At 37.6% G+C, this 144,179-nt stretch overlaps 1 protein-coding gene across 2 annotated transcripts; it reads left to right on the top strand.

Annotated features, from left to right (window-relative positions):
* The first annotated feature begins 32,350 nt into the window (after positions 1-32,350).
* IBTK (inhibitor of Bruton tyrosine kinase) lies at positions 32,351-127,126 on the top strand. 2 transcript variants are annotated; one of them, XM_019967082.2, is made up of 29 exons: positions 32,351-32,568; positions 45,228-45,918; positions 50,823-50,919; positions 54,109-54,233; positions 58,323-58,433; positions 60,039-60,209; positions 62,077-62,194; positions 62,284-62,464; positions 64,470-64,593; positions 67,063-67,240; positions 70,053-70,227; positions 71,454-72,053; positions 73,026-73,112; positions 73,928-74,010; positions 74,093-74,130; positions 74,567-74,663; positions 82,948-83,049; positions 85,498-85,615; positions 88,406-88,466; positions 96,270-96,391; positions 98,252-98,364; positions 100,542-100,690; positions 102,631-102,794; positions 103,840-103,932; positions 104,472-104,615; positions 114,887-115,036; positions 124,501-124,572; positions 124,968-125,100; positions 125,847-127,126. In XM_019967082.2, exons 2-29 carry the CDS (start codon positions 45,412-45,414, stop codon positions 125,976-125,978), a joined length of 4,245 nt encoding a protein of 1,414 aa, XP_019822641.2. In that variant the 5' UTR covers positions 32,351-32,568; positions 45,228-45,411; the 3' UTR covers positions 125,979-127,126. The 2 variants fall into 2 exon arrangements, with proteins under 2 accessions (XP_019822641.2, XP_019822640.2); XM_019967081.2 differs by having other exon boundaries at positions 70,050-70,227.
* The last annotated feature ends 17,053 nt before the right edge of the window (positions 127,127-144,179 follow it).

Here is a 144,179-nt window from a genome sequence, read left to right as displayed (position 1 = left end):
AGGGAATGGCAACCCACTCCAGTGTTCTTGCCTGGAAAATCCCATGGACAGAGGAGCCTGGTGGGCTTCAATCCATGGGGTCACAAAGAGTCAGACGTGACTGAGCATGAGCACTTCTATAATAGGACTGCAACACAGAAAGGATAAGTTTCTCCTCTTCATGGGGAAATAAAGAAAGAAAACTGTTGTCATTCTCTCCATACATTTCTCCATTCGTCTAAGTGTGCAACAAACATTTGTGTCAGTGAAGTACTAGGCCCTGTGCTAGATGCTGGGGATTCAAAGAGACAAGAAACTCAGTCTAGAGAGAGAGAGAGAGAAGTTAGGTTGTTGCTCAGTTGTGTGCAATTCTTTGCAATCCCATGGACTGTAGCTTCCCAGGCTCCTCCATCCATGGAATTTTCCAGGCAAGAGTACTGGAGTGGCTTGCTATTTCCTTCTCCAGGGGATCTTCCCAACCCAGGATTCGAACCTGGGTCTCCCACGTTGCAGGCAGACACTTTACCCTCTGAGCCAGAGAGAGAGAGAGAGAGAGAAAATCAAAATGGTAGTCTGTCTATAAGAGCTCTATTGGAAGTGTACTCAGGGGGGCGGGGGGAGCAGTGCTGGGGTGACCTGTTTTCCCAGTTTATCTGCTACTGTCCCATTTTGACACTGTAAGTCCTACATCCTAAGAAGCTGCTCAGTCCTGGACAAACTGGGACAACTGGTCAACCAAGCTCCTAGCCACAGAATAGGGCCCCTGATGCAGCCTGGGGTAGGGCTGGGAGCATAGTCACGTTAGAATTTGATGACGAGCATAAACTTAATGAAATACTAGATGAACGAGGACACAGGGAACATTTGTGAAGGGAATGAATTTAGCACGTAGGAACCAGATGACACTGAATTATGCTCAGGAAAACCTCGGCAATGTGCGAACAGTCCACGTGAAACCATCCCCAGTACGTTTATTAACCATAAAATTTATTTTTTAAGCTGAATCTGAATAATTGATAGCAAAATCTAAGTTTCCTGATTTCTTTTTTCCAGTTGCTCGTGCCCTGTGAATGCTAGGTCAGTTCAATCGTATTCGACTCTTTGCGACCCCATGGACTGTAGCCCTCCAGGCTCCTCTGTCCATGGGACTCTCCACGCAAGAATACTGGAGTGGGTTGCCATGCCCTCCTCCAGGGGTCTTCCTGACCCAGGGATCGAACCTTCATCTCCTGCAGCTCCTGCATCAGGCAGATTCTTCACCGCTGAGCCACTGGGGGCAGAACTTCATAAATTCAACCCCACTGTTTGTTCATCCCTGTGCCTCTGTCTGCTCCCCTCATCCAATTTGTGTTCCCATAAAATGCAATGTTCACATCTCACTTCTCAGCAAAAATATGAGATGTGTTGAGTGAATTCACATTAATAATATTTTAGCTAACAACACTGCAAAGAGCTCCACAGACCATTTACCAAGGAAACTAAATTATTTCAAATGCTTGTGTCAAAATAAATGAACCAAGGCTTTTCTGATGTAGCAGCCTAACATTTTATTGTGGGTATAATAAACACAGCTCCCCCCTCTCCAAAATTCAGCAATTCTTTATTAGGTTCTTTCTTCATTAGGGCAAATAAAACATGTTCTCCTATGGATTTTTCCATAACTTCTAGTGGAGGAATAGGGCATCTCTTTACTAAAGTAATTTAGACTAACATGAAGCTCTTTTCTAATAATAAAAAAGTGTCTTTAGAATAACTTAGAATTATTGCAAATGATAAGCAGAATTTATTAAGGTTATGAATCAAAGAGAAATGCTGTGTTGTTGTTGTAATTAAAGAAAAAAACCTTTAGAGGTTAATCTTTTCCCCCATATTTTGGCTTAGTGATTGAGTTTGGGTTTTTTTTTTCCCCCCTCTCCTAATAGGTTCTCTTTGGTTCCAAGGTATTCCCAGCTGCTGAGAGTCACAAATTCTGCCTGAATAGCAGGGTGACCTTTTCAGAGAGCAGCCAATGTTTGTAAGCTCAAGTACAAAGAATACCAAGTTTACTGACTCTATCCTAGAGGAAGAAGAAAGCTCATTCAAACCAGCTCTCTATCACCCCCTACTCCCATCCCTACCAGTCTTCCAACTCCTGCATCTTCATCCTGCCTGACCTTACTGGACCAGTAGAGCAGCCAGCTCCAGGGATGCCATAATTCACTCAGGCTCTTTGATGTCTTTAAAATTCTGTCTCAGTTTCCACTTGTCTTTTTTGGGCAAAGAAGCAGCATCTGGCACCTCCACTCTGTGGAATGTGGCTGTCTGCTCCTGGGAAAGGGGATCAAGAAGTAGCCATCCCGGGTTAGGAAGGCAGGTGACCTGGGTTATGCCTGTCCACTGCCAGTCTAGTCTCCCAGGTTACTTTTGGTCTGTATCTGGCCAGATGTCCTCAATTCCCCAGGCCTGAATACACTTAACCTTGCTTCTCCAAACTGCTTTGCATTCCTCACCCACCCCTAGATCCTCTCCATTCTCAGCTCCTAAAAAAAAAAAAAAAGAAAGAAATCACAGACACTGCAGTTATCACACATCTTTTGACTGTTCATCACAGCTTTGCATGCTCCTTTCAAATTGTCTCTTCCTTTCTTCCCCTTCTTTTTAACCTCCCAATTCTGCTTTTTGGCAAACAACCAAAGATTTCTCTGTGCAACTTAAAAGAAATATTACAAGACAAACCTTCTCTGGGTAGAGAGCAATGGAATGATTTGCATACATAATCTCTTCCTGTGTCTCCTGCTAGCTAGCATGGGCCCTTTCGTCTCCAATCCTCATGGTCTAACAAAAGAATACATTACAGCACTACTGATGGAACATTACCCTGACAATCTTCTGAGGCACTGGGAGTTTTAATGGAAACCAAAGAGAAGTCAAGATTAGACAATTTCTTGTAAATGTATTTCTTTTTTCCTATATGCCCTTTCACGTATTATCAATTTTCTGACCTTCTTATTATTCAGTTTCCTAGCTGCCAAATAACACATCTAAAGCTGCTTTTGAGCCAATCTCTCATCAATGGAACTGTACTTGCTGTTAGAGAATTAAACTATTGGCAAATTGGTTATAAGGTGTTTAGGTTTATGATTTAAAGATTTAGTTAAATTAATAAACGATAGCAATTTCAAGGACTGAATGGATGCCCTTACTTAATATTTTGCCTCCTTCCGATTTCGTGGAGATGGGAAAAGTGAAAATGAAGGTGTCTATATAGTGCCATCTAGTGGCATAGATGTTTAAAAGGTCTGGAGAAGGAAACGGCAACCCACTCCAGTGTTCTTGCCTGGAGAATCCCAGGGACGGGGGAGCCTGGTGGGCTGCCGTCTATGGGGTTGCACAGAGTTGGACACAACTGAAGTGACTTAGCAGCAGCAGCAGGAGCCTGGAGGGCTACAGTGCATGGAGTGGCAAAGAGTCGGACACGACTGAGCAACTAACACACACTTTCATTGAGGGACTGTTTAAATGAACCTAGAAAACAATTGCTGCTATTAGTATTAGGGTCTGATTTTTAGAAACTCCACACTTGATTCTAGTTTTGTTTTACCTCCTTTGGGGATATCCAATCATGGGGGCCCTTTTTGGCGTCATTGAGAAAGTTTTAATTGGCTTAGTGGAGAGCCAGAAAAACTCTGGAAATCCACAGGAATTGCTGCTCCACTGCTGGTTAAACTTTCTTGCCACTCCACTTCTGATTGCAAAACAGATTCTGCTGAGAAGAGAAAAATGTTAATAATCTAAGAAAACAGCAATGATCATACCACTGAAAATACAAAGATGCTCTCTTCCAACTCTTCTCACTTAAACCTATTGTTCTTAAATGCTAACTATGTGAATATGTACAAAGGTTTAATCAGTTATATTTATGAAAGAGATACGCTTTTACGCAGACAAGACCAGAGTTTGAAAAGCTGGCCCCCGCTAGCAAAGTTCAAAATCAATAAATATATTGAAAGAAACATATATAGAAAGAAAGTAAAAATTAGAAAAATGAAGCCAAATCAGAAACTATGGTCTAATTTATTTGTGTTTCCAAGGATCTGCATGCCCTTTTGAAGACTGATCTCGCATTTGGAATTGAGGCGGGCTTTGCTTTGTGGGCTTCTTCCAAGACCAGAATTCTGTCTTGACCCAAAGTACTTCTGGCTTTCTCAGAGGGCTCTCCTCTGGTACCAGCACTGAGAAGCTGATCAAATCTGCATGTGTCAGTCATCACGTGCTTCTTAGCTGCTGACCGAGGTTGGTTCTTACCATGCTGACCTCAGAGACCTCAGATGTGTTTCTCAGGCCCTCTTCCTGTTGTGCTTGCTTTCTTTCTGTCTTGATCTTGTGGATAAACTGACGAACACGAATATAAACTGAAGTATAAGACAAGCTGTGCAAGTCTAAAATGTTTTGAATAGGAGGTACTTGAACGGAGGACTCAGCCCTCATAGAATGTCTGCTGAGATGCATATCTGTTGAATCAGGGTCAAGATCCCTAATTTCCCCAAATATCCCATTATCGGGGCATTTCTTCTTAAAGAAGTTCGGTCTACATCTCATTGTTTCCTGACATTTACAAAAGGACATCTTTGGTCTTAATCTTTTATTTTTTTATTAATTTATTTTTAATTGGAGGACAATTGCTTGACAATGTTGTGTTGGTTTCTGCCATACATCAACATGAATCAGCCAGAGTTTGTACATATGTCCCTTCTCTCTTGAATCTCCCTCCCACCTTCCACTTAATCTTTTCTTCATTGACGTACTGTTAACTGTGAAAATGAATATGACGAAAATGAATGTTTCAGGATAGAGGCTTTTAGAACACTGATTTTACTATCATTTTGCCATGTTAATTAGAAAGAGCTTAACTAAATGAGGTACACCTGTCTAAATTAGTTTTCAGTTAAAAAGGACTCAAAACCTCTGTTCTGAATTTTGGCTAAACTACTATCGAATTTGCCTTTTCAGAAACAGGATGCTGGTCTCTTGATCTCTGTGGTTTTAGAATCCCTCTACTCCCCTAACTCAAAGGTTCCCCTTTGTTGATGGCATTAGCAGCAGTCTCATAATTGCTGGTTAGAATTGACATGCGGTGAAGTTGAAGTGGTTGTTGGGCAAGTTGCTGTTAAAGAGTTTTAAATTAAATACCAGTTTGGTATCTGGTGTTCTTTGAAAGGGCCAACCTTCCACAGCAGGAATTTTAGTGTAAGAATGCCAAGCCATGCTCACTTTTTGTCTCCCTTCCAACTCTCTCCAGTGGTGCCAAGTTTATTATGGGTTAGAAACTGAGCAGGATCAAGGGCTTCGTTTCTAAAATGTAATCATTTAATGTGCATATAATTTTATGAGGGCAGTTGAATTATTTCATAATTACATAACCAGAACATGGCACGATGCAAAGTTGTGATGAATGCCCTATCTTACAACCCTAAATATACCTCCCCATCCTCCACCCCCACCACCCCTGCTTCAGAAGTCTTAATCAAATCACATAGGGAGATTCAATTAAACTAATACTAGTCTGTGTTGGCATCTCTCTTCTCTCTGTGGGCATTAACTCAGAGTTTTCCTGGGCATATAGGAAGAAAAGCCTTCCTCCTGTGTCCTTTTGGTTTCTCTTAGTGCTTGAACTTTCCGGTAACCTATTAGACACTATTTTATGCTGTTCTTAAAAGTAGAATCATGAGGGACTTCCCTGATGGTCCAGTGGTTGAGACGCCCCCTGTCAATGCAGAGGGTGTGGGTTCAATCCCCAGTCAGGGAACTAACATCTCATAGGCCGATGGGTGCAGTCAAAGGGCTGAAAAAAAAGTTAAATCCTGAGACTCAGTAGTAAGATGCTCCTCTAGGAATCTCTCTCTCTCTCATGTGACTGGAGGAGACATCGATGCTAAGCTGTGGGCTTCATGCCCTCCCTGTGAAATAACTTTTCTCATGGAAACTGTTTGGAACACAGTACTGGGGCCCTGGTCTGTTTCTGGCACGTAATTAATGAAAAAAAAAATAGCACCTAAAACAAATTCTTGCTTGCAGTAGTAGAGGATATCTACTGAAGAGAGTGAGCTGGTTTAACCAGGAACTAGAGCCATTCTCATTACAATGAACTTAGGACTGGCAGCAACTGTAAGGTTGTTCCAGTTTCGTAAAACTAGAAACAAGTTGTGTTAGTTGCTCAGTCGTGTCTGACTGTTTGCAACCCCATGGACTGTCGCTTACCAGGCTCCTCTGTCCATGGGATTCTCCAGGCAAGAATACTGGAGTGGGTTGCCATGCCCTTCTCCAGGGGATCTTCCCTACCCAGGGATCAAACCTGGGTCTCCCACATGGCAGGCAGATTCTTTACTATCTGAGCCACCAGGGATCAGTTCAGTTCAGTCACTCAGTCATGTCTGACTCTTTGTGACCCCATGGAGTGCAGCATGCCAGGCTTCCCTGTCCATCACCAACTCCCGGAATTTACTCAAACTCATGTCCATTGAGTTGATGATACCATCCAACCATCTCATCCTCTGTCACCCCCTTCTCCTCCTGCCTTTAATCTTTCCCAGCATTAGGGTCTTTTCAAATGAGTCAGTTCTTCGCATCAGGTGGCCAAAGTATTGGAGTTTCAGCTTCAGCATCAGTCCTTCCAATGAATATTCAGGACTGATTTCCTTTAGGATGGACTGGTTGGATCTTCTTGCAGTCCAAGGGACTCTCGAGAGTCTTCTCCAACACCACAGTTCAAAAGCATCAATTCTTTGGCGCTCAGCTTTCTTTATGGTCCAAATCTGACATCCCACACATGACTACTGGAAAAACCACAGCTTTGACTAGATGGACCTTTGTCAGCAAAGTAATGTCTCTGCTTTTTAATACACTGTCTAGCTTGGTCATAGCTTTTCTTCCAAGGGGCAAGCATCTTTTAATTTCTTGGCTGTAGTCACCATCTGCAGTGATTTTGGAGCCCCCACAAAAATAAACTTTGTCACTGTTTCCATTGCTTCCCCATCTATTTGCCATAAAGTGATGGGACCAGATGCCATGATCTTAATTTTTTGAATATTGGGTTTTAAGCCAACTTTTTCACTCTCCTCTTTCACTTTCATCAAGAGGTTCTTTAGTTCTTCTTTGCTTTCTGCCATAAGGGTGGTGTCATCTGCATATCTGAGGTTATTGATATTTCTCTCTGCAATCTTGATTCCAGCTTGTGCTTCATCCAGCCCTGCATTTCTCATGATGTGCTCTGCATATAAGTTAAATAATCAGGGTGACAGTAAACAGCCTTGATGTTCTCCTTTCCTGATTTGGAACCAGTCTGTTGTTCCATGTCCAGTTCTAACTGTTGCTTCCTGACCTGCATACAGGTTTCTCAAGAGGCAGGTCAGGTGGTCTGGTATTCCCATCTCTTTCAGAATTTTCCACAGTTTATTGTGATCCACACAGTCAAAGGCTTTGGCATAGTCAATAAAGCAGAAGTAGATGTTTTTCTGGAACTCTCTTGCTTTTTCAATGATCCAACAGATGTTGGCAATAATCTCTGGTTCCTCTGTCTTTTCTAAATCCAACTTGAACATCTGCAAGTTCACAGTTCATGTACTGTTGAAGCCTAGTTTGGAGAATTTTGAGCATTACTTTGCTAGCATGTGAGATGAGTCCAATTGTGCGGTAGTTTGAACATTCTTTGGTGCTGCCTTTCTTTGGGATTGAAATGAAAATTGACCTTTTCCAGTCCTGTGGCCACTGCTGAGTTTTCCAGATTTGCTGGCATATTGAGTGCAGCACTTTCACAGCATCATCTTTTAGGATTTGAAATAGCTCAACTGGAATTCTGTCACCTCCACTAGCTTTGTTTGTAGTCATGCTTCCTAAGGCCCACTTGACTTCCAGGGATAGTAATGGTTTATTATTTATTTATTTGTTGGTTTGTTTTTGGCTTTGGGGGGCCTTCATTCCTGTGCGTAGACTTTCTCTAGTTACAGTGAGCGGGGTCTACTCTAGCTGTGGTGTGAGGGCTTCTCATTGTACTGGCTTCTCTTGTTGCAAAGCACAGGCTCTAGAGCTCTCAGGCTCCGTAGTTGTGGTGCACGGGCTTAGTTGCCCAGCGGCACGTGGGATCTTCCTGGACCAGGAATCAAACCCGTGTACCCTGTGTTAGCAGGCAGAGTCTTATCCAGTGGACCACTGCTGCTGCTGCTGCTAAGTCGCTTCAGTTGTATCCAACTCTGTGCGACCCCATAGACAGCAGCCCACCAGGCTCCCCTGTCCCTGGGATTCTCCAGGCCAAGAACACTGGAGTGGGTTGCCATTTCCTTCTCCAATGCATGAAAGTGAAAAGTGAAAGTGAAGTCGCTCAGTCGTGTCCGACTCCTAGCGACCCCATGGACTGCAGCCTACCAGGCCCCTCCGTCCATGGGATTTTCCAGGCAAGAATACTGGAGTGGGTTGCCATTGTCTCCTCCGAGTGGAACACTAAAGAAGTCCTATTAAGCATGTCTGTGATTCCAAACATATATTTCTAGAATGTCTAGGTTTCTTATTAAAATTTCCTGGGTTTTATGGACATAATTAGGAAATAAAAGAACATTTCATCTTACTAGACAGCTTCCTACTCTGAGAGCTCTCAGGGACCCATGACCCCATGTTATAATTCTTATCCACAGAGGGAATTTTATGCTTCAGGTCCTAAAGAGAGGGCTTCCCTGGTGGCTCATTGGTAAAGAATCCGCCTGCCAATGCAGGAGACGTGGATTTGATCCTTGCGTCAGAAGATTCCCTGAAAAAGAAAATGGCAACTCACTCTAATATTCTTGCCTGGAAATCCTGTGAACAAAGGAACATGGCAGGCCACAGTCCATGGGGTCTCGAAGAGACAGACATGACTCAGCGATTAAAACTACAAGTAAAGAGAGGGTGATGGATGGATAGGGAGGAACATAAACAGATATTTGTATCTTCACGGCACTAGACTAGAACCCAGTGTCTATGGTTGTATTGTCTTAAGAGACAATTTAGCTATGTATTTTTAAAAAGGGGGGAGACAGGGGGATACCTGTATGTTGGGGACAGGAGTAAGGCAGATGTGTGGCCAGGAACTGAGAAGGAAGGACAGATATGATGGGCTCCACTGGGAAAGCCATCCAAGCCTGCTTTAGACATCAGTCTCTGCTGGAAGAGACCTCGGTGTGAGGCAGTATAAATACTGCTGACAACCTGGGCCTGAGGACTCGGGCACCAGGAGTCTACATGAGGTGCCTACGCTGACTGTACGTAATGCTGGGGAACTAGACAATCCGCAAATGGATCCACCTGTCTGGGAACAAGAGCTCTCTGAGGCCTTGCTACCACCTGTGTACAAATTACAGTGCTGTAAAATAGCTCATAGACACTGAAAGGCCCAGGGACCCAGTAATATGAACTAATTCACCTAGTTTCTCATTGGTGTCACCCAGATCTTTTTGGTCCATTTCAACATCTTTCACAATTTTTTCCTACATTGGCAATCATGGAAATAAGAGATTGTTTTCTGATGCTCCCCTGAAGCCTATTCATCCTTCAATTCGTTTACAAATAACTCAATTTAGAAGTTTATTCTGATCTTCTCAATTGATTGTAGCTCTCTCTTATATTAATAGCTCCACAATTCCTTTGTCTCTTTCTCTCTGTTTTTCTTAAATATATATATTTTTAATTTTTTATTTGGCTACACCAACTCTTAGCTGTGGTGCTTAGGATCTTTAGTTGCAGAATGTGAAATCTTAGTTGCGGCTGTGGGATCTAGTTCCCAGGCAGTCAGTCAGTCAGTTCAGTCGCTCAGTCGTGTCCACCTCTTTGCCACCCCATGAATCACAGCACGCGGAACAGGGATCAAACTTAGGACCCCCTGCATGCGAGGGAGGTGGTGGAGTCTTAGCCACTGGACCACCAAAGAAGTCCCTCCCTTATTTCTTTTTTACGGCAATATTTCATTTTACCACCCGTAAATGAAAAAATTAAACCTTTGGAGTGTGGGCTTTATAATGATTTAAATGAACAGAAGTTCTTCATGGTCATCCCTATGAGAAGATGAGAAGATTTTACTATGATTTCCTCCAGTGAAATTAGAAGTTTAGAAAAGTTTTTCCATACAAAATGTGATTAAAAGTTTTTTTTTTAAAGATTTTTAAGAATGCCTTTATTTTTTGAAGTTCAGTTTAGATACTGATCATCAGTTAATCATTTATGTATTGGTATTACCTCAAAATCATTTTCAGGTCATTCGGTATATAAACAGTTTAAACACTGCCTTCAAAACTAGAAACTGGGACCCAGTTTCTAGTTTGCAATCTCAAACTGGGATTGCACTGGGACCCAGAAGCAGTTGGCATCCTTGCATAAAAGACACTGGGTACCAATCATTTATTCACTAAAGGGGTCTAGAATCCCAGATTAAATTATTCACAGTTTTGATTCAATTAGCTTTTGATTCAGTACCTGTGTCTTTAATGACAAAGTTATTCCAGAAAAAGTTGAGCCCTGGAAAAGTTTTACCTAGCTGAGATTCCCCTCAAGGGTTGATGTGAGTCACACAGTACTTACACTGGCAAATAAAACCACAGTGCATGTCTGCTCCCTGCGGATTTTAATTTGCAGCAACAATAAGCTGCAAGTAATGGGCCTTAGGTTAAATGGTTGAATATAAAGTTCAAATCAGAATTAAAACATCTTGTCTTGAAAAAGATGAGGTAAATGTCAGAGGCCAAATGTTCTGAGCAGCCTTACAAAAATGACAGCCCCCACCACAATCTAGATAGGGGCGTCCCAGGTGGCTCAGTGGTAAAGAATCTGCTTGCCAATGCAGAACACGCAGGTTCGATCCCTGGGTCAGAAAGATCCCCTGGAGAAGGAAATAGCAACCCACTCCAGCATTCTTGCCTGGAAAATTCCACAGACAGAGGAGCCTGGTGGGCTATAGTCCATGGGGTTCCAAAGAGTGGGACACAACTGAGCGACTGAGCACCAGCATCTTCTAGATAACCTGGGTTTATCTCCCCCCACAGATTATCTTCGTATGAATCTTTTCACTTGAATTAGTTCTTTCAATCCAGTTTGTACCTTGCACTCACAATCCCAGGGGAAAGGGACAGCAAATATGACCAGGAGAAAAAATTAAATTGTCAAAGCATGAATTTGCCAATCAAGTTCTCCCCTTGGGGGTACACTTGCATCTCCAATACAGTGATCCCTGCCTTTCTCCCTTTTATTTTTTCATGCTTATGTTGTTGTACTTATTCATTCATATTTATTTAGTCATTCCTTCAACCAACGAATACCTGTTGGTGAATCAAGGTATAGAATAGAATCTAGGCTGTTTCTTAGTGGAGATGCTATTGGCATTTTGGGAGAGAAAGATCTTTTTTTTAATTTATTTGGCTGCACTGGATATTTGTTATGGCACACAGGATCTTTAGTTAGAGGATCTAGTTCCCTGACTAGGGATTGAACCTGGGCCCCTGCAGTAGGCACTCAGAGTCTTAACCACTGGACTGTCAGGGAAGTCCCTGGGGGAGATAAATCTCTGAGATAATTCTTGTGCTGGACTGTCCCATAAACTGCAAAACATTTGTCATCTCTCGGCTCCATCCACAAAGCAGTTTGTTCTCACTCCCTGAATATCCTAACCCCACTTCCCTTTCCAAACATTGCAGAAGAACCTGGGTATGATGTCTCATGGGAGGGGATCAGGATGAAGAAGACAAGGTCATGGTCCTCAAGAAGTTGGCAACCTCATAGAAAAACAGATGAGTAAATACGGTACAGCATGACACGTGATATGAGAAAAGTAAACACAGACCAGTGGCTCCCAGAGATATTCAAGAAGGCTTCCCAGAGGACAAAATGTTTGAGCCATGTCTTGAAACCAAATAAAATGCTCGAGAACAAATAAAAATGAGCTAGATGATTTCTAGGCATCACAAGAGGTCCAAAGATCATGCCAGAATTCAGAAAAGTGCTTTGAAAGAGCTACGAGCAAATTCGTCGTGACTGGTGCATGGAATTGGAGTTGGAGAGGGCGTGACTAGTAGGAGGTGTGATTGCAAGGAGGGTGTCCCAGGCTAGGCTCCAATACTTAGACTTTATCATGGGAGTGACATCATTAGATCTGAATTTCAGAAAGGTCACCCTGGAAAGGACTCTGGGATATAGATTAGACGAAATAAGACTGGAAACAAGGAAAATCTTTTTTTTTTTTTTTTTGAGGCTGCTGGAGTAATTCAGGAGAGAAACGAAAGGTACTTAATGGATTTCGGTGAATACATCTATGGATACAGTAAGGGCTGCCAACACCCTCCAGCCAAAGACCACCAGGTACATATGTTTAGTTGAACAAGTTGGTTTTATTACTCACTGCAAAGGAATGTGAACGCTCACCATGAGGAACCAAGGGGTGTTTGCATAAGAGCATGTTAGAAGGAACCTATTTATTGGATTTGAGCTTTATTGGATTAATTGGGTAATTTGGGGGAGAGTGTAGGAAATGAGGGGTTTACTCACTACCAAAAAGTGGGGGAAATTCTATGCTTTGGGTATCTCAATAAATTATATCAGGAGGGTGGACTAGAGGGAAGATTGTAAGGAGGTAGCAGTCACTCTCATTAGCTGGAGGATGGTGATGATGGGTATCTTGTGTATTGCAGGGACCTTACTTTTGTCTCATTTTATTATGGTTTCCACTGTGTGAAGACTTCAAATGTTTGGCTGTGAGGGCAGATAAACAAGGTAATAGTTCAGTGGCATTAGTTGGGGTGAGTTTTGTTTGTTTTTTGAAGAAAGATACTTGATCAATAAGCCGAGGAGAACTGCTCAGTAGAGTGAATTGTGAAGGAGGGACAATAATGCAATGAGAATCCAGCAGACATTAGAGATCACACATTTTCATTTATGAATTATACATAATTATTTAATTTCTTCTAGTAACACCCATCAGTCAAGATAAAGGGCAGTGGAGGACACCTGTGAGTTACTTCTTTAGTGTTATTTCCCTCTTTCTAGTAGCTACTGATTTCTAGTTGGGATCCATGAGATTCTAGGGAAACTAATTCCCTTTCCAGCACCAATATGGAAACACAGAACAGAGTTTAAGATTATCAGTTTATCTGAATTACCTGGCCAGAGTGACTGGCTCAGTAGTGGGCACACAACCTAGGACTTTTACCATGAATGCTGGGACACATATTTGTTTTTTCCCTGCTGGATATGATGGAAAAAAAGATTATTTCAAAATTTTAGAATCGTAAGGCTTAAGAGTACATCATGAGAAACGCTGGGCTGGAAGAAGTACAAGCTGGAATAAAGATTGCCAGGAGAAATATCAATAATCTCAGATATGCAGATGATACCACCCTTATGGCAGAAAGTGAAGAGGAACTAAAAAGCCTCTTGATGAAAGTGAAAGTGGAGAGGGAAAAAGTTGGCTTAAAGCTCAACATTCAGAAAACGAAGATCATGGCATCTGGTTCCATCACTTCATGGGAAATAGATAGGAAAAGAGTGGAAACAGTGGCAGACTTTATTTTTGGGGGGTCCAAAATCACTTGAGATGGTGACTGCAGTCATGAAATTAAAAGACGCTTACTCCTTGGGAGGAAAGTTATGACCAACCTAGATAGCATATTCAAAAGCAGAGACATTACTTTGCCAACAAAGGTTTGTCTAGTCAAGGCTGTGGTTTTTCATGTGGTCATGTATGGATGTGAGAGTTGGACTGTGAAGAAGGCTGAGCGCTGACGAATTGATGCTTTTGAACTGTGGTGTTGGAGAAGACTCTTGAGAGTCCCTTGGACTGCAAGGAGATCCAACCAGTCCATTCTGAAGGAGATCAGCCCTGGGATTTCTTTGGAAGGAATGATGCTAAAGCTGAAACTCCAGTACTTTGGCCACCTCATGCAAAGAGTTGACTCATTGGAAAAGACTCTGATGCTGGGAGGGATTGGGGGCAGGAGGAGAAGGGGACAACAGAGGATGAGATGGCTGGATGGCATCACTGACTCGATGGATATGAGTCTGAGTGAACTCTGGGAGTTGGTGATGGACAGGGAGGCCTGGCATGCTTCAATTCATGGGGTTGCAAAGAGTCAGACACGACTGAGCAACTGAACTGAACTGAACCACTGAACGTGTACAAGTGGGATAAAATAGATCACATACCAAGGAGCAGGAACAAGCATGACATCTGAATTCTCAGGAGCACTGCTGCACACCAGAAGGTGATGGAGCGGTGCCTGGCCTGAGAACAAAGGCAACCCCAAGGAAGGCAACCTGAAATGACAAAGAGAAGCTTGATGTTGCTCACATCATTTGCACTCTAAGATGAAGCCATGTTGGAAGGCAGTTTTACCTTCGGTCTTCTCAGTTCAGATACTCTTCATTATTTACACAAGTGTGTGTTCATCTTCCTGTTACTTGTTATCTTGTCTCCAGCATAACTAAGGTAAGGAGTGAAGAAGGCTGAGGTGTAGGTTGACCCAGGATTACCACTGAGTTTGAGGCAGGCATGTGCCCCAAGAATTCAGGGAATTAAAAGTCATGGCAAGGGACTTCTTGGTGGTCCATTGGTTAAGCATCTGCCTTGCAGTGCTGGGGATGCTGGTTGAAAGATCCCCAAGTGCTGCAACTAAGATCCTACACAACCAAATAAATAAATACTAAAAAAAAATTTAAGAATGAAAGAAATGAAACACATTTTCTTAAATGAAAATATTTAAGAAAGAATAATAAATGAATGTAGACTCCATAGCCTTAAAAATATCTCGTCTTTCTCCACTAAAATTTTCCTTTTCTCTGTCTTCTTAGGGCCAAAGTCCATATTTCTCATGCTATTATCTAATTTAATTAAAGTCAAATAAAAACTATAAGTATTGCAGCATTAAATTTTGTGAGAATACAGGAGTCTAGTTTCCTGTTTCTAGTCCTTGGGTGTTAACATACCCACAGGGGCTTCCCAGGTGGCCCTAGTGGTAAAGAACCCACCTGCTTCGGCAGGGGATGTAAAAGGCACAGGTTCGATCCCTGGGTCAGGAGGGCATGGCAACCGACTCCAGTATTCTTGCCTGGAGAATCCTACAGATAGAGTAGCCTGTAGAGCTACAGTCCATGGGGTCGAAAAGAGTCAAATGTGACTGAAGCGACTAAGCACGAAAACACACACACACACAGCACTCACCCATTCACTTATTCAACTTTTAAAAAGCAAGACAAGGCAAAATGCAAGAACGAGCTCAAGTGAATTTTACAGATGGCAAGTGCAATGGGATTTGAGAGGAAGTAGAAGGCAATCTGTGCAGTTCAGCTAACGTGGGGTGATTAGAGGAAATTCCCTAGGGCTCCCTTTTCTCTCATGTAATCTGTTAGCATGACAGGGGGCAGCAGGCTTAGTCTGTTTCTGATGTGATGGATGAGGAATCTTTTACTGGCTCTGTGACCTTGAGCAAGTCACTTAACCCCTTAGAGCATCACCTTTTTTATTATAAACCTTTTGATTGTAAGTCCCTACTTCTTTCTCAGGATTTATTGCTGAGAAGCAAAATCATAATCAGAGACAAAGGATGTTAAAGTAACTTCCAAACATGAAAAACACCAAAGAAAAGTAGGCAATGATGATGATAATGAATGGTGGACCTCAGCTGGTCTAGAGGTACCATGACTATGATACTATTCACTATGTTTTGCTTTGTTTTTGTCTTTGGTCAAAAATCTAAGTATCTAATGGTGGCAGTTTTAGAAGACTTAAAAAGAACAAAGCCGTGAAGAAGAAATTGCTACACAAGTTGTAACATGTACCTCTCTGTCATCTCCATTTGGGGACAGGTCCATTGGGCAACGATGTAAATTTTTAGGAAGTGCTTATTCAGCTGCATTTTATCCACAAACCTAAAACTGGGATCAGGAAACAGATGGACACTGACAATGACCTTTTCTGTTTGGGACCAAAGAAAGCTTCCATTCAAATGAAGTTGTTCACATGGCTCTGCTCTTGTAAACTTCATAAGTTAATTTCTTCTTGCTCAGTTAAAGGCTGAGCAAATTAGGAGCCAACTGCCAACACCAGCAAGGATCCAAATCCACATGCACATTGAAGGTAAAGCAGTCATAAGGGTTATAGGGGAAATGAGGTCCTTAAGACCCTGGCTGTCTTCCTCCTTCTTTAACTTAGGCCAAGATAATTTCTCTGAGTCTTACTTCGGTTTTCTGAACTATGTGTTTCAGTCTGTTCTCTTGCTTTCTCCTCTGGTCCTGTGCCGGTCTTCTTGTCCACTCCTGATCTGCTTACAGTAGAGGGCAATTGTGCAGCTGCCTTTAATATCCCCCTTTCAGAGCCCTCACTTAACATTGTGCTTAAAGGCAGGAAGGAGCTTCCCAGGTGGTGCTAGTGTTTAAGAATCCATCTGCCAATGCAACAGATGCGGGTTTGATCCCTGGGTCGGGAAGATCCCCTAGAGTAGGAAGTGGTAACCCACTCCAGTATTCTTGCCTGGAGATTCCCGTGGACAGAGGAGCCTGATGGGCTACAGTCCATGAGGTTGCAAAGAGTCAGACACAACTGAGCAACTGAGCACAAAAGCAGGAAGTTTCCAAGGCTTGGTCTTCCTTCCATCTGAGAACCAGGATGGGTCACTCAGGGGGTTTAGGGAGGACCGTGCCGCATAGCGTGAGTGAGCTATAGAAGAAAAAACCCACATTCTGGACATGGAAGACATGCCAGAATTCTGGTTTCTTTGGGATTTCAGAATAACAACCTCAGAAAGGGAGGGCCACCGACTATTACAAGTTCCAGTCCTCTCTGCTTCTAGAGGTAACCAAGCAGCTACATTCAGGTTCAAAACAAAGAAATTCTTGAGGGATATTGTGTAACCTTATTACATTATAGCCTGATATCAATTTCTCAGTGGTTTCAGTGGGTAGAGATATGCTTTAGGCTTTGTTGATCACCCTTTTAAATCTCTCAGAAAATTAAGATATGCAATTGAAACCCTCAGAATAAGAACCAGCCAGCATTCAAAAGTGCAAACAACAGAGCCTGCATTGTCTAGTTTAAGCCTAAAAGGAATGTATTAAGATGTTGGGCAACTTATAATTTCTGAGAGAACCTTTATAATCGGGTTTATAGGCTACAGGGCCTGTAATAATTAGGCTACTGGGTTATCCAGTGAAGGCTGTATCTCTCTTGCTTCTGGACAGAGGAAAGGAAGCTTGTTCTTTTGCACTGTCAGTGCTGAATATGCAACTCAAGTTCTAGGACCTTCACCCTTTTACCTTTGAAATCTGAATGCTTTTTCTTTTTAAACTTTATTTCCATTTCTTTACTTTTTAGAAAAGATATTAATTTTTTATTTTTCAGTAATTATAGATTCCCAGGAAGCTGCAAAAATAGCTCAGGGAAGTCCCTTATACCCTTCACCCAGTCCCCCCCACCCACCCCCGCCAATAACTACATTTTATAGAACTATGCTGTGCTGTGCTTAGTCCCTCAGTCATGTCTGACTCTATGACCCCATGGATTGTAGCCCACCAGGTTCCTCTGTCCATAGGGATCTCCGAGCAAGAATACTGGAATGGGTTGCCATGCCCTCCTCCAGGGGATCTTCCCAACCCAGGGATTGAACCCAGGTCTCTCTCATTGCAGGAGGATTCTTTACTAGCTGAACTACCAGAAAAGCCCTTATATAACTATAGACTTGTGCACAGGTCTGTGCAAATGTATAGACTTTTTACTGTCTGAGCCACCAAGGAAGTCCAAGAAGACTGGAGTGGGTAGCCTAACCCTTCTCCAGGGGATCTTCCTGACCCAGGAATTGAACCAGGGTCTCCTGCATTGCAGGTGGATTCTTTACTAACTGAGCTACCAGGAAAGCCCTTATATAACTATAGCACAAACCAAATAAGGAAACTCACTTGGTACCATCCATGGCCCTTATTCAGATTTTATCACTTTTATGTGTGAATTCATTTATGTATACGTGTGTGAATGTGTCTGTGTGTACCGGTCTGTGCAAATGTATAGATTCGTATAACCATCACTGGAATCAAGGTACAAAACTGATCCATCACCATAGAAATTTTCTTTGTGCTATCCTTTCATAGTTATACCTACTTCTTCCTGTGGCTAACCCCTGGCAACTATGAATCTGTCTTCATCTCTATGTTTTCATCATTTCAAGAATGTTAAGTAAATGCAGTCATGTATGATATTTTAAGATTGACTTTTTTTCACTCTTTTCACTCATCTTATTGCCCTTCAGATCTATTTAGATTATTGTGTTAGTTAAGAATGAAAAGTTAGTTCCTTTCCATTGTTGAATAGTATACCAGGGTATGGATATACCATAGCTTGGGATATACCATAGCTTATTGAACAATTCACCCACTGAAAGATATTGTGGTTGTTTCTGGTTTGGAACTTTTACAAATAAAGTTGCTTTGAATATTCACGTAGTTTCCCTGATCAACTTTTAAACCAAGGTCTTCCTCACATTGACCCACTGACCCATTGGAGGTAGATCTGCTTGATAGAACCCAGACCAGAGTTTGTGCCCAAGGTTCCTAACAGACCTGCCTTGTCATCATTAATCCCTATTGGTCATTTAGTACGATTAGTATGATTTCAAATATATACAGATCAGATCAGATCAGATCAGATCAGTCACTCAGTTGTGTCCGACTCTTTGCAACCCCATGAATCGCAGCACACCAGGCCTCCCTGTCCATCACCAACTCCTGGAGTTCACTGAGACTCACGTCCATCGAGTCAGTGATGCCATCCAGCCATCTCATCCTCTGTCGTCCCCTTCTCCTCCTGCCCCCAATCCCTCCCAGCATCAGAGTCTTTTCCAATGAGTCAACTCTTCGCATGAGGTGGCCAAAGTACTGGAATTTCAGCTTCAGCCTCAGTCCTTCCAAAGAAATCCCAGGGCTGATCTCCTTCAGAATGGACTGGTTGGATCTTGCAGTCCAAGGGACTCTCAAGAGTCTTCTCCAATACCACAGTTCAAAAGCATCAATTCTTCAGCGCTCAATGATTTTAACGTATACAAACTAGAAATATATAGAGATTTTAACATACACAATAATTATGTACACATACAATTTCTAACATACACAAAGTAGACAGAAATATAAAATGAATACCCATGATCATCAATGAACTTCAACAATATCGTGATTCTGCCATGTCTTTCACTCATATCTCTACCCGCTCTCCCTACAAACACTCAATTATTTTGAAACAAATCCCCAAGCTATAATTTTATCTGTGAATATTTCAATATGTATCTCCAAAAATGAAGAACTTTGAAAAAACATAGCTAAAATGTCATTATTCCAATGTCATACTCTGGGTTCCTCCAGAAACTCGTAATATACCACAGACTTGAATGCAAATAGTCTGAGAGGAGGAGCCCCAGTAGGGAAAAGGAGGAAGTATAACGAAAAAGGGAAGGCTGTAAGTTAAACATGGATAGAAAGCTGCTCTGGTAAGCATTAACTCCTCAGCACCTGAGACAGTCAAGGGCTGGCCAAGACTTCAGCAGGCAGAGAAAGCCCTCAGGGAAGAAATGCAGATGCTGACAGCAAAATTCTGGAGAGCATGCACCTTACTAGTAAAGGTGAGTGAGTATGGGACCTGGGAACTTATCCTACATAGGCATAAAAACAATTAACAAGTAATCAGCCAGTGTTCAGATTTCCCCTAGTGTCTCATCATTTTTAGCATCTTACGTGTTCAAATTATGATCCAAATCAAGTTCATACATTGTAACTGATTTATACAATTTGTTTGAAAATTCAGACTAACTAATTTAAAAGATTTCTTTATTTTTGGCTGTGTTGGATCTTTGTTGCTGCGTGCGGGCTTTCTCTAGTTGTAGTGAGCAGGGGCTACTCTCATCGCAGGGCATGGGCTTCTCACTGCGGTGGCTTCTCTTGCTGCAGAGGTCAGGCTCTAGGACGCTCGGGCTTCATTGGTGCTGCTTGTAGGCGCTAGAGCTCTGGCTCAGCAGTTGTGGTGCTTGAGCTTAGTTGCTCCGCAGCACGTGGGGCCTTCCCAGATCGGGGATGGGACCTGTGTCTCCTGTGTTGCTAGGCAAACTCTTAATCACCTACACCACCAGGGAAGCCCCTGAGTTATACAATTTTTAAGTCAATTTTCCTCTTTTTATTTTGAAAACTTTAAACATGCAACAAATTTGGAGGAGTTTTACTGTGAACTACAGTAAACATTTTTAATATACTTCCCTTATCACATATCATCCTTCATCTTTTTCTCCAAATTATATTTCTTGATACATAGTAAATAGGCATTAATTTACACTTAAATATGTTGGCATAAAACATTGCTAAAGTTCATATTGTTTACTATTTTTTTTCCTCTTGAGGTAACTTTTAAACAATGAAATGCACAAATTTTAAGTGCCTATCTGTTGTCTTGACAATGCATACAATTTTGTAATCCACAGCCCTGTAAAGATACAAAATATTATTTTTTACCAACTTGGAAAGTTTTCTTGTACCCTTTCCCGGACAATATCTATCCCTAATTCTTCAAAGGCAGACCCCCTAACCTAATGTTGTTTATAATGTTTTCTTATTTTTCCTTCTAATGTTTGTAGGATCTAGAGTGATGACTTCACTTTCATTCCTGATACTGGTAATTGGGGTTCTTATTGAGAGACAATTACCCATGGGTCTCTGTTACCTGAAAACTAGGTTTACTTCTTGGTGGATATTGAGTCAAAAGACACAACCAAGCCAAAGAGTGGGAGAAAGAAGAATTTATTACTTGCACCAAGTAAGGAGAATACCAGGGATTTCCCCCAAAGCACTGTCTCCCTAAATAGCAAAATTGCCAAGGGTACATGTATATTCAACAAAGGGATTGGGATGGCATATTCATATTCCTGAAGGGGCTTGAGCAGAGGAGAATTCAGCATAGAACTGGGGCAGCGGTTAAGAGAGTCCAAGTTTGGCTGACTGAAGCAGTCAGGAGGATCAGAAAAGGTCAGCCTTTGTCATTCCCTAGGTTCCAGTTGATCTGGTGGTTGAAGGCTGGAGGGAGCTTGAATTCTGCTAAGGAGCTCAAGAATGCCTCAGGCTGCTGCTGCTGCTGCTGCTGCTAAGTTGCTTCAGTCGTGTCTGACTCTCTGTGACCCCATAGACGGCAGCCCACCAGGCTCCCCCGTCCCTGCAATTCTCCAGGCAAGAACACTGGAGTGGGTTGCCATTTCCTTCTCTATGCCTCAGGCTAGTCATTACCATTAACTGGTAGTCTTTATAAGTGATTTATTATCTCTGCTATTTTCACTTCTCTTGCCTGATATTAGTCATTTAGGCCTGCATTCTTTCGTTCCTTAAAATAATCACTGAGCCCTGTTGAAGGATGAGCACTGTGCAGGCCTAGATCACAGAATGGCTTAGGCCCCAAATGGCTTCTCTTGTGTCAAAAAAGCCTTACCTGGTTCTCTGTCTCCAGGAACTCCTACCCTATCTACTTATATGTCTTCATGTTTCTGCACATCTTGTGAGGAGGACACTGACAGCCTTTGTCCTCCACTGTCTTCTCAAGGTTGTTGTGTTGGTATAGCAAACAGCCTTGGTAAATAGCGATGGTGGCTTTCTCTGGAGCAGAGGACACAATTTTTTACTATTTAGTATAACAAAGGCAATTTCTGTTTCAGGGATAAAAACAGACAGGTCTACTTGCAATATATTTTAAAATACTGTTTTCCTTAGCTTGGAGTTCCTTAGCTGGGATGCTGACTCACTAACATTTGCAACATCTACCTGGGTCACTCTGTGTCATTCTTGACGGATTTGGGGGCCAAAGTGAAACCGTGTACCTCTGATTGGGAGTTGAAGCCACTCACCAGGACCTGAACCCAGCCGAAACCCAGACTGAGATTGAAACCAACACCAGGTCTCAGGACTTAATGAAGCTCAGGTTCTTGATGTCTCATTGCAAAAAGAATTTGGTGAGAGACAAAGTGATAGGTAAGAAGTGGATTTATTTAGAGACAGACACGCTATACAAACTGAGTGTAGGCCATCTCAGAAGGCAAGAGTGGCCCTGAAATATGGCATGGTTAATTTTTATGGGGGCTTCCCTGGTGGCTCAGACAGTAAAGAATCCGCCCACAATGCAGGAGACCTGGGTTGGGAAGATTCCCTGGAGGAGGGCATGCCAACCTATTCCAGTATTCTTGCCTGGAGACTTCCATGGACAGAGGACCCTCGCAGGCTACAGTCCGTGAGGTTGCAAAGAGTTGGACATGACTGAAGTGACTTAGCACAGCTTACAATCCTTCTACTCATTAGCCTATGAAATTACCCAGCCTATAAAAATGTGCTGTATACTGTGCTTAGTCACTCAGTTGTGTCCAACACTTTGCAACCTCATGTACTGTAGCCCACCAGGCTCCCCTATCCATGGACTTCTCCAAGCAAGAATACTGGAGTGGATTGCTATGCCCTCCTCCAGGGGATCTTCCCAGCCCAGGGGGCGAACTTGCATCTCTTATGTCTTCTGTGTTGACAGGAGGGTTCTTTACCACTAGCACCACATAGGAAGCCCATCATGGTGGGTATGTCACTTAGCTTATGCTGCTGCTGCTGCTGCTAAGTCGCTTCAGCCGTGTCCGACTCTGTGCGACCCCATAGACGGCAGCCCACCAGGCTCCCCCGTCCCTGGGATTCTCCAGGCAAGAACACTGGAGTGGGTTGCCATTTCCTTCTCCAATGCATGAAAGTGAAAAGTGAAAGTGAAGTCGCTCAGTCGTGTCCGACTCTTAGCGACCTCATGAACTGCAGCCTACCAGGCTCCTCGGTCCATGGGATTTTCCAGGCAAGAGTACTGGAGTGGGATGCCATTGCCTTCTCCGTAGCTTATGCTAATGTATTACTGCTGCTGCTGCTAAGTCGCTTCAGTAGTGTCCGACTCTGTGCGACCCCAGAGACGGCAGCCCACCAGGCTCCCCCGTCCCTGGGATTCTCCAGGCAAGAACATTGGAGTGGGTTGCCATTTCCTTCTCCAATGCATGAAAGTGAAAAGTGAAAGTGAAAAGTGAAAGTGAAGTCGCTCAGTCGTGTCCGACTCTTAGCGACCTCATGAACTGCAGCCTACCAGGCTCCTCCGTCCGTGAGATTTTCCAGGCAAGAGTATTGGAGTGGGGTGCCATTTACAATGAGTACATATTGAGGTTCAAGGTCCATCAAAAGTTAGATCTTCCACTATCTTGAATCTAGTTGGTTCTAACTAGTTTTTACCATGTCCTGCGGCTTTGTCATTCTTTTTTTTTTTTTTTGGTTGTCCTGGGTCTTCATTGCTGCACACAGGTTTTCTCTAGTTACAGCAAGTGGGGGCTACCGTCTAGTTGCAGTGCATGGGCCTCACATCACTGTGGCTTCTCTTGTTGGGAGCACAGGCTCTAGGCACATGAGCTTCAGTAGTTGCAGCTTTGGGGCTCTAGAGCATGGGCTCAGTAGTTGTGGCACACGAGCTTAGTTGCTACATGGCACGTGGAATCTTCTTGGACCAGGGATCAAACCCATGTCGCCTGCACTGGCAGATGGATTCTTACCCACTGTACCACCAGGAAGTTTACTGCCTCATTCTTTGAAAGGTTGTGCCCTGCTTCCTTCCCTCCCATTTCAAAAGGAAGTGATGCATACATAAAGCTCATTCCATTTGCTGTGCCATGAACAATAAAGTCTTATCTCTGGCCTAGGAATCCCATTAAGTGTGCCAGCAACCCTGAAACTGTGATAAGCTAACTAGTTAGCTTTCTAAGTACGGTATAATTTCAAGCCTTTGAAATTCTTGTCAGTTCTCAAATTTTACTTTTTTCTGGATAACTAACTCTGGGTAGGAGTTGGTCAATTTTGCTAATCTTTTCAAAGAGTAATTTTCAGCTTGCTACTTTTCTTTACTTTTTTATGTTTAATTGAATTCTGATGTTATTATTATTTTCTTCCCTTTCCTCACTTTGAATTCACATTGCTTTTCTTTTTCTAGCTTCTAAATATGGAACCATAAGTGACTGATTTTTTTTTTTAATTTTTAATTGGAGGATAATTGCTTTACATTGTTGTTGGTTTTTTCCATAAAACGTGAATCAGCCATAAGTATACACGTGTCCCCTCCCTCTTGAACCTCCTTCCCACTCCCCACCCCACGCCACCCTATAGATTGTTATAGAGCACCAGCTTGAGCTCCCTGGGTTATACGACAACTTCCCACTAGCTATCTGTTTCACACATGGAAATGCATATGTTTCAATGCTACTCTCTCAATTTGTCCCACCCTCTCCTTCCCCTGCTCTGTCCAGAAGTCTGTTCTCTAGGTGCTTGATTTTTGGTTGCTCTTCTTTACTAACATAAGTATTAAAAGCTATAAATTTCTGTATATGAGCACTACTTTAGCTGCATCATACAAATGATATGTTGTATTTTTATTTTTGTTGTTCTGTTTAGTTACTGAGTTGTATCTGACTCTTTTGCCACCCCATGGACTGTAGCCCACTAGTCTCCTCTGTCCATGGGATTCTCCAGGCAAGAATACTGGAGTGGGTTGCCATTTCCTTCTCCAGGGGATCTTTCCAACCCGTGATCAAACCCAGATCTCTTGCATTAGAAGCAGATTCCTTTTTTATATGAGCTGAGTAATATTCTGCTCAGTATATATGTTCCACAGAGAAGGCAATGGCACCCCACTCCAGTACTCTTGCCTGGAAAATCCCATGGACAGAGAGGCCTGGTAGGCTGCAGTCCATGGGGTTGCTAAGAGTCCGGCACGACTGAGCGACTTCACTTTCACTTTTCACTTTCATGCATTGGAGAAGGAAATGGCAATCCACTCCAGTATTCTTGCCTGGAGAATCCCAGGGACAGAGGAGCCTAGTGGGCTGCCGTCTATGGGGTCGCACAGAGTCGGACACGACTGAAGCAACTTAGCAGCAACAGCAACAGCATATATGTTCCACACATCTATATCCATTCATCTGTTGATGGACATCTAGGTTGCTGCCATGTCCTAGCTATCGTAAATAGTGCTGCTATGAACATTGGGGGTCCATGTGTCTTTTTCAATTATAGTTTTCTCAGGGTATACGCCCAGTAGTGGGATTTCTGGGTCATGTTGTAGTTTTATAACTAGTTTTTTAAGGGATCTCCATACTGTTCTCCATAGTTGCTGTATCAATTTACATTCCTATCAACAGTGCAAGAGAGTTCTCTTTTCTCCACATCCTCTTCAGCATTTATTGTTTGTAAATTTTGTGATGATGGCCATTCTGACTGGTGTGAGGTGATACCTCATTGTAGTTTTGATTTGCATTTCTCTAATAATTAGTGATATTGAGCATCTTTTTATCTGCTTATTGGCCATCTATATGTCTTCTTTGGAGAAATATCTGTTTAGGTCTTCTGCCCATTTTTAAATTGGGATGTTTGTTTTTCTGATATTGAACCATTTGAGCTATTTATATGTTTTGGAGATTAATCCTTTGTCAGTTGTTTCATTTGCAATTATTTTCTCCCATTCGGAAGAATCAATATTATGAAAATGACTATACTACCCAAAGCAATCTACAGATTCAGTGCAATCCCTATCAAACTACCAATGGTATTTTTCATGGAACTAGAACAACAACAACAACAAAATCACAATTTGTATGGAAACAAACAAAAAAAAGCCCTGAATAGCCAATGTAATCTTGACAAAGAAAAATGGAGCTGGAAGAATCAACCTTTCTGACTTAAGACTATACAACAAAGCTACAGTCATTAAGACAATATCAAGACACCAAGACACAAAAACAGAAATACAGACCAATCGAACAAGATATAAAGTCCAGCGATAAACCCAAAAACTATGGGCACTGTATCTTTGACAAAGGAGGCAAGAATATACAATGGAGAGAAGACAGCCTCTTCAATAAGTGGTACTGGGAAAACTGTATCCAGTTTCCTAAGACCATACCCAAAAATAAACACAAAATAGATTAAAGACTTAAATTTAAGGCCCCAAACTACAAAGCTCTCAGAAGAAAACATAGGCAGTACACTATTTGACATAAATCACTGCAAGAGCTTCTTTGACACCTCCTGGAGTAATGGAAATAAAAACAAAAATAAACAATGGGATCTAATGAAACTTAAAAGTTTTTGCATAGCAAAGGAAATGATAACCAAGATTGAACTGCTTTTTTTTTTTAACATTAAACTGATGGCCATGATAACTCATTCTTGAACAAAGCTGATCTAACACATGTATTTTCTGCTCAAAGCATCTTTACAGACTTCTTGGGCTTAGGAACACTTCAGCACTCCATTTGGGGGGCGCGGAGCACTTTAAAGAGCAAAATCATCCATAAAAAGCACAAGAATGCAAAAAACATGGCAATATATAAAGACACCTGTTTGCATCCTGAGAGTTAAAACAGGAAGGCAGAGCTTTGTCTCATCTGATCCCATCTGGAACGTGCTGAGAACACCTGCAATAGGTGACTCAGAGCTTCCGCTGCCCTGAATCCCTGAATGTGTGTATCCCTGAATGACCGGGAAAACTCTGAGTACTGATTTAGGGGTTACACATAAATTTTAGCCCATTGGTGAATTCACAAATACGAAAGCTGTGAAAACTGAGAGTTGACTATATTTCCTTGAACATTTTCTGTTTTTCATGTTCTTCCTTCCTTCCTAAAATTTTGTTTCCAATTGGCAGCATTCCCATTGAAGATCTTTAGCATCTCTTGTGGGCCAGTTCTTCTCTTACTTTTACTTCTTACAGTTACTTCTCTTACTTTTTGTTTCTCTAAAAATATCTTCATCTGCCTTCATTATTGAGGGACAATGTCCGGGTTAACAGTTTTCTTTCTTCTGCTCTTTAAAGATACTGACCTACTGTCATTGTCATAGGTGGCGCTGTGGTAAAGAAGCTGCCTGCCGATGCAGGAGACAGGAGAGATGCTGGTTCGATCCCTGGGTCGGAAAGATCTCCTGGAGAAGGGAATGGTAACCCGCCTGGGAAATTCCATGGACAGAGGAGCTGGTCGGGCTATAGTCCATAGGGTCACAAAGAGTGGAACACAACTGAAGCGACTTAGGACACACACACATCATCTTCATGGTTTATGGTGTGAAATCCACGGTGATTCAAGTCATTCTTCCTTTTATATAATACTACATCTTTCTTGGAGTGCTTTCTCTTCGTCTTTGGTTTTCAGCTATTGGACTATGATGTTTCTGGGCATAGCTATCTTTGAATTTATTCTGCCTAGGTTCTGCTGAGCTTCTTTCAATCTGTAAATGTATATTTCTCACAATGTTAGTTTTCCTTTAATATTTGATGATTCTTAGTTTTGTGCTCATCTGTGCACAAAAGAGATTAGAACAATATTGTTTGTGGAGGAAGCGCTGTCTGTTGTGGGGAGGAATAAGACCTGTAGCCACACCTGAATACCTGTCTTGCTTTAGGGGTATGAGGAAAGGATGGGTCATGTTGCTGAACAGGAAGAGCTAGTAGGTAGTGTTGAGGTATAAGTTTCCTGATTACTCCAGGTTTCACCTTCTGCATGGCCACTGTCCTCTCTTTTAAACTGAAGGCCCTATATTCTACCTGGAGGCAAATATCCCAGCTGTGCTCATTGAAGAGGGAGGCTAAGGAAGATTCAGTTAGCTTATCTGCTCCTGCTGTGATAGTCCAGTTAATCACTTTGCGGCTTAGTATGAATTCCTTTCTGCTCCTGACAGCCACCCCGGATGTGGAACACTTTCGGCACTGCTGTTGTCTTTTGTAGCAGTCCTGTCTTGTTGTTTTGGGGCTGTTACTACTTTCTACTGTCCAATCCAGCCTCCTATCCATCTTTCAGAGAATCCTCCTAAGTTCTGGACCATCAAGAGCCAACGTTCTTATTTTCCAATGCACTCACTTGTGAATTTTAAAATTCAATTTTAAAGATGCTTTTCCTGCCAGGTCTAGAGATTTGTGGCATGCAGTATGTGCCCAGCCTGCATTTTAAATCCAACCTGTTTTTCTTCTCCTCCTCCCCAATCCCCTCTCCTCCTCTTCCTCCTCCTCCCACTCCCTCTTCCTCCTCCTCCCACTCCCTCTTCTTAAAGAAACAGTGGTGATAATCTGATTTAATCACATAGTTAGGCAAAGAAGGAACACAAGCAAATCTAAGTTAAGGTGGGCTGAGAAACGAGCACTACAAATTCTCGTAGTAAAGGGGGAATAGAGTTTGTCCTGATTATAAAAGAATGCTAAGCTTGACAAATCCATAGATTTGATTTCTCACAATTTTTGTTGCCTCATGTAGGCTGTGAAATGGTCTTGAATTTCTCCAGTATTTGCCTTGAATTTTTGGGTTTATAGGTGGACTCTGCTTTCAAGCTTTTATATTTCTAAAGTTATATTCAAACACTGCCATCTTGTGGGTCATTTCTTGGGTCTCCCAATCCCGCCTCTCAAACTCGCTCATGCAAATATATTCATCCAGAAGGTTTCAGGGATATCAACGTTTGTTAGGCCCACTAATAGCGGTACTGAGATATATATGAAGTCATTAAACTTCATAAGGCCTTTATGAAGGAGGTACTGCTAAGCCCGTCAGAGGTGAGGAAACTGAGGCCTAGAGTGGTTGTATAATTTGCCTTAGGTCTCAAAGCTGGTAATAAGAGAAGTAAATTTTTATATTCAGATAGTTTGCCTTCAGGACCTTTGCTTGTACTGCACCCACATATAAAACTAATAAATGTAAAAACAACCCAGTGTGACACAGTAATATGAATAAGCTATAAAACTAGTAGAGAAGAGAGGATAACTGTTGGGAAAGGGCATCAGGGAAGGCATCACAGATTTGTGAGGAGGTTGCCTCCTCTAAGTGAGAATTAGAAGGATAATTTTCCCATTGGGAGGACGCAGCAGAGTCCATAACCCCTGGATCTAATAGTATAGAAACACCCTCAGTTCAGTTCATTCGCTCCATTGTGTCCGACTGCGACCCCGTGAACCGCAGCACGCTAGGCCTCTCTGTCCATCACCAACTCCCGGAGTTTACTCAACCTCATGTCCGTTGAGGCGGTGATGACATCCAACCATCTCATCCTCTGTCGTCCCCTTCTCCTCCTGTCCTCAATCCTTCCCAGCATCAGGGTCTTTTCAAATGAGTCAGCTCTTCGTATCAGGTGGCCAAAGTATTGGGGTTTCAGCTTCAACATCAGTCCTTCCAATGAAGAGTTATCTAATTTTATCTGCCACTGTACCCTGTCTTCTTTTGGGAAATTACTTGTCATTCTGCTTCAATTATTTGTTGTTTAGTTGCTAAGTCATGTCTGGCTCTTTGTGACTCCATGGACTGTAGCCAGCCCAGTTTCCTCCGTCCGCGGAACTTCCCAGGCAGGAATACTGGAGTGGATTGTCATTTGCTTCTCCAGGGGATCTTCCAGATTCAGGGACTGAACCCATGTGTCCTGCATTGGCAGGTGGATTCTTTACCACTGAGCCACTATAGAATTCTAATAAAAGCTGTCAGCCATGATGCCCTTACGGTTCACCTAATCTGAGACAATATCAGGGTACGTCAGGGGCCCTGAGATTTTTGTGCTTGAGGCAGAGGGCTCAGTGCTGTCTTTCCCAGTGGCAAAGCCGAGGTGGGTGTCAGAAAGCTGCTTCCAGCCAAGCGTTCTTACCTGGAAGGCAGTTTGGAGTAAAAGAAAATCAGGTCAAACAAAAAAGTTCTCATCATCTGTAGGCCAGCTGCATTGCTGATCTTCTGGTAGTGATAACCACTCTTACAAAACCTGAGCAGGTCTGGGTTATGGTTCATTGCAACCATACAAATTCTGATACTCTTTTTTCTGTCACCAGCTGAAGTAGGGGCAGTACTGTATTCCTTGTGTCTGTACAACTTCAATGGTAGCACAATACATTCTGATTATGAAGGATAGAACAATTAACATGAGAAAAATCGCATTTATGGAGTTTATTGGAAATGGTGTGGTTTAAACATCTCTGCAATGCTCTGTCTTGGTCTCATCTCAAGCTCCATTCCTGATGCATGGACTATTTTCCTACTTCTCTGCCTCTAAATCACTGTAATCTTCTAAAGCCATCTTTAGATTTCTTGCTTTAAGCCTAATTTAATTTTAAAAAATTGTTTCTTTTTTGGCCATACCATATGGGATCTGGGTTCTTAGTTTTCTCACTAGGAATTGAAACCAGTCCCTTGGCAGAGAAAACACGGAGTCCTAACCACTGGACCACCAGGGAATTTCCTAACCCTACTTTGGAGATTCCAGTCAACTATTTTTCTAAACTTCCATTTTTTTTAACTTAATGAAGTAACTTTAATTATTGCAAATAAAAATGACAAATTCAAAATGATAGAAATTAACAATCACCAATAACCCACCACACAGATAATAATTGCTACTAGTATAGTTCTCTCTCTTCTTTCTTCTATGTGTCAGCATAAAGAGAGTTTTTTTTTTTAATGGCTAATTTTGATCTCTTCCTTCACTAACCTCATCTCCAATGCATTTTTCATTTCATTTTCCTAATCATTGCAGTATTCCATCCTGCAAATTACCAGTATCTTTGAAGACATCTAATCTTCCAGGGAAATGGGGAGCAATCTCACATCCCTTGGCTTGCAGTGTTCTTTTTTTCCTGCTTCATCTTTTTATTATCTACTCATTCTTCCAATCTTAGTTCAAGTGTCACTTCTTTGGGAGCTTCAATTTATCATAATAATATTTGCAGTTTTTGTACAAGTTGCAAACAATTCTTATGTGTGGGATTATCTGGGTCTATGTAAGTGTTTTGTTCACTAATTGGATCCCTATTGTTTACAAGTGCCTGCCACTGGCTATTGTTAAAATGAATGGAATAATTGCAATGGAACTAGAATAATTCCACTGCTAAGGAAATACTTATTTATAAAAAGTAACGTCTACCATTTAGGAAGTGTTATTGTGTTCCAGGCACTCTGCTAAGTGCAATATGTCTCTATATAATTACATTTTAACAATGGTAATTGCATTGTTGCTCCTATTTTACAAATGAGGAAATAGAGGCTTCTAAAAAGCCAATTAATTTGCCCAGAGACTGATAAAATATTTGATCTTTGGTCAGTGCATTTATTTACATTATTTTTCTTGCCATTGCTAGCTTTTTTGTGCATGAATATAAAAGTCATCATACATAGCTTATTTTCAAAATCACTTCAATGTTTACATTATAAACTAGTTTTTGTTACCTGTCAAAGAAGGGCACCTAGAATAAGGGGCAAAGAGACAGAACAGAGCTAGTTATTCTCTTCACGAACCAGCTGGATGTCTTTAGGCTTCCACAAGGCAGGCTCCTGAATGAGTTCAGCTGAATGGGCCGTCCCAAAGAAGACATTTAGTCCAACTCTGTCGTTTTACAGATGAGAGAGACTAAATGGCTTGTATAACTGACCACGTGGCAGAGCCGCACAGCTACCTCCTGACTTCGAGTTGTTTGTTCTGAGTCACCCAGCCCTCCCCGAACAAACATTGAACGGGCGCCTACTGTATTAGGCATTCCCAGGCAGGGTGTTTCTTTTTCGCTACCCTAGTATCGATTATTGGCTGCTTGCTTTTCCTCCCTCATTTTTCACGCGACCATTTTAAAAAACAGCCCTTCCGTGCGGAGTTAAAGGGGGGCAAAAAGGATAGAGCCAGCCTGGCGTCAGGCAGAGTGGCGTGAGCTGGCGACTGGCGGGCCCCGGGTCGGCGGCTGGACCCGCAGAGCGAGGATCCAAGAAGTCCTTGACGCCTTCTGACCCAGGGAGTGACCCCCGCCCCGATCATCTGGGTGTGGGAGGGGCGATGCTGTCTCTCTGCCAGACCGCGCCCTGAGCTTTTCAGTGACCCCACTGGTAGGGCGTTGGGGAGGAAACTCAGGTGGCAGATGCCTACGCCTTTGATTTCTGTTGCGTGGTGACCAAGGCATCCGTCCAGGTTCCCAAAGTTCAGTCTCTACACCAGGGTTTATCGTGAACTGCTAAGTCTCCGGCTGTGGGGGCTAACAGGATTTCTCCTTGGGCGACAGCTGACGCGAGGCGGACATTTCCACCATCCCCCGTTGGTTTGAGTCCCCGACCGCGGCCTTCCCCAACCCCGCCGTCCCCCTCCGCACACCCTCACCCGCCAGCGCTGGCAGTCCCAAGGCCGGCGGGGTCAAGTTCCTTTAGGGCGCCAGGGAAAGGCCACAGTTTCGGTGCTGCCACGCGAGGCCTTCTGAACAGATACTAGCCAATCCTCAAGAGGCATACATGAGCCCCAGCCAATCAGCGCCCGTCTTATTCCTAGGTCCCGCCCGCGCCGGCCTTTCCTCCCAGACCCACTTCCCACCCCTCTGCCAGGCGCCTGTAGACGCGGCTGTAGCTGCAGCCGCCTCCAGAGCTGACCCGGGCCTGGGGACCGGCCTCCACTGGCGCCCTTCACTTTCTTCTGCTGCCTTCACTGAGGATGAGTCCCTGCGCTGCCGTGCGTCCACCCCGCGGAGACCACTGGCGCATTTTCATCTAGCGACTGGTGAGGGAGGCTTCGGCCGCGACGGGACGGTGTGATCTTCCCGCAGGGTGCGGGGGACAGCGGGCAGGGGACTCCGGGCGCCGAGGCCGCCGGGCTCCGCGCGAGGCGGCGCGAGGCCGGCGGTGTGGCCCGGGTCCCAGCGGCCACCTCCCCGCCTCCTCTCTGAGCTAATGAATGGTGTGTGCGGGCAGCGCGCTTCGTTGCGGTTCTCCTGCCACGCCTTCCAGCGACGTCGCGCTGCTCGTTTCTGGTGGTTGTCTCGTGTCACTGTCCCTTGAGCCTGAATGTGAAGCCATTCTTCGAGGCGTCCATATCCCTCAGCCCCTTCGTGGCGTCACAGAAGTTTTCGTTCACTCTGGGGATGCTAACGATGAAGTGCAGAGTGAATCGACTGTTCTGTGAAAGGGACCCGTTCTTTTCTTGGGGGATGGAGGAGACAGGATAGAGGCCTTCTGTTCTTGTATCATGTTGCGGATTTCTAAAAAAAAAAAAAGTTTTAGTTCAGTAGCGAAATAAGTAACCCAGGATATCCGTGATTCCGTATTTCCAGAGTAGGTAATAAAACGTAAAGGGTGTTCACCAGACAGGTCAGGAAGTAGAAATTGATGTGACACCTTTTTTTAACCCCCCATGCATGGAAGGTAGTGGGTTTGAAAGTCAAAATTTATCAGAAATGATAAAAGAACCAGTGATGCTATGCCCGTGATGTCCAAATTCACATCCTGCCATAGATCCTTGACCTTTTCACTGTCCCCCCCCCTTTAAAAAAAAAAAAAAAAATTATTTATTTATTTATTTGGCTGCACCTGGTCTTAGTTGGGGCATCTGGGATCTAGCTCCCTGACCAGGGATGAAACCTGTACTCCCCTCACTGGGAGCCCAGCGTCCTAGCTACTGGACCACCAGGGAAGTTCCTGCCCTTTCTAATTTGAATTCCTTGATTTTTAAGGATTTTAGAAACTGATATAGGGCAGAAAGAGCTGCTTTCTAAAAATAACTATATTATAGATACTTGGAGAAAGTACAGATATTTAGTCAAAGCAGCTTATTTCAAGGAATTTTTAAAAATGGCTCTTCTATTATTTAAATTTTTTTTTTTTAAACTTGTGTCCACGGCTTTCAGTATGCTAAATTATACATTATGCTTCAAGACCATAAAGTTCAATAGACCATATTACATAAGGAGCTCAGTGTTACTTGGTTAATTATTATAAATGATTTCGAAGTTAGCTTATTATTATTATTTTTAATCTTTTGGTCGTGTCCTGTGTCATGTGGGATCTTAGTTCCCCAACTAGGACCAGGGATCAAACCTGTACCCCCTGCAGTGGAGCACAGAATCTTAACCACTGGAGGGACCCCTAAGGAAATCCCTTTGTTATCATTAGTAGGGTGGTAATTCTTTGGCACCTCCAGAGATGTGCTTGCCCCCTAAAATTTGGGGAATTGTTCAACTGTGAAACTGGGTTTTGTGCTAATAAAATGTTGAATTTTTTCTCTTGTACCCAGAGAATAATTGAGAAAACATTAGAATGAAATACAGTATTGATAAAGGTAAATTATTTCCTAAAGTAGTATGTCTTGACGTTTTAAAATTAGGTGAAATATTTTCAGGGCTTACAGAAGGAATTTAAAATTTTAAACATTCTTTGATTATAAGTCATTATAATTTGTAGCTTTGTAACAGTTAACATAGATACAAGTCTTTAGGGAAGATATTTTGATTTTAGAGAGCTCTTCAAAAAAAATAAACCTACTGGTTGAATACATATTATAATATTGTGAGAAATATAAGTTAGTATGGCATTCCCTTCCCTCCCTTCAGGAAAACTTAAAATTTTTGTAGGCAAGGTCTCCACTCATAAGGCAAGTTGTTTTCATTTTACAGATGAAGAAATTTGGATTAGGGAGATTAAGCTACTTGAACAGGGTTTTAGATGGTAGGAATCCAATTCTTTTTTATTTTTTTTAAGTGAAACATTAGGCAGAAAAGAGTTGCGCTCTCATGGTAGTTTGAATTACTTTTTAGGAGCCATTTCTTCTGGATTTCGTTTGGCCAGTCATTTTGATTTGCCTGGTTCTGAGTCTGTATTCAGTATAGCTTAGGAACTTCCCATGTGTGCCCGCTCATCTCTTAGCCAAGATGGATTCTAGTGCAGAGGCTTATGGGTAGTTGACATCACTTACTGTGAGGTGATGCCTCTTCCCTTTTTGACCTCTAAGGAGCCTTTCATGTGTAGTCTGCAAGGTCTCCTTGACTTTGAATGAGGAGTAAGTGGTCTTTTATCTGGGCAAGGCCCAGACTCTTCCATCGTCCTGCTTTTATGGAGTTTCTGGTATTTATGGAGTTTCTGTCCACAGGGGAGAAACTGTTCAGTTCAGCTCAGTTCAGTCAATCAGTTGTGTCCGACTCTTTGTGACCCCATGAACCGCAGCACACCAGGCCTCCCTCAGTTCAGTTAAGTTCAGTCACTCAGTTGTGTCTGACTCTTTGCGACCCCAAGAAACGCAGCACGCCAGGCCTCCCTGTCCATCACCAGCTCCCAGAGTTCACCCAGACTCACGTCCATCGAGTCAGTGATGCCATCCAGCCATCTCATCCTCTGTCGTCCCCTTCTCCTCCTGCCCCCAATCCCTCCCAGCATCAGAGTCTTTTCCAATGAGTCAACTCTTCACATGAGGTGGCCAAAGTACTGGAGTTTCAGCTGTAGCATCATTCCTTCCAAAGAAATCCCAGGGCTGATCTCCTTCAGAATGGACTGGTTGGATCTCCTTGCAGTCCAAGGGACTCTCAAGAGTCTTCTCCCAACACCACAGTTCAAAAGCATCAGTTCTTCGGCGCTCAGCCTTCTTCACAGTCCAACTCTCACATCCATACATGACCACAGGAAAAACCATAGCCTTGACTAGACAAAGCTTTGTTGGCAAAGTAATGTCTCTGCTTTTGAATATGCTATCTAGGTTGGTCATAACTTTCCTTCCAAGGAGTAAGCGTCTTTTAATTTCATGGCTGCAGTCACCATCTGTAGTGATTTTGGAGCCCAGAAAAATAAAGTCTGACACTGTTTCCACTGTTTCTCCATCTATTTCCCATGAAGTGATGGGACCAGATGCCATGATCTTCGTTCTCTGAATGTTGAGCTTTAAGCCCACTTTTTCACTCTCCTCTTTCACTTTCGTCAAGAGGCTTTTTAGTTCCTCTTCACTTTCTGCCATAAGGGTGGTGTCATCTGCATATCTGAGGGTATTGATATTTCTCCTGGCCTCCCTGTCCATCACCAACTCCCGGAGTCCACCCAAACCCATGTCCATTGAGTCGGTGATGCCATCCAACCATCTTATCCTTTGATGTCCCCTTCTCCTCCTGCCGTCAATCTTTCTCAGCATCAGGGTCTTTTCAAATGAGTCAGCTCTTCGTATCACGTGGCCAAAGTATTGGAGTTTCAGCTTCAACATGAGTCCTTCCAGTGAACACCCAGGACTCATCTCCTTTACGAGGGACTGGTTGGATCTCCTTGCAGTCCAAGGGACTCTCAAGAGTCTTCTCCAACACCACGGTTCAAAAGCATCAATTCTTCAGCGCTCAGCTTTCTTTACAGTCCAACTCTCATATCCATACATGACCACTGGAAAAACCATAGCCTTGACTAGACGGACCTTTGTTGACAAAGTAATGTCTGCCTCAAATCCCCCCTGAGGGATATGAACCCCAAGAAATCTTTATTGGGAGGATGAAGGGCAAAGGGGTCACAGAGCTCTTGTTCTGTCTCAGGGTGACTTCTGCTGTTATTTTGGCAGGATGTATTCCGAGGAGTGGCTGGTATCTCTCCATCACTGTCATCTTGATGCAAAACTTATAATTTGGAATAGAAAGACTTAATAATCTAGATTGGAAAAGTCAGGGGCCAAATATCAATAAAAGAAATTTTTGTAACCAGGGGCCCAAGCAGGAGTAAGAACCAGGTTACATTTGGTAGCAGTTTTGATCCTGGTCTAGACAGAGTCAGAGCTTGGGTTACCCTGTCCAGAGAAATGGAGCTATTTGGTGTGGTCATACACATGTTCTTTGTCCTGTTAGCCTAGTATGATTGATGTAGGTGTCACAGACCCAGTTAGAAGTAGTTGGACAAGTGACAGTGTGAATGTTAATAGACAAAATTGGTCACATTTCTTTTCAGGAGAGTAAGTCAGAAACCCAGTCTGGCCCTGGTGCTTTGGGGAGACTTGTAGCCAAGTCACCATTTGTCTTGTTTTATCTAGGTAGGTTTTAACTCTTGGTTTGGTATTAACATATGGGTAATGAGTGCTATTGGTCCCTGCACATGTGTTTTCTCATCTTGTTAACATATGATTTAAAGCAAATTCATTGTCTAAAAATATAATAATTATAAGAGGAGGCCTTTAAAAAGTAAGGTTGTGGTCACCAGCTGCTAGCAGACATTCTTTTGAGACTGGTTGGTGGCATCCCAAGTTTGACACAGTTCAGAAAACTTAAGTTCTTAGTAATACAAGGACTTGTCTGAAATCACATCCATAGTAGGAGCCCAATTCTTATGACTGCAAGTAAGGGTAATTCTTTTCTGCCACACTATTCTAGTTCCTATTGAAGATTTCCTAACTGCATTTTGAAAGAGCAATTTGGGTAGAGAGAATAGGTAGAATTCACAGTTTTCTATCTGTGTGATTTTACATCAATTTACATCAAGCTTTTACATCAATTTCCTCTTTCTAAAGTAAAGGTAATATACAGGGCAGTACAGTTAGTTCATTTATGTAAAGCACTATGCTTGTCCATATGAAAGTTCAAAGGGTGGTAGACGTAACGTTTGTAAACTGTGGACAAGTTGGCAGCCTTCTAAAGGTTTGAGTAAAAATGTTCCAAACAGAAGGGACTTCAATATAGTTACTCCATTTTCTGATCTATATATATCACTATGTTTCTTTTTCCTTCATAACATTGTTTGGTACTTACATGTGCATGAATTGTCTCATTGATTTTTCAGAACAACTCAGGAGATAAATAGTTATTCCCTTTTTACAGGAAAGAGTTGAACCTTAGGTGATGGGTGATGTGCCCAGGGTAATTTATAACTTAATTAGTGGTGTATCTGAGTTACTAGCCCAGTGTTGTCTGAACTTTATGTGCTACATAATTGCCAGGTCTAACTGGCCTCCTCTTTCTGAGGTCACAAAGCTATTAATGCATGAAATATATTGTTTCATTTTGGTCTTAAGTATTTCAGAGACTAGCATGATCAGATTTGTGTTTTAGGAATATAACTGAACTCTTAACCAAGTGTATACATAGGATTATGAGCCATTGTTGAGGGCTCAACCTCTACTGACTGGCACCTTTATAGTGAAGCAGTCTTCAAGGTTAACCATTGCCTGTAGCTAGCTATACTCCTCCACTCAATTTCTCATCAACACTTCATCACATATAAAACAAATCTTCACCTTTAATTTGTTTGTTCCTTTTGTTTTAAATTTGTTTTCTCTGATTTCTAAAGTATTTACCCTTACTTTTCTTCCTGGCTGCCCAAGCCAGAAACCTAGAAGTTATCACCACATCTAATCAATTCAGGGTCCTAAATATGTTTTTGATTGCCCACTTTCGTTATCCCTAAAGAAAGGCACATAAGACTGTCTATAATCTAGTGTATCCAGTATATATATATTAGGCATTATGCATTTCTGTTTTCTGAATTTCTTGGAATTTTCAGAATGGACCAAGGTAATTTTAGTGCTTTTATATTTACTCTTACTTCTGCCTCAAATGCCCATTAACCCCAGGCTGACATGTGCTCATCTTAAGTCTTCGTTTATACATATCCTTTGGGAAATCTCTCTATCCCTCCTATTGACTCTACATTCCTGTGAGTCACTTGTTATATCTTTACCATAGATTTTTAATCATGAGTTTTTTTAGTACTTGCTTAAATTCATTCCCTTCTACTAAGCAGTTCATTCCCCGTACTAAACTGTGACCCACTGATGGTAGACTATGTACTAGATAATAAATCTTGTTCGGTCAATACAGTTGTTAAATGAGCTGTATTTTCACTCAAGTATTATCGATGAATATCGAGAATAGACTTTTTCGAATTATCTAGAGTAACAGTGAAAACTGTCAGTCGCTTAGTTGTGTCTGACTCTGCAATCCCACAACTGTAGCCCTCTCTAGGCTCCTCTGTCCATGGGATTTCTTAGGCAAGAATACTGGAGTGTGTAGCCATTCCCTTCTCCAGGGGATCTTCCCAACCTAGGGATTGAACCCGGGTCTCCTGCATTGTGGGCAGATTCTTGACCGTCTGATTCACCAGGGAAGCCCTTAAGCTCTTTGTATTTTTATTTTTGCAGTACCTTGTGACCTGTAGATGCACTGAGGAGGCAGCATAGTGTTGTAGAAATAGCTTGGACTTTACTGTGAAATAGATCTATGTTTGAATCCTGAATCCTAACTCTTTGCTGATAGTGTGATTTGGGTGGCCTACTTAACCTCTCTGATGTAAAATATCACATGCCTTCAATAAGTATTGTTCAAAGCATAGATAAGATTAACATTAGGCATTGGGCCAGGAATTTAGGGGAAACATGAGGACAGGAGGCAGGTTTGAGGATTATGAGCACATAGGTTAAAGTAACATGAAGACATTGAAACTATCCAAGGTGAGTGAGTATGAATTAGGAAAGGATAACTCAGTGGAACACTGAGAGAAGCCCAACACTTGAATGTCAGGGGAAGGGAAAATGCCTTTGGAGAAGTGGTAGGAGAGCGAGCCCATGCTGAAATGCTTCAGTGGTTCCCTGTCCTTTCAGTACTCCTTGGAGATGTGAATGTGGTGGTAATGATTCAACAGCAGGGACGTCAAGTAACATTATCCCCAAGTGATATTTGGCAATTTGGATGTCATTGGTAACCTTGGTATGTATGGTTTCCTTGGAGGAGAGTGCTCGGAAACCAGTGACAGAGATATTGCAAGAACAAATGTGAGCTCTGGGATAAAAGTTATCTTTTTGTTACTGAAGAAATGGTAGTAATAAAAACTACTATTTGTGGAATATACATTTGGTGGCAGATACCATGCTGAGCAGCTTCATTTATCATTATAGTAACTCTGTGAGGTAGGTGGCATTGTCTCTGCTTTCAGGTGAAGAAATGAAGGCTTGGAGAGATTATTGTACTTTGTAGTTACATAATTGGTAACAGCTGGCATTGCTATATTTGAATTCAAATATGTAGGATTCAGAGAAGTGCCAGCTCTTAGTCACTTCCATATTTATGTTCATAGTACTCTGTATGTGCCTCTCTTGTTACATATTGTATAGCATCACTTTTATTTAGATTTAATATTCTTTTTTCCCTTTAAGTTTTTGAGTTATGTATCATAACAAATTAGGGAATTCTTTGCTCTTGTACCTTAATTATTGCATGTAGGTTTGAGTGACTGATGTAAGTGGTTCTTTTCAGGTATTAGGAAGACACTGAAAACACAAAATTTTAGAGCCTCAAAGGAATTAAGTACTTGTGACTGCTTTGCCACCTATCATGTTTTCCAGTTTAACATTTTAAACTACTTGAGGCTTTGGTACTTTGTCTTCATGTCTGCTAACTACCGAACACTTTGTTAGCTTGTTTACACGTAGTCTAGTGGAAACAGAACTGGAGCTAGAAAGAACTAGGAGTTCTCTAGTTCTGTGCTATCATTTCCAAATGGGGAAATCGTAATAGTTAGGAACCAGTTAGGTTTAGAAATTTATGACTTAGTGTGATTTGAAATGGGAGTGGAAAATATGGATTTGGAATGTTTTATGTCTGCTGCACAGAAGTTTTTCCTGTACATACTTGTAAACTCACTTACGTCCCTCTAAATAGTCATGTAACTGTTTTTGCTCTGTCATTCCTATAAATACAGAAGTTCCTTGATATCAGTCGGGTATTGGTTCTAGGACTCCAATGGTATAACAGAATCCGCAGATGCTTAGGTCCTGTATGTAAAATGCCTTAATATTTGCATACAAGTATACTTTGAATCATCTTTAGATATCTAAATACAATGCCAATGCTATGTAAATATGGTTAAACCTTGAACAACATGGGTTTGAAGTGCATAGGTCGACTTATACTTGGGTTTTTGTTAATAAATGTGTACTGCAGTACTACCAAGATCTGCCTCTGAAACTGCAGATGTGAAGCTGTGACTAGGAGGGGCCTAGCATAGCGAAAGCTGGCTATGAGAGGGCCATTGTGTTGTTCAGGGTCAACTGTAGTTGAAAATGCCATGTAAATATAGTTGGTCAGCATGAGGCAAAATTAAGCTTTTGTTTTTGGAACTTCGTGGAATTTTTAAATACTTTCAATCCAAGCTTTGTTCGATTAACAGATGTGAAACTTGCAGATATGAAGGGCTGACTACATGTTTAAAATAAATTAAAATGAAATAAGTATTTTGGGAACTTAATTTGATACCTTGGAAAAGGTAATTTATGTAGAATTTCTCCTATAAAAGCTTTAAAATCTAGGCATTATAGATGGATTGACTACTCATTTAAAATCCAGAAGACAAAAATACTGAAAGGAGAAGATAATTAGGAGATGATAAATAAAAGGTGATGGAGAAATCCTTAGTGTGAAGTAGTGCACTCTAGATATAAAATTTCTAGTATATTATATTGGTGTTTAGTTTTCTAACACTGAAGAAACTGAAGATAAGTAGTTTATCAAGTGGCTGCTGCTGCTAAGTCGCTTCAGTCGTGTCCGACTCTGTGTGACCCCATAGACGGCAGCCCACCAGGCTCCCCTGTCCTTGGGATTCTCCAGGCAAGAACACTGGAGTGGGTTGCCATTTCCTTCTCCATCAAGTGGTTGACAAAATAATATTTTATTTTTCCAGATCTGAAAGGGCAAAGCAAGAAACATTAGCATATTGGAAAAAGACTAGAGGCTCATGTATGATGGTTGAGTTTTCTTGACTTGCCTGTGGCCTCTCTAATCAACATATTAGCATTTATGTGTGTTTTTAAGATGTATGTTTATTTTAAAATGTGTACATGAACTTGGTAAAGCATTCAAAAGAGGTTTGTAGTAAAAAGTAAGTCTGCCTTGCATTTCTGTCTCCAGCCATGTGCTCTTCCCTGGAGCAACCACTATTAACCATTTTCTTGTATGTTCTTCTAAACATCTTTCATGCATATTTAAGCATAAACATGTGCTTACATATACATTTTCTCATAAGTAGTATTACACATGCATCTAGTTTTAAGAGACATTTTACAATTTATCTTGCAGGCTATTTCATATTAGAAAATATGTAGCTGCCTTTTTTTTTTTTGATACATGAACAATCTTTTGCATGGACATACCTGAACTATCTTAACTATGAAGATTTTTTTCATGCATTGATGCAGTGACCGTTCTTGTACTTATGCTGTTTCACACATAGATATATTTTTACAGGATAAACTCTTAGGAGTAAAATTGCTTGAGTCAGAAGGAATGTGCATTTTACATTTTGGCAAATATTACTGAATTGCTGTCTCTAATAACTGTACTGGTGTACACTCACCAACAATGGAGTAGAGTTTCTATTTCTCCACACCCTTGTCTATACATAGTGATATCAACCTTTTTGATCTTTGTCTTTTTGATAAAATTAATGTCTCATTGTAGTTTTAATTTACATTTCTTTTCTTTTGAATGAGATGAGTTTCTTTTTAAAAATTCATTTAAATCCACCCCACACCCCCTTTTTGTGTGAGAAAGTTGGTCATATTCTTTGACTTTTATTCTGTTGGTCTCTTACTATTTTGTATAGATGATATATTAAAGGAAAAAGTTTCCCCTTTTTTGTCTTTAAAGTTTTTTATGTATGTTTTAAACTGATGGAATTTATTGGAGTTTTATAACTTTTGTATTTTAAATCACATTTAGAGAGACTTTTTGTGCTTTGAGATTATAAAAAAGAGTCTCTTTGTTTTTCATCTAGTATTTTAATGTGTTATATCTTATGTTTGACCCATCTGGAATGTATATTGGTGTAAGGTATGAAATAAGTATTTATAGATTTTTTTTCCTCCCAGATAGCTATCCAGTTGTTTGGTTACTTGTTGTTTGGCATATTTTTAAAAATACTTATTTATTTAGAACCAGCACTGGGTTCTAGTTAGGGCACGGAGGATCTTTTTGTTGTGGCATGCAGGGTCTTTAGTTACAAGATCAAGTTTCTTGACCAGGGGTTGAACCTTGGCCCCCTGAATTGGGAGCATGGAGTCTTGGCCACTAGACCACCAGGAAAGTTCCAATACCTGCTGTTTAATTAACATCTCCCTCTGTGGTGAAGAACCTTCCAGGCAGAGAAAACAATGTTAGCACGGTACCTGGCATTTAGTAAATACTGACTGAGAAGAGTGTTGGTTATGGTGGTGGTGGAGGTGCTAGTGATAATGACTATTTAAATTCTTTTTTTAATTGGCTGCTCTGGGTCTTCATTGGTGCACGTGGGCTTTCTCTAGTTGCAGCAAGCAGGGAGTGCCCTTTAGGGCACGTGGGCTTCAGTAGTTGTGGCTCGTGGACTCAACTGTCTGCTGGAGGGCTTCAGAGTGCAGGCCCAGGAGTTGTGGCACACTGTCTTCGTTGCTTTGAGGCTTGTGGGAGTTAAACCCTTGTCCTCTGCGTTGGCAAGCAGGTTCTTAACCACTGGACCACCAGGGAAGCCTGATCATTCAGTTTTAAGGGGTAAAGTTTTCAAATGGGTTTCCTATAAAGACAGTAGATTTAAGTGTGTTTATAGCTTGTGGAGGTATAACTGGTTAGAGTGTAGAAATACAGGAGAAAAGTAATGAGGGTTCTGGAAGAAAAGAGGCAGATTCCAGAGTAAGACACAGAAGTTAACCTTAAACATGAGACTGGAAAAACGCTGAGAGGATGACTGATACAGATACAGAATACTGTAGATGTGAAGGTGATGTCGATGCAAATAACCAGTGACCCATAGTAGGAATAAATGAGGGTTTTATTCCAACTCAGCTGTAGACTGTAGCCCAGGAAACAACATCTCAGTAACGTGGGAGGAGCCAGTATAAACATGAATTTTTTTTTGCTGGGAAATGCATACAGTCAAGCGTACATGTTGGTAAAAGAGTACTGCTAATCACAAATGACAGATACCTCAAGTAAATGATAGTAGTATTTCTCTGTGTGTGGGGAGGTGCGAGAATCTGGTCGTCTGACCTATCGTGGAGTCTGTAGATCCCCAGTGTAGATGCTTCATCCTGTTTTTCCCATCCTAAATTTTCCTCAGGACGTACTGTCAGTGGGTTACTGCAGTGGGTTGCGACTCAAGCTTTGTGTTACTGGATGGTGAGCCACACTCTTCTTTAATGGTAAAAGCAGATGTACAGTGTGTTTGACAGGCCATAAGACAGGCTGTTTTTAGTTAGCATAAATTTAAAGCCAAGTCATGTATAAGCAAGAATGACCTCTCCATATCTCAGTATGGGAAAATTTCTTCTATTAGTGAAAAGTTTTTGTTTTTTAAACCTGGTTAATTTTTTTTTTTTTTGGCAACCACAACAGAGCAGATAATGCAAAATGGTGGCCCCCTAAAAAACAATAATAAGGTGACCTCAAAATTCATTTCTTTGAAAGTTACATATGAAGTAGGGACAGGTGACTGCAGTTTCAGGGCTTGAAATCTCCTAAAATGCAGGAATAGCACAAAGTAATACCTCTCTCTTCCTTTCTGTCCTTTCTTCCCTTCCCTCATCTCTCTCACTCACACACACTCTCTCTCCTGTCAGATGACAAAATTTAAAAAAATTGGTAACAACTTCGCTGTTTTTTATTCAAGGGAAAATGACCCATGGATTGCTGGGAGTTCAATTCTCACTAGCAGTGAGGCAGGCTTCCAGGGGATTTTGGTCAAGAGAGAGAGAATTTTGCAGAATGTTGGAAGAGGCAACTCTGAAGGAGGGTGTGCTTGACTAGGAGGTGGGGGTTTCCTACTGAGGCGTGCAGGTCCTATTTTGTACAGGGAGGTGACTGCACCAAAGCAGAGTTGGAGGATTGATTGGTGTTAGGTTTCCTGGATGGGTGTATCTGTAACTGTGGGCTGACGTAGGCTTGGGTTTGTGATACACACAGGGCCTGATTAAATGAATTAACGTAATCACTCCCCATATACATACCTACCCATAATGCCTGGATCCTGAAGTAAAGTTTGAGTGAAGTCAAAGAACTTAGGCATACCTCGGATGTGAGAGACCCTTCCAGTCATCTGTATGGTGACGTAGAATCCAGGCAAACAAGCTGGAAGGGGGCTGCCAGCTGGATCCACTTCCTTTCCTCCTCAACTTTCTCGGTGGGGGTGGATGGAGCCACCTTTCAGACAGGCTTATAGTCAAGCAGAACTCACCTCCCTCATCAAAACTGGGAGAGGAGGCCGAGCTTTTGTCGGTGAACCTCTTAACTTTGCCACAAATTCCATACGGAGAGTATCACAGGGGAGGAGGAGCAACTAAAGTCAGAGCCTGTCTTTGATTTGCTTGCTTGCTCTTGAAAGTAGGAATCAGAGGCACTTAAATAGGGGGATAGTTGTAAAATACTTGAGAAGAGTGAGAGAGATGCTGTATTTCTTACTTTGTTTCTCCTTCTCTTACAGGTCACCCTTGCAATTATGGATATTTAAAAGGATCAGACAGTGTGGAGGGGGAGTTCCCCTCCTCACTCCCCCTTGGTGCTTGACTTCAGGAATAATTTATAAACTGTGGAAAGTTTTCTTTTTTAAAGAAAGAACTTGTATTTGATATAAACTTTATAGAGCTATTTATAATTTTTTGATTTAAATGCCAAAATACATTGTACAAATCTATATAGTTTTATACTGTTGCCAGGAGGATTTAAATTATAACCCTAAGCAGGCCGTTTATTCTCTATCAGTCTTTCTGAATAGCAGCTTTGTGGCCTGGCTTTTTCATTTTTTAAAATTATCTGACTATTCTGAAGAAGGAAGCTGCATAAAAACAAATAGGATGAATTCCTCCATCCCTGACTGCACATCAAAGTGTCGCTCCCTGACGCATGCTTTGGATGTCCTTTCTGTGGTAACGAAGGGGAGTGAAAACCAGATTAAGGCCTTTCTATCCAGTCATTGTCACAATGCTGCAACCATCAGGGATGCCTTTGGTCGGAATGCCCTCCACCTTGTTGCCTCCTGTGGGAAAAAAGGAGTGTTAGATTGGCTTATTGAGAAAGGAGTGGATCCCTCGGTGAAAGACAAGGAGTCAGGATGGACAGCTTTGCATAGAAGCATTTTTTATGGGCATATTGATTGTGTTTGGTCTCTACTGAAGGTAAGTGTCATTTGTTTTTTTAAAACTTTTCGGTCTGGCATGTGTTTTTCTTAATCTCCACGAAGAGATTGGCGTTCTTATCAATTGACAAGAACTTGATATCTTTTATTGTAACCATTTTTAGAATTCAAATCTCATATATCCTTTTAATTTGAACTTTTTACAATGTGAAATTCTAAACATATACTAAAGTTTATAATGTAAACTATTGGCTAATTTTGTGTTCCGTATTTAATATGTCTCCACTGACTTTCTCCACCCCATGTTATTTTAAAGTAAATCCCAGACATTTTGTCATTTACACAGTACTATATATCAGTATTTTTAAAAAGTATGGTTTCCTTTTCTATACTTATATTACTAGCTACTTTAAAAGGCACTAGTTATTGAAATCATATAAGGACTCTGATTTGGGTAGTGTGTTCATCTCTTGTTTGGCTAGGGATTAAGTTTTTCCTGTTATTTTTGTTCAGTCACTGAGTCGTGTCCAACTCTTTGTGACCCCGTGGACTGCAGCACACCAGGCTTCCCTGTCCTTCAGTATCTCCCGGAGTTTGCTCAAATTCATGTCCATTGAGTCAGTGATGCTGTCTAACCATCTTGTGCCCTGCAGCCTCCTCCTCCTCCTCCTGTCCTCAATCTTTCCCAGCCGCAGGGTCTTTTCCAGTGAGTTGGCTCTTCGCTCGCATCAGGTAGCCAAAATATTGGGGCTTTAGCATCAGGTCTTCCATTGGATATTCAGGGTTGATTTCCTTTAGGATTGACTGGTTTGACCTCCTTGCTGTCCGTAAACAGTATGAAAAGGCACATTTTTTATAGTTGTTTAAAAAATTAATAATCAGAATCAGTTTTGCACGCGTGCTAGGGCGCTTCAGTCATGTCCGACTCTTTGCAACCCTGTGGGCTATAGCATACCAGGCTCCTTTGTCCTTGGGATTCTCCAGGCAAGAATACTGGAGTGGGTTGCCATTTCCTCCTCCAGGGAATCTTCCCAACCCAGGGACTGAACCCATGTCTCTGGCATCTCCTGCATTGGCAGGTGGGTTCTTTACCACTAGCACCACCTGGGAAGCCCAGAAAGTGTTAGTCGTTCAGTAGTGTCCGACTCTGCAATTCCATGGACTGTAGCCCGCCAGGCTCCTCTGTCCTTGGGATTTCCCAGAATCAGTTTATTTTAAATTTCCCATGAAGTAGATTAAATCTAGGCTTGTTGTACTGGTTAGACAAATAATGTTTTAAGATATACCCCGGTATCATTACATTAGTAAATGCAAGTTAAAAACTGTCAGAAATCATGAGTTTTAAATTGCATAGTTTTTTTTTTTTTAAAACTTTAGATAACACAGTTTGTTTTTGTACCGGCATTCAGTCATGTTTGTGGAGGACCAGAGAAGAACAAAGCAGAACAAAGTTCCTGTCCTCAAGGAACTTGTGGTCACATTGTAAGACATTAGGGAGCTTATATTCTATTTTTGACTTCAAAACAATTGTTTGCATAGTGGTCTTTAGGTAGTAACATTTACTGATGAAAATTATTTTCCGTATATATTAATAGCAAAATGTCCTTTTTGGAGCTAAACTATCTAGGTCTACCACTTACCAAGTCATCTTGGATGAGTTACTGAATCTTGAACCTCAGTTTCAACTATAAAAAAAAGGATAATGATAGTACCATCCTCACTTTTTTTTCCCCAGTGAGTTTCAGTGAAGAAAAACTTTTCTTAAGTATTAATAGTACTATTAATTCCTATTATATCTAAAACCTTTGTATATCAGTTTAGTTCCCTTATTATAACCTCTTGTATAGGAAGAGTTAGGTTAGTAAGAGTTATAGCATCTGTCAGCTCTGCTTTGGCCTCTCCCTGTAGTTTCTGCTGGAAACTGGGTGACCACTGACCCTTTCAAGCCTGAGAATGGCCTTCGGGTTTCTGCTGTGCTAGGGTTTGCCATTCAGGTGTGAGGATTTGGGTCTTCAGTTTGAAATAGGTTCTGGTATGAATTTTGGACCTTCCCTCCCTTTGGCTTTCATTTACCTTTAGAAATCCTCTGTCATCCTTGCTGCCTTGGCCAGGAGAGGCCAGGACATTGTGCCTTGGGCCACCTTGCTCTTGGCTTGACTGTCTGATTTTCATCAAGCGTCCTTCTGATCAGTGATAGACATCCAACGTGGATGCTTCCCACTGATAAAATATCCCATAGAAACGTCTTTCTTCCATGTTGCTGTAATCCATCTGCATTTGTTTGGTCCAGACTTCTTTCCTTTCCCCTTTTAACTCTTCTTTAATTGGAAGGGCTGCAATGATAGAGTTGTTTGTTGTCAATTTCGCTTCTGCTGGCAACTCTAGCATTTAAGGTGTTATGGATGAGCAGGAAGAGACTATACAGAAAAGCACATTTTAAATGAATTACATTTGATAAGAACTTTATAGTATGAAATTTTAAAATTAAGTGCTAAAATTGTACAGTAACTATACACCCATGCTGTCAGTTCCCAGTTGCCAAAGATGAAAAACCTCAGCAGAAACTTCTTATGGAAGAACTAGCTGAATCATAAGCGTGTGTGGACTAAATGATAACCTATTCGTAAAGTATTTGGAACAGAAATTTTTCTTTAGTGCCTGATGTGTGTTAGGCAGTGATCTCAGTGCTAGACATATTGTAATGAAAAAAAAAAGAATCCTTTTTTGCTTGTTTTTTTTCATTATGCTTAGATGCTGTTTAGTAAGCTGGTGAATTTATCTCCTCTTTGGGGGATATGTAAAGAGTTGATCTTTAAATAAATGAGATAGACTACACACTGGTCCTTTACCTTTAGAGTTTAAAGTAAGCATATTAAAAAGTATCAGAGACCACCATATCTAGGGAACTCCAAAGGTAAAAAAAAGTTCCTAGTCCTTTATGCGGTTGGTGCTACTTAAGAAGATGCACATAGGGTCCAGTAAAGTTTAGGATGAATTTATAAAACTGGTAAAGTAAAATCTGCAGGGATCTAAGTTTCTGGGATCCTATTTGTCAAATTCGTAACTTGGAACACTGCCCTGGAATCAGCCCTTTTTACTCTTATAAAAGTCAAAATTAGGTCTTTCTATGTGGATTTATTATATCTAACTTAGAAAATAGGCAACATACATTTTTAAATTTATTGAGATCTTATTAAAAGATCACTTCTGAATTTTGTTTTATTTGTTAGCTCACTATCTTGAGTAGTTTTTGTTCATTGACAGTCCTTGTGAAATCAGTTGTCATTACTGTCTGGAACACAATGAAGTTAGAATTGGTATTGCTGTTTACTTGCTAAATCATGTCCATCTCTTTTGCAATGCTATGGACTGGGTTTTCCTGGTGGCTCCGTGGTAAAGAATTGATTCTAGTTTATTAAAATTCATTGTTACAAGATAAGAGGAGAGTCCCTTTCTTAAGTAACCCAAAACAGTGTTCCAACATATTATGGTTAAAGTTTAAAAATTTCATGGTTCCATCTCAACCTATAACTCCAGTGTGTGTGGATAGGCAGGGATTACTCACATCAGTCAAAATAGTTGTTGAGGGCTTCCCTGTGTTAAGTGATTAAGAATCCACCCTCCAGTGCAGAGGTCATGGGTATGATCCCTGCTCTGAGAATATCCCATGTGCCATGGAGCGACTAAGTCATGCACCACTACTGCTGAGCCTGCCAGCCGCAACTGCTGAAGGCCATGCACCTAGAGTCCCTGCTGGGCAACAGGAGAAGCCGCCACAGTGAGAAGCACATGCACCACGACAGAGAGTAGCCCCTGCTCCCTGCGACTAGAGAAAGCCTGAGCACAGCAGCGAAGACCTAGCACAGCCCCAAATAAGTAATAAGTCTTAACAAAAAGAAACGTAGATTAAAAAGTAATTGTTGAATGCCTTATTAAACTGTCAACAAATACTGTTATTTTTGAAAAGGAGTACATTTTGCATTTAAAAAGCTGTAATGTAATACTAATATGAATTGAACATTGCACTTTCTCCTCTCCTCCCATTATATTTTAAAAGACAGTAAGTATGTACTAAGGATAGGGTATACTAACTGCCTTAAATAAATGGGATGGAAAATGTTCTATTTCATGTTTAAATTCTGGAGATATAAAACTATAGATTAAATTCATCCTTAAAACACACAAACGCACACTGTCACATTTATTTGTGGCCACACCACACATCTTATGGGATCTTAGTTCCCCAACCAGGGATTGAACCTGTGCCCTCAGCAGTGACTTAAGACACAGTCTAACTGTAAGTGATGAGACAATGCTCTGAAATTGCACGTAGAAAAGTTTAAGTGGAAAGATATAAATCACACAAATAGAAATAAAAAATATGATTGTCTTCATGTCAATAGTAGATATAACAGAATTTAAGTCAAAAAGATGGAGCATAGGTGATCACATTATATACAGTAAGTTTGAAAAACATAGAAAAAGTAAAAACTGTTGTTTGCCTTCGTGTAGAAGTCTTTACACCCCTTATCTGGATGTGGAATTTGGTTCTTTAAATACCAAAAAAAAAAATGTGTATGTACATACACACACAGTCTCAGAGTTGGGCCCTCTAGGTAACTGACCTGTGTTACCATGGAAAACTTTAATATCTAGTTCATTTAGATTTTTGTTTCATTTTGGTTTTAAATGTTGCTTCTTTACATTTTATGGTTCTTCTTTATTCTACCAAGAATTGGATATTTGATTTGTCTTAGTTTTCTTCTGTGTGAGAAATAAATGTTTATGAGCATAGGAGATAATTGTTATTAGGTGTTTATTTTTAATGTTCTTTATAGTTTGATCATCTAACTTGATAAATATAAATGTTACTGATTATAGATAAATAGTTAAAAATATATGCATGTATGTCTATATCTATATGCACATTTTTTCCTTTTTTAGCATGGTGTTAATCTGTATATTCAAGATAAAGAAGGCTTGTCAGCTTTGGATCTTGTAATGAAGGATAGACCAACTCATGTAGTATTCAAAAATACTGGTAAGAAAATTCCATAAATATATTCCATTAAAGTAAAGTTTCGAAAATTTTAAAGAAATTTTATTGTTATAAAAATACCTGAGAAAATTTTTGTGTGGATATCTGCAAAGACTTTTACTCTAATATATATAGGTTGATAACTTTGATTTTCTTTCAGAACACTTAGGTTTATTTTATACTTTTTAATTTCAATCTACATTTATGTGTATAAGAGTGAAAACACAGCCTTGAAGAAAGTAGGGAAAACCACTAAGTCATTCAGGTATCACCTAAGTCAAACCCCTTATAATTACACAGTGGAAGTGACAAATAGATTCAAGGAATTAGATCTGACAGACAGAGTGCCTGAAAAACTGTGGACGGAGGTTTGTAACATTGTACAAGAGGCGGTGATCAAAACCATCCCCAAGAAAAAGAAATGCAAAAAGGCAAAATGGTTGTCTGAGGAGGCCTTACAAATAGCTGAGAAAAGAAGAGAAGCGAAAGTCAAAGGAAAAAAGGAAAGAGATACCCATCTAAATGCAGAGTTACAAAGGATAGCAAGGAGAGATAGGAAAGCCTTCCTCAGCGATCAATGCAAAGAAATAGAGGAAAACAATAGAATGGGAAAGACTAGAAATCTCTTCAAGAAAATTAGAGATACCAAGGGAACATTTCATGCAAAGATGGGCACAATAAAGGACAGAAATGGTATGGACTTAACAGAAGCAGAAGATATTAAGAAGAGGTGGCAAGAATACACAGATGAACTATACAAAAAGATCTTCATGATCCAGATAACCACGATGGTATGATCACTCACCTAGAGCTAGACATCTTGGAATGCAGAGTCAAGTGGGCCTTAGGAAGCATCACTACAAACAAAGCCTAGTGGAGGTGATGGAATTCCAGCTGAGCTACTTCAAATTTTAAAAGATGATGCTGTTAAACTGCTGCCCTGAAGCAAATTTGGAAAACTCAGCAGTGGCCACAGGACTGGAAAAGGTCAGTTTTCATTGCAGTCCCAAAGAAAGGCAATGCCAAAGAATGTGCAAACTACTGCACAATTGCACTCATCTAACATGCTAGCAAAGTAATGCTCAAAATTCTCCAAGTTAGACTTCAACAGTATGTGAACTTCCAGATGTTCAAGCTAAATTTAGAAAACGCAGAGGAACCAGAGATCAAATTGCCAACATCCATTGAATCATAGAAAAGACAGTTCCAGAAGAACATCTACTTCTGCTTCATTGACTACACTAAAGCTTTTGACTATGTGAATGACAACAAACTGGAAAATTCTGAAAGAGATCGAAATACCAGACCATGTTGCCTGCCTCCTGAGAAACCTGTATGCAGGTCAAGAAGCAACAGTAAAAGCTGGACATGGAACAATGAACTGGTTCCAAATTGGGAAAGGAGCACATCAAGGCTGTATAGTGTCACCTTGCTTATTTAACTTCTGTGCAGAGTACATCATGTGAAATACCAGGCTGGATGAAGCACAAGTTGGAATCAAGATTGCAGAGAGAAATAACAATAACCTCAGATACGCAGATGACACCACCCTTAGGGCAGAAAGTGAAGAAGAACTAAAGAGCCTCTTGATGAAAGTGAAAGAGGAGAGTGAAAACGTTGGCTTAAAACTCAACATTCACAAAGCTAAGATCATTACATCTGGTCCCATCACTTCATGGCAAAAAAATGGGGAAACGATGGAAACAGTGACAGACTTTATTTTCTCAGGCTCCAAAATCACTGCAGATGGTGACTGCAGCCATGAAATGAAAAGACGCTTGCTCCTTGGAAGAAAAGCTATAACCAACCTAGACAGTGTATTAAAAAGCAGAGACATTACTTTGTCAGCAAAGGTCTGTACAGTCAGTGCTGTAGTTTTTCCAGTAGTCATGTATAGATGTGAGAGTTGGACTATAAAGAAAGCTGAGTGCCGAAGAATTGATGCTTTTGAACTGTGGTGTTGGAGAAGACCCTTGAGAGTCCCTTGGACTGCAAGGAGATCCAACCAGTCCATCCTAAAGGAAATCAGTCCTGAATATTCATTGGAAGGACTGATGCTGAAACTGAAGTTCCAGAACTTTTGGCTTCCTGATGCAAGGAGCTGACTGACTCATTAGAAAAGACTTTGCTACTGGGAAAGATTGAAGGCGTGAGGAGAAGGGGACGACAGAGAATGAGATGGTTGGATGGCGTCACCGACTTGATGGACATGAGTTTGAGCAAGCTTCAGGAGCTAGAGAAGGACAGGGAAGCCTGGTGTGCTGCAGTCCGTGGGGTCACAAAGAAGTCAGTCATGATTGTGATTGAACAACAAATAAAGGCAGCTAGAATTGTAGCTACTGTAAAGTGATTGATGTCCATTGAGAAAGGACAGCATTTAAGGTCGAAGGGAAAGGAAGTGATTCTTCTATCCACATGCTCATTCTTGTAATGGCACTTATCTTTTCAATTTTTGTGCCCTGTGAGCTTTGTGAATGTAAATTGATTGAAAAGAAGAAGAGATGTAAATGGGGGCACTAGTTAATTTGCATTTTAACTAATGAGCAATCTAGGTAAGGACATGTTCTTCATTTTATTTCTGTCTTGGACACTATATTGCAAGTTACAGTTATTATTCTATTCAAGAACTTGATAAGCATTCCAAAATAAAAATGAAGATTTATATCATAATTAGCTGTGATTTTTATCCCATTTTCATTTTTGTTGCCCTAATCCCTAGTGTGATTTTGCATCTATCAAGAGCAAAGTACTGGAAAATAATCCTTACGTAATAATAGAAACTAATACCATGTGCTTCATTTAGAACCTGTATATATGAAACGTTTTAATGATATTCCACATTTAAATAGTTATCTGTAATATTTTCCTGAGAGCTAAGTGAATATGGCAGGTGATATTTTACTCATTTGGCAGTTAAACCTTAGCTACTAAAGAAATAAGGGTTCAACATGTTAAATTGCCTTCGTTGAGACAGGCCTGTGCTGATTTGGATCTTCTGATTTCTGTTTCTAGAGTGTTATAATAAATTAATAGATGGATAATTTAAAAGAAAATTTTAGTAGTATCTTTCTAAATACGGTAGTTTGGTTTTGGTAAAGAGTCATATTTGAAGTAAATTGATTTGTTCAGTATTAAACAACACTGATACTTGTTTGAAATGTGATAGAATATAAAAACTCATTTTCATTTTAGATCCTACAGATGTCTACACTTGGGGAGATAATACAAATTTCACCCTGGGTCATGGAAGCCAGAATAGCAAACATCATCCAGAGTTGGTGGATCTGTTCTCCAGGAGTGGGATTTATATCAAGCAGGTATTTACTAATTCTTTTAAGATTTTGTTAATCATAGTTAGACTGTGTAAAGTATCATAAAACAATGAGATGTTTGTGCGGTATTCTTGCCTGGAGTATTCCATGGACAGAGGTGCCTGGTGGGCTATAGTCCATGGGGTCGCAAGGAGTCAGACACGACTGAATGACTAACACATTGACGTTTGTATAAGGGGCATTAGAAGTTAGAAGGCGTTTTACAGATAGTTGGAGAAGGAAATGGCAACCCATTCCAGTGTTCTTGCCTGGAGAGTCCCAGGGACGGAGGAGCCTGGTGGGCTGCCGTCTATGGGGTCGCACAGAGTCGGACACGACTGAGGCGACTTAGCAGCAGCAGTAGCATACAGATAGTTTTTTAAAGGTAGAACTTCTGTTGGATTTTCTAGCTTTTTTTTCCATTTAAAGTTCTTCAAATTGTTTCTCAAGTGAATTTGTTGTTGAAACTCAATTTGTTATTAGTTTTAGGTAAGTGAACCTGAGTTGTTAAATATAAGTAACTGTAAAATTTTAATTGATAATTGTAAAGGTTTTGCCTTTGTCCTTATGTCATAATCCTGGCTGTCTCCCTCTTCAGTGGATTTTGGTACTATTGACCCACTCATCTTTTTCTATAACGCTCTGTGTGTGTGTGTCTCTGTGTGTATAATGCATATCTAGCCTCAATGTTTCTTCCTCTTGAGCTTCATTTCTGTTGCACTCTGGATAGTCTTCAAAGTTTTTAAGTTTAACTAAAGTGTTAATTTTGCCACTAAACAACCTCTACTTAATAATTTTTAAAGCTATAAATCTCATTTTCTAAATCCGAAAATTACACCTCAGAATATGTCTGCTGAGTCCTTTTCTTCATTTTTTCCCCTGATGTAATCATAACTGTCATCCCCTTTTATTCCCCCAATTATTTGGATGATAAATTATATATTTAGGGTCTCAGGAACAGGGGAGCCTGGTGGGCTACCGTCTATGGGGTTTCACAGAGTTGGACACGACTGAAGTGACTTAGCAGCAGCAGCAGCAGCAGGACACTGTTTTTCACACCAGAAGTCACTAATGTATCACGATTAGCAATTTAAAAAACGTAATAGAGTTAAACCCAAGAGAATATTAAAATTTGAGAGGGCAAGAATAGGAGCCCACATGAGAATAAAGAGTGACGAAAGAAGTAGAGAGTAGAGTGGTGTCCTGAAAGCTTAGAAAGGCACCTGTTTTCCTTTTCTGACTTGGTACAAGATACAGTCAGATTGGGTGAGGGGAGGTTTTTCAGGAGCAGAGATTTTTATGCAAATGTGAAGGAGCAATGGAGGCATCAGGGCTAATGGGGCTGTCTACATAACCAGGCACTCAGTAAATAGTGCCAAATACCACCTTCCTTCCTCTCAAACCTATCCAGTGTTTGTATTTCAACCCTTATTTTGTGGTTAAAAAAAAAATCCTTTACATCCTTAATTTCTTCACAAAGTACTCAGTGTCCTTGTCTTAACTGAAATGAGCTGTGTCTTTGTATATACTGTTTCATCCTTTAACCCTACAAAGTGGAATATGCTCAATTCTTCAGATCAGGTGTCCTGATTCTGGCTAGCCATCTATTAATACAAAGACTTGGAAGGAATTGAGGATGCTGAAAGGACTTGGGACAGACCAGAGTCTTAAGCCTGGGGTCAGAGTCTCTAGAGAATGTGAGGGAAACTGTTAGAGCAGGGCTGGCTGTTCTTTCTCACCTACTTGAAAGCTTTTGGTAGACACTGCTGATCTGGCACCGCACGCCAGTACTCTTGCCTGGAAGATGCTATGGATAGAGGAGCCTGGTAGGCTGCAGTCCATGGGGTCACTAAGAGTCAGATACGACTGAGCGACTTCACTTTCACTTTCCACTTTCATGTATTGGAGAAGGAAATGGCAACCCACTCCAGTGTTCTTGCCTGAAGAATCCCAGGGACGGGGGAGCCTGGTGGGCTGCCATCTATGGGGTCACACAGAGTCGGACACGACTGAAGCGACTTAGCAGCAGCAGCTGATCAATCACAGCGCACACTTCCTCTCCCCTCCTCCTTCAGTCCCACTCTCTTCTTCCCCACCTCTCTGTTTTAAAGTAAATTGGGACAAGTCCTCAGAATTCACCTGTCAGCAGCCACGAATGATTGATCAGAGTTGAGGCACTTAGAAAGGCTCCTGTTTTCCGTTTCTGACTTGGTACAAGATACAGTCAGATTTGGTGAGGTAAGATTTTTCAGGAGCAGAGATTTTTACACAAATGTGCAGGAGTCATGGAGGTATCAGGAAATGGGCTGGTTGACTGTACCTTCTGATTCTAAAATACATAGAAGAATATAGAAGAATTGAGCATATTTCACTTGGTAGGGTTAAGGGTGAAACAGTGTACATGAAGACAAAGCTGTATTTCAGTTAAGACGAGGACACTTAAGTATTTTGTGAAGAAATTAAGGACGTAAGGATTTTTTTGTTTTAACCACAAAATAAGGGTTGAAACACAAACACTGTGGATAGGTTTGAGAGGAAAGTAGTGTAAATTAGTAAGAAAAAAGGAAACAAGTGTTTGGCACTATTTACTGAGTGCCTGGTTATGTAGAGAGCTCCATTACTCACTGAAAAATAGCTGATTCTGTTGTACCAGATGAATTGACTGCTGTGGACAGAGATTATTGTTATTAGCATAATATATTCCTGATAATTAAGGTGAAAATCCATGATCAGTTGCCTCTTTAAAAAATTCAAAGGTTTTAAAGTTGAAGGTCTTATACTCTGGCGTTGGTTGTTTGATGTTGTTGTTAGTTGTTAAGCTGTGTGTGACTCTTTTGAGACCCTGTCAACCGTAGCCCTCCAGGTTCCTCTCTGTCCATGGGATTTGCCATACAAGAGTATTGGAGTGGGTTGCCATTTCCTTCTCCAGGGGTACTTTCTTACCCAGGGATTGAACCCTGCATTGGCAGGCAGATTCTTTGCCACTGAGCCACCAAGGAAGCTGAAGTTGGAAATTATAGAGGCGCTCTAATGTTGAATATAGGATTGAACAAAATGTATTCTAGTTTCATAAAATAATATTTCCTTTACAGATTTTAACTTTGTATTACAAATTTGAATACAATTTCCATAAAATAATATTTCCTTTACAGATTTTAATTTTGTATTACAAATTTGAATACAGTTTTTTATTTTTAGACTTTCTAGATGTTTGTGGTACAGCTAAATAAATGACTTTTTTGCTTTAATCAAAGACCCAGAGTCTTTGATAAACTTTCTTCTGTAAAAAACAAGTTCTATAAAAAAGTATTTACAGAACTTGCCAAGTGGTTAAGGATATGTGTAAATAGCACTTGCAGTTCAGCTTATAATATTCTTATAAACAATTCTAGGATTTTTAAATTTCTTAATCCTTTTTTAATGTCCTAAGTTAGAAATATTTATGGATAGCATAAGAAACACAAATGCAAATTTTTTAAAGATAAAAGGATTTTTAAATAGTATTTAGATAAAATGAGTGTACTGATGATGCCTTGAAAAAAGCTTGAAAATCAGTATAAATTATTTAAAGCCTTATAATGATATTAAAGATATATTAAACATTTCAGAGATATGAAAAGGGCATACTGTTTACCCACCACTGCCTCCATATAGGTGATATTGAAAAAATATTCTTACAGCATTTCTACTATTTTCTTTAGTAGTGTATCAATATTTGGTAATCTTTATACTTCATATTTAATTCTGTTCACTTCTTGTTGTGTGGGATTTTATGAAATTGGAAAACAATTGGTTACTTTTTGTATTTTCCTTTGTTTAGTCTCTTCTTGGTTACACATGCTTAATTCCTTCTAAATTTATTTTTTTTCCCATCTTTCGGTGTTTTTAGACATAGTTTTAATATAGACCAGTATATATTTTAAATTTTTATTTCAGAAAATTTTAAACATGTACGGAGTAGAGATAATAGTATAATGAATTCTGATGTACCCATTATCTAGCTTAAACAATTAGTAATATTCTGTTATTTCTTTTTATAAAATAAAGGATATTTTATACAGAGACATTTAATAATATTCTCTTGTTTTCCTGTAGGTGGTGCTTTGTAAATTTCACTCAGTGTTTCTGTCTCAGAAAGGGCAGGTTTACACCTGTGGTCATGGTCCTGGAGGACGATTGGGCCATGGAGATGAGCAGACATGCTTGGTAATTGAAATGTCTCTATACAGTTTAGGTAACTTTGGTAAAATTTGATAGATTGGAAGCTTCACTTAACTAAATTTTTTTTTTAAACTAACTGAAAGGAGAAAATAGTATACCAACTGATAATTGATTTTAAAAGATCAGTTACTTTCCTGGTATATTGTGTTTAAAATAAAGATATTTATTTAAAATAAATATGTAAAATTCTAAAGCATCAAAAAATTTTTTCTTATAGGAAGTATTGAGTCAGGAGATATAGTATATAAATAAGCTTTAAAATATTTCCATAGTTGAAGTTTTAAAAGTAGTTTACTAATTGTAAAACATTTTTCCTGTTGTAGTCCAGGATTTATTCATTTTTAACTTCTCATTAAGGTATTTGTGGTCTAAAAATTGAGCCAATATTTTCATTATATAATCACAAAATTGAGTCAGCTACTGAAACTTAGTGCTAATTGGGAAAACCTAATAATCATTACATTCAGGAAAATACCTTACTAGTTTATTTTTAAGTAATTTTTTTTTTTGAGGGGACGGCTGGCATATTCATCGATTAAGAGGTCTTTAAAAAGGAGAGAGAGCTATAATAATTGCTTCTATTATTTGAAGGGTATATTATGTGCTAGGCATTGTTTATGCTTTCCATTTAGTATTGTTACCTTGATTTAAGCCTTAAACAGCCTTGTGAAGTTATAGCCTTATTATCCTCATTTTATACATAATGACAATAGTAATAATAGTACTCATTTATCAGTTGTTTACTCTGAGCCAGAGATGGTTGTTTTGCATTTACCAACTCATTTACTCCTTATATTGATCTTATTATCATCCAAAATACTATTATTATTTTGCATTCAGATGAAGAAAATGAGAGAAGTTAAGAGATTCCTTTGATATCAAATAGCTGGTAAATGCAGAGAAGGCAATGGCACCCCACTCCAGTACTTTTTCTTGCCTGGAAAATCCCACGGATAGAGGAGCCTGGTAGGCTGCAGTCCATGGGGTCGCTAAGAGTCGGACACGACTGAGTGACTTCACTTTCACTTTTCACTTTCATGCATTGGAGAAGGAAATGGCAAGCCACTCCAGTGTTCTTCCTGGAGAATCCCAGGGACAGAGGAGCTTGCTGGGCTTCCGTCTATGGGGTCGCACAGAGTCAGATATGACTGAAGTGACTTAGCAGTAGCAGCAGCACCTGGTAAATGGCTGGATTAAGATTTGAACCCAGAAGAGATGACTTTAAAGGAATATAATATTGTTTGGTTTTCATTGAAGGGCTGTGTTGATTCCTGTATTTTCATTTATTGCTTCACTCCACCAGTGAATACTTTGGTTAAAGAACACCCTTTGTTCAGACCAAACAAATTTGCACTTGGTGTACGATATATGATAAGGGCTCAAAATCATTTATCGAATCCAGTTGTTTTATTAAAATGTCTTACTGGGATTTTGTATTTTATTTATAAAGCAATGCCCATGTCCTATTAAATTTATCCCCCTCCTTCAGCCATATAGCAGTCATGTCATTTGGGATATATCCTCAGATTCTATTTGTATATTTTATATAAATGGTTAATGTAATATTTCAAAGTTAATTTTATTTTGTAGGTCCCTAGGCTTGTGGAAGGACTGAGTGGTCATAATTGTTCTCAAGTAGCGGCTGCTAAGGATCATACTGTTGTATTAACTGAAGATGGATGTGTTTATACATTTGGTCTAAATATTTTTCATCAATTAGGACTCATTCCTCCGCCTTCCAGTTGTAATGTACCCAGACAGGTAAACTTTTCTTTTTTAAACAATAATGTGACCATTGCCATAAAACCTATATGGACAAAAAGATAGAAGGTGTTGATAAGAGCAACTTATTTTACCTATAGTCAATGGTATATGTTTCTTCAATGGTATATATTTTATTTTTCACAGGAGAAATTGAGCATAGTACAAATTAAAATTTGTTTGGAGTGAGAAAGAAGGAAAGCACTTGGGATATTAGGCAGCAAACTGCCTTTGATTCAAATTACAAGTGGTCACAAGCAGAGGGGGATCCAGATATTTTACAGAGGAGGATCCAGATATTTTGCGGAGGGGGATCCAGATATTTGGGGTTTGAAGCTTAATTTTGAGGCCCTCCTTAAAAAAAAAAAAACACATGAATTTTTTATAAGTTAAAAATGGGCCATGCACATGAGGTCCCCAGAAGCTTAAGCTTATTGGCTTCATGGTCAATCTTTCTCGGTGCAGAAGTCACACCTGGCAAGTCTATTTGAGGGAACATAAGCCTGAAAGCCACTGTTCTGTGTTCTGTTGTCCCTTTTTCTGTTGTACAACTACCAGCAGAAGGTGGCCTTTCCTCAACTTCAGGGACCTAGTACACAGGACCTCAGGGCTGGGGCTTTAAATTAATATATTACTAGAATCATCTACTGGAGAAGGAAATGGCAGCCCACTCCAGTATTCTTGCCTGGAGAATCCCGTGGACAGAGGAGCCTGGTGGGCTGCTGTCCATAGCGTCGCACAGAGTCCGACACGACTGAAACAATTTAGCATGCATGCATGCATTGGAGAAGGGATTGGCAACCCACTCTACTATTCTTGCCTGGAGAATCTCAGGGACAGAGGAGCCTAGTGGCTGCTGTCTATGGGGTCTCACAGAGTCGGACACGACTTAAGCGACTTAGCAGCAGCAGCAGCAGCAGAATCATCTATAACGTGTGTTTTCAACTCATAAAATTTTGCATTCTGGTATTAAAATTCTTCATTGGTTTAATTCTCTGGATTTAAAATGATTATTAGATGATTAGATTAATAATAATCAATTATTAAATGATTATTTAAAATGATTATTAATAAAGCTTTAAAATCCAATGCTTTTACATTCTGGATGGCTAGTGAATCAATAGTAATTACTCCAAGATAATTAGAGGTAGTTTCCGATCTGTGGTACTTCTTAGAAGATCCATTTTCCTCAACCAACTGTGGAATGTGTAGATATTTAATCATTTTTTAGACTTCTTTAGGAATAGTAGCTTTTACTCACAATTTCATTCTCTTTGTCTGGCTGTCTTGGAGCTCTGGGTTGTTACGGACATATCCAGTGTTCTTAAGTGAGGGCAGATTTGTGCCCCAGAGCCATTTGGCAATGTCTAGAGACAGTTTTAGTTGTTACAACTGGGGGGTAGGGGTGGGGTTAGTGGTACTGACATCTGGTGGACAGAGGCCAGGGATGCTGCCAAACCTCCTATGACACAGTCCCCCACAACAACCATCTGGTTCAAAATGTTAGCAGTGTTACTGTTAAGAGACTCAGGATATGTCAAATGTAGAAGTACCATGTTTTCTAATAAGAACCAGAATGCCTGTTGTGTATATTGCTTGTTAACAAAAGTTTAATGCTTTGTGTAAAGTTTTTTATATGTTAAAACTGCTGATTTAAGGTGGCTGCATCAAAATGTCTTATGTTCTAAGAGGAGTTGGGGTCAGTATTAGTGCTGAGATCTATTGGTGATGACTGTCTTTAGTACATGAAGGGGTTACTGGCAGCAAGTATGCCCTGTATTCGCTACCCTGGTCTGCTAGATCTTGTGCAAAATTCCGTTAGTTTATAGATACATAATAAACTGAAGCCTTACTTGTCTTTGAATAGATGCAGGCAAAGTACCTGAAAGGAAGGACAATCATTGGAGTAGCAGCTGGCAGGTTTCATACTGTGCTGTGGACTAGAGAGGCTGTTTACACTATGGGACTAAATGGTGGACAATTGGGTAAGAAATCCAGGATGACAATATCTGAAAAATAAATTGTGTTCTTAAAACGGATATTTTGTGATTTGTTTGCTTATGTAATTTTTTAGGTTATTTACTAGATCCCAATGGAGAAAAGTGTGTAACTGCTCCTCGTCAAGTCTCTGCCCTTCATCATAAGGACATCACTCTGTCTTTGGTTGCTGCTAGTGATGGGGCTACTGTCTGTGTTACCACAAAGGGAGATATTTACTTACTTGCAGACTATCAGTGCAAGAAGCTGGCTTCTAAGTATGTATATTTCTGTGAAAGAAACATACCTTAATAATTCAGCTCTTCCAGCAAATATCTGAGTTTCAGCTTTATGTTATTCTCTGATGTGTCAAATGGGAACACTGAATGGTGGGAAAGTCAAGAGTTTTTGCCTAAGATGATAATCTTAATCTTTTGGCAAATGTTCAGTAAATATATGTAAAAGTTCTTTGTAGGGTTGTAAAGAGTATTTCTGAATTAAGATAACATATGGTTAAATATGACCTATAAGTTTCCCTTTTTTATGCTTTAGGTGCACAGAAATAGATTAATCATAATTCTTGGTTTGTGACGAAATCATCTTTGGTTCATGTATAGCCTTTATATATTACACATTTATTTTAAAACATTGTTAATCATATTCTGTACCCTCTACTCAGTCCAAGTATTTATACCTAATTGGTGTATTTTTATATTTTTGTATAGCCAGTTTTTATCTGATAACATATTATAGTAGCATGTGGTAAACAAGTAGTTGGCTGTCTAATCAAAAAGTCAGTTAAAGCAGGGAATTATAAAACTTAAGGTTTAAGTATAAATGAGTCAGCTGGAGTTCTGTCTTTTGTGCATAAACCATATTTGCAATATGTTATCTCTTCATTTTGAACGATTTAAGGAGCAAGTGCTTAAAAAACAATTATGAAGTAAGTTAAGGGCAGAATCCTATATTTTTCATACATTTTCAGTATTTAATATAGTTGCTTAATCTATATCTGATTTGACAGTAATTTTTTGCCTGTCATATTTGTTGTGTCATTTTAAAGTATTATGCCTTTATAGAAAGTGTTCTTCTCAGACTACTATTTTGTTGGTTTTACATATTTCATTATAAGTGTAGTAATAAATACAAGTAGGGAAATAGATCTTTGAACAGATACAGTAGCTCAGTTAGTGGGAGTAGGCGTGTGTAGGAATTCTAGAGAGTAGCCATCCAACTTTTAAAGTAATCAGGGATTTGAACTGAAATGCAACAGAATGTGCTTTTGCTAATGTCAGTGAGATGGTAACTTCATGAACAGATACCATTATGAACAGAAGATGTCAACCGTCAATACACACAACTTACCTTCTGTGTGTAACAGTTGGAAAGTTACCAATTGTAAGGTCATATTTCAGTTATAAAAATATGAAAATGTGATCAAACATGTTTCTTAGAACTGAGTTATGTAGGTTTCTTTCTGAGCATGAGATGATTTATGGAATGTAAGAATTTGTTTTTGCTTTGCATTTATAAAACTTAACCTGACAACATTAAGTTACATAAATATGTTACATCCAAGTTTTGCCTAAGAAAATTCTTTTGTTACAGAGTAGTAATTTTGAAAAGAAAAACATTTAAAAATATTTTAAAATTTTTATTTTATTTTTTAAAATAAAATATAAAAATATATTATAAGTTAAAATGTTAAAATAAAATATTTTTAAACATTTAAAAATACCTGAAAGAGAGGACAGTCATTGGAGTAGTAGCAGCCAGGTTTCACACAGTGCCATAGGCATCACATGTGTACATATGATGAAATGTGTAATGAATTGACTAGTGGATGGGTTATTAAATTAGCAATACTAATTATTTTTATAGTAGCTGTATCTATTTAAAGTTGTCCATATTTGAAATAAGGATTTCTGTTTTGTTTTGAGGTTTAAATTTTTTCTGTTAAGAATGCAGATAATATGTAGGAGCTTTTTCATCTTACCAGTTATTTAATCTGGGCAGAATGTGTATGTTAGCACATGGGGTTTTAGATATATAGGGTGTATATCTGAGTAGGTAGCAACTTGCCATAGAAAGAAATGGTCATTGTGTAGGGGAAACTCATAAAAGGAGGGACTAAGGATACCAAAGGTCAAATCACCTTACTTACTTTATCTTTCACAGCAATCACCCTAAATTATTGTTTGATAGTAATTTATTTAAAATTGAGCTTGTATAGTATAGCAAACATATTCATCTAGAATTTTTTTTTTTTTTTTTTTCATTCAGACAACTGAACTTGAAAAAGGTTCTTGTATCTGGGGGGCATATGGAATACAAAGTTGATCCTGAACATTTGAAAGAAAATGGGGGTCAGAAAATTTGCATTCTTGCAATGGATGGAGCTGGAAGGGTGAGTATATATTTATGCAAAAGCTTAGTAATCTTGTTCTCAGTTGACAGCTGTAGAGGACCTGATAATGTAAAACTGTGTTGCTATGATAGGGATTCCTGCTGACTTGTTTCCCTACTTGTTTTTGTCCCTACTTGTTTTTGATGTCCAATACTAATTGGTTTGAAATAGTAATTGGTATTTCAAGAAAGTATGACATTTCAGGTTGCATAGTACTGCCTTGTTAAACTGTAGTTTAAAATTTCATTTGTTGTGTTTAAAATAGAAGTAAGGGATTTGATGAGTTATTTGATATATACACCAAGTATTCAAAAATGATATTGAATTATATAGATATGAGGTATATAACTACTCTTTTAAAAAGGTAAAAAACTAAGCTGGCAGTATTAAAAATACATAATCAGAAATTTTCTCTCAAATTTGATCTTAAATGTACACAAAATATTATATATACCGAGATTATAACTGTCATATAGAAAATATATGTATTTCTGGATCTCTATATAAAGAATCTCTGGGACTTCCCTGGCAGTCAAGTGGTTAAGACTCAACAGTCCCAGTGCTGGGAGCATAGGTTTGATCCCTGGTCAGGGAACTAATGGCACCTCACTCCAGTACTCTTGCCTGGAAAATCCTATGGACGGAGGAGCCTGGTAGGCTGCAGTCCATGGGGTCGATAAGAGTCGGACATGACTGAGTGACTTCACTTTCACTTTTCACTTTCATGCATTGGAGAAGGAAATGGCAACCCACTCCAGTGTTCTTGCCTGGAGAATCCCAGGGATTGGGGAGCCTGGTGGGCTGCTGTCTGTGGGGTCGCACAGAGTCAGACACGACTGAAGTGACTCAGCAGCAGGGAACTAAGATCCTGTGTGCCACCTAGTGCAGCCAAAAAAAAAGCCTCTCATCTCTTTTCATTTAAGTAAATAGAGTTGTAATTTTCATTTCTTTGATAAAATTGTCAATTAAAAATATGTATTATACATTAGCGGAGAAGGCAATGGCACCCCACTCCAGTACTCTTGCCTGGAAAATCCCATGGACGGAGGAGCCTGGTGGGCTACAGTCCATGGGGTCCCTGAGGTTTGGACACGACTGAGCGACTTCACTTTCACTTTTCACTTTCATGCATTGGAGAAGGAAATGGCAAGCCACTCCAGTGTTCTTGCCTGGAGAATCCCAGGGACGGGGGAGCCTGGTGGGCTGCCGTCTATGGGGTCGCACAGAGTCGGACACGACCGAAGTGACTTAGCATAGCATTATACATTAGAAACACTGAATAAGTTTTACACTGTGACTGGAAAAACCGATTGCTATCTGCTTTTTGTTTATAAAATAAAAATATACAATAAGTGTATTGAGGTTTTATAAATTGCTATAAAAATTGACATTTTAGAAACTGAAGAATTAATCATAAAACTCTTCCTACTGGTACATTATAGGAATAAATCTTCTGTGATTGATCATTTTATTTGAGGGAACTATCTTTAAGAGTTAGAGATCTAATTTGTAGTAAAAGAAGGAAGCAGAGGCATAGAATTACATTTAAAAAGTTGAATATTAAAAACATTTGACTTTGGGATATAGTTCATGTACAGTAATAGAGATCTAGCTTGTTTATACATGTGGATACTTACTTCCTGTAAAATTAATAACTTTAAAAATGACAGGACAAGCTCTGATAGTATCAGCTGATCAGTACAGTCTATATTTTGTGTACATAACTTGAGTGACCTTGGCAGATACCATTCTGTGCTTTAAGATTCTTAATTATGAGGAGATTGAGCTTTTCAAGATCAGTAGTATTAATTTTTCAAATGAAATCGTGCTTGGAATGCCTGTCTATGGTGTAGATGAAAAAAAGGTTTGCTGCTCTAGATAGAGCTGGATTGGAAAGCCCAGCGCCTGGGCTCTTGTCATTCTCAGTCCTCGAGCAGCAGCCCCTTGGCCATTTCTCGGGAGCACTAAGGCTGACAGAACCATGTGGAAGCTGCTGAATTCTGTGATGATTGTTCTGTCTCTGAGATTTTGTTTTACTTGAGTTATGTAGACATCTTTTTTTGTTCCCCTTGAGAGTAAAGTTCGGATTTTTGTAGGGTGGTTTTCATTCTTCTTGTAAATATTACTCTTAAGTCTGACATTCAAGTTTTAGCATTAAGAATTTGGTTTTCTTTAGCATATTGTATGCTAAACACTGTAGTATCTGTTTGCTCCACATGAGTAACACTGAACATTACTTCTTAAGAGAAGTGTCTTTGAAGCATTTTTAATGCTTCATGTTTGCTTGATGTATTTTCTGAAAGATACACCATTATGGCTTTTATATATATATATCTTATACTATGGAAAAATGAACATTGGAGCATACTGAGAGCTCTTAGTTTTTGAGATAAGATCTGTTGATTTCATTTTTTGGTTGTTCAGATGCTATATTGCTTTCTATTCCACTGTAATTTGGTTTTATCTTAGGTATTTTGCTGGAGATCTGTCAACAGTTCTATGAAGCAGTGTCGATGGGCTTATCCACGCCAAGTCTTCATTTCTGATATTGCTTTAAGTAGAAATGAAATTCTTTTTGTCACACAAGATGGAGAGGGATTTAGAGGGAAATGGTTTGAAGAAAAAAGAAAGAGTTCTGAAAAGAAAGGTTAGTTCATATATGTAAATGGCATGTAAAAGTACCTTCTGGCTAATGTTTAATTTTGTACTTACTTATTATTAGGTTTAACTGACAAATGTTACTAGGTTTTACCTCTATATCTCTTCTTTTGATTTTTTGGTTTGTCTGTGTGCAGGTAAACAAAGGGAATTCAATCCACTTAAATCCTAAATTTTCAACCTTATATCTGTTAGTATGCCCTGAAATCATGGTACATTCCCATCAGTAACAGAGGCAGAGTATTGCTAATCTCTAGTCTTGGCTCTAGGGACAGGGCAGTATAAAATTAAAAACAAAAAACAACAAAAAACTTTGGTTTTTTGGTAGATTTGAACAGTCTTCCAAATTCCTTTTTATCCCCCTCTCCCCAAATTGAGAATTGAGTGGCTTATGCTTCGGGGGTGTTTTGGGGGGTTTTTGTTTTGTTTTGTTTTTTGAATATATAAAATGAAACTTTTATAAGGTATTTTAGGATTTAGAGGAAGATTACAGGAAGAATAAGGTTTTTATATTCATTGAGAATTTTAAAACTTACAGGTCGCTTTATTAAACAATTACTGAATAATTGGAGGCAAGTTTTATTCATTTCTTGATGAATATAAAGGAGAGCTTTAAGATGCTAGCATGGAAAATAGGAGTTATTCATTACATTATATAGTTCATTTTTGATTTTCTGACTATGAATTTACAAACTTGTGGATTGCTTAACATTGTTTTTTTTTTAAACTCTAGTAGTAGCTTTTTTCTTTCATCCATTGTTAGTAATGTGTTGATTTTTTTTTTTCCTTCCAGAAAAAGTAGAATTCATTGACCTCTTCACATCTCATTCCTTCCACCCTAGCCCAAGTCACATCAAATGGTCACTGCAAAAAATGTTTCCTTTTTTCAACTCGTTTCTTTTTATTTATTCTCTTACCAGAGTGAGCTTTTAAGATCTGATCCCAATTTACCTGTGTTTAAAAACTTTTTGATGGTTTCCTCACTTCTTGAACATGGCCTACAAGGCTCCTGCTCTGACCCTTGTCTGCATCTCTGAATTCCTCTTGAGTTCTCTCCCTCTCATTACCACTCTCCAGACACTCTGACCTTCAGGTATTCAGTCTTGTCCAGTTGTGGTTAGTCCCAGGGCCTTTTCTGATTTTCACATCTCAGCTTAATTTATGCTTCATCAGGGATGTTTTTACCAATTATTTAAACTTGGTTACCCTGTTTAACTTTTAATGTTCTCTTTGTATTTTTATCTTGTAGCTTATTTTTACTTGTTTTTATATATTTATCTTTGTGATTAATTTTTCTAATGTTGGTCTCCTATCATAAGATGGCAAGGACCATGATATATAGTCATTATATCCTCACAGTGAAATCAAGGTTTCTTTGTAATCATTAGCATTCAGCATATTTCCTTCCCTCATTAAGTCATCTATTGAGTGAACAAATCAGTTATTATATGCTAAAAGATACATAAAGAACATTTATAATTACTCAAGAAATTATAAACATATTCTTCAAAATTATAAAGCCACAAAGGAATGATTTTTGGATAGTTAATTGATTTGTAGTATTTATTTCTTTATAGATTACACAAGTCTGTAAACATTTAAGGTATATTTACTATGTGCTGGATATAGGGCTAGGTTTTAATGATACAAAAATATGTAAGATGGGCCCCTGTTCTCAGACAGTCACGAGTTTGTAGGGGCAATAGATACATTTACACATATTTGCAGTTCATGGAGACAGATACTAATTTGCACATAATAAGTCTTTTAAGAACATAGAAATTGGAATAACTGAGTGTCAGGAAGATTAGTAAATCCCTGTGAATAAAAGAGAGTGAATTTGAGAGTAACCAGAGGCATTTTGACTTGTGTTGGAGTCCTTAGAATTGTGTCTTAGTCATAATTCGTGGTCTAAAACTGAATTCACGTTCTCATGCTTATGTGTCTGCTTTTCAGTGTTTTTTAAGTAAACGGCTATCTTTCACACCCCATTTTCCCTCACCCTCTATAGCCGATTGGTCACCAAGTTTTGTCACTTCCATCTCAAATATTTTTGAAATCTCCACTTTCTCTAGTTTCTTTGCTACAACCTCAGTCTTAACAGTGTTCATTCTTTTTCTGGACTCTTAGTTTTGTCAGTGATCTCTTTGTCTTTATTTACTTTAAACATTTTTCATACTACAGGCAGAAACATTTACTTGCACGCACATGCCATATTTTTCTTTCATATCCTTGATCTGACTTGTACTGATAAAATCATTTGTTTAACATCTGTCTTCTCTGCTTGATTGTATACTCCAAGAGTGTAGAGGCATGCTATCTATCTTGTTCACTACAGTATTACTAGGGCTACACTGAAAAACACTATGTCACCATAGCACATGTGGTCATTCAGATATCTGCTGAATAAATGGAAGGAAGGAGGAGAAGAAAGGAGGAAGCAAATGACATTTTTAATGGAAGCTGAGGAATTTTTAAAGGTAGTATAGACATTGTATTTGCCTTTTAGACAACTTTGGTTGCAGTGTGGAGGACAAAACCATGAGTAATTGAAAAAAAAAGAAAATTAAAAAAAAATCATGAATAATTGAGAATTGACCCACCAAAATTTCTTCTCAGACAAATATATATAGGGTGTAAATTATGTTGAAGAGAGAGAAGATGTAGTTCTTCAAAAGGACTTAACGCAGACAAAAGATTTCTCTGTTCTAATTGTTTTTCTATTCCATTTACTCCTAAATCGTTTTAACAGTTTTAATAAAGCCTTGATTAATGAAAGCTTATTTTTTTCTTTTTAGCAGAGATTTTATCAAACCTTCATAATTCCTCACCAGATGTGTCTTGTGTCTCTGATATAAATAGTGTATATGAAAGAATTCGACTTGAGAAACTTACTTTTGCCCATAGAGCTGTTAGTGTCAGCACAGATCCAAGTGGATGCAACTTTGCAGTCTTGCAGTCAGATCCTAAAACAAGGTAAATGTACACTTGTCTATATTAAATTTCATTTTTAGAAGGAACAGTCATTGGGTTTTCTTTTGTTTTCATTAGCTCCTGGTACAAATCTAATTGAATAGCTGTTGTCAAGTCTTGTAGAGACTTCAGACATATAATCCTATTACTAGGTTAACTCAAAGGTGGAATTTGTTATATTGGAAGTTATGAGTGTTTGTTTTAGCTTGTAAATGGATATTTATTGAAAATATTGAAGGTAATATGTACATAGCACACAGAATTTATTCATGTCTTTGGTACTTCGTGATGTCCTGTAGGTTCTCAGATTTTGAGAAATATAAATATTTGTTACATAGATTACAAAAATTTCTGACCATTGAGTACAGTGGGAAATGATAGACGAGTAGTGTAGAGTCATGTGGAGGGCATTGTGAATCTCAGTGCACATCTTCTGTCACATTAGTACAGAGATGACAGGTTTAAGATAAATATCAAGGATCTTACTGAAGAGGGTAAAAAGTCCTAGAGACAGGATTCCTCCTGGTTTGCCCAGGTCTGTCCCACCTTGAGCACTGAAAGTTTCCTCTCCTGGGAAACTGCTCAGTCCCAGGCAGACCAGGGGAGTTGGTCACCCTACCGAGAAGAGTGAAACGTACATTGGGAAGGTATGATTGCGTGCTTACAGTTCTGAAAGAACCAGGGGTATGGACTGATGTATGTGTGTATATTTATCTTTATTTCCTTGAGTTGCTAACTTATTCTGGGATCTGGGACCTAAAGTATTTATTTGCTGTTCTGTATATATTCTCCACTTGTGACATGAAAGAATATAAAACAGGAAAAGGTTGAATACTGTACTGTACTCTTTTTGAATGTTTTTAGTAATACTTTTAAAAATACATTTAAAAAATTTCTCCAAAAGTCATTCCAATTTATGTTCTAGTATTTCCCTATAGAGACAGAAAACTCTCCTTTCAAAGGAAAACTTAATTCTTATCATGTTAGTTGAGGGGAAATAAAATACATAAAGGAACAGAAAATATTTAAAGGGTATCTAAAATTATTCTTATTGGAATAAGATGCAGTATTCTTATTGGAAATGTCAAATGAAAGATTTTCTAAGTTTAATAAGTAAAAATGAAATTATACTTTAAGGAGAATTGCCTAGGGATGCTCTTGGTTTTTTGTGTTTTCTTTTTTTTTTTTCATTATTTTGAAGGTAAAAATAATTTTTGTTTCATTTCTAGCCTTTATGAAATTCCAACTGTGTCCTCCTCATCCTTTTTTGAGGAGTTTGGCAAGCTGTTGAGGGAAACGGATGAAATGGACAACATCCATGATGTGACATTTCAAGTTGGCAGTAGACTCTTCCCTGCACATAAATATATTTTGGCAGTGCGTTCTGACTTTTTCCAGAAATTGTTTCTTTCGGATGGTACCGCATTAGACTTCACAGATGTTTACCGGAAAGATGAAGATTCTACAGGCTGCCATCTCTTTGTGGTAGAGAAGGTTCATCCTGACCTGTTTGAATGCCTTTTGCAGTTTATATACACAGATACTTGTGACTTTTTAACTCATGGCTTCAAACCAAGACTAAATTTAAACAGAAAACCAGAAGGATATCCAAGCACTCCAAACTGTCATTCGAATAAAATGAATTCCCATGAAGATAATCAGAAGTCAGCATTTGAAGCTTACAAAAGTAATCAAGCTCATACAATTAGTGAAAAGCAGAAGAGTAAATCCAAATCTTCCAAAAAAGTAAAAAGTGTTGGGGAAGATGATCCTGTAAAAATGTTGCAAAATGTCGCAAAGAAATTTGGTTTCAGTAATTTAAGTAGTAGGTATGACTCCTCCTTAGTATCTATTCATGTACCTCATTATGCCTTCCTTTTAGAAATTCTGCTTCTTTTTTTTTTTTTTTCCCTGCTCAGCTTTGCTTTGCTCCTGCTGCTGATCTTGGTCCTTCTCTTCCCCTCCCCACCCATCTCCATCCCCTCCTCCATCCTCTCCTCATCTTCCTTTTCTTTTCTCTTTCCTTCACTTTCCCTCTCTCTCTCCTTTTCTCTCCCCTTCCCCTTTCTGTTTGGATCTGTTTCTTTCTTTTCAGGGACCTGTTTCTCTGTTTTCTACTAAAGCTATCTCTAGGATTCCCTGGATTAAAACATTAAAGGATAGAAAGGCTGTTCATGGATTTGAACTCTCATGGTGTCTCTGTAACAGGAATCTGGAGTGGCAGGCAGTGTGGTATTCTAGAAAGAGTACTGTCTTTGGAGTTAGACCTATATGTGCCTCTTAGCTCCACTGTAACCAGCCTAGGGCAAATTTCTTACTTCGTGAACCTCAGTTTCTCAGTAAATAAAATGAGAGGGATAATATTTACCTTATGTTATTGGTGTAGTTTGGTCATAAAGCGTGTGTACAATGCCTGACAATATTTGTCATATTAACAAACCAGATTTTTTGGAGTTCTCTATTTTTAAGGTATTTATGTTGCCTGTGGCAGTATAACCTTAGTTGCGGGGCAGGAGCCAAGGGAGGAGAGTTTATCATGTTTTCTAATTGAAACCATGAAGGGTTTTGTGTTGTAGCTTTCACTTGTTTTTTTGTCAGTAATGATGTTTAACACATTTTAAATACTAAGTAAAATTGAAGGACACTGTATGACTTCTTTATCACAGAGTAGGGGTTTGCTGAGATACTCTTCTAGGTGATACAAATTACATAATCACGTTTAGATGTGGGCTCATTTGTTGGATTTTTGTTGTTTTGGTAGGGGAATATAGTCACCAATTGTTACTTTTTATCCTTGATAGGTTAGATGGAGTCAGATATGAAAATGAAGAAATTAGTATCATTGCCAAGAAAACTGGTAGTAAACCAAAGCTAAATCAGAAAAAATGGTAAGTTAGGAAATGAAGATAAACTTTTCATCTCTAGATTTTGGGGCCCTAACTGGAAATAGAGCTCTCTTTATTTACACATGTATGCAGCAAAATGTGTATGTGGATACCCTGTTACCTTTATTAATCTTTTTCATGTCTGGAAATGCTGGAGAATTGTTGAGGCAAATGGATAAAATGTTAACTGCTCAGTAAGACACAGAGTTAATTTTTTTTTTCCTGATTACTCTCTAATAGAGAATTTAAAAAAAATTTCCTAAATTTTGTATTTTTTTAATAAATAGGTAATGATGTTAACCCAGAAACCAAAATAATTATGCCTCTTCTCTTCATCATTATGAAGATTATTTCCTTTAGTATAATTTTGTTCCGTAATAAGTATATTATTCTAAATATGTTTATTATTAAAAGTTTTTATTTTTAGGTGTTTGTCTCTTGTAGGTAGAAAATTTTAGAGAAAAACCTGGTTGTATATAGACTGTGCTTAGCACAAAATAGGTTGTACAAATAAGTGAATTGATGACCTTTGACTGTCATGCCGCTTAGTGTCATATTAATCAGCACCTGGTCTGTATTGAAAAAGGAAAATTAGAAGGAAGACTTTTTTGAATATTTGTCTGTACACAGTTCCTTTTACAAATACTATCTTCGTTATAAGGCCTTATTTTTTTCCCTAAAGTGGAAGGAGATAAAATATTTTATTTGTATGTATACCCTCAAGTTGTTTGTTATATGCCACCTTTAATTAGGAGAAAATCAAAAGTTAAGACAAATCCTAAAATTGCTTTTGCTTCAATTAAACTTTTTTTTTCCAGTTCATTTTTATGTGATGTGACCATGAAATCAGTGGATGGAAAGGAATTTCCTTGTCATAAATGTGTTCTTTGTGCTAGACTTGGTAGGTGTACTTTTTGTTGGTTGCAGATTTATTTGTTTTGGTATTGTTGCCTATTCTTAATTGAATTTTTTTTTTCTTTCAGAATATTTTCATAGTATGCTGAGTAGCTCATGGATTGAGGTAAGATTTAAGTAGAAACCACATAGGCTGCTAATTATGCTTTATATTTTTGGGAAATTATTTACTAAAGAAATTTAAAAATATTTTTAACTCAGTTTTTCTTTTGTATTGACTTTATTTATGCTTAAACTGGCTGGAAAATAGCAGTGTTTTGAAATTAAAGTTGTTGCAAAATAATTACTTAAATGAATTCTCCATTATTGTTTGGAGTTATATTTGCAATACCAGTTTGTTTCTTTTTTCTCAGATTTTCTTGATTCTTTTTCATCTTACAAGGCATTTTAAAATTAAATGTATCTCATTTTAGCTTTGTGTTTTAACATTATATTTTTTTGCATTTGATGTGATTCCTGTTGAAAGTTTTTCATAGTGATCACCTCAATCAGATTGTAGTGTTATTTTGTAGTTGAAAATTAATTGTTTTACTTTTATTTAGGCTTCCAGTTGTGCAGCTCTGGAAATGCCAATACATTCTGACATACTGAAAGTTATTTTGGACTACCTCTATACTGATGAAGCTGTTGTGATAAAAGGTATTAATAAAAGTTAGGACATTTTAGATATTTAAGATACAGTTTAAAAATGATAAAATTACACAAATCTTATTTTCTGCTTTAATTGAATTAATCAACAAAGGCTTAAATTTAGAATAAGCTATACAGATGATTACTAACAGTGAAGGAATGGAATAGAAAATTTTCATTACCTACATGGAAATGAACTCTATAAGAACTGTTAATAATGGTTGAGATTAGATTTAACATTTTCATACCCAGCTACTTTTACATGATTGAGATGAAAAATTGACAACAGAGAGTATATATAGTCTTGATAGATAGTCTACAAAAGTTCTTGTCTGTTTTTCCCCTCATGTGAATGTGTCTGAAGTATAGACTAATAATTGAACTGAAATTTATAAAGAGATGCATTTATATACTTTGTCAGGAACACACCCGTGTTTTATTTACCAGGTGTCTTTAGTCATAGGAGTGATACACTATGTGTTCTGTATTTTGTATATACCAAGTTTTCTTAATCAGTTTGTTGATGGACATTTAGGTATTTCTGTACTTTAACTATTGTGAATAATTTTGCAGTGAACATGGGAATGCAGGTGTATCTTCAAAATCCAGATTTCAGTTCCTTTGGCTAAATACTCAAGATTGGGATTACTATATCATATGATAATTCTAGTTTTAATTTTTTGAGAAACTTCCATACTCTTTACATAGTGGCTTTACCAGTTTACACTCCTCTCAACAGAGCACAAGAGTAACCTTTTCTCCATATCTTCACTTGTTACCTTGGTTTTGTTTTTGATAATAGCCTTCCTAACAGGTATAAGGTGACATCTTCTTGTGGTTTTGATTTGCATTTCTCTGATAAAAAGTGATATTGAGCACCTTTTCATTTACCTTTTGGCCATTTGTATGTCTTCCGTGGACAAATGTCTAAGATCTTTTGCCCATTAAAAATAAAGTTTTTATTTTATATTGTACTATCGTTGATTTATAATGTTGTATTAGTGTCAGGTATACAGCAAACTGAATCAATTATGCATATATATGCATCCTTTTTCAAATTCTTTTCCCATTTAGGTTATTACAGAATATTGAGCAAGATTCCCTGTGCTATACAGTAGGTTCTTGTTGGTTATCTATTTTGAATATGGTAGTATGTATATGTCAATCCCAAACTCCCAATTTATCCTTCACCCCAGTTTTTCCCCTTTGGTAACCAGAAGTTTGTCTTCTAGGTCTGTAGTTTTGTTTTGTTTTGTTTTTGCTATTGAATTTATATGAGTTCCTTATATATTTTGGACATTAATCTCTCATGCTTTGCAGTTGTTTTCTCCCATTCCAAGGTTGCCTTTTCTGTTGACTCTTTGGTGTGATTTTTGGTTTCATGGAACACCACTTGTTTATTTTTGCTTTTGTTACATGTGGTTTTGGTGTTACATCTAAAAAATCATTGCCAAGGCCAGTGTCTAGGAGCTTTTCCTGTTTCTTCTTCTAGGATTTTTTTGGTTTCAGGTCTTAGATTTAAATCTTTAATCCATTTTGAGTTGATTTTTGTCCAGTTTCATTATTTTGCATGTGGATATTAGTTTTTCTCATATCCTTAACTGAAGAGACTGTCTTTCCCTGTTTTGTATTCTTGACGTTCTTGTCAGAGGTTAATTGGCTGTATACATGAAGGTTTATTTCTGGCCTATTTTGTCTCATTGGTCTACGTGTCTCTTTTTATGCCAGGGTGTTCCTGTATTGATTACTCTAGCTTCGTAATAGGACTCAGAATTTCTGTAATAGAAATCATAAAATATGACAACTCCAGTTTTGTTGAATTTTTTCATATTGCTTTGGCCATTTATGGTCTTCTGTGGTTCCATGTAAATTTTAGGATTACTTTTTCTGTTTCTATGAAAGGTACCATTGGAACTTTTATAGGATTTCATTGAATATGTAGATTGCTTTGGGTAGAATGGGCATTTTAACAATATCAGTTCTTCTAGCCCATGAACATGAAATATCTTTCCATTTATTTGTATCTTCTTTAATTTGTTTTTTCAATGTTTTGTAGTTTTCAGTATGCAGATCTTTCATTTCCTTGGTTAAATTTATTCCTAAGTCTTTTATTCTTTTTTGATGTGATTGTAAAGTGGATTGATTCTGTAATTTCTCTTTCTCTTATCTCAATGTTAGTGTATAGAAATGCAACAGGTTTTTGTATATTGATTTTTTTACCCTGCAACTTTATTCATTTATTATTTCTAGTAGTAAAAAATGCCACCAAAATACTATTAGAAATAATAAATGAACAAATTTACAGGGTTAAAAACAAATATACAAAAGCCTGTTGCATTTCTAATTTGTTGTCAGTTTTTATTATGAATGTATACTGACTTGCAAAGAGTCGGACACGATTGAGCAACTGAACTGATGTTGAATTTTGTCATGTGCATTTTCTGCAACTATTGAGATGATCATATGATTTTTAACCTCTGTTCTGTTAATGTTGTGTATCATCTTTATTGATTTGCACATTTTGAACTATCCGTGCATCACAGGTATAAATCCCACTTGATCATGGTGTATGGTCCTTTTAATATGCTGTTTAATTATGTTTATTGGTACTTTATTGAGGGTTTTTATATATACACTCATCAGGGGTATTGTTCTGTAATTTTCTTGTAGTGAACTTGTCTGTCTTTGGTAGCAGGATAAGGTTGGCCTCATAAAGTGAGTTTGCAAGTGTTCCCCCCCTTTGGTTTTTGGGATTAGTTTAAGAAGGATTTGTGTGTTAATTTTTCTTTAAATATTTGGTAGAATTCACTGATGACGCATTCTGTTTTTGAACTTTCTGATTGCTGATTCATTCTCCTTATTCTGTTATTAGTCTGTTCAGATTTTCTATTTTATTATTCAGTTTTGCTGTGTTTCATGTTTCTAGGAACTGATCCATTTCTTCTAGGTTGTCCAGTTCATTAGCATATAGTTATCCATTATAGTCTCTTATGAGCCTTTATATTTCTGTGATATCATTGGTAATGTTTCCTCTTTCATTTGCAATTTTGAGGTTTTTTTTTTTTTAGTCTACTTAAAGGTGTGTTAATTTTCTCTTTTCAAATAAACAACTCTTTGTTGGTCTTTTCTCTTGTTTTTCTAGTGTCTGAATCATTGGTTTCTGCTCTATCTTTAGTATTTCCTTCCTTCTGCCAAGTTTGGGCTTTTTTATTCTTTTTATAGTTCTTTGTTGTGTAAAAACCTTCAAAGGTTGTTCTTTTGAGATCTTTTTTTTAGGGCATTTATCAGTATAACCATCTTTCTTAGAAATTCTTTTGTCCTTTAAATTTTGATATGTTGTGTTTCCCATTTTCCTTTGACTCAAGGTATTTTCTTTGCTTTCTCTTTCATCTTTGACTTCCTGATTATTCAAGACCATTTGTGAATTTTCCAGTTTCTTTCCTATTTTTCTAATTTTATGCCCTTGTAGTTGGAGATGATACTTAATATGATTACAGTCTTAAATTGTTGTTTTGTGGGTCTGCACATGGTCTCTCCTGCAGGGTGTTCTGTGCACACTTGAGAAGAATGTCTGTTTTGCTGCTGTTGGATGGAGTGTTATATATATGTCTGTTAGGGTGATTTGGTCTATAGTGTTGGTCATATCTGCTGTTTCTTTATTAATTTTGTCTGGGTTATTTATTCATATTGAATGTAGAGTATTGAAGTCCTCTATTATTTTAAAAAATATTTATTTACTTATTTATTTTTGGCTATGCTGGGTCTTTGTTGCTGCACATGGGCTTTCTGTAGTTGTGAGTGGGGATTACTCTAGTTGCAGGGCGTGGGCTTCTCATTACAGTGGCTCCTCTTGTTGCAGAGCACAGGCTCTCGGAGCATGGGCTCAGCAGTTGTGGCTTGTGGGCTCTTGAGTGCAGGCTCAGTAGTTCTGGTACATGGGCTTAGCTGCCCTGCAGCATGTGGGACCTTACCAGACCAAGGATCAAACCTGTGTTCCGTGCATTGGGAGGCATATTCTTAACCACTGGACTACCAGGGATGCCCAAAGTCCTTTCTGTTATTGTATTCATGTCCATTTCTGCCTTCAGCTTTTAATATTTCCTTTATATAAGTGCTCCAATGTATCTAATATAGTTTTTTCTTTGTTGTTACAATGAGGCTTACATGTAATGCAATCATGGAACTGGAAGTGTTAGTGGCTCAGTCATGTCTGACTTTCTGATTCCATGGACTGTAGCCCACCAGGCTCCTCTGTCCGTGGGATTCTCCAGGCAAGAATACTGGAGTGGGTTGCCGTATGCCCTTCTCCAGGGGGATCTTCCCAACCCAGGGATCAAACCCAGGTCTTCTGCATTGCAGGCAGATTCTTTATCATATGAGTCACCAGGGAAGCCCTAATGTAATTATAACAATCACAACTTTTTTCTTTATTTCTTTTAATTGATGTATGGTTGATTTACAATATTAGTTTCAGGTGTACAGCATTGTGGCTCAATATTTTTATTGATTATGCTTCATGTAAAGTTGTTAAAAAAACAATGTCTTTATTTTTCTGTACTATACAATATATCCTGTTGCCTTGTCATTTTATACATAGTAGTTTTTAACTCTTAATCCCATAACGTTATCTTGCCTCTCCCCTTTCCCTCTCCCCAATGGTAACTACTGCTTTGTTCTCATTATCTGTTTTTGTCTTTTTTATTTACATTTGTGTTCTTTAAATTCCATGATTCCACGTAGAAGTGATAACATGAAGTATTTGTCTCTCTGACTTATTTCGTTAAGCATCAGAGAAGGCAATGGCAACCCACTCCAGTACTCTTGCCTGACAAATCCCATGGGTGGAGGAGCCTGGTAGGCTACAGTCCATGGGATCACTAAGAGGCAGACATGACTGAGCAACTTCACTTTCAGTTTTCACTTTCATGCCTTGGAGAAGGAAATGGCAACCCACTTCAGTGTTCTTGCCTGGAGAATCCCAGGGACGGTGAGCCTGGTGGGCTGCCATCTATGGGGTTGCACAGAGTCAGACACGACTGAAGTGACTTAGCAGCAGCAGCAGCATTAAACATAATAGCCTTTAGGTTCATTATTGAAAATGACAGAATTTCATTCTTTTTTATGGCCAAGTAGTATTACACTGTATGTCACACACACACACACACACACACACACACACACACAGATACATGTATGTATACATACCATATAAACACCACATCTCCTTTATCCATTCATTGGTTGATGGTTTTTTGGGTTGTTCCCTTTCTTGGAAGGGGACGACAGAGGTGAAATGGATGGATGGCATCACCAACTCAGTGGACGTGAGCTTGATCAAACTCTGGGAGATGGTGAAGTACAGGAAAGCCTGGTGTGCTGCAGTGCCTGGGATTGCAAAGAGTTAGGCACAACTTAGTGACTGAACTACACCTATCTTGGCTGTCATTTACTGCTTAATTTTGCATTCAGATTTTCTTCACTCTTAGTTTCCTCCCCCTCTGATATTATTTCTTTTTTTCCAGGTTACCACTGATTTTATTTTTTTTTTTATATACCACTAAAGCATTTATTTGTTGAATTACTGGAATATACTTGATTTACAATGTTGTGTTAGTTTGAATCAGTTATACATATACATGTATCCACCCTTTTTTAGATTCTTTTCCCATGTAGGCCATTACGGAGTATTGAGTAAAGTTCCCTGTATTAATAGGAGGTCCTTATTAGTTATCCATTTTATATATAGTAGTGTATATATGTCAATTCATATCTTCCAGTTCCATTATTTCTTCAAATATTTTGTCCTTTCTTATTTGCTTCTGTGAGTCCCCTATGTTTCTTTTTATAGTATTCCAGAAATCCTGTATGCTGTTTATTTTTATTCAGTTTTTTTTTTTTTCCTGTTCTTCATATTGGATCATCTCTGTTAACCTATAGTTTCTGTCTTTATTGATAGTCTTCATTTCTTGAGATGTTATTCTCATACTTTCTTTTAAATTTTTAGACATGATTTTTTAAATTTGTTTTTGGACATATTTAAAATAATTGATTTAAACTCTTTGTAATAGTTCAGGATCTTGGCATTCTTAGGGACATTCTCTTGACTTTTTTTGTTTTTTTGCCTATAGGCCACACTTCACGTTTCTCTTTTCATCTTTCATAATTGCTGGATCTTAGTTCCCTGACCAGGGCTTGGCAGTGCAATTGCACTAACCACTGAGCCATCAGGGAATTCCCATAATGTAGCAACTCTTGAAATCAGATTCTCTTTCTTCAGGGGTTATTTATTTTATTTATTTATTTTTTCCTGTTTATTTAGTGACTTTTTGAAGCTAATTCTGTCAGATGGATATTCTTTGTCATATGTGACCACGGAGGTCTCTGCTTATTCAGCTAATAGACAGAATTTTCCTGAAATGTCTAAACCAGTAAATTTCCCAGCCTATGCCTTGGAGTTCTTTGTGTGTGTTGTGGCATGGCTTCAACTCTTAGGCAGGCAGCCTACAATTCTGCCTTCGCTTTTATTTCCTGCTTTTGCAGAATCTGAAGTTCAGACAGAGGTAAGAGTTTGGGGCCTTCCTAAGTGTTTTCTGGGCATGTCCACAGTCCTCCACATTTGTATGGCCTTCTAGATTCACAGGAATATGTTAAAACTTTTGAAAGCCCCTTATGGATACTTGTATTAGTCAGCTTAGACTGCTATAACAAAATAACAGACTGAAATTTATTATTCATAGGTCTGGAGGCTAGAAGTCTCAGACCAAGGTCTGGCAGGATTCTCTTCCTGTCTTATACACAGGTTATGTGTATTACCTTGCTATTATGTCCTTACTTGTGTTGTGTAACAAGCCTCTTGTTATGTCCTTACTTGGCTTTTCCTCAGTGCTTGTGAGTGTATTTGGAGAAAGAGTGAGAGAGCACACACACGTGGAACAGCTTGTTGGGGAAGTATGGATAGATCTCTGTCTCATAGAAAGAGACTAATCTTGTCAGAGCAGGGCCCTACCCTTACGACTGCACCATGTGAATTTTCAGGGGACACAAACACTCAGTCTTGACAACATCTTTTCCCTGAGCTATTCTTTTTAAGTTTTGACCTGCCTCTTGTTTGCTCTGCCCCTTATCATTGTCTTGGACAGCTTCAGTGTTAAACAATTGCTATTTGTTTTTAATAAATACCCTTTTCTGAGGCTGTTCACACTGGGTAAGCTTTGAGTCAGGTCAAATAAACCCCTACTAGTGGGGTTCCAGGAAACTGCCAGATGGGTTAAATAATAACAGTTATTTGATAATGTTGCCCCACAACTGTTCTGTCACCTCCAGTGTCTGTACCTGCTTATTTCAGCCCATGGTTGCAGGAGTGATGGCTTTCAGGACTACTGTTGAGAATGGAGGAGAGTAGGATCTATGTAGGAGGAGCCAGGGTGTCCCAAAGCTCACTGTTGTTAGCAAGATTCAGCCAAGTTTTTGGAGTCAGTGCTCCCTGATTATTGTGAGCCTTTGGCTAATTTCTAGAATTCTGAAAGAGTTGATTTTTGATCATCTTTTTGTAATAATTCTCATTGCTTTGGTAGAAGAGAAGAATTTTTGAAGTAGTCCTTAGTCTGCCATTTACAGTGACTTCACCTCTCATTTAATGTTTTTTCTACTTTAATTTTTTTTCTTTTTAACCATTTTTCTCTTCCTATGGTGGTGTTTTTTTTTTTTTCCTATTTATATTGCTATTCTGGCAGTGACTCGGGGGCATTGCTTAAGGTCATTAATAGTACACTGGACCAAGGTTATGTTAAATTAAGGAACTTCTCTATAGTTTACAAGTACTCTTAGATGACCAGATCCATTTTAAATAAACCTAGGAGCTTTATTCACCTCCGTCGTCCCTCACTGTGTGTGTGTGTGTGTGTTTTAACATATACCTGTATATTATCTTTGATGATGAGAATTGACTTTCCCCCCTATTAGTGTAACAATAATGAGAGATTTTAAATAAGGCAGGCATTCTAGCCCTTTAAGACGAAAAGAGATCTACTCAAGTTGCCCATTTTATGGTCTTAATGTAAACCAGGGCATTTTGGTGTTTTTTTTTTTTTTTTTTTTTTAAACAGTTTTCTACCTATGAGATAGAAATATTTTGATGTTATTACTGTTTATCATATTTACAATTTCAACATTTAGAAACTAATCATCTTAACTCTCTTTTGAAGTGTTTTGTAGTATCTTAATTACTTGGACTTTTTTCCCAGGTATAATGTTTACAGAAAAGTATGAGTGACACTTTTTTATTTTTTTTTAGAATCTCAAAACGTGGATTTTGTTTGTAGTGTTCTTGTGGTGGCTGATCAGCTTCTCATATCTCGATTGAAAGAAATTTGTGAAGTAGCATTAACTGAAAAACGTAAGTAATTTTGAATTAGAATCATAGTGTTTTCTCAGGTTAATTCAGGATTTACGGTATTTTATTGACTTTATGATGCAATTTAAGTAAAATGCCTGTTTTTATATCATGAAAAATGTCAAGACAGTTAAAATTATTTCTTGTCATCATTTGTAAGCACATCAGAGATGTTAATATGTGAATACATGTAAATCTTATAATTGAAATATGTTAATTTTTTGAAATATCATAAAACTTGAATAATAAAGATGGCATGAAATTATTTTGCAATCTGAAGGATGGGAGTTTGAAAGTGGAAATTCTTTGCACTTGCCCTGGTCTGTAAGTCTACACTTAACTACCCTGTTATTTGCTGCAATTTTTTTTTTTTTTTTGAGCCACATTGTGCAGCTTACGGGATCTTATTTCCCCATCAGGGATGAACTTGCGTCCTTAGCTATGCAAGTACAGAGTCCAAGCCCATGGACTGCCAGAGAATTGTATTTGTTGGAATTTTTATGTAACCATCCCATCAATGTATTTGATCAAAAGTATCTCTTTTTCTGAAGCTCTTAATTCTCTCTCTGCTTATTTCAGTTATTTGCAGGACTGTCATTCTAACACTAAACTTTGAAAGCCAAAGTTATTTTTTTATTATTTTGTGCCTTACATTCAAATTGCAGCTGTCAAAACTGATCAGTCTCTTAACTATGTTAATCACATTTCCCCTACCTTTTTATTCCCACTGTCACTGTGCTAGTTGAGATCACTGTTACTCGTCCCTTCTGTGTAGTGTCATAGTAGTCTTTTAAGTCCTCTTTCTCTCTTCTGACTTTTCTTTCTTTAATCTTCCTATAGGAAGTGGTTAGTGTCTTCTCCTATTCATATGTTTTTAATTGCTTCCTCTAAGATAATGGTTAAATTTCCTTAGCCTGATACAAAAGTTTCTTGGCTTTCTAATCTTATTCTTGTTCTCCTTCTTTGCCTCTTAAGAAAGTGTGATTTTTCTGATTTGTACTTGCTAATAGTTAATCTTAGTTCAGGTATCTTATTTACTCACTTAAGCTCTGTGGAGTATCTTCTTCTTGGTTATCAAAAAGAGAGCAACAGCTATGATCTTAAAAACCAGAAAAAGGAAATACAGTTGTCCCTAAGTGTCACAGGGGATTGACTCTAGGAGTCTCTGCAGATACCAAAATCTGTGGATGCTCAGGTCCCTTATATAAAATAGCATAGTATTAACACAGTGAATACAACTGGTCCTCTGTGTGTGGAACTTGCTGGTATGGAGGACCAGCTCTGTATTAAATAAAGGATACAACATGCAGTAGGTATAAAATATACAAATTGAGGATATTTTCAGTTGTTCAGTCGACTTTCCTGGCATCCTTTGGATATTCTTTCTTGGCTCCTGCTGCACAATTGTCCCTGTTAATGAATTTCTTGATCATCTTAGAATCTAGCAAGAGAAGGATTCAACAGAACTTTGGTGTCTGTTTATTGGGCAGTCCTTGAAACCAGCTGAACAACTCTTTATAAAGTTTTTATATGATTCATTTTTATTTCTGTGAAGTGGGAGACTTTGGGTTCATCATTAGTTGAGACTTTGGGTCAGTCCAGAGTGAGGCAGAGATCATTATTGTCTGCATATAACTTTTGACTGAGTTACAAGAGAGAAAGAGAAAGGAAATGGAGGAAGCCAGGTGTAGAAAATAGTTGTGTTTTTCTGTTGGCTGGGGCTCAGAGTAAATAAGAAAAGGGGATTTCAGAAGCCAAGTTACATGTTAGGTAAGCAGAATATTCTTGGACAGTCTCCAGTAAAACATACTTCATATATACAGTTACAAGAATTATAACAAAATCTAACATCTTTTGTGCAGTATGTCAGATTGTGCACTGGCATGAGTGATAATACAGTAATATTTAAATGTACTTATTTTCTAAATATATAGTATGTGTTTATATATGTAAATATACTCACATAAAGTCTGATAGTTGATTTAACATAAAAATATTTTATAGAATGATTCCTTTACTTTCTCTTAATCATAAGTATATTGTTTTAGTTTTATAGAAGAGGAAATAACTATTCTGTGATATGTAAGTGAAAAGGAATGTTGTTTATCAGTGAAAGTTAAAAATATTCCAAAATATTTAGGTGGAAGATTGTTGATTCTTATGTGTTTGCTTTTAGATGACACTGAAATGCACCTTTTCTATTTTCTTTTGCTTAAAATTTTGTGTGTATTTATTTTTCCTCATAACGAATCATTTAAAATTACTTTGGCATATCGGGTTGGAAAATAAATTCTATATTTGCCCTAGTATAACTTTTTTTTAGCAGAACAGTACTTTCAGTTTTCCTTCTTCTAAATGTTCAAACCTGACAAGTTAATAAATAAATATATTTCATTTGCAATAGTTAAAATGCCTTTCATCTTGTTTTATAGATCTTTTCTTCCTTTGTAGTTACCCTTAAGAATGCTGCTATGCTACTGGAATTTGCAGCAATGTATAATGCTGAACAGTTGAAACTCTCTTGTTTACAGTTTATTGGACTGAATATGGCAGCTTTACTTGAAGCAAGGTAGGTTGAGTATTATATACAGACTGTCGCAAAAACACTTATTTATATATAATAGCAAATATGTTAGTAATTTGAAACTAAATAACAATAAATCCTAACTTTGTAGAAAAAGTGAAAATGTAAGACATTTAATCATTTCATCAGTATTTGGATGCATAATATATGCCAGCCATTGCTACAATACTACAGTGAACAAATGGAGAATATCCTTGCTCTCAGTGTTATAGGAGCTTACATTCTGGTTGGAAGGTCATGGGACAATATTACCACAAGTATATTTGTATATATATTCGTATCACTCTGCTTGTTTAGGCTAATTTGTAATTATGTAGTTGTTACCTGGGTTTTGGAGACTATTTGTAATACTAATTAAGTCAGCATTTAATTACTTCACATATATTTATGCATATGATTTGTTACTGGTTGATTTCTGTTTTCTCTTTGTATTTATTCTCTTTTAAGATTTTCCCTATACTACGTATTGATTCTTTGGTCAAACTTAGTGTGCAGCAGATGGCCTGAAAAATTTAGTTGGTCTGGTTTATTGCAAGGTGGTACATGTGTTCAAGTTTTGATGGTAATAGAATATTCATTATGAAAAATGACACATGTTACATGAAAAAATAAGTTAAATATTATATCCTATGTTATAAGCTAATATTTCACAATATTGATGTTTACCTGGATGAAAAGATTTTGATAAATGCTAATGATTTAGGAGTCATGGACATATTAGAATTAGAGGAATCTTAGGAAATTTAATCTCATTCTTTTCAACTATTTTAGCAGTGGAATTTTTTAATGAAATAAATTTACAGATTCATTTTTTAGTGTAAGGTCAAGATTTTATTACATTTATTCACTATAAAGTCAGTGATAAGAAGATGAGTCTTTTTGGTGAATACAGAAATTTCACATTAGAATTTTTGGTGTCAGTTGCATTTTTAAAGTCAGTCTCCAAAAAAAAAAAAAAATAAAGTCAGTCTCCAGTATAATTCTGTATTTTGCTTTAATTGTAATAATAGGTAACACTTATTGCCATAATAATAGTTATTAATAATAATAATAGTAATATAATAGTAGTTACATAATAATAGTTATAATAATACTACCATGTGCCAGGCAGCATTCTAGAAGTGTTGTATGGATGCTCATAATTTTCATGAAAACCTTATAAAGTAGACTTTTTATATCCTCATATGAGGATGAAAAAAACCCATGAAACTTCTTTTGCAAATAATCAAGAAAAACCTTGATTCATATAATTAGAAGTAGTAACAGTTGTTTGATAAGTAACTTTTCAAAGTCAGGATGATTTTTAATAAAACTAATTTCAAAACATGTTTGAAATAAAAGTTTTCTACCTTTTTATAAAGATGAATCACTAAGATATTCTTAATAATTGACATTTAGGGTTCTATTTAGAAAAAATTCTTATGGGCGTTTAATCTTTGTTACTTGGTGAAAAATGCTTTCTAAATACAAATTAATAGTATGGGATGTTAGACAATGTCATTTAAAATGCCTCTGGTATTTTAGTGGCAGAACAAAGGTTTCAGAATAAATTCATTTATTTTTGCTGACATTAGTAATTCTAATCATAGCAATTTTTTCTCATTATTGCCAAATTAAGCTCTTTTAATATGTGAGATAAGAATCAACCACAGTGTGAAATGAACACCATATCTAAAATATGATGTTGGAAAATGATGTGTCACACTGTTTTTCAAGTATTACGTTGTGACAGATTTGTCAGCTGAAGTATTAAGGGTGGCACATGTGCTATGTTGAATAATTTTACGTAAGTAGACTTGCATAAGTTTCATTTAAATAAAGATTTGTTTGTATAAATGTAAACATTTATAGTCAAATACGTGTTTTTCAGAAGTGTAAATAAACATGCAAATAGATGTTAAGAAAGGAGAGCTGCATCCAAATTGATGTAGCATCAGAAGTTAATTATCTTCAAATCCTAAAAAAACTGGAATGGTACAGATTTGAATGTGCTTGTTCCATATTGTTGTTTAGTTGCTAAGTCATGTCTGACTCTGCGATCCCGTGGACTGTAGCCCACCAGGCTCCTCTGTCCATGGGATTCTCTAGTTAGGAATACTGGAGTGGGTTGCCATTTCCTTCTCCATGTTTTCATGTTAGTTGTAAAATAGTTTGAAGTATACTTTGGAATGAAAACTGATTTAAAATTTTACTGATCCCTCAAAGTATCAGTAAAATTCCTGACAACCTCTTTGAATTCAGTTGAACTAGTCCAAATGTCATTTTATACATGAAGATCTTAAAACCTAGAGAGATGAAGTGAGTTGCTCAAGGTCATGTAGATAATTAGGAACAATGATAATTCTAGATAGAATTCAGGTACCTGATAGGCCATTGTTCTAGCAATATAATACTCTTTTGTAGGATTATAATTAATTAATTATACTAATTAATTATATATTACATATGATTATAATATATAATATTAATTATTACTCTTTAAGGATTTTAATTTGTAGAAAATGAAAGTTGAAAATTTATATTATGATAGAAAATATTTTTCTATTATTCGTAAGAGTTGCTTGAGTTTTATTCAGTATGTTTGTCTAATATGTTTGCTATATATTTGAAATATATAATCACACATACTTCCCAAAAGAGTTTGTTACTGTTGACATATTAAAAGAAATAAATGTTACTTATTCAACAATATAAAATGTCTCTATATATTTGAAAATCTTACCAGGTGTTAAATTACTTGAGTCTTAAGATAGAATTTTATAATTTATTTTTTAGATCTCTTGATGTTTTAAGTGATGGTGTTTTGAAGGACCTTTCTGTGTTTTACCGGAAAATGGTAAGGTTTATGTTTTTTTTCAGTTACAGTATCAAGTAAAGCAGTATATTTCGCCCAGCTTCTCAGCAGAACAAATTCCTAATGAATTCTGATTCATTAGGATCTTTTAAAAATGAGGACATAAGACTTAGGTACCCACTGTACAGGAAAACATGATAATCAAAATTAAAGATTTTCAATGATAAAATTAATGTCTATTTAAATTGCTTTATAAACGGAATTTATGGAAAGCTTCAGAGTCTTGTTATTTTTTATTTAGCAAAGATCCAGAAATTATAAAAACATGGGCTTTTAATGGTTTTATTTATTTTTATTCAGGTGACATTGATTTATAATACTGTATAAGTTTCATGTGTACAGCATTATATTTCTGTTTCTGTATACTCTATAGGTTGCTTCCAACCAAAAATTTAACTTCTGTCTGTTAGCATATGGTTGATCCCTTTTACCTATTTCAACACCTGCTTTTCCCTCTCATAATCACTACTCTGTTCTCTGTACAAAGGGAATTTTGGGGTTTAGTTTGTTCATTTATTTTGTTTTTGTTTATTAGTGTTTCATATTCCATCTATGAGTGAAATCATGCAATATTTGTCTATCTCCATCTGACTTATTTCACTTAGCATAATACCCTCATGGTCTATCTGTGTCATTGCAAATGGCAAGAGTTCATCTTTTCTCATGGTTGAGTAGTATTCCATTGTGTGTATATATATATGTGTGTGTGTGTGTATGTGTATTTATATGTGCAAATGCATATAACACAGGTTCTTTATTCATCCCTTGATGGGCACATACATTGCTTCCATATCTTGGCTATTATAAATAATGCTGCAGTGAATATAGGGGAGCATATATCTTTACTAATAAGTGTTTTTGTATTCTTTGGATGAATACCCAGAAGTGGAGTACCTGGCTATAATATGCTTCAATTCAGTTCAGTTCAGTTCAGTCACTCAGTCAGGTCCAACTCTCTGCGACCCCATGAACCGCAGCACACCAGGCCTCCCTGTCCATCATCAACTCCCGGAGTCCACCCAAACCCATGTCCATTGAGTCGGTGATGCCATCCAGCCGTCTCATCCTCTGTCATCCCCTTCTCCTCCTACCCTCAATCTTTCCCAGCATCAGGGTCTTTCCAAATGAGTCAGCTCTTCGCATCAGGTGGCCAAAGTATTGGAGTTTCAGCTTCAGCATCAGTCCTTCTAGTGAACACCCAGGACTGATCTCTAGGATGGACTGGTTGGATCTCCTTGCTCTCCAAGGGACTTTCAAAAGTCTTCTCCAATACCACAGTTCAAAAGCATCAATTCTTTGGCACTCAGCTTTCTTAATGGTCCAACTCTCACATCCATACATGACTACTGGAAAAACCATAGCCTTGACTAGATGGACCTTTGTTGGTAAAGTAATGTCTCTGCTTATTAATATATTATCTAAGTTGGTCATAACTTTCCTTCCAAGGAGTAAGTGTCTTTTAATTTCATGGCTGCAATCACCATCTGCAGTGATTTTGGAGCCCAGAAAAAGTCAGCCACTGTTTCCACTGTTTCCCCATCTATCTGCCATGAAGTGATGGGACCGGATACTGTGATCTTAGTTTTCTGAATGTTGAGCTTTAAGCCAACTTTTTCACTCTCCTCTTTCACTTTCATCAAGAGGCTTTTTAGTTCCTCTTCACTTTCTGCCATAAGGGTGGTGTCATCTGCATATCTGAGGTTATTGATATTTCTCCCAGCAATCTTGATTCCAGCTTGTGCTTCTTCCAGCCCAGCATTTCTCATAATGTACTCTGCATATAAGTTAAATAAGCAGGGTGACAATATACAGCCTTGACGTACTCCTTTTCCTATTTGGAACCAGTCTGTTGTTCAATGTCCAGTTATGGTAGTCTGTTCTTAATTTTTTAGGAATCTCCATCCTTCTTCTCTAGTGACTCTACCAATTTAAAGTCTCATTAACAGTGTATCCTCGAGGGTTCCCTTTTCTCCACATCCTTGCCAACACATGATATTGTGTTGTCATTTTGACCCTAGCTTTCTGATAGGTATACAGTGATATCTCAGTGGAGTCTTGATTTGCATTTCCCTAATAATTAATGATGCTGAACATTTTTCCATATGCTTGTTGGCCATCTATATGTCTTCTTTGGAAAAATATGTATTCAACTCCTGTCTATTTTTTAATCAGATAGTTTTCTTGTTAAATATACCATTGAATTCATACATATGAGTTGTTTTTTGATATATCATTTGCAAATATCTCTTCCCATTTGGTAGGTTGTCTTTTCATTTTACTGATGATTTCCTTTGCTCTGTAGAAACTAGTTTGATGTAATCCACTTTGTTTATGTTTTTGTTTTCCTTGACTGAGAAAACATATCTAAAAAGATACTGGGAGACTCATATCACAGTGCCTGCCACCTATGTTTTCTTTTTTAGGACTGTTATGGTTTCAGGTCTTACACTAAAGCCTTTAATCCACTGTGAATTAATTTTTGTCTGTGGTGTGATAGTGGTCTAGTTTAATTTGTTTTGCATGTGGCTGTCCAGTTTTCCTAGCACTATTTATTTATTGGAGATTGTCCTTTCTCCATTTGCTCCTTTGTTATAAATTAATAGTCCATATATGCAAGCGTTTATTTCTGAGCTTTAATTCTGTTTGGAGATCTTTGCATTTATTTTTCTGCCAATACCATGCTGTTTTGATTACTATGGGTTTGTAATATAGTTTGAAATCAGGGCGTGTGATACCTCCAGCTTTGTTCTTTTTAATCAGTGTTGCTTTGACTCTTCAGCATCTATTTTGGTTCCATATAAATTTTAGAACTTTCTGTGAAAAATGTTCTTGGGATTTTGATAGGGATTTTATTGAGTTGGACTGCTTTAGGTAATATGGTAATTCTTCCATTCCATGAGACTGGAATATCTTTCTGTTTATTTGTATTTTCTTGAATTTCTTCTGACAGTGTCTTAGAGTTTTCAACATACAGATTTTCCACCTTCCTGTTTAAATCTTTTCTTAGGTGTTTTATTCTTTTTGTTGTGATTGTAAATGTGATTGTTTTCTTAATTTCTTTTTCTGATACTTATTCTTAGTGTATAGAAATGCAACAGATTTTTGTATGTTGATTTTTGCATCCTTTGCTTTGCTGTACTCATTTGTTATTTCTAACAGATTTTTGGTGGAATGTGTAGAGTATCTATGTATGTGTAAAATCATGTCATCTGCAAATAGTGACAGTTTTACTTCGTTCTTTCCAATTTGGATGTCTTTTATTTTTTCTTACCTAATTGCTCTGACTAGCACTTCTAATACTGTGTTGAATAAGAGTGTTGAGAGTCAGCATCCTTGTCTTATTCCTGATGTTAGAGGATAGCTTTTAATACTTTTCCACTGAGTATGTAACTTGTGGATTTTTCATAAATTATACCCACTTTATTGAAAGTCGTTATCCTAAATGGGTGTTGAATTTTGTCAGATGCTTTTTCTGCATCTGTTGAGAAGATCTCGTGATTTGGGCTTTATTTTGCTAACGTGGTGTATCACACTGATCCATCTGAGGAAGTTGACCATTCTTCCATCCCTGGTATGAACCCCACTTGGTCACGTGGTATAATTCTCTTGATGTGTCATTCAGTTCAGGTTGCCAATATTTTGTTGAGGATTTTTATATCTGTTCAGCAGAGATAAGGGCATGTGATTTTCTTTCTCTGTGTTGTCTTTGTCTGGTTTTGGTATCAGGGTGATATTGGCCTTATAGAAGGAGTTAGGAAGCATTCCCTCCTTTTCAGTTCATTGAAAGAGTTTTAGGATAGGTACTAAATCTTTGAATATTTTGTAGAATTCACCTGTGAAGCAGTCTGGTCCTGGATCTGTGTTTTTAGGTGCTTTTGGATCACTGTCTCAATCTCTATACTCATGATTCATCAATTCAGATTTTCTGTCTCTTCATGATTCAGTCTTGGAATGTTTTATGATTCTAAGAATTTGTCCATTTCTTCTTGGTTTTCAATTTTTGTATTCTCTTATATTCTTTTACATTTCTTGGTGTCATTTTTTCTTTCATTTATTTTATTTTATTTATCAGGCCTTCTCTTTTTTCTTTGTCTAGCTAATGATTTGTCAATTTTGTTATCTTTTCAAAGAATCAGCTCTTACTTTATCTTTTCTACTGTCCTTATATTTCCTTCCTTCTAGAAGGTCTTCATTTCCTTTGGTCTTCATTTGTTCTTCTAGTACCTCTAGGTGTAAGTTTTTCTTGTTTCTTGAGGTAAGCCTTTATTGCTACAAACCCTTAGTACTGCTTTTGCTGTTTATAGATTTTGCTATATCATATTTCCATTTGTCTTCAGGTAGAATTTTGTTTCTCCTTTGATTTCTTCAGTAACCCAGTTGTTCTGTAGCATGTTGTTTTTTACATATTTGTAATTTTTCTATTGTTCTTGTTCTTGATTTCTATTTTCTTATACCATTGTAATCAGAAAAGATATTTGATAGGATTTGGGGTTTCTTAAATCTGTTCAGACTTTTGTGTCCCAACATGTAGCTTATCCTTAATTAACTTTCATGAGCATTTGAGAAGAATGTATATTCTGCTACATTTGGATGGAATGTTCTTGTTCAAATCTGATTTGTCAAATATATTGGGTCTGATGTTTCAGTTAAGGCCACTGTTTCCTTGTAGACTTTCTTTCTAGATTGATCTGTCTGTTGATGTATATGTGAAAATCGCTCAGACATGTCTGGCTCTTTGTGACCCCCATGGACTATACAGTCCATGGAATTCTCCAGGCCAGAATACTGGAGTGGGTAGCCTTTCCCTTCTCCAGGAGATCTTCCCAACCCAGGGATCGAACCCAGGTCTCCCACATTGCAGGCGGATTCTTTACCAGCTGAGCCACAGGGAAGCCCATTTCTTGATGTAAGTGGGTGGTAAATACTCCCTACAATTATTTTGTCACTGTCATTTCTCTCCTTTTGGGTTGGTTAATAATTGTTTTATATATTTTATAGTTCTTAGGTTAGGTACACATACATTAGTAACTTCAATGTCTTCTTGATGAGTTGTCCTCTTTATAACTGTATACGGACCATTTTTTGTCTGTTACATTTTTCCGCGTGAAGTCTATTTTGTCTGGTATGAGGATGGCTATACGTGCTTCCTTTTTGCTGCCATTTGCTTGGAGTATAATATTCCATCTCTTCACTTTGAGCTTGTGTTTGTCCTTACAGCTGAGGTGTGTCTGCTGGAGGTAGCATATAGTTGAGTCCTATTTTTTGGTGCATTCACCTAGTCTCTGTCTTCTGATTCATGAATTCAATCCATTACATTTAGGGTGATTATTGATAGATAAGAACTTCAGTTCAGTTCAGTTCAGTCACTTAGTCGTGTCTGACTCTTTGCGACCCCATGTATCACAGCACGCCAGGCCTCCCTGTCCATCACCAACTCCTGGAGTTCACTGAGACTCACGTCCATTGAGTCAGTGATGCCATCCAGCCATCTCATCCTCTGTCGTCCCCTTCTCCTCCTGCCCTCAATCCCTCCCAGCATCACAGTCTTTTCCAATGAGTCAGCTCTTTGCATGAGGTGGCCAAGGTACTGGAGTTTCAGCTTTAGCATCATTCCTGAAATTTTATGTTTTGTTTTTTGGTTGCTTGACATCTCCATTGTTTCTTTTTCCTTGTGTTTTTGTCATTTTGGTGTGGAGGTTTCTTTGGTCTTTTTCTCAGTGTTTTCTTTTTTTATGTTTCATCTCTCTGCTCTGTAACATAAAGTTTTGTGGTTGTCCTGAGCTTTGTAAAAAACGTCTCATAGAAAAACAGTCTTTTCTCTGCTGATAGTATGTTACCTTGCTTTACCTGTTCAGTTTTTCTCATCTTCTTTTTTGTTTTTGCTTTCTCAAATTGTCCCTTTTTATGTTGTGGGTTTGCTACCAAACAGCAATGGCTTATAGTTTTTTTTTCTTTTTTTCTCCGTTTAACCTTTATGCTCTATAGTTTCCTGGTTCTATTTATCATCTTGCTCAAAGTTTTATTTACTTTTGTCTCTATTAAAGTACTGCTTTCAACATGTCTTATTATGCAGGTCTAATGTTGATGAACTCCCTCAGCTTGTTCATTGGAGAAAGCCTTCTCTCTCTGTCATATTTAAATGATATCTTTCCCAGATAGAATATTCTTGGCTCACAGTTTTTGGTCTTTTAATATTTTGAGACTGTCATTTCACTCCCTCCTCGCCTGTAGAGTTTCTGCTGAGACATCTGTTGATAGCCTAGTGGAGGTTCCTTTATAGGCCACTGTCCTTTTTACACTGCCTGCCTTTAAAAATCTTTGCTATTGACTCTTAGCAATTTTATTTTTTATTAGTTGTCTTGGAGAAGGTCATTTTGTATGAGGTAATTTGGTGTTCTCTTAATTTTATGTACTTGTTTATCCAGTTCCTTCCCCAGATTTGGGACTTTCTCAGCTGTTATTTCTTTAAATAAACGCTCTGCTGCCTTCTCCCTCTTCTCCTTTTGGGTTACTGATTACCTTAGTGTCATCCTTCCTAAAAGAGATAGGTCTTGAGGAATTTCCTCATTTTTAAATATTTTGCTCCTCATTTTTCTTATACTTGTATCATTTCAAGATTTCTATCTTTGAGCTTGCTATTCTTTCTTCCATATATTAACTCTATTTCTATTTCTTTCTAATGCATTCTTTATGTTATTTGTTGGATTCCTCAGTTCCAATGTTTGTTTGGTTCTTTTTTTAGAGTTTCTATCTTTTTGGTAAAGTATTTCTTCTGTTCATTAATTTTATTCCTGAGCTCATTAAACTACCTTTCTGACTTTTCTTGTAGCTCCTTGAGTTAGCGGCTATTTAGAATTATCTTTCAGTTATATTGAAACACTCTGTGATTCAGTTTGGTTTCTGGAGAAATATTTTCTTTTTTGTGATATAGTGTTATAGTGCTTGTATACGGTGCTTGATGAATTATTCCTTTGCAGGTGCATTTGAAGTTAAGGATAGGTTGGAAGTTAGAGTCCTTACTTTTGTTTTCCAGAAGGTGGCATTATAACACTAGGTTTTGGTTTCTTCCCTGTGTTGCGTCCGATTACATTTTCTAGCTGGCACTTTTCAGCTTCCGCTGGCTCTGGGAGAAGTGTGCCTCAGTGCCGTCACGATTCCTTCTGTGCCTCCCTGATCCTTACTGCCTTTCTTCGGCCAGAGCTGCTGTCATCATTGGGATGTTGGGCCCTCCCCAGTGTCTGGGACTCTTTGTGACGGTCTCCTCTGCATAGGGGGAGGAGGAGCATGAGAGTGGCAGGAGGCACAGTTTCACAGGCATCTCTGCTGTGTCTGCTGTCGTATAAGGTTTCTGGGCTCCTCCACAGTGGGAGGTGGGGGTTGAGGGCTGGGTTCCAGGACCCACTGCCACTGCTACCTAGCAGCCTGTGGTTGTGAGCGCCACCACTCCTTTCAGGAGGCTAGAGATGTGTGTGCCACCTCGCCTGCTGCTCCTCGGGTCTCTGAAGCTGTGGACTCAGCTGCCGTGGTTAGAGGCCCAGGATCACAGGCACAGACTCCACTCCTAGTGGTTCTGCCTCCTTCCTCTGTGTGTTCCAACCTACACCTTTAGATGTACAGATGTGTGGAAATCTCTGGTGTCCTAGTGTGTTGGAAAGGAGCACCTTTCTTGAGCTCTGGCTCTTTTACTGGTTGTAGATTGAAGGGGCGAGAGAAAGGTAGGTGATGTCATTCCTCTACACATTTTGTAGAATTTATAAGAAAAAAGTAACATCTTTTTTCTTATAGATTCCAGCAATGGAGAGAAGAGTCATTACACCATATCAAGATGGACCAGATATTAGCTATTTGGATGTAGAAGATGGAGATATCTTTTTGAAAGAAGAAGTAAATATGGAACAGAATTACTCGTAAGCTTTAGATTTGGGTTTTTGTTTTTTTTTTCCATTTCTTTTCTCCTTCCCCCATTCCCAATCTTGGACACTGTTGGCACTTTTGTATTGACACTGAAAGAAGATGTGAAAATTAACATAGAAAATAGGTATTTATGTTCATTCTTAGCTTTGATATAAATGCATAATTAATATTTGCAGATATGACAAAATTAAGCATAAAGGAATATACCCTTCCAGTTTAATATGTTGGGTTGAATAAGTGCAGTTATCTTCGGTACCTTTCCAAACCCTGCAGAGAGCATAGTAAAGAAATGAAAAAGGCATATTGTGCTAGAGTAGAGAGAACGGGAAAGGAGTAAATGGCAGTCAGGAGATGTTAATGTTTTGGAAGTTGGAAAGTGGTTGTTGAGCAATAATGACTTAGAACAGAAAAGACTAAAACAGAATTCTTGACAGGCTTAAGAATTAGAGGCACTAAGTTTATGAGTGCACATGGTTGGATTTCAAAAAGCATTGTTAGAGAATTTTTCAAAAAGCATTCATCTATTCCTGAACCAAATAAGTGCCTCTTCTCCATCTTGATAGAAGAGAAAAGGTTTGCCTTCTGGGGAGGGTGAACCAAGGGGATTCATCAGCCATTCCTCTAGATCCCTCAGTATAGAGAACCCTACTAGTTCAAGAGACATGACCTATAGTGCCTGGCATTTGGGAGTCCTCTGATAAAATATTCCAGGTTCTACATAATCTCCCTGTTGACTGTTTGACAAGTCAGGTTTAGAATTTCCAGTCTGTGTTTCAGGCTAGTTTATCAGCTGATTATAGAATTACTTTCCCTTTACTTGGTAAATGACCTCTTAAAATTTTGGGATGTTCAAGTAATTTACTACATGTAAGTATGAGTGTATATATATGTAAGTATATAATAATCTGGAGAAGGCAATGGCACCCCACTCCAGAACCCTTGTCTGGAAAATCCCATGGATGGAGGAGCCTGGTGCTGCAGTCCATGGGGTCACTAGGAGTCGGACATGACTGAGTGACTTCACTTGCACTTTTCACTTTCATGCACTGGAGAAGGAAATGGCAACCCACTCCAGTGTGCTTGCTGGAGAATCCCAGGGATGGGGGAGCCTGGTGGGCTGCCGTCTATAGGGTCGCACAGAGTCGGACACAACTGAAGTGACTTAGCAGCAGCAGTATAATAATCAACTATGTTGCTCTCTGAAAAGTTCTTCTTGGTTCCAGGAATTTTTTTTAACCTCTTTTCTGGAGTTTGATGGTAGCTGTTGGGATACTTGATATTTATAAATATCTGACATGGATGTATGATGTGTTTCCACATTAAAAGTTATCATAAAATTAACATTGACTTAAATATATTATCCTTTACAAAATAATAGTATTCATAGCTGACCTGTGTTAACTGGGGATAAATTATATAATGAGATTTAATATTTTTGGATGAGATAAGATACTTATATCCTCATAGATAGTGTTATTTTCCCTTTCCTGGTTAATAATGCTTAATTCAAAGAATTAAGCAGCCCCTGAAATGCTTTAAAAATTATCACCAAATATTTCTAGTTCCAGATAGTTTGTATGTGAACATGTACAGTATTTTACTTCTCGAAGTATTTTCATATATACCACCTTGTTTCTGACTTCCACAGAAATACTAGAGCTACAGTGTGATAGGATTATATTGAAGTTTAGTGGAACTCTGGGCCATGTAGATAAATGGGACTCTAGAGCGTGTGTATTCTTCTGTTTTCTGTTTGACCAAAATGCTGTATTCCATTGCTCAAAATTTCATTGTTCTGTTTTACCTCTAACGTAACTTTTTAAAAATGACTTTTATGTTTGCTTCCTTCCTAGGGAAAGTATGGTCAAGAAGACAAAAACAAAAGCAAAAAAGAAGCCACGTAAACGGTCAGATAGTTCTGGAGGTTATAATCTTTCAGATATTATTCAGAGTCCACCATCTACAGGTGAGTGGAACCCATTTGAGGGTGTATTTTCTGATCTAATCTTTCAAGACTCTATTCCTTATCTAATTCATTTAACATGTGTTGAATACTATTACATGCTGTCTGCTGGGTCTACAGAAACAGATAATCCTTGTCTCAGGGATGCCACAGAAAATGGTGTGTGTTGTGGTTGAGTACTCTGATATCTGCTCTGTGAGCACAAGAGAGGCACACAAAGCAGTCTGAGAAGATCTGTTAGAGGATACATCTGTTAGAGGAAAGTGATAGCTGAGCTGGCTCTTGCAGAGTAGAGAGGTTAGTTAAGAAGAAGAGGCAGGTTGACATGGTAAGAGAATAGGGCAGTGTTTCAAGCCTAGAGACAGTAGAAAGATTGCACATATCTTATGCATACAGTTCAGCTTGGCTCAGCCATATCAGATCTCTGCAGATAGGAGATAGGTTGGAGAGAGTTGGACTTTGGAAGACATTAATTAATAATACTATCTAGTATTACAGATGGAGAAGGCAATGGCACCCCACTCCAGTACTCTTGCCTGGAAAGTTCCATGGACGGAGGAGACTGGTAGGCTACAGTCCATGGGGTCGTTGAGAGTCGGACACGACTGAGCGGCTTCACTTTGATTTTCCACTTTCCACTTTCATGCATTGGAGAAGGAAATGGCAGCCCACTCCAGTGTTCTTGCCTGGGGAATCCCAGGGACGGGGGAGCCTGGTGGGCTGCCGTCTATGGTGTCGCACAGGGTCAGACATGACAGAAGCGACTTAGCAGCAGCAGTATTACAGTCTACACCCAACTTTCCCTACTTGTCCAAAAATGTTTTGATAGCCTTTTTTGTTTTAATGTAAAAGAAAATCTAATGTCTTACTAAGATTGACATTGCCTTTGCTTATTAATGTTTTTTTAGTGTTTTTAAACTAGAGTAGCACCCCCTCACAGCGTTTTGTTCTGTTTTCAGAAGTTGAGGCCAGTGGTGGTATAGACTGCCCTATATTCTAGATTCATCTGATTAGATCTAAATTAAGCTACCTAAATTTTAAGTTTCTTTAGATAAAACTTTGAAGTGTAAACAAATAATGACACTACAATATGGCTTCAAGGAATTGTAGGTGTATCTATAGCAGTAAGACAAACTGGTGCAATTTCTATCCACAGTATATTCTTTCATAGTCAGCTTTATACAAACAACTTAAGTACAAATGAGGTATTTGATATGTTTGATAAATAATGCAAAGAATAATTGTTTTAGGTAATATAAAAGATATTTTAAAAGATAGCTAATATAAAGGTATTTCTCATTTACTACATATCTTGATTCCTATTTTAGGATCTTTTCAAGTTTAAAATTCTGTGATTTTTCATTCTCTGTGTTACATGAATTACCTCACATCCTTAGAAGGAAGCATAGGTACATTGATGGGAAGATATTTAAATGGATAGACAATCATGGAACTAGTGATTTTCCAAATACCTAAAGGTTTATGGAAAAAGCAGACATTTGGTTTGTTTTAAACGATGTTATTGTTAGCACATGTGTTAGAGTCATAGCATTTCAGAGTTGGAAGAGACATTAGTAATGAACTAATTTATGCCCCTTCCTTTAAACTTGAAGCAAGGTCAGAAAACGTTTACGTGATTTCAGGTAGTAACAGAAGTAAAATTTTTTTTCTTGATTTCCCTTTGGTATTCTTCCTGCTATAGTACTCTTTCTGTAGCCAAAGCAAATAATGATTGAAAGGTTAAATTTAATGGCCAAAAAAAAGACCTATTCTTGAAGAAATTTTGAGTTTGAGGCTAATTTCATCAAGGATAGTTGTGTGAACGCTTAATTTTTGTGTTGATCCTTAAAGTTAGAAGACATTATTTATTAGATTAATTTATATTTGAATTTTGGGAACATTCCACTAGTAAATTATACACTTTCTTATAAAAAGAGTAGAGTTTACTTATTTTTGTCTTCCTTTTTTATCTTTATGGGGGAAAATATTCTGAGTCACTTCTTAAATTAGATACCAAATAACAATCTTCCTTATAATTAATATGTAATTGAAATGAATAAAACTTGTTTTAAAACCTCCATTTCAGTTTTTTTACTTCATTAAATTATTTGGTTCTTTAAATGTAATTCATGTGTTTAATGTATATGTGTTTAAATGTTTAAAAACTTTTTACCTTTTAGGATTGTTAAAGTCTGGTAAGACCAATTCTGTGGAGTCTCTTCCAGAACTGTTGACATCAGACTCTGAAGGAAGCTATGCAGGAGTGGGTAGTCCTAGAGATTTACAGTCTCCTGACTTCACAACAGGATTTCATTCAGATAAGTCTGAGGTTTGTCTTTGTTTTTTAATGCACTATTTTCTTCAAATTCTAGTCTAGAGACAGTTTAGTCTCTCATTGTTTTTACTCTAAAGTGAAAGTCGCTCAGTTGTGTTCAACTCTGCTACCCCATGGACGATACAGTCCATGGAATTCTGCAGGCCAGAATACTGGAGTGGGTAACTGTTCCCTTCTCCAGAGGATCTTCCAGCCCAGGGATTGAATCCGGATCTACCGCATTGTAGGCAGATTCTTTACCAGCTGAGCCACCAGGTAAACCCAAGAACACTGGAGTGGATAACCTATCCCTTCTCCAGCAGATCTTCCTGACCCAGGAATTGAAACGGGGTCTCCTGCATTGCCGGCGGATTCTTTACCAGCTGAGCTACTAAGAACCCAGCTTTTTTTTACTGGGCTTTTTAACAAGTGTTTTACTCTAAGACACTCCTCTAACTGGTTTATAAAATATATATATATATAAAAAATTAGTGACATAATACCTGTAGTATTAATTTTCTCAAATTTGCCTAATGTTTCTACTCTTAAAGATTTTAATGGCAGTGTTGAGCTCTTTATGATGTTATATTTCTAATCTTTCTATATTAAATATAATATTGATGTAAAGTATAACAATACTGTATAGGCAGTTGAAATATATGTGTATATGTAGTTGCTCAGTCGTGTCTGACTCTTTGCAACCCCATAGACTGTAGCCCACCAGGCTCCTTTGTTCATGGAATTTTCCAGGCAAGAATACTGGAGTGGGTTGCCATTTCCTACTCCAGAGATCTTCCTGATGCAGGAATTGAACCCATGTCTCTTGTGTCTCCTGCGTTAGCAGGCACATTCCTTACCAGTAGCACCACCTGTATATTCATGGCTGGATTACTTGAAATTTATTTTGTGGAATGTCAGTTAACACCAGCTAAAAACTAAGGAAAATGATTTTAAAAATGAGCTGAATTACAATTACAATTTAGTATCTTTTCTCCATGATATTTAAGAACAATGCAATCTGAAATAGAGTTCTTCTAGTCTAGCATAATTGACACCAAGCTGCTGAATTCCTAGTCGGGTCAACTCTGGGGAGGCCATATTTTAGACATCTCTTAACATTTTATTCCATAGTTGTTAATCTGTAGGGAATGAAAACCTCTAACTTACCAGATATTTTTTTCTAACCTCTGTGCTTTCACAAAACATATCAGAATATCTAGAAATTTGTGAGACCTCAGAAAATGTACCCTTTATTAAGAGTCTTCTAGGCCTCAAGGATTGATACAAAACAAATTTTTATTAAATTTTTTTATGTAGAGTAAAAGTTTGGGGGCAATTCATATTACACTAAGGTTGGTCTGGAAGACAGTTGAGGTTTAAATGAAGGTTGAAGTGCCTTTCTAGCAGTAATAGAAGAATCTATCCTGGCAGTGGAAATAACTATTTCAATAACTTCCTTGACCTCTTTTAATAGCAATAGTTTTAGCATCCCTTTTGAAGTGACAATATTATTTGGCTTTCATTTTATTCAGAGTCCTTTAAGTATATTCAGAGTGAATTGTGTGACATTTATACGAAACTTTAATTTTTTTTCTTCTTCAAATCATGGACATTAATTTTAAAGTTACTGCTTCATATCTTATTTGAACCACTTATATTTATTAACATTTTTCCTTAATGCTCATGTAAATAGGGCTTTAATATGCAGATTTATTTCCCTAAAAATTACTCCCAAAGCTTCCAGTAATTAGGTTATAGCCACTGAGGATTTGAAAACTGATCAAGATACTAACCTATAGAAGAAGTGAATTAAAAGTGCTAGATGATTATTGTCATAAAATTTTATTCTTTAATATAGTTTAACCAGTATTTACTGAGTACCAACTGTGTGTAAACTGCTATGCTAGGGGTACCTGTTATTACTCAATTAAAAAAAAATTTTTTTTTTCCTCCAGGGGAAAATTAAATCGTATGTTAATGGTACACCTCCTGCATATTTTAGGGAAGATTTAAAACCATGGGAAAAATCACCAGTACTTAAAATAACTGCTCCACAGCCCATTCCCAGTAACAGAATTGATACTACAAGCTCTTCCAATTGGGTGTCTGGCTCTTTCAGGTAGGATTTTTATTTTGTTCTGTACTGTACTTGTTAGTCAGCAAAATATCGTTCATTTTTAGTCAAATGAAAATTTTTAATGGAGCTCATCTAAAAACATTAATATAAATTTCTAATATAGAGAAAATGATCTAACTGCATACAAATTACTAATCAGCTAAAATAGGCTTTTTTTCCAGACAAAATATAGTTGCCTTTGTAGTGTCATTAATGAATACTAGTAAATCCTCCGTAACAAAGACATACATGCACACAGTGCCTTGATATCACCATTTTTTTTCTAATGAATAGTGTATATTAGTAAAAACACCCACTCAGGAAGACCATTTTGTCTTTTATAGGCTTACTTTATCTTTTCTTTAGCACATTAAAGGATATTTAAGGTCTCATAAAATGTGTTGTTATTCACGGTTATTGTCAGAAGATACTCATTTAATGTTATACTGTAGTGTTAATTTGCCTATATATTCTATCCATAATTTTATTTAGAAAGTGCAGTTTTTAAAACTGAAGGAGTAAATATAATTAAAATACAGTATTCTTTCAAAATGCTTATTGAGGTTGTTCTTCATCTTTATTACCTAGTATGGTTTATTATAGGCCTAAAACTGTTAATTGCCTTACTAGTTATACTATCATCTGGACCATTTGTGTAAATATTTTGAAATATGCTCTATTGCACAGTTGGAATAAAGATTATGATGTCCTGGTTTATGATGGTTCATGGTCTAAAGATAGTCAGAAAGTAGTTGCAAATTTTTTTGCCTAAGTAAACATACTTGTGGGAACACTTGGAAGCATCTTCTAATCATTAATGTTAGACTTACTTGTTAAACATGTATCACTTAACATTTGACTTTAGATACATTTTAATTATTACTTATGTATGTATATATAAAAGTAGCTTTCATTTATGAATTTGACCACAGCTGACAAAATGGACCTAAACTGTCCTCTCATTAATAATCTTATATATAATTTACAGTTTCAGTAATATTTGGGTAGTAATGAGCGGGTTGTAAAGTAACTTTTATATGTCTTTTAGTCCTGTCAGCCCTCCTGTCATGGATCTCAGAACCATCATGCAAATTGAAGAAAGCAGACAAAAATGTGGAACTACACCAAAGACAAATTTGGGGTTGGTTACAAAATCATAAAAAGGAGAGAACATGTTGTATTATAGTTTTGCCCTAAAGAATTAGAAAGACCTACTGGACCTTTCCTGTTATTTTTCTGCATTTGATGTTAAAGTTAGTTCTAAGCTCTTTTCTATTAATAGGTAATTTAACCTCCATAACATTATTTCTTAAGTATGTGCTAAAGATTGAGTTGGGTTGATAGTCCAGCTCTTGTGGAATACAATATTATATGCCAGAAATTGGCCTCTAAAATAATCAGTATAGGCTATTTCTGATACAAGTATGATGCACACTATTGCAAGGGCTCATTGTAGCTATTACTTTATCCTTGGTAGTATAAACTGATTTTATATATATACATATGGTCACTGTTGAAACTTGTGGTCATTTTGATCTACTAATAGTAAAATTTCATCAAATAAACACAAAGCAATATAATTACCTGTATTCTTAAGCAGAAATTTCTAGCAAAATTAGTTTTTATGGAATTAAACTTTCTCAGAAGCAGTAAAACTGATTGGTTTAATTTAATTTCTAGAAAAATGATTTCTCATGGAGTTAAACTTTCTCAGAAGCAACGAAAAATGATTGCATTGACTACCAAAGATAATAATTCAGGAATGAATAACATGGAAACAGCTTTAAGTGCGCCTTCAAAAATCCCCAAGCCAGCGAATGCATGGTATGCTCTAATTTTTATTAAAATAAGCTTTGTACATTAGCTTTTAAGGTGGTTCTTGGCTTTGGGTTTTTTTTTCCCCTCCTGTTTTTTCAAATATTTTGTTTCCCCTTTGCTTTTATGTTATGAATCAGACCTTGGGAAATACTTTATTTTTTTGTTTGTTTTGACAAGTATATCATGATTTTCAAATTTTTTTCATATGTGTAGATAAAATTTCTTCTTGGTATTTTAATGTTTATTGCTAAAGTAATTTGAGAGCATTATTTTTTCATTGTTTTATAAAAATAATATATATCATGGAGAAGTTTGATAAATCTCTTCTAGCACCCTAATTTCTTTGCACATTCCCTGTATGTATCATGTTATTGTAGCTTGTCATTGTCACTTTTAAGCAGGGCTGTTTACTTAACAATATGTTATATAGTTTTCTCCATTAGAATTTAACCATAAATGCAGCATTAATAGGAATCATTTCCAAAGAGTTCAGATGGCAATTTTGAGATATGTAAAATAGATTGTACTTCCTGCTTCCCTTGCATCCTCCTTTTTTGGTAACTAATATCATAATAGACTTTAAAAAAAAAAAGTCTATTTTTGGCTGCACTGGTCCTCCTCGGTATGCACGGGCATTCTCTGGTTGTGGCATGTGGGCTCAGTGGTTGTGGCCTGCAGACTCCAGGGTGTGCAGGCTCAGTAGTTGTGGTACTTGGGCCCCGCTGCTCTGTGGCATGTGGAGTCTTCCTGGACCAGGGATCAAATCTATGTCCATGGGATTGGTAGGCAGATCCCCAGCCTCCATACCACCAGGAAAGTCTACTAATAGAATATGTGGAAACCAGTTTTAGAGGAAAAATACATGGAAATATGAAGGGCAGGAAAAAACCCTGTTGCTGTCCCAAGCATAGAAGAGGGTACTAGAGATTACCCTTGACTGGGGGGAGGGGAGGGGCGTGGGGAGATCCTTTCATTGCTTCTAATGCCACTTTTTTCCTATTTGTAAGAAGAAATATTTTTTCCCAATTAAAATGCAAATTATTTTGAAGAGAGTGGCAACTCATTTTGATTGCCATCAGGAAGACTACATGTCAGAACCACTAGTAAATATAAAACTTGATCACAGAAAAAAAAAGACATGAGAAAACCCAAGTGAAAAAGAAAAGAGTAAAACTTGAGGGAATGGGTTTAATAGAATGTTTCGATTCATTGGTATTTGTTGTGTAGCTTCTACATGCAAGGCATGTTCTAGTTTCTGATAAGGCAATATACAAAAGTGATTTGATCACTGCCTCTGTTAGGTTTATGGAGTAGATGGTAACAATAACCCTGTATACGAGACAGCAAAAGGGACACTGATGTATAGAACAGTCTTTTGGACTCTGTGGGAGAGGGAGAGGGTGGGATGATTTGGGAGAATGGCATTGAAACATGTATAATATCATATATGAAACGAGTCGCCAGTCCAGGTTCGATGCACGATACTGGATGCTTGGGGCTGGTGCACTGGGACGACCCAGAGGGATGGTATGGGGAGGGAGGAGGGAGGAGGGTTCAGGATGGGGAACACAGGTATACCTGTGGTGGATTCATTTTGATATTTGGCAAAACCAATACAATATTGTAAAGTTAAAAAAAAAAAACAGAGTTACTGTTTTTCCTAAACAAAAGTATGGAAAGACCAGGAAAAAAAAAACTTCTTAAATTAGTTCTCAAGATACTAAACATATTGCAATTTGAGCCAGTTAACTAAGCACATGTGGAAGCTTTCTGCTGTCGTGTCAGTCATATCTGATTCTGTGACCCCACAGACCAAAGCCCACCAAGCTCCTCTGTCCGTGGGATTCTCCAGGCAAGAATCCTGGAGTGGGTTGCCATTCCCTTTCCAGGGGATCTTCCCAACCCAGGGATGAAACCTGTGTCTCTTATGTTTCCTGCATTGGCAGGCGGGTTCTTTACAACTAGTGCCACCTAGGAAGCCTGAGGAAGCTTTGGGCTTAGTAAATACAATTTCAGCCATGCCATAAACCAGTTTCCTTATTAAAAAACAAAAAGTAAATGAACAGAAAGAGGAACAAAACAGTGATCACTCAAGTTGGGAAATCCAACTAATAGACTTAATCCAACTCTTGTTTAGAGCCTATTTCAAACACCAGAGTTCATTCCAACCCCAATAAAGAAATTCTCTTTTGACTGGTTAAGATTCACAACAGAACCATTGTATGATTGTAGTTCCTTTTTTACGCTTTTATTTTTTCCCTGGAATAACTAATAAATAATAATAATTCCCTTACTGGGAAACATCCCAGATTACTTATGACTTTTGTTTTTTATTGGAAACATTTTCATTTAGAACTCTTGAGTTCTCTGGTCTGAACTAGGCCTTTTTCAGGCATGCTTAATACCATGATCTTGAGACTTCTCTTAATTGTCATCCTGGGGATTTCCTTTGCTTCCCTCCAGTATTTGATCCCCAGTTTCTTAGAGGCTGTGTTTTTTTATTTCTTGGCTTACTCTTTGATTGAGGTAGCACACTCCACATCAAAACCGGTAGTTTTCTGATAAAGAAAGTATAGGATGTACATTTTTGGAGCTCTTATAACTTTGAATTTGTTTTTATTCTCACCACCCTTGACTGATAGGTGGGAACAGAATTCTGAGTTGGAAATCATTCGTAGAGTTCCTTTTTCTTATTTCTGTTGGGAAGTCTAATGCCATTCCAATTCCTAACTCTTAATATGTTACCAGTTTCTTTCCCCACTTCCCCCTTTTTATCTCTGGTGTTCTTAAATTTCATAGTGAAGTGCCTTGATGTGGGTTTTTTTTTGTTTTTTTTTTTTTGATACATTATACTGGCTACTTGGTGGGCTCTTTTATTAATTGTGAAAAGCTTGTCTAGGAACATCCAAGTCTAGGAACAACTTGTATACTATTTGATACTTTCTTCCTTACTATTTTCTCTAGAAATCATATTAGAAAAAAAAGGAATAGATTTGTTTTTCTGAGGATGTCTCTTGTAAATGTTGGTCTTTGTTTTTCTGAGGATATCTCTTGTAAATGTTGGTCTAAATAAAGTTGGTAGAATTTAAAGTTTGCTCAGCTTTGAAAAAAGTAGAAAATTAATACAAAATTAGCATTTTAATTTGATTTGATTTACAGATTGTATATATGGAATATATTCATTGCTATAGTGATTTTTTCCAACTACTTCTCAAAGGGACATCTTCATCTCCTGATGAATCATCTAATGTGATTTTTCTTAATTATTAAAGGATGTTTTTATTGTTTTTTTATCTTAATAACGGGCTTCCCTGGTAACTCAGCAGTAAAGAATCCACCTCCAATATAGGAGGTGTGGGTTTTGACCCCTGGGTTGGGAAAATCCCCTGGAGGAGGAAATTGCAACCCACTCCAGTATTCTTGCCTGGGAAATTCCAAGAACAGAGGAGCTTGGCGGGCTACATACAGTCCATGGGGTTGTAAAAGAGTCAGACACAACTTAGCAACTAAACAACAACTTCTTAATAATAAGCTTAATGTGCAATTAATTAGCAAATCACAAATTAGCCCTTTAAGTCTACCGGTTGTGGTAGGGAATTTACTTAGTTTGTTCACCCATTCATTCACCTAGTCTGTATGATGACTTCCAGTATGTAACAGTACTCCTGCTGCATGCAATTAGGTGTGACAGTGTTAAATATGAAAAATAACTGGTTTTTGCATTACAATGAAATTCTAACCAGTTGACTTTTAAATCTGTTGTGAAAACACCAAGTGTATATGGGAGTTGATCACTTTTCATTATCCTTTATTTTACTTGGAGAAATAAAACTACATTTCTTACCAGCCATCTTGAGTGAAAGAATGCACGATCTTTGTGGCCTGGCTGTATGAATGTAACTTCTTCCAAATTCCATTTTGAGCTAACCTATAAACTAAGTTCAGTTGCTTAACTTTTTAGCTAGAAATTTTGCTCATTAAAGCACAATTTTTAGAGCTTCCTTAGTTGAGAAAAAAAATGTCGATTAATTTTTTATGTGGGTACAAATGCTTCTTAAGTTTTTCTGTCTGCTAAAATGGAAAAGAGCCAGAGCCTTTGAGTTAGGAAAGTAAAATTGTGGGAAATCAGACATCAGACACTGTTTCAAATTATGGCATGATCAGTGGAAAGAATAATAGAATTCATTTAAAGAAGTCTGCATAAGACATTTTATAAGTGACCACTATGCATGATTAATAAACATGCAAATATAAGATATCTTGTAAGTAAGCATTGCTACCTACACTTATTCTTAAGGAGATGGTATAAAATAGCTATGAAAGAAAGAATTTTTTTTAGGGTGTACATTATTTATTACATCTAGAAGTTTGCAAATTACCACTAAGGTGAATCTGACGTCTTGTGGTTTTTACACAGATGATGGTGAAGTTTTTGTATTTAGAGACATGAATTACTTACAAAAGACATTCATCAGATTTTTTTGGCAGAGTATTTGCCAGCAGTGTTCCCCGTGACTAATAATACAAAGTACTTTATAGCATAGTTGTGTTGTTTGCCAGTAGAAACTTTCAGGTATGTGTACTTTGGGGAGGAGAAGAGAGTTGGTAAGGAAATGGGGTGTGGTTCTTTGTGTTTAATTTTTTAACGTTCTGCCCATGTATGTCCTTTGAAGAAAATTTTGTGATAAAGTCAAAGTCAGGTAAGTTCCTTTTGAAGAAATATCTTTAACATGAATGCCTTGGTAGGTCATATTTCTGATAAATCGGTAAAGAAAATCTCTTTCTTATGATTAAAGGACTTTGCATAGGGTGAATGATTTTCTGTGAACATAGTAGTACAGTGATTAAGCCTGGTAATCAGGAGTCAGCCTTGCCTGAACTTTAAAATGTGGATCTGTTGCCTAGCAGTGTGAATTCAGATTAAGTCTTTAATCTGACTTTCCAGTCTTTCTCTGTCAGAACAATTTTTTTTTAAATTTTATTTTATTTTTAAACTTTACATAATTGTATTAGTTTTGCCAAATATCAAAATGAATCCATCACAGGTGTACATGTGCTCCCCATCCTGAACCCTCCTCCCTCCCCATACCATCCCTCTGGGTCGTCCCAGTGCACTAGCCCCAAGCATCCAGTATCGTGCATTGAACCTGGACTGGCATCTCGTTTCATACATGATACTTTACATGTTTCAATGCCATTGTCCCAAATCTTCCCACCCTCTCCCTCTCCCACAGAGTCCATAAGATCAGAACAATTTTTTAATCTTTCTCTGTTTTCTTGTTCATAAATAGACTAAAAACAGGACCTATTTCACAGGGGTATTGTGAAGAGTAAACAGAGTTAATGAAACACATTTAGAACAGCACCTTAAGCATTATATAAGTATTAACCATTAGTGTATAAATAAAATGTAATTTTATTTGTAATATTTTCACATGATTGATTTCTTTAGCATGTATTGAGTTATTGGTGAGTTTTTTCCTTAGAAAAACCTTATGTGAGGCAGTCCTATTTAATTATTGAGCAGATAGAAATTTGATAGAAGGTTTCAGCTGATTTTGTTATGAATAGATGCTTATTAGCTCATACCAACAAAACTAAGTGTGAATCATCATTTTCCTTCCATCTTTGGCACTTTATAAGGAGTATTATTTTGATTCTTTTTGAAGCCGGTGATAGACTAGATGGCCAAGCATGAGTTTTGTGATCATTAAGAACTGGGTTTGGATCCCAGTTCTGCTTATCTCTGGTGATTTGAGGGTCATTCAAATGCCTCAGCTTTGGTTGTGCTCTTTTAAATTTAGGTTGTGATGAAAATACTTAAAGGATTATTGTTGTAAAGATTAAATGAAATGATGCATATAAAAGTGTTTTGGTGGTTAGGCCAGAATCAGATATATATTAATTATTCACATAAGAACGTTTCATGCAAAGATGGGCATAATAAAGGACAGATAATGGTATGGGCCTAAGAGAAGCAGAAGATATAAGAAGAGGTGGTAAGAATACACAGAGGAACTATAGAAAAAAGATCTTCATGACCCAGATAACCACGATGCTGTGATCACTCACCAAGAGCCAGACATCCTGGAATGTGAAGTCAAGTGGGCCTTAGGAAGCATCGCTATGAACAAAGCTAGTGGAGGTGATGGAATTCCAGTTCAGCTATTTCAAATCCTAAAAGATGATGCTGTGAAAGTGCTGCACTCAATATGCCAGCAAATTTGGAAATTTCAGCAGTGGCTACAGTACTGGAAAAGTTCAGTTTTCATTCCAATCCCAAAGAAAGGCAATGCCAAAGAATGTTCAAACTACCACATAATTGCAGTCATTTCACATGCTAGCAAAGTAATGGTCAAAATTCTTCAAGCCAGGCTTCAAAAGTACGTGAACCATGAACTTCCAGATGTTCAAGATGGATTTAGAAAAGGCAGAGGAACCAGATACCAAATTGCCAACATCCGTTGGATCATTGAAAAAGCAAGAGAGTTCCAGAAAAACATCTACTTCTGCTTTATTGACCATGCCAAAGCCTTTGTGTAGATCACGACAAACTGGAAAATTCTGAAAGAGATGGAAATACCAGACCACCTTACCCACCTCCTGAGAAATCTGTATGCAGGTCAAGAAGCAACAGTTAGAACCGGACATGGAACAACAGACTGGTTCCAGATTGGGAAAGGAGTATGTCAAGGCTGTATATTGTCACCCTGTTTATTTAACTTATATGCAGAGAACATCATGCGAAATGCCAGGCTAGATGAAGCACAAGCTGTAATCAAAATTGCCGGGAGAAATATCAATAACCTCAGATACGCAGATGACACCACCCTTATGGCAGAAAGTGAAGAGGAATGGAAGAGCCTCTTGAAAGTGAAAGAGGAGGGTGAAAAAGCTGGCTTAAAACTCAACATTCAGAAAACTAAAATCATGGCATCTGGTCCCATCACTTCATGGGGAAACAGTGGAAACAGAGACTTTATTTTCTTGGGCTCCAAAATCACTGCAGATGGTGACTGCAGCCATGAAATTAAAAGATGCTTGCTCCTTGGAAAAAAAGCTATGACCAACCTAGACAGCATATTAAAAAGCAGAGACATTACTTTGCCGACTAAGATCTGTCTAGTCAGAGCTATGTTTTTTCCAGTGGTCATGTATGGATGTGAGAGTGAGAGTTCATAAAGAAAGCTGAGTACTGAAGAATTGATGCTTTTGAAGTGTGGTGTTGGAGAAGACTCTTGAGTCCCTTGGACTGCAAGGAGATCCAGCCAGTCCATCCTAAAGGAAATCAGTCTTGAATATTTATTGGAAAGACTGATGCTGAAGCTGAAACTCCAATACTTTGGCCACCTGATTCAAAGAACTGACTCATTTGAAAATACCCTGATGCTGGGAAGGATTGAAGGCAGGAGGAGAAGGGGATGACAGAGGATGAGATGGTTGGATGATATCACTGACTCAATAAATATGAGTTTGAGTAAGCTCCGGGAGTTGGTGATGGACAGGGAAGCCTGGTGTGCTATAGTCCATGGGGTCGAAAAGAGTTGGACATGCCTGAGCGACTAAACTGAATCCCTGAATTCAGATAAGATAATAGATTTTAGAAGGCTTTGCTGATCTTTTATGGGGAACCCCAAATAGTTTATGAATTTAGTCTGGTGTGGATTTTATGGTTTCTTCAAAGTATAAATTTAGTTTTGGGAGGAATTAACTGGTTAGCATTTGTATTCACTTTGTTTTCTGAGGAAATAAAATAGATGAAATTAATATCCGACTCAAATTTTTTATATTGTTATTTATAATATTGACTTAAGGATTTCTGAAAATGATGTTCAGGATTAATAGCAAAAAAGTTACATTTCTGGATTAATTTTTCTAAATCAGACTTTAGGAAGGAAGGATATTATGCCTGTTAATTGACTATATTTCTTCATATCAGAATTTGTGTTCTCATTGTCTTGTTTTCTTTAAGCAAATTTTGTTAAATGCTGTGAAAACTGTGGATAGTAACATACTTACATAGCATTTCTGTGTATCAGGTACTGTTAAATATTTTACCATAAATTAACATTCAATCCACATAGCAACCTTTATAAGGAGGGAGATGGTAGTAGTATCTCCATGTCTTTGACTAAGGTTACAAACATTTTTTGTTTTGATGTAGATGTTTCCTTAGTTTAGCTTTTGTGATTAAGTGTCTCTTTGTATGTGGGTAAGGTACAGGGCAAGGTTTTTGTTTATTTCCCCATGCAGATACCTAGTTGTTCCAGCAGAACTTACTGAAAAGATCATCCTTGCTCTATTTTATTACTTGGCAGTTTTGGTGGAACTCAGTTGACCATGTGTGTGTGGGTCTAGTTCTGGACTCTACTCAGTTCCATGTGACTTACATACACGTGTTTATGCCCATATAGACTGACTTGTTGATGATAACTTTTTATAAATATTAAAATCAGATAGTGCAGTTTCTCTGATTTTGTTCTTTTTATTCAGAATTATTTTTTTCTATTTTTAATTTTGACCACATTTATATAAATCTTAGATTTGGCTTGTCCAAAGAAAAAAAGTTCTTTGTCAGATGTATGTTTTACAGATATTTTTTATTTTCTTAATGATATCTTCTAATGAGCAGAAGTTTTTGATTTGGTTAAGTCTAATTTATCATTCCTTGATTTGATGGTTATTGCTGCTTATGTCCAAAGAAACCTTTGCTTGCCACCAAGTTACAAAGATAATCTGTTTTCTTTTGGGGCATTTAACTTTTATGTTAAGTCTGTAATTCAATTTTCTTCCAGGACATTTAGCTTTTACATTAGGTCTGTAATTCATCTTGAAATAATTTGGGGGGTATGGTGTGAAATAAAGGTCTTTTTATTTTCTTCTATAAAAAAACACTTTTCCCACTTGTTTGCTTTGGCAATTCCATTATTGAAAGTAAAGTAACTATCACATGGGGTCTGTTACTGAGTTCTCTAATCTGTTCCATTGATCTGTTAATAATTATGTCAATACCACACTGTCTTGATTACAGTAACTTGTTTTATCTTCTTCCAGTTTTGTATTTCTTTTTTAAGACAGCATTGGCTAATCTAGGTTTTTGTATTCTCATATAAATTTTAGAATCAATTTGTTAGTTTCTACAATAAAAAGCTGGTGGGATTAATTCAGTTTTTTAGATGCAGGTCTATACAAATTTTCTATTTTATTTTTTGTTATCTTTGATAAGGTATGTCCATTTCTTATAAATTGTCAAATTTATTTGCATAGTTATTTATAATATTTCTTTATTGTCCTTTGAAATTGTTATCTTGTATTATCTATTGCTTTGTAACCAATTGCCTTAAACAGTAGCTTAAAACAACCAGTGTTTATGGTCCTTTGGGTCAGGAATCCATTATGGCTTAGCTTGGTTAATGCTTTTTTTAATGTAATTAAGTGGGGGGACCCCCCCCCCCCCCATCACATTAAAGATGTCTCTCTTTTGACTTTCATTTCTGGTAAATAACCAGGTGTTTTCATACTGTGTTGGATTTCTGCAGCTGCTTTTAAGATTTCTTTTTTGATCTCTGGTTTTTAGCAGTTTGCCCACTGTGTGTATAAGTATGTTCTTTTTTACGTTTTTCTTCTTTGGGGTTGGCTAAAATTCTTGAGTCTGTCACATTATGGATTTCACCAGATTTGGAGATGGCCAAATTAAATATTAAATATCCAAATATTCTTTGGATATTTTTATCTGCCCTATCTCCTTTTCTTCTGGGTGTCCAATTACATTTAATATTACTGTAAGTCACCATGGCTGATTTAAATCAATAAAACTTTTTTAATCAGAAGAAAAGATTGAAAACATTTATCTTCAAGTTTAGACTTTTCCAGGCTTGCTGTTTCACCCCTCCAGTGAATTTTGTTGTTGAATATTAAAGTCTTTGAATTTCTGTTTTCTTCTTTTTCATAGACACTTTTCCTCTGCTGAGCTTACTTATTTATTCTTACCATATTTTTTGTTGTTATCTGAAGCATAGTTATAATGCTGTTTTTAAAAGCATTGCTAATTTCAATATCTGGGCTATCACCCATGTTTATCTCCATTGATTATTTTTTCTTATCACAGTTTTGATTAGTCTGTAATTGACAGCAAAAAGCCAACATCACATTGAAAACTGTAATTATATTGCTAAAATTTTTGGTATGTATTCACTTCATTGTCCCCTCACCACTTCCAGCAACAGCCTTTTAAGAAAAATGAGTATTTTTCCATGCTCTTTGTTGTCTTTCTACAGGGCATCTTCTCAACATTCAGTTTCATCCAAGTCATTCCGGGATTTCTTAGTAGAAGAAAAGAAATCTGTTACTGGCCAGAGATCAGGAGATCATGTCAAAAAAGTTTGTTTTAAAGGGATTGAAAATTCCCAGTCTCCAAAAGTTGTAAGGTAATAAACATTTTCCTACCTTTAAATGTTCTTATAGTGGTTCTATGTTCTAAAATAATCTTTAAAAATTTATAAGGCAGGTTTTATACATTCTTTTTACATTCAAAATTAACATGTTTATTTTTAAGATATATTTGGATAGTTGGCTTAAACAATATATATATTTAAAGTATATAATTTGAAGTTTGGCATATATATACCTTTGTGAAACCAGCATCACCAGTTCTTCAGGTTGCTGACTATTAACCACCATTCACAGAAGTTTCTCCATGCCCCTTTACAGTCCTTCCCCATCCTGTCTTGCAGCTCTAATCTGAATTCTGTCATTACGGATTAACTTTTATATTCTGTTGTTTTATTATATCAGTGGAATCAGTCAGCACACGCTTTTAAAAAAATCTCTTTCACTTAGCATACATTTTGAGATGCATCCAAGGTTTTTTGAGCCTGTTTAGGTATTTCCATCTTTTTCTGTAGCTGTTTGTGATACTGGTTGTCAAAGTCCAATGTATTTTGAAAAGATGTTTCATATTATAAATGCCTACATGAAAACCTAGATTAAAAGTGGTATTTTTAAAAAGTTTCCCCACCATGATTAAATTCTCTTTTAATTATTGTTCAAAAGAGAACAAACATTCTTGGGGCATTAGATAGGACAATGTTGGTAGGAAAAACTGTTTCAAGTAGGTTGACTAAATGGAGTTTTCTTTTTTCCCTTATTTCTGCTAATATGACATCTCCTATATATTATACTCCCTAGAATGTTTTAGACAAAATAAAAATGTAATTAAAAATATTAGTTGTGACCAGATTAATAATTTTGTTTTTCATAATGATTAAGCAGTTTTTCACTGTCAGATTCCCCTCCCACCCCAATTCCTTTTTAAAAATCAGATCTTTCATCCAATTATAACATATCAAACAGGTAATATAAACTTCCCTGACCCGAGCGAAGAGGGGTCTAGAACCATACTACTTTACTGTCACCTTACCTGTCCTGTGAGCAGCTCCTGAGGAATGTCAGAGTCTTCTAACAACACTGGAAAGTGCAGGTTTAGATGAACTGTTTAAACATAGTTTTATTGTTTTTGTAACTGGCTTTCTTGTTACAGATATGTATATTTATGACTGTAGTTTTTGAGCCTTTTACTTATAGTACAGAAAATCAGATTAGAAAGGATCTAAAGAAGCCATGATCTGTCTCTAACTTTTCAAATACTTTTGGCAGTGTAATGTTATTTTAAAACAAAAATCTTAAATCGAACTCTAATGTGTAAAACAGATGCACCTTTTTATATAATGTTTACCTATGATTAAGGGAGAATATTAAAGCTATTGTGATAGGCTTATAAATACAAATTGGGTGCAGTGTAAGATGTCTTAATATTAACAAATATTAGCTGATGTGTATCAGACATTATAGTAGATACTGCAGTTACAATGGTGAACAAAATTAACATAGCCCCTGCTCATACAGAAGAGACCAACCTTACACAAAAGTGACAACACATTATGAAGAGGAAGTTTATCAGCCTCGATATTCAATTTATGTCTCATATTTTAATTGTATAGTATTTATTTTCACTGTTGTCCGGTTCCTAAATCATGTCTGACTCTTGCGACCCCATGGCCTGTATGTAGTCTGCCAGGGAGGAATACTGGAGTGGATTGCCACGCTCTCCTCCAGAGGGTCTTCCCGACCCACGGATTGAACCCACATCTCCTGCATTGGCAGCCGGATTCTTTACCACTGAACCACCAGGGAAGCCCATTTATTTCAATTAGGATCTTCTAATAAGTCATTATGGGCTTCCCTGGTGGCTCAGCAGTAAAGAATCTGCCTGCTAATGCAGGAGACATGAGAGACACAGGTTCGATTTATACCTGTACTTGTATCTTAACCCAGTTCCACTAATGAAGGCTTAAATTATTAACTGTCTTTCTTTTTCTTATGGATCAATGTTTTCCTTTTAAGTAGATTCTTCCCATTTGGTTTTGAATATGCACAGGTGTCTCACATGTGGAGTGGCGGGGGGTGGGGGGTGGCGAGGGAAGTCAAATCCCTCACTCAGCCTCCTCACTTTCTTCTAGAATTGTCCTGTTGTTCCCAATTCCCTGCTTCCTTCACAGCCAGATTTCTCAAAAGAGCTGTCATCGCCCACTTCTTTTTATTCTGGCTTCCAGTCCCACAACTAAACTGAAACAGTTCAGGATAAATTCAGAAGTAGCCTCCATATTGCCAACACCATGGGTTTTTTATATGACTCATCATACTTGAAGTTCACTTATAGGTTATCTTTTCATTTCACTTATGTTCTGTGTTGTTTCATGAGTTTCACTGTTCAATTATCTGGCATCTGAGCTTCAGACTTAGGTCTCCATCTGCCTTGTTTGATATTGCCATCCTATTTGAATGTTCAGAAATACCTTAAACTTTTATGTCCCAAACCAAATTGAACATTTTCCTCATAGCCTTCTCATAAAAGCAAAAATACAGCCAAAACACAAACCCAGCCTATTCTTGATTTCCTCAGTAAATGTCATTCACAAGTTTTACATGACCATCGTCCTCAGCTATATCCAGTCTGTCAGGACATGCCAGTTATATCTCTTTAGTATTATATCCATTTGTGTATTAAACTATCTCCACTGCCACTACCCTTATTTAGACTACTTTAATCTTTTACCTGGGCTGTCTGAGTAAGCCTGCTAACAAGTCTTGCCATAGCCTTTTATCCTTCTCTATAGCATATTTGGCTAGTGTTTGTGTATTTTTAAATGCAAATCTTACCTTGCAGGATAAAAGCTAGAATTCTTATATGGCCTTCAAGGCTTGATACAGTCTAGCTCCTGTCAACCTCTTTAGCTTTTAACATGATCTGTGTATTTTAGCCTTGACCTTGTAGTTTCTCAAATGCCAGTTACTTCTTCCCACTTAACTGCCTTTTGACTTGTTGACTTGCTTCTTGCAGTCTCTGTTCAGTCAAATTCTTTGAAGAAGCCTGACTTCTTTTACTGGGTCAGTTTCCTGTTATATGCCTTCATGGCTCTTGTCACTTATCACATTTACCACAGTTTGAGTAGTACCCCCTTGTCTGTGGTTTTCTTTACATGGTTTTGGTTACCTGCTGTGAGCTATAGTGTGAAAATATTAAATGGAAAATTTCAGAAGTAAACAATGTTTTCAGTTTTAAATTCTGCACTGTTCTGAGTAGTGTGACGACATCTCTCCCCATCCTGACCGTTTCCGCTGATCCATTTTACCTGGACAGGAACCGTCCCTTTGTCCAGTGTACCCTGCCTGCCAGCCATTCAGTAGCCGTCTCAGTTATCAGATCAGTTGTTGGGGTTTCAGGATGCTTATGTCCAAGGAATCTTTATTTTACTTAATACCAGCCCCAAAGCACAGGAGTAGTGATGTTGACAATTCAAATATGCCAAAGAGAAGCCATTTAAATGAAAGCTTCAAGTGGGGGGGTGGGAAAGTGGAAAGTTCTCAACCTAATAAGGAGAGGGGGAAAAAATAATTGTATCTTTAGGGTGCTAAGATTATGTTATAAATGAGTCTTCTACCCATGAAATTATAAAGAAGCAAAAACTCATGCTAGTTTTGCTATCATACTTTAGAACATAGAAGTAAAAGGCATTATGTTCCTGTAAGATATTTTGAAAGAGCCATAGACCACATTCACATAACTTCTATTACACTATATTGTTATATAATTGTTCTCTTATGGTTGTAAGTTTCTTACTGTGCCTAATTCAGAAATTAAACTTTACCATAGGTATGTATGTATAGGGAAAAAACATAGTGTGCACAGGCTCAGTACCATCCGCAGTTTCAGGCATCCACTCTAGGGGACTAGGAATGTATTCCTGTGGATAACATGAGAACTGTTGTAAACTTACTGTTGGGGTGATTCTTTGTTTACTGTTTTTGAATCGTTGTTTAGTCGCTAATTCGTGTCTGACTCTTTTGTGACCCCATGGATTGTAGCCCACTAGGCTCCTGTGTCCATGGGATTTCCCAGGCAAGAATATTGGAGTGGGTTGCCATTTCCTTCTCTAGGGGATCTTCCTGACCCAGGGATCAAACTGTCTCTTATGTCTCCTGTATTGGCAGGCGGATTCTTTACCACTGAGCCACCAGGGAAGCCCAGTGTTTTCAAATACTAGTCTTTTAATGTCTGTGTTCAGCTGTATGTTTAGTGGGAGCAAGGAAGATTGACCTTTGCTTATCACTGATTAGAATGTTTCCTAGTGTGTAGTAGGTGTTCAGTGAGCATCTGGTGAATGAGGGCAAGAATAAATGAAACAAAATTGCTCTTATTTCAAGTAGCATTTGTTTTTAATGTAATGAGCTGTATTGTTTGCCTTGGATGTATAAATGTCAAGGTGTGAATGTTAAGATTGTTTTGTAACATTTTTACATTTTAAGTATTGAATGTATTTTTTAAATTTTCTAATTTTCTCTATCTTTTAAAATATTAAGGATGTGTGGTTTCATAGTTGATCGCTAGGGTGTGCTATAACACCAGGCTATTAATTGTGAAAAGTGGTTTGTGATGTTATAGTGCTTTAGACATTTTAGTTACAGGAGTGTATGATATAGTATCTTGCTATCCATAGCTTGGGTGTTTGGCAAGTGGAAGTTAATGTTTTAAATAGTTTTTTGTCTTCTGGTCACTGAGAAAGAAAACAGCTTTGATTTCATTTTTAATTTCATCATAGAAAATATGTTACTATAAGAGAGCGGTATTTAAGGAAATGATAAAATATAATAAAGTAGAATATTTATTAATTCAACAGATTATGGGACACTTGATATACATATTCTGCTGGCATCTCTGGGTGTATATATAAAAGTATAATACACAGACCCTGGGTGTATATATAAAAGTATAATACACAGACCCAGCCTGAAATATGTTTGAAATCTGGTTGGTAAATCTAAATACGCATACATGGAAGTTAACTGACAGAACAAAAATACAGTGTAATATAACAGTGTTAAAGAAGTCACACAGCAGTATATGACTATGTGCTGTATGAGTGGTTCAGAGAAGGGAAAACGACCATGGGCTAGAGCTGTCCAGAAAAACTTCATTGAAGAGGAAAAGTTTGAGCGTTAGTTCATAAACACTTTTCCTATTCAATCTCAAATATTTTGATCATTATATTTATGGCTATATATTTAAATGATTATTTATATTAACGTAACATAATGATCAAATGGCCATATATTTATGGGATTTTTAAGAGAGGAGAAAGGGCAGTATAAACAGAGGAAATAGTGGGAATTAGAGCAAGAAGCCAGGAATACTTTAGGGACTCAGTGGCAGGGATGCAGGGCTCATCTCAGGACGTTCCACAAAAAATACATTCTTGTCTTCATTCTTGTCTTAATTGTAGAAAATGTGATCATTCCCCAGCCCCAGGCTAGGGAGCTAATAAAAGAATGGCAAAGTTACTTACTGACGTGAAAAGAGAGGTTTATGCACTTTGTGTTTGTTTATTGTTACTTCCGTGTTCTTTTTCATTTTAATGTGTTTTCCTTCATTTTCCTTTCACTTATAAATACCCCCTTACGTGCTTCTAGGCAGAAAATATGATCTTGCATTTCTAATTAGTAAGGAAAACTACATGTGAGATAAAATTATATCAGCTCTAATTTTATATAAAATCTCTGTAATTGCAATAATACAAAATTATTTTTAATAATTGTCAACCATGTGAGCAAAAAGTAAGTTTTTCTCTTGAAGTCTAAATTTGGCAAGATTAATGTTCTTCACTTTGAACAAAAATCTTTGAAAGGTTTTAGCCAGCCCTTTTATGTTGCTTTTATTTCCAGAAGGCTAAATTTTAAAGATTATCTGTTGGGATGTCTGTTTCTATGCTGCAAATACCTGAGGCTTAATAATGCTGTTATTTATTATTGGAAAGCTTATACTCATTTTGTATTTGTTTAGTCATAGCTCTATTTAGCAGTTTTACTTCATTCTAAGATGAAATTTTGATAAAGATGTTTGAGTAAATTTATAATTAATGATGTTATCCATTGGAAAATCATTAATGAAAACAATTCTAACATCGTACGAAACAGATATGAGTTGGGTATAATTCTTACAGCAGTCCACTGTGAACCTTTCTGAAATGAGAACAGTAATGCCTATCATATGGATTTGTTACAAGGATTATATCAGGTAATTCATGATAGTACTTTATAAATTATATAATGTTAAGTAAGTTCTGATTGCTTGGCTTTAACAAGACCTATACAAGATACTTTAGTCCTTATATTCAGTTCTGTTTGCAGAGAGAAAAGGTGATATTTGAACCAATCCTTGAAGAATTAGAAGATCCTTGTAATGGACTGTGCTACAGTGTATGGAAAATACTTTGTATTTTGAGTGAAAAAAGCCTGGATTTGAGTTCTGTCTTTACCATTTACCCAGCTTGCTAATCAGTCAAATTATTGAATATTCTTTGAGTATTTTTAATAGTTTCCTAATCAATATAATAGGAACAATAGGTGCGTTCTTCAGAGTATTAGAAAGATTAAATGAGATAATGTGTACGAAAATAGACTCAGTAAATTTGTTTGCCCACACACACATCAGGTTTAAACATTTTAATTCTTAGTGCATTTGTACTCGGACCCTTCTGTTTCATTTTAACTTTATTTCCCTCTTAATCTCTTAACCCAGTCATTTAGTTCATTGAAGAGACCAACCTACCTTTACTTAAGCCAACAGTCTTGAAGTGTTCCTGGTATTTGTATGACCAAGCCCCTTCTCGGTGCCACTCTCCTCAGCTTTAACGTCATTTCCTCAGTGAAGCCAGTAGTGTATATACCCTTTTCCATATTATGTAATTTCTCCTGTGAATTCATAGTACTTGGTACATATTGATGTAAATATCAATTATCTACTCTCACATTTCTTTATCATTATTTAAATACCTTTAAAAAAATCTTTTACCAGAGTGAAGAGAACTAGGTTTTAACCTGATTTTCAGTACGGTAGTCTGATATATACCCAATAAATGTGCATAAATGAATCAGAAAGTCAGTATTTTAGGCCCCATTTATTCTTGCTCTATTTGACTTTCTGTTGTAAAGCCCGTCTAGACCTACATTTGATTATTGTTGAAAGAGGGCAATCGATTAATCTAAGTAATTTCTATGTATCTTTCTAAGCATAAAATTCCACAACTAGGGCTCTCTCATCGTTTCTTCGTTCATTTTTCTCCTTACAGGAATGCTTCTCACCTCCCTCATTCTATACCCTTTTTATTGTCTTCTCTGTGAGGCCTTCTCAGATGACCAAATCTATTTGGTTGTTTAGTCTTTACAGTCAGTAGATCTTTAAGTTTGTTTTCTTAAATTCTTTTCTGTTATGTCATTTTACATCTTGGTTCCTCATCTAGTTTGTGAGTTCTTAGTGTGTTTTAAATTTCTGTTCTATCAGCCACATGTGAATCAGTGAAGTTAGAACACACCCTCTCACCATATACAAAAATACACAAAAATAAACTCAAAATGACTTAAAGACTTGAACATAAGACATTATACCATAAAACTCCTAGAAGAGAACTTAGGCAAGACATTCTCTGACATAAACATACCAATGTTTTCTTAGGTCAGTCTCCCAAAGCAGTAGAAATAAAAACAAAAATAAACCTTGTGCACAGCAAAGAAAACCATAAACAAAATGAAAAGATCACCTATGAAATGGGAGAAAATATTTGCAAACTATGTAACTGACAAGGGCTTAATTTCCAAAATATATAAAAAACTCATAAAACTCAACAAGATAAAAATGGGCAAGATATACAGATGGCCAGTAGGCACACAAAAGGATGCTCAATACTGCTAATTATTAGAGAAATACAAATAAAAACTGTAATGAGGTGCCACATCATACCAGCCAGAATGGCCTTCATTAAAAAGTCTACAAATAACAAATGCTGGAGAGGGTGTGGAATAAAGGAAATCCTCCTACACTTTTGGTGGGAATATAAATTGGTGTGGCCACTGTATTGAGATTGCTCAGCAAACTGAAAGTAGAATTACCACAGCAATCCCACTCCTGGGCACATATCTGAACAAAACTGTAATTCAAAAAAATACATGCCACCCCTCTGCTCCTAGCAGCACTCTGCACAATAGCCGAGACATGGAAGCAACCTAAATGTCCATCTACAGAGGAAAGGGTAAACAAGATGAGATGCAACCGAATTCTACTCACCATAAAAAAGAAGGAAATAATACCATTTGCGGTAACATGGATGGACCTAGAGATTATCATAAAGTAAATGAGACAGAGGAGAAATACCATGGTATCACTTACAGTGGAATCTAAACTATTACAGAAACGAACCTATCCATGAAATAGAAACAGACTCTCAGACAGAAGACAACAAACTTGTGGTTCCCAAGGAGAAAGGGGATGGGGGAAGGATGGTGTGGGAGGTTGGGGTTAGCAAATGTAAGCTATCACATATGAAATGGATAAACAAGGGCCTGCTGTATAGCACAGAAAACTATTCAGTGTCCTCTGAAAAACCATAATGGAAACAGTGTTTTTAAAGAATGGAATGTATAGATACGTATAACTGAGTCAGTTTGCTGAACAGCAGTAAGCAGTAATTAACATTGAATGTCATCTGTACTTGAATAAAACAAATTTCTGTCGTCTCTATAATCTCTGGGGTATCAAAGCATTTTCTGTATTTTTGTTGCTCACAGTATTTATACTATTATAGTCACACAAAATTTGGCTACTGACTATCGTGTTTTTATATGTTTTGAAACTTCGTGCTAATCTGTCACTTTTGTTCATAAAATGTTATTAATGTAAAACATTCTTCATAGAGTTGTCTATTTTCTAATGTTTGGTTTTTTATAATAAATTGGCTATATGAATGTTATTAGAAAGAAACAGACCTTTTTTGGGGAGTGTAGTTGATTTAGTGTTGTGTTAGTTCAGGTATACAGCAAAGTGAATCAGTTGTACATACACCCACTCTTTTAGATTCCTTTCCCATATAGGTCATTACAAAGTATTGAGTAAAGCTCCTTGTGCTGCACAGTAAGTCCTTCTTGGTTATCTCTTTTATATACAGTAGTGTAGATATCAATCCTGATCTCCCAGTTTGTCCCTCACCCACCCCATTTCCCCCCTGCTAACCATAAAGTTTGTTTTCTACATCTGCGACTCTGTTTCTGAAGAACAGACCTCATATCTTGTAAGATCTTCCCCCATGGTATTTTATACACATAATTTTATAGTTATCTAGAGATTTTTGTTGTTTTATTTACAATTTCAAAGGTAAATCTGACTTCATAAATTAATTAGTCTCGAGTCAGAGCCTTGCAATTCCTCCCCTGTATTTCTATTAATAAGCAGTTTTACTCATGTTACTAAAAGCTTTAATCTCCAGTTTTGGCATTTGTTTTGCAGATGTTCTGCTCATGGTTCCCCAGGACGAGAAGGCAACCACATTTCAGATGTACCACTTCCGGACAGTCCCAAGTAAGGTTAATTGATCAGCTTTGGGACCTCAAAGCTAGACTTGGTTTGGCACTGGGAGAGAACACTAAGAATTGAGAATAGTATCAAATAGAAATGTATCATGTGAATACTCTCTGCTCTACAGTTTGAGTCATCTTTCAGTTATATTGCTTTGCTCTATTCCACTTTTTGGTGTCTCCAAACCTTACAGCACTGATTCAAATAAAATATCAGTTCTCCTTGTTTCTCTTTCTCACCTTGTCATTCTGTTAAGTTTAAATGCAGAAGCTTCCAGGTCCCCTTATGTTATAGGTCACAAGGAGACAATGCGACGCTGGTAAAGAGTATTTCAGGGGAGATTTTATGTGCAAAAATTTGGCAAGCTGACTGAAAGCTAATTATTCCTGTTCTTTCAGTCCCTGGCTGTCTTCTTCACTGACCGCTCCTTCCGTGGTAGCACCAGTCACTTTTGCATCTATCGTAGAAGAAGAGCTACAGCAGGAAGCAGCTCTTATCAGAAGCCGAGAGAAACCCTTGGCTTTGATTCAGGTAAGTAACGTACCTTTTTGGGTTTAATTCAGGGTAAGATAACCTTTTTGGGTTTAATTCAGGGTAAGAACTAGTTACTGTATTTCATTCTTAGGTCTTAAGAAAATTGTTTGCTTTGCAGAGGTGCATGTATTTAGCACATTAAAATGTAAATGCAATGTAAAACAAAACTGAAGCATTCAGCAAATATTAATTGAAGGTATTCAGGATAATAAATTTAGAATAAAATTATGTAAAGCTAATATTTTTAGCACTGGTGATGCTTTGGACTGTTTTAGTTTTTGAAAGTGACTGGTAGAGAAGTGGCCTTACCTAGCTCTCCACCTGGCTTCTGTATCAGTCAGAGTTCATAGGTTGTAAGCCACAGACACCCAGCCAGGCTAACTTAAGGAGAACAGAACTTATTCGAGAGACACTAAGATTCCATAGACTTAGCTGAAAACCAGAGAGCCAGGCTTAGGAAACAAAGACTCGTGGTTGTCCTGAAGAGCTCAAAGAGCTAGACAACCCGTACAATAACAGGAAGTATCTCACGGGGTGAGAGACTGCAGTGAATGGATTCCATCAGCTATCTTCAGTTTCTTTTTCCTTCTGCTCAAGATTAAAGTCAAGGAAAGATGGGTATCTGATTATTCTAGCTCAGGCGTCAGCCCTTCTCCTTGCAGGATACCTATTGTGCTGTATTGCAGGCATAGAAAGTGGTAATTCAAAGAGTAAAGCAAGTTTTCTTCCCTTCCTCCTTTCAGATTGAGGAGCGTGCAATACAGGATTTGTTGGTTTTCTATGAAGCATTTGGAAACCCTGATGAGTTTGTCATTGTTGAAAGGACACCACAGGGACCACTGGCAGTACCTATGTGGAATAAGCATGGCTGCTAGTTCACCGTGGAGTTGAGATACAAGTTTCATAAATCGTGATTGTTACAAGTAAATGCTGTGGAAAAAGAGTTCATACAAATTTGGTAACCGATCATTCTGGATAGGATATGAAAGGATATAATTTCTTTACTGAATTTTAAGTATATAATGTTTGTATGATTAAAAAAGAAATTCTTCAGAATTGTGATTTTAGTAACTTTTATGTAAAAATGTGTGAGGAAAAACTTATTAGCTTAAGTTTAAGTAGAACTATTTCTTCTGAATAGTCTTAAAAGGAAAACATGAGTGATTGAAGTGTAAAATGTAAGAGTGATGGATTAAAAATAATGAAAAATTCATTTGGGATGAATAATTTAGAAGAGTTTTGCCAAATACCTTTTTTTTTTTTTTAGTGTGACATTGATGAGCTTCAAGTAGGAGCATCAGCCATTACTTCTGATCTGTTAATGGTCAAAATTTTGTGTTTGCTATAGTAGTTTTATGTCTCCATTCTTGTGTCTTTTTTCATCAGGCTTTGGGTGTTAGCCTGATTTTTAAAGCTTGAGCTTTTTGAATGCCATATTATTTCAGTTTGAACAGAACATTCTCCATTTTACATTAATCTGTGGAGTACTGTAGAAAGGAAATAAAACTATTCTGAGCAGCTTAGTCTAAGATAAAATTAGGAGTCATTGTGGGGATTGTTTTTGATAGGGAGAGGAGACCTTATAAAAAGCCTAATTGTGAAAGAATCAGTTCCTAAAGGTGTTAAAATTTTCTAAAATAAATGCTTAATTATACATACAAGAATTGAATAGTGTGGAAAAAGTTTGGTTTATAGTTACCTTTGCACTGTTACATAATCAAATTTTCTGAGCCTGGATTATATGAACAGACAGAAACATTGTTTTCTTTACAGTATGCTGTTTGGGTTGTTTTTGAGTGGTTAAAATTTTAAAACAACAAATGTTAAATCTGCTCCGGCGCCTAGACAAATTGCAAAGGTTAATGTTTCTGGGAAATAATAAGCCTCGGGGAACATACAGGCAAATCACTGTTGTAATTAGATTGATGAAATATGGCTGAAATTAACAACACTTGAGCTTTTTAGCTCTGCCCAAAGCAGCAAACTCGTAAGCAAATGTGCAATAAAAAATAATCTTGATCCATTTCACTGTTGATGTGTGTTTGATATCTTGTACTCTACTGACATCTATTATAGGAGGAATTACCAGTGATTCTTCCTAATATCATGTATTGTAGCCACTAATTGAAAGGGCAGTTTTCCTGAAATGCATCTGTGAAAAATTTTATATTATATACGTTTGAGTAAATTGAGAAAAAACAACTTTTGTAATGTGTTATTGATGTTGCTGTAAAGAGATTTTCTGAAGTAATTTTACTGCATTTGAACCTCTGATTCTTCCATGCATTGTGGCATCTTTAAAGATTGCATAAAGCGATGATTTTCCTGGTGTGCTCCATGCTGCCTGGGAAGCACCCTAAGAGCCTTTAGTGGATGGGATGTGAAGGAGGGGCAGGGGCTGACCAAGTCTGTGGAGTTTTAGGTCTTTACCAACCTCGCTGAGGGTAATTGCACTTTATGACCTGTTTTATATAGTTGCTGCTGCTGCTGCTAAGTCGCTTCAGTCGTGTGTGCGACTCTGTGCGTCCCCAGAGATGGCAGCCCACCAGGCTCTCCCATCCCTGGGATTCTCCAGGCAAGAACACTGGAGTGGGTTGCCATTTCCTTCTCCATTTCTATAGTAGAGTAGTATATAAAACTTCATTTGGCGGGAGTGGAAAGAGTTCTTTTGCTATTGAAATGAAAGGTAAGCACTGCTATAAACTGATTCGTAAATGATTGCATGAAAGCAACCTGATACATTGTGACCAAAAAGCCAAGGGAAGTAACGGGTTTTTTCCCCTAACATTATTCAGCCTACAATAATTAATTCATCTTTAATCTTATTAATTGGAGAAAGTCTTAAAACTCCAGAAGTGGGCAAGTTAAGGGATGGGTGGGATGAAGAGGTTTTTAAGATTGATGACAACACTTGTAGAACTCCTTAGCCTGGAAAGTTGTTGACTGGATGGAGAATTGCTGGGGATAGAAGTGTCAAAGCAGCATATGCTTAAAATTTGCAAAATCAAGAAGTCTACGAGTTAGATAAAGTCATATTTTTGGACAAAATACTAGGAGTTAGGACTTACTGTAAAGAGGAGCAACAGTAGATACAGTCAATTGAGAAAGGTATTGCTACTTAATAGCTAATATCTGGGTTTGTTCTATAACTCTTCTGGAAGCTGGGGTATATGTTTTAGTTCATGAGAAGGGGGTTGATAGCCGATTCATATAATTTTAGATTTGAAGAAGCCTAATAGATCAACCCTATATATCTTTTTATTGTATAAATTAAAGAGTGTGAACTCCAGAGAAAATGAGTAATGAGAATTCTATCTTTTCAGTCTGGTCCGCTTACAGCTACAGCAGACTGCCTCTTTCTAATTGTCTATAGTAATTTAGCCAAGACTAAGAAAATATTAAAAGACACTTAGTAAAAATAATCTGGAAGCTTCCAGAATTATCAGTTTAAGAGCTATTTTCAGAAGCTACCACAACCTTCCACCAAGGAACTGGGGACAAGTGATCCAAGATATTCATGGTAATGTTTATGTGTATCTTTTGCTTGAAAATGACCATCAAACTATATCTTAGACCCTATACTTAGTTCATTTTCTTACATGTTGTTACTTGGCAAAGCTGAATTTGTTTCACCTTTCCCAAACTTTCTGATCTTTTTTATTTCCTTCTCTTAATCTGTCATCCTCCTAAGTCATAAACTTCTGAATTCTTTGTCTCTTTCACCATTTTGCCCCTACATTTACTGTCCAACTCCTATCAGTTCTGTCTCTGCAAATCTTTTATCTAATATTTTTCACTTCATTCTTACCAGTACTGCTCTGTTGTATGTCCTTAAATCTCCCTGAAAGTTCTGAAACTTTTTGGTGTTAGGATCCCTTTATAATGATTAAAACTTTTGAGGACCCCAAACAACTTTCACTTACATTGATTACATATCTATCATGTATAATGTATTGCAAGTTACAGCAGACTGTAAAATTTTAATTCATTAAAAAATCATAAACCAACACATGCGAACATAAATAACATTTCTAATGAAAATGTAACTGTTTTACAAAAACAAAATTACACGAGTGAACTTGTTTTATATTTTCATATATAAAAATATGTAACTCAGTATTTCAGGTTTAGGTCTTTACCACCTGGTTTAATAGAGGACCCCTAGACTCTCTTATCTATTTCCACATTTAATCTGGTATGAAAACAAAAGTCATATAGTGTCTGGAAACTTGAAAGATTGAGATTGAAAAAGGCAAATAACATGAATAGTTTTGACCTCGCCAACTCCTGAAAGGTTGAGAAAGTGGTCCAGTTAACTGCCAGAGTCCCTTAACTGCCACCCTATTCTCTTTCTCCTGGCTCAAGACATTCAACTCTTTAACTTTCAAAATAATATCCCTCCCCAAAGCATATTTTCCTGCTCTGAAAACTTAAGTTACTCCCTCTATACTTTGCTCGCCTTGGGCTTCCAGTGATTTTTTTTTTTAATCTATATGTATATATAGTGGTGGAGCCAAACCTGGCCTCGTGTTTCTCCCAGATAGGCTTAAAGTTTTTCCATGCATATTTCTACCTAAATTTTTCTTTCTCTTCACCTATTGACATTCTACCCATCCATGGTAAATGCAACCCCAGTTCTATTTTTCTTATAAAGTTTTTGTTTTTTCCTTCTCATACCACCTCAAAAAGTAAAATAGAGTAGCATACATGGATCAATTATGTTCCCATTTCCTCTGAACACTTTAATTTGTCATATTCTGCCATTATTTTTGTTTTTCTGTTAGTCCTTATCTTTTACTGTTACTTATAGTTTGAACGCATAGAACTAGGCACTCTTTTCTTTCTTGTGTGTATTTAAATCATTAAACTTGAACCATTACACAGACATAAGTGCACAAGAGAAAAATACTTAGTTCAGTGATTTACCAGGAGGTCAAGAAATGGACCATTAACAGCCCCTTGGAAAAGAGGTGCTGGATTTGATTTGCAAGTATTTCATGGAGGATTTTTGTTTCTGTAATTCATGATACTGGTCTGTGGTTTTCTTTTCCTCTTTTTTCTACCTTTAGTTTAATGATGGCCTCATAGATTGTTTTCAGTAGTCCTTTTTTCCTGGTGTCCTGGAATTTGGATATGGATTTTGTGGAAAGGTTTTAAGTTACTAATTCAGTTTCTCTTTACATGTTATACACCTATTGAGATTTTCTATATCTTGAGTCAGTTTCAATAATGTGTATGTTTAGGAATTTTTCTAATTCATCTAAATCGTCTAGTTTGTTGTTATAGAGTTGTTGATAGCATTTACTTCTAATCCTTTTAATTTATGTAAAGTTGGTGGTGAGGTCCCCACTTTCATTCTTGATTTTGGTAGTCTTTTTCTTTTTTTCCTTGATCATATTAATTTTATTGTTTTGTTCAAAGAACCAACTTTGTGGTTCCTTTAGATCTTTCCCTGTTGTGCCTGCATCATCCTTGGTCTCAACCCTGATCTTTATTATTTCTCTTTTTCTGCTTGCTTTAGGTTTAATTTGCTGTTCTTTTTCTAGATGTTTAAGCTTAGATTATTGATTTAAGGTCTTTCTTCTTTCTAAAACATAGGCATTTAAAGCTATAAATTTGCCAGTAAGCACTGCTGTAGCTGCATTCCATAATTTTTTATATGTTTTAATTTTCATTCAGTTCAAAATATTTTCTGATTTCTTCTTGATTTCATTTTTGAAACAAGGATTATTTAAAGTATATTGTTTAATTTCAAAATATTTGGGAATTTCCCCCCAATATCCTTTTATTGTTGATTTCTAATTTGTTAAATTTGGATCTTGTATTGTTTCAGTCTTTTAAATTTATTGAAACCTGTCTTACCATCTAACATATGTATAATCTATCCTGGAGAAAGTTCCATTGTATTCATGAGAAGAGTATGACTAAATTGGTATCAGCCTCTTATGAAATGATAGCTTCAGGACTCTGTATGATTCTTACATTGAGAACATAAATTTGTTGCCTAAATAAAGGACAAGGATATATGCTGAAGAACAAAAGGGATGGATGATTCTAGATGTATATTCTATTTGTACCTCAGACCCATTCTCTGTTCTTTTCCTCACTACTGTGTCTTAATAGGGTTGAACTCTAGGATTTTACCAGCCAGGATTAGGGAACCTCTGGTTTCTGGTTATATTAGCCAGTTTGGAACACTAGGCAAATACTGGTATATTGACAGGAAGAAAAGTTTTTTTTTCCCCCTGCCCTTTACCTCCATGGTATTGCTGTGGGCTGTATGTCTCTCACGCAGCTTACAGCTCCTCAGGTAGCTCACTCTCCACACAGCACTTTCCCTCCAGATTTGGTTTCCCTTCACCCATTCCGTTCTAGGACTGGCAGAAGATCTCCCATTGTTTCCAGCCCAGGTTACTGCTAGTATCCATTGCGACCACACTTTTATAAAGAGTCCTTCAATAGTTTCCCAAGTTGAGAGTGCTGTTTCTTGCTAGGACTCTTAACTAATTCAGATATGATTTAAGTAATGGAGAAAAGTAACAGAATGTAGAGGTTTTGATTCCAGCATGTCATTTAGAAACTTGGCAGTGAATAGATAGATGCGTGAGACACAGAAATAATGGTTAGATGGGGCACTTGTTTTGTGTTTTAAAAAATGGAAGTCTCTGCATCCAGACAACAGGAGGTGGGAAGTCAGTGCTTATAGAAGGTGCTGGGAAAAGAGGAAATAATTACAGAATGGGGATGAAGATGGAAGCAGCAATACAAAGTAAAGCTTGTGGGAAAGGAGAGAAGTGCTATCTGTTTCTCCTAAACTGCAGGGAAGAAACTGGATAATCTCTAATCAGTGGTTCTCAGATTGTCTTCACATCAGCAACATCAGCATCACTGGGAATTTAAGAGAAATGCAAAGTATCGGGCTCCACTCGAATTCTATGGAATCCAAAATGTGTAGAGTGAATCCCCACATCAGTGCTTCAGCAAGGCCTCCAGGTGAATCTTATGCGTGCCATGTTACTTTAACACTAAAACCAAGCAAAGATGCCACAATAAAAGGAAGCTACAGGCCAATATCCCTGATGAACATAAAGACAAAAATCCTCGACAAAACATTATGAAACCGAATTCAGAAATACATGAAGAGGATCATTCACTATGATGAGGTGGAATTTATTTCAGGGATGCAAGGATGATTCAATATCTAATCAATGTGATCTACCACAAAGTGAAGAATAAAAATCATCATCTCAGTAGATGCAGAAAACATTTGACAATCCAACATTCATTTGTGATGACTCAACAAAGTGGGTTTAGAGGAAAAGTACTACACGACAAACTCACAGCCAGTGTCATACTCAACACTGAAAGGCTAAAAGCTTTTCGTCTAAGATCAGAAGCAAAACAAAGATGCCAATTTTCACTACTTTTATTTAACAGAGTTTTGGAAGCCCCAGAGCAATTAGGCTAAATAAATAAAAGGCACTGAAATTGGAAAGGAAAAAGTAAAATTTCACTATTTGCAGGTAACATGATATTATTTACAGAAAACACTAAAGACTCCACCGAAAAGCTATTAGAATAAATGAATTTAGTATACTTGTAGTGTAAGAAATCAACATATAAAAGTCTGTTGTGCTTCTACACATTAATAAAGAACTGTCAGAGAAATTAAGGAAATCCCATTTATAATTGCACCAAGAGGAATAAAATACTTCAGGATAAATATAACCAAGGAGGTGAAACACCTGTTAAAACTAAAATACTGATGAAAGAAATTGAAGAAGATACAAGTGAAAAAATATTTTGTGCACATGAATTGGAAGAATTATTGTTAAAATATTCACATTACTCAAAGTATCTACAGATTCAACGCAATCCCTATCAAAATTTCCATGGCATTTTTCACAAAAATAGAACAAACCTAAAATTTCAATGGAACCACAAAGAACTCAAATAGCTAAAGCCATATTGAGCTGGTGGCACCACACTTCTGATTTTAAAGCTATAGTCATCAAAAGTAGATACACAGGTCAACGGAACAGAATAGAAACCTACACATATATGGCCAATTAATTTATGACAAAGGAACCAAGATCATACAATAAGACGTGTTGGGGAAACTGGACAGCATATGCATGAGAATGAAATGACTACTGTCTTATATAAAAAATGACAACAGATTAGATTTAAATGAAATATGTGAAACTATAAAATTGGAAGGGGGGAAGGTGGTAGGTAGTCTTAGATTTGTCACCAGGAGCAAGGGTCGTGGAAGCAAAAACAAAGAAGTGGGACTACATCAAACTAAAAAGCTTCTGCACAGAAAAATAAACCAACAAAATCAAAAGGCAACCTACTAAATTAGAGAAGATATTTTCAACTTATATATCTGATAAGGGAATAATAGCCAAAACGTATAAAGAACAAATGTATAATAACATACAACTCAGTAGCAACACAAAGACACAAACTGATTAAAAAATAGGCAGAGCACCTGAACAGACACTTTTTCAAAAAATACTTAACAGATGGCCATGAACAGGTCTCAACACTATTAATCATCAGTGAAATGCAAATCAAGATCATAATGAGACATCACCCTATACCTGTTAGAATGGCTATTATCAAATAAACATTTTGGCAAGAGTGTGGAGATGGAGCCCTTGTGAGCTGTTGGCATGAGTGAAACTGGTGCAGCCACTATGCAAAATAGGATGGAAGTTCCTCAAAACACTTTAAAAGTTACCATATGATCCAGTAATTCTGCTTCTGGGTATTTACCTGAAGAAAATGAAAATACGCAGCATTATTTACAGTAGTGAAAGTAAGGAAATAAACTAAGTGTCCACCGACGGATAAAGAAACTGTGATACACACACATACACACACACACACACACACACAGAGTGGACTATTCAGTCATAAAAAGAAGGAAATCTTGCCATTTGCAACAATATGGATAAACCATGAGGGCATTATGTTAAGTGAAATAAGTCAGATGGGGAAGGCATATACTGTTATATGTAATTTAGAAAAACCTAAAAAAAACCTGAGCTCAGAGAACAGATTGGTGATTGCCAGAGGTAGGAGGTGAGGGTTGGGCAAAAGGGGTGAAGGGATCCAAAAGGTACTAATTTCCAGTTATAAAAAAAATAAGTCATGGGGTGTCATGTACAGCACTGTACAAAATTTTTGTGACTAGGTATGGTGACAGATGTTAATTAAGTTCATCCGTGGTAATCATTTCACAGTATATGCGAATGCTGAGTCATTTGGTTGTACACCTGAAACTAATGTTTATGTCAGTTATATCTCAATAAAAAATTTCCTAGTGCCATTATTTTTTGCTTGAAAATAAAAAATACCAGCTTGGGGTTGGTGCACTGGGACGACCCAGAGGGATGGTACGGGGAGGGAAGAGGGAGGAGGGTTCAGGATGGGGATCACGTGTATACCTGTGGTGGATTCATGTTGATATATGGCAAAACCAATACAATATTGTAAAGTTAAAAAATTAAATTAAAAAAAAAGAAAATAAAATATAAATGGCTCAGGCTAAGACTGGAAAAAATTATAGGGCTGAACTCAATTTCAAATATTCAAGATAGACCATGACTTCTTAAGTAATCAGATACTCTGTTTTACAGTCTCTCTTCACCCATGTTTTATATATGTTTATGTGCATATAGAAATAAAGATATAGAGGGAAACAATAGAATGGAAAGACTGGAGATCTCTTCAAGAAAATTTGAGATATCAAGGAAACAATTCATGCAAAGATGGGCACAATAAAGGACAAAAATGGTAAGGATCTAACAAGCAGAAGAGATTAAGAAGAGGTGGCAAGAATATACAGAACTGTACAAAAAAAGGTCTCAGTGACCTGGGTAACCATGATGGTGTGGCCACTCTCCTAGAGGCAGACATCCTGGAGTGTGACGTCAACTGGGCCTTAGGAAGCATTGCAACAAACAAAGCTAGTGGAGGTGATGAAATTCCAGCTGAGCTATTTCAAATCCTAAAAGATGATGCTGTTGAAGTGCTGCACTTAATATGTTAGCAGATTTGGAAAACAGGGGCCAAAGGATTGGAAAAGGTCACTTTTCATTCCAATTCCAAGGAAGGATAATGCCAAAGAATGTTCAAACCACCGTACAATTGTGCTCATTTCATATCCTAGCAAGGTAATACTCAAAATCCTTCAAGTTAGGCTTCAGCAATACACGAACCCAGAATTTCCAGATGCATATATAAACTGGGTTTAGAAAAGGCAGAGGAACAAGAGATCAAATTGTCAACATTGATTAGATAATAGAAAAAGCAAGGGAATTCCAGAACAAACATCTGCTTCACTGACTATGCTAAAGCCTTTGACTGTGTGGATCACAAGAAACTGTAGAAAATTCTTAAAGAGATGGGAATACCAGACCACCTTACCACAGAAACCTGTATGCAGGTTAAGAAGCAACAGACATGGAACAATGGACTGGTTCAAAACTGGGAAAGGAGTACAATAAGGCTGTATACTGTCACCCTGGTTATTTAACTTTTATGCAGAATGTATCATGTGAAATGCCAGGCTGGATGAATCACAAGCTGGAATCAAGATTGCTGGGAGAAATATCAACAACCTCAGATATTAGAGTGGTAACTAATGGCAGAAAGTAAAGAGGAACTAAAGAGCCTCTTGATGAGAGTGAAAGGAGAATGAAAAGCTTGCTTAAACTCAACATTCAAAAAACTATGGCAAAAAAAGGGGGAAGAAGTAGGAAGAGTGACAGATTTCATTTCCTTGGGCTCCAAAATCACCGTGAATAGTGGATGGCCATGAAATTAAAAGATGCTTGCTCCTTGGAAGGAAAGCTGTGACAAATCTAGACAGCATATTAAAAAGCAGAGACATTACTTTGCCAACAAAGGTCCACCTGGTCAAAGCTACGGTTTTTCCATTAGTCATGTAGGGAGGTGAGAGTTGGACCATAAAGAAGGCTGAGTGCAGAAGAATTGTTGCTTTCAAATTGTAGTGCTGGAAAAGACTCTTGAGAGTCCCTTGGACAGCAAGATTAAACCAGTCAGTCCTAAAGGAAATCAACCCTGAATATTCATTAGAAGGACTGTTGATGAAGCTGAAGCTCCAGTACATTGGGTCACCTGATGCGAAGAGCTGACTCATTGGAAAAGACCCTGATGCTGGGAAAGATTGAAGGCAGGAGGAGAAGGGGATGATAGAGGATGAGATGGCTGGATGCCATCACCAACTCAATGGACATGAGTCTGAGCAACCTCTGGGAGATAGTGAAGGACAGAGAAGCCTGGTGTGTTGCAGTCCATGGGGTCACAAAGAGTCGAATATGACATAAGGACTGAACAACAAATGTCCATAATGTCCATTTTTAGATTCTGTGTGTGTGTGGTGTGCATGTGCCCAGTGATCCCATGGACTGCAGCCTTCCAGGCTCTTCTGTCTATGGAATTTTCCAGGCAAGAACACTGGAGTGGGTTGCCATCCATTTCCTACTCTAGGGGATCTTCCCAACCCAGGGATCGAACCCATGTCCCTAGAGTGCCTGCTTTGGCAGGCAGATTCTTTACCACTGTGCCTCCTGGGAAGTCCTTAGATTCCATACCTAGTATAATTATCTTTAAATTTGAAGTTAATTTGTATAGATAATGAAGAAGTGGATACATTTTAAATGGTTGTTAATAATGCAAATGATTTTCCAAATGCTTAAAATTTTTCTTTAGCTATGGAGCTTAATGTAGTATTTTTGTATTTGAAGCTCCTAAAATATAAAATCCTGTAAACATAGTCCTTTTAAAATAGATGGTATTTGAAATAGATGGCAAATATATTGTCCCTTTTAAAAGATTCAGCCAGGAACTTCCCTGGTGGTCCAGTGGCTAAGAATCCGCCTACACTGGGTTCAGTCCCTGGTCTGGGAGGATTCCACATGCTGTGAGGCAGCTAAGCTGGTGCACCACAACAAGAGAAGCTATTGCAATGAGTAGCCCACGCTCTGCAACTGGAGAGTAGCCCCTGCTCACCACAACTAGAGAAAGTGCCCTCGCAGCAACAAAGACCCAGCACAGCCAAAAATAAAACTAGTTTTTAAAGATTCAGCTAAAAATATTAAAAGAATCTATAATCCTTTCATCTCTATGTGAGATGATGGAAAAAAAGAAAAGGTGATGTAAACTTTTACTTACAGCAACTTTGTAGGCAAAATTTAGTGTGTACTAGAATTTCTAGTTTTAGGATAGAGGAAAGACATCTTCCCCTGTCTCTTGAAAATCACCTCTAAATGCTAAGAAAAGCAAGAAGCAAACACACAGTTCATTTTTGATCAAATCAGGAGATATCTCTAAGACTGCCCCGCAGTGTAGGAAGACAGAATGAGTGTGGGCCCATCAGATTTGTAGTAGAATGGCCTCCACTTTTATTAGTTGATTATAACTCCATAAAGCCCCTGTTCTTTTAAGCATTTTCTCCTTTTTTAGTTGGTTCTGATTTGAGTTCTTCTGGGTCCAATGTATCTATCCTGAGTTTTTAAAAAGTTTCCCCCGAAGAGTAGGCTTGGTCATCCAGTTTGGTAAGTTTCAGTAATTGTGGGTCAGCCAATAGAACTGACTTGTAATAAACATCAGTATGCTGCGTGCTCATGGCCCAAGCCATCTCAATATCAGGCTGACCGCAAAACAGCATCTCGCTGGCTCATCACCAGTTCCACTAACTGCTGCCATGTTGCAACCCACAAAGCACAGCCTCACTTTCCCTGGAGTGATTGTGTGTGTGTGTGTTCTTTCCCCAGTGGACTGGAAAGGGCCAGAACTAACTTACCTTGCAAAAATAAGTACTGGAGATCTACTATTTTAGCACAGTGCCTATAGCTAACAGTATGATTATATACTGAAAACATGCAGATCATGTATTCTCAAAGACACATGCAAAATACTATTTAGGGGGTGGGAGGAAACTGGGGCATGACGGGGGATTTGTCAGTGACCTCGATGGTGGTGGTGCTTTCACGGTGTCTTCTCATTTCCAAACTCTTCAAGTTGTATAAATATGTACAGCTTTTTATGTATCAATCATACCTCAGTAAAGTGGTTTTTTAAAATAAGTGGAATTAAAAAAGGAACAGGAGAGCTGAAAGTGATACCTCTGAGCTGGGGTCGGGAGCCGCTTGGCACACATCTTTTCAGCAGGGTTTGACTTCTAAGCTCTGCAAGTGTATGTTAGTGATAAAATTTAAAGATTGTAAAGTTAACTATAAACTCAAAAATGTAGTAAGTAGATAGGTGGCTTTATAGAAAAGAGAACCAGGCTTAATTTTTGCTCAGTATAAATACTGATCTACCCTGTATTTAATCTTAAAATTTGAAACTACGTAAAGCAAGTGCCCTAAACTTGGTTAGCATGAAAGTTCGAAATATTAAGCCAAGTTTCCTCCATAAAATAAGCCCCAGTTTCAGAAAACGTACAAGACATCTGTCTTCACTCTATGTTGTAACTGTATTAGATATTTTAAGGCAAAAATCTGTGGTGGAGTGTAACAAACATTTATATATATATATATATATATATATATATATATATATATCTTATTCTTAATCCTGAATATACTTTTTCTTAATTTATTTTTAACTGGAGAATAATTGCTTTACAATATTGCACTGGCTTCTGCCATACAACAACATGAATCAGCCATAAGGATACCTGTGTCCCCTCCCTCTTGAACCTCTCCCCCAACACGCCACCCCATCCCACTCCTTGGTTGTCACATGGTACCACACTGAGCTCCCTGTGTTATATAGCAGCTTCGCATTGGCTGTTTTACATACGGTAATGTATATGTTTCAATTCTCCGAGTACACTTCCGACTTGTTAACATAAAGCTAAATTTTGAATCCTGTAATGATGTATTAATTATATGAAGAGAGGTAAATTGTCAATTGTGTTAGGTTACTAATATATGCCACATAGTGATAGCAGCAGAGAAGTGCATTTGAACAAACTCTTTTCTAATAAATGTATTAATTGCTGGGTTTTCCTATATGGACTGTCTGGGTCAGTAAAGAAAATAAATCCAAAGCAGAAAGTTAAGAAAGAAAGTTAAAATTTATGAATGCTTCAAGTTGATTTCTATTAAGGTTAAGCAGTTTTAAAATGGGTTTTAAATTTCGTGTTTGATTTGAGCCTCTATTCTTCTTTGGGATTGCTCTTCCAAGAAATTGTGAATCCTAAAAGTATTCTGAAATTAGAAGCTTTTTGTAAGTTACTGGGATAGTAACCAAAAGTCCAAATTTCAGGTTTTGATATAATTAAAAGTCTTCATATGAGGCACTGTCTTTCATATTCATAAGTAACATGGGACATTGGTTTAGAATTTTCAAGTTGTGAATTGTATCACAACTGTTAGCTTCAGAACTGGAAAAGGTAACTTTTTAGGTTTTTCTTTAGGCGTTCTGTATGAAGGCAGTAGGTGAGTAAATGTTTAAACAGAATTACACAAAGTGCATTTATTTTGTTTTCTTTTTATTGTGAGCCAAGTAGCTTTAAAAATTCAGAAAGCAAAAACAAAGTTCTGTTTTTGTTTTATAAACCTAGCCATAAACTTCAAATCAAGCTAAATTTTGCTATACTCCAGTATTTAGCTTATTCTAATGACCCAATTTAAAGTTCTGGGAAACAATGTATCCTAGAATATTATAAAATTATGTTTTATATACCTTAGGATGAAGAGGAAGTAATCTGTATCCTCATTGGAAAAAATCATTTATTAATAAGATAGAAAATAAGAGCATCTTAAGATCAATTAATAAACAATTTATGCCTAATATTAGTAATTGTCCTAATTTAGACCCTTTCAAAGTATGCTCTAGGTAGAAATTACAGACAGTACTATTAAAAATAAATACAGTATTCATTACTGTAACTCAACCCTGAACTTCTTGCATGATATTTTGAGGAAATAAATCTTATTTTCCTTTAATTTTTAGAGAAAACAATTTCTTAGCTATTACACTCTAAAGTGCTGTTTGTTACCTATGTCATTGGCTTCAATTTGTGATTTAAACATTTAAAAAATAATTTTCAAACAAATTACTAATCACACTTGTCAATAAAAATAGAAAAACTCAAGTTTTATAACCCTAGTATCCCTTTTATTTCCATGCCAATGAAATGGAAATAACATTCAGCTGGAGTGAAAAGATGAATTTTCCTTTACCTTCTAAGAATAACATGGAACAGTGACCAGCCTGGGTTTGCTCATTACTCTGATGCCATGACCATAAAACAGAATATTTGACTCATTCTGCATCCTTAGAAATGGAAAACTTTTAGAGGCAAAGAGGTATTTAGTATGATTTCATATTTTATGTATGTCCATAACTGTGTATCTAAAACCATCAACATCACACTCACCAGCAAACATCTGTTTAAAGAGCTGCTGCTGTATGTGCTGTGTGCTTAGTCGCGCAGGCACGTCCAACTCTCTGCAGTCCCATGGACTGTGGTCCGCCAGGCTCCTCTGTCCTTGCAACTTCCCAGGCAAGAATACTGGAGTGGGTTGCCATTTCCTCCTCCAGGGGATCTTCCCGACCCAAGAATCGAACCCTCGTCTTTTGTGTCTCCTGCCTTAGCAGGCAGATTCTTTACCACTACTGCCCTCTGATACTGTACAGATGGTAGAATTCAAGACAGAGAATATGGTGTACTCCTCCTGTCTGGGGACTGAAATGTAATATAACACGGTATGTTCTAAGAGCCTATAAGAAGAGAGATTGGAAATAGTACTATAATTAAGGTAGTATGTTATACAACATATATTTTGCATTAATTAAATAGAACCCTCCAAATGACCTTAAACTTTTCAGAACTGTACACCATTCAAGGTGAAAAGCAGGCTTGTTAGGAGATTTGTGTTCTCTTTAACATCATTTACTTTCAGAGTTGTTGTGTAAACTTGCTATTCCTCTAGGGTTATTGTTATAAACCAAAGACATATTATATATAGTATGTACATACATATTATATATATATACACTAAGTTTGCCATAGGATTATTATTTTCATTAGTAAGATGCTATGACACCATATAAATGAGCAATTTGTGGAGTTCTTGTGAAGCTGAAACATTCAGTATCACTACAGAATTAGACAGTTTACAGAAATATCAAGCATTTTAAAATAGGACAGAAATGTATGCTCAGTGCAGGATTCCTTAAAATGTTTTCTATGGAATGCTAATTCCAAAGGGTGTTTATCCACATATTAGTTCTTTATATTTCTAAAAAGCCCATTCACTAATTTAATTTGGGAAATGCTGGGTTAAAGACTACAGGACTTTTCAGAACCTTTAATTTCCTAAAATGAATTGGAAATTCTCAAGAAGGGACTCTTATAACATGTTTTATTTTTTAACAGTATACCAAAATCACTTAACCAATGAACTCTTTTCTTTTAGCAATAGCCCTAGGGACTGGAGTTCTATAGAGAATATTCTGAATTACACTGGTAACAAAATTAGACATAGAAGCTCTAGAATTAGACAATCTAGCAAGTCACTTTACCTCTCTGAGCCCTGGACTGTCACCTATACAGTAAGAGGAATGATTTCTACCTAATGAAAATATTACAGACTACTAGTTCAGGTAAAGAACATAGCTTATTATCACTAAAAATGCTTACTTATCAAAACAGCATTAATTGAAGAAGAGAGATCACAGAAGCAGGCACTTCATTTCTCAGCACAATGTAACAAGCCTAGAAAACTGGGCAATATGTCACCAAAGGCAACTGTCATGCAGCAGGAAAAACAGGAACTATTTTATATTAAAATGTAAATCTTTCTTTGGTTCATGATTAGTAATTCGATCCCATAATTGAGTCACTACTTACTGAGTAAAATTTTCATACACATTATCTCACTTAATCTTCATTAAAAGTTGCTGAGATATTATGTCTATTTTTACATTTAATTTTACAGATGAGAAAATGCAAGTCATAAAAAAAATTACTTTCCCAAGCTCCCACAGCTAATCTTGGAGCCTGTACTGAAACTCTGACTTGACTCCAAAACCCATGATGTCCTTTTTAAATGAACATATCCATATAGTTAAAAACTCAAATAATATAAAAAGATGAAGAGACATGCCTCCTGTTCCTGCCCACAACTTCTGGTTCCCACTACAGATAACCACACTTTTATTAGATTAATCGTCCTTCTAGTTCCTTTATGCGGAGAAGGCGATGGCACCCCACTCCAATACTCATGCCTGGAAAACCCCATGGACAGAGGAGCCTGGTAGGCTGCAGTCCACGGGGTCGCAAAGAGTCGGACACGACTGAGCGACTTCACTTTCACTTTTCACTTTCATGCATTGGAGAAGGAAATGGCAAGCCACTCCAGTGTTCTTGCCTGGAGAATCCCAGGGACGGCGGAGCCTGGTGGGCTGCCGTCTATGCGGTCGCACAGAGTCGGACGTGACTGAAGCGACTTAGCAGCAGCAGCAGCAGCAGCAGTTCCTTTATGCACACTCAAGCATGTACAAATACATGTTAGTTTCTTTTACAGGTGCATAGTTCTCAGACATGTCCATCAGACAAAAAGAAGATAAAACTTTTGTGCTGTGAAAGACACTTAAGAGGACGAAAGGCAAGCTGCACCCAATAGACTATATAAAGAACATTTTAAAAAAATCTGATTATGAAATGGGCAAAAGATATAAACAGATACTTCACCATAGACAAGACACAGATGGCTTAATAAGCACACAAAACCATGTTCAACATCATTACCCATTAGAAAGACACATATTAAAACCACAGTGAGATATCATTATACGCCTACTAGAATGGCTTAAGTGAAAAGAAGTGATAATACCAGATGCTAAACCAGTCCATTCTAAAGGAGATCAGCCCTGGGATTTCTTTGGAAGGAATGATGCTAAAGCTGAAACTCCAGTACTCTGGCCACCTCATGCGAAGAGTTGACTCATTGGAAAAGACTCTGATGCTGGGAGGGATTGGGGGCAGGAGGAGAAGGGGATGACAGGATGAGATGGCTGGATGGCATCACCGACTCGATGGACGTGAGTCTGAGTAAACTCCGGGAGTTGGTGATGGACAGGGAGGCCTGGCGTGCTGCGATTCATGGGGTCGCAAAGAGTCAGACACGACTGAGCAACTGAACTGAACTGAATGAGGGATGATCTGGAGAAATGGAGTCTCTTATTTATTGGTGGGAATGTACGATGGTACAGCTGCTCTGGAAAACAGTTTGGCAGTTTCCTGTAAAACACACACGTTCCATCTGACCCAGCAATTTCACTCTTGGGCATTTATCTTAAAGAAGTGAAAATTTATGTTCACATAAAATCTGTATACAAACATTCATAGTAGCTTTATGTGTGATAGTAAAATACTGGATGCAGCTTAAATCTTCAATTCACATCTCCCACGTTACGGGTGAATAGTTCTCAGCCTCTGTGCCCACTGCCTACTCAGCTGGAGGACTGTTTCATTTGTCTCCAAGATGGCAGCAATAACCCTCCTGTCCTGCATTCAACTGAACGGACTCTGGCACATCCATACAATGGAGTACCCCTCATCAATAAAAAAAGAATAAACTGCTGATAACAAGCAACAGCCTGGCTAGACCTCAAGGATCTTACGCTTAGTGAAAATATCTCAAGATTATATACTATGTGGTTTCATTTCTAGAATATTCTCAAAATGATAAAAGTATGGAGGTGGAAAACAGATTGGTGGTTGGCAGGCGACAGAGACTTGGGGCAGGGAGGGGTGTTTGGGAGAGAGGGGCACAGGAAAATAGAAGAAGCACAGAGGAGTCCTTTTTTGGTGACTGAACAGTTCAGTGTGTTGACTGTGATCATTATGCAAATCTATACATGGTATGAAACCGGGTAGAACTATATGCACTGGAACACACGCACACACACAAATATAGGTTACAAAATGACTCAAGCTGAATAAGGCCTATAGTCCAGGTAACAGTAACAGACTGATGGCAATTTTCATATGTGCTACATCACTGTATATTGTCCTGTAA

The sequence above is a fragment of the Bos indicus genome, chromosome 9, assembly GCF_029378745.1.
Source record: "Bos indicus isolate NIAB-ARS_2022 breed Sahiwal x Tharparkar chromosome 9, NIAB-ARS_B.indTharparkar_mat_pri_1.0, whole genome shotgun sequence".
Taxonomy (NCBI): domain Eukaryota; kingdom Metazoa; phylum Chordata; class Mammalia; order Artiodactyla; family Bovidae; genus Bos; species Bos indicus.
This window is presented reverse-complemented; position numbering and strand designations above follow the sequence as displayed.

Bases quoted from the DNA above. Each gene is read 5' to 3' on its own strand.
- IBTK (XM_019967081.2), top strand. From the start codon at position 45,412: ATGCCAAAATACATTGTACAAATCTATATAGTTTTATACTGTTGCCAG. The intron at 58,434-60,038 runs GTAATTGAAATG...TTTATTTTGTAG, and splicing joins GAGATGAGCAGACATGCTTG to GTCCCTAGGCTTGTGGAAGG. The intron at 72,054-73,025 runs GTATGACTCCTC...TATCCTTGATAG, and splicing joins TTCAGTAATTTAAGTAGTAG to GTTAGATGGAGTCAGATATG.